The sequence below is a fragment of the Sinohyriopsis cumingii genome, chromosome 15 (assembly GCF_028554795.1).
Source record: "Sinohyriopsis cumingii isolate HCF-2022 chromosome 15, ASM2855479v2, whole genome shotgun sequence".
NCBI classification, from domain to species: domain Eukaryota; kingdom Metazoa; phylum Mollusca; class Bivalvia; order Unionida; family Unionidae; genus Sinohyriopsis; species Sinohyriopsis cumingii.
Genome location: NC_142975.1, coordinates 73,906,452 through 74,050,630, shown reverse-complemented (window position 1 = coordinate 74,050,630; position 144,179 = coordinate 73,906,452). Strand labels below are relative to the sequence as shown.

The window sequence follows — 144,179 nt, the reverse complement described above, 5'->3', positions numbered from 1 at the left end:
CACTTGTACATTTACTTCAAACTTGAGGGTTAAAATGATTTCATATAACAAAATCTGATATGTCATTGAACTAATTTCAATATTGTTGGTACTACTTTATGCCATATCATTCAAATACCACATTGTACCATACAAAGCGATGCTTTAACAATATGGTGAAATGAATGTTTCAATAATAGGAGAGGGTGTTTGTGGAAGACGTCTTTTTGTTCATGTACTACAACATTATGAGGAATTTGATGGAACTAAACTATGTGAACGATTCTGGCGTTTGTCATTTCGTGCCCCTTGTTACATATAAACAGGATCTGACAACCTATCTCTCTCTTTTGGAGAAAGAAGCATGTTTTTATTGCATTAGAGCCTCTGAATAGCGATTGTTAATTCGATATTAATGCTATCATAAATTCCTGAACTGATGTTGTTTGGGTTTTAATGCATTTCTCAGCGCAAGATAGGGTATATATATGGAGGTCAGTATTAGTTGGGGAGGAAGAAGCCGGGAAAACCCCTGTAAGAACCATCAACCGAAGGGAAGCTAATGGCAAGCTTTCGCACATACCCACATTGACCGAGCCCATGAATCGAATCCACGCGGACAAATGTGAAATGGCAGTGATCGGTAAAGGCGGGCGTTTTAGAATGCTCGGCCACACATAGCCCCGAAAGACAAAGAGAGAGAAATAATATATGCATGTCAATGTATAACCTATATTGTCAGTGAACAACATGCATACAGCAGCCACGTATCCTGTGCATAATTAAGCCTACCCCGTCCTTGTACAGTGTACTCACATTTTAAGATGGTTTCAACCTTGTCTTGAAGAACATAGAAAACATTTACGCTGGACCTGTCTTCTGTTATGACATTTTTTCTCCTCTATGTGGAACATGCATTTTTTCTCCTCTATGTGCCACATGCATTTTTTCTCCTCTATGTGCCACATGCGAAGTCATAACAGTTTTCACAGGGGTTCACAGACATGTCTAAGGAGCTATTATCCGTGCAGCTGAAAGACAGTTGACAATGATTAAAATGACCCTTCTTACATAAAGTAAAGGATAGAATTATTTATACCGAAATGTGTTAACAATAAATATGTAGCTGAAACGAAGCTGATAGTTAATCACGCTATTCTCAATACTTTCATTAGAATAGAAATGTCAAGATTAAGAAAGGGGCAGAGCGGAGGGAAGGGTTAGGAGTGGAGGGAAGGGGGGAAGAGCGGAAGGAAGGGGCAGGAGCGGAGAGCCTTTCTTAATCCTGGCTACCAGGCTGAAATTTTAGTCATAATTTTATTGACTTTGAACGTAACCTATTTAATTACCTTGTCAGATTAAAAAAATTGTTTTATTTAACTTTTCGCCAATTTTCTTTAATAGAAATTTATGTAACAGATTAATTGAAAAGAAAATGATTAAAGGCTGGTGCACTATTGTAAGACGTCACAGTTCCGCGTGTAGTGACGTAGATAGGTCCTAAATTTGCTTTGCTCACAAGGATCTTTCCCCGGACGGTGATCTAGATTTATCGTATGGCGACATTGATTACTTTTGTCAGATTTTTGGGACAACGTCAATAACAACCAGGAACATGTCCATCCGTCTCAAGCTAACTTTTAACAGCGCTGCTACAGCGTCTCCGTTCGTCCCACGCATTTTTATTGTAAAACTAGCGAGAAATCATCAGCAAAATGTTATGACTGAAAACTGGCCCAGACACTAAATCGGTATCATATTCACACACCCTCCCAAAAACTTGTTCCGCCATTCCACGCCGATTTTAAATACAAAGAGCATCAAGAATATAAAACATAAAATGCCAAAAAATGTTGGCCATCCTTGTAAATAGATCCCGGCTCTAATGACACACTTCTTATTCGATGTTTCAGGTAAGTTATTGTGGGAATGGGCTGACAATCTTCAAAGGTTAACTATAAAATTCGCTTACCCATCCCTACCGATTTTAAAAGCGAAAAGAATCAAGGATATAAAAATGCACAAAACTTAGTCTTTCCATTCACCAATTTATATTTTTCTAACTTGATTGTACTTCATAGTGCATCTAACCCTGGTATTTCCTTCGCCTTTTAATCTCAACATGAGATAGCTTACAAAGAAGGAATCCGTATTTAAATTTTTCAGGCAGCATAAGTAATGTATTTTATCATCTTATATACGGCCCGACTGATTCCGTAAATTCGGGAGTAACATTATTTGAAGAATGCCCTCTTTATTTTGTTCACATTTTTGAGAAATATTAAAACTATACATTTTAAATACGCGTTGCTGACTATAGCTATTTACGTATGATTCAGAGAACGTAACCCCTTCAACAAAAATGGATTATACTAGGAACCGGTAATGAACATTGAGCAGGCTTTTTTTTTTTAAAAGTGAAAACTTCGTTTGGATTGAAAGGCAAACACAAGACGACAGTAATAGAAACCTCTGGCGACAATTACGTTCGAAAATATAAATTGATGAATGAAATGACTAAGGTTTGTGCATTTTTCTTTTAGTTGCACAAGATGTGAATGAATAGAGGGCAACATTACCGTCCTTATGTTATAGATTTATATTGGATTATAAATAATCATTCATATATATGTATAGTTAAATGATTTACATTTCCCTGGAATTATAATTAATAAGGACTTATGGTATGTACAATTAACAATAATTTACGTTACAGTGAAAGTCCTTCCCAACTGAATAATGAAATTGTAAATTTGTCATCATGTTTTTTTTTTTAACGCAATTCTTTTTTCTCCGTTCCATCATGTAATTCTGTGCATGTAATAATGTTTGTTATATGAATAATGCAAAGGTAAATCTGTCACGATGTTTTTAACGTAATTTCTGGCTCTCCGTGCCACCATGCAGTTCTGTATGTTCTATAATGTTTATTTGTTTCTGGAGGCCAATTAGATGTATCCAGTTCTATGTATGTTGTAATGTTTGTCGTGTATTTGTAGTGCTCAATATTAATTGGATGAATGCAACACATTTCAATAAGCTAAATCTATCTTATATGACTCGGCCAAGGATAACAGGTGATGTGTTCCAAACAACTTGAACCACACCGAATGTTCAAGGGGTACTTTGCAGCACACGGAGAGAATTCTCTCGATTAACTTAGAAAATGAGTGAATTATCTCGATTACTTTAGCAAAACAAAATAAGGATCCTTATTTCTAATAAGAATAAGCACTTAAAATACATTTTTTAAAATTTGTTTCATTTGTTTTGATTTTCAAGATAATGTATGTATAACTCAACGAAATGAACCTAATTTCACTGTTTACATTTCTTGTGATAATTTAATTTAATTAACCACACTGCTATTGTAGATTCTTTGGTTCTTCACCTCTTTTAATATTTTTTTTAAAACACATATTTAAATAATTTTAAAACATCGCATTTTACGTGTTCAAGTTAATGTTATAGTCGAACGTGACCTGCCTGGTTTTATTGTTTCGTCTCGCAAACTCTCTCTCTCTCTCTCTCTCTCTCTCTCTCTCTCCAAGAACGTTAAACTGTAATAATGGAAAAGATTAAATCATAAAATCATAATTATGTGTTACTCTTTTTGATTCTGTAGTTGTTCTAGTTTTATGTTCATTATGATAATGTAATCGGACTTTGGTATTACTTTAATGAGCAACGGCAATCCTGTTATATAATTTAACTCTGTCTTGAAAATAATTGCACGATTACACACACCACGTCGTAAAACACCAAGTTCTACAGTGCATACAAATACAGAATAACCATGCACTGGAACTGGCACAGCATGTCATTGTATAAAGCGCATACACACTATCTTTCTTGCGATATTCCTGGTAGGTTGCAAGTATATTACAATGTATATATCTTAACTGTTGTCTCCACAATTAATCCATGTAAGTGAATATTAAAGTTTATCTTTGATAGGAACTCGAACAATGTAGAATAATTCCTAGTACTTCCTTAAAAAAAAACAACGCAAAATAGAAATTCTTGCACCAAATGTAATCCTTACTTCGATAAGAATCACTGTATTATGACTTTAAAAAAAGTTAATTAACACATAAAGGAGATTGATAGGATCATGGTGGAAGGAAATATTAACTTCTCATTAGCTAGACAAGTACTGTAAGAGACCGTATCTTACGCAGTACTACCTACCTAAAGAGAGACCCGTATGTGTGTACTAACAAGTCCGCGGGCAGGATTATGTCATCTCTAGGTACATTGTAATCACAATACCTCTGTTATATCTCAGTCCATATATCTGTCCACCCATCCTTACGTACATACATATAGGAGGACAAGAATGGCCTGCTTGTTTGACCATTCACTCTAATGTCTGGTCTGGCATTACCAACTCCAAACGTAGGTATTTCAGTGTACACATCTTAAGCGTATGATTTGATTCCTTGAGTTACTGCCCTTTGGAACCAGATGTATGGCTAAGATTTCTAGATGATGTTGCTATTATCAGGATTAATTCCTTCACTGTTTCATATAAAGTTTAATTACATTTTCCATGTAAAAAATGAATTTAGGTTGAACATGTACCAATATAAAATGTCTTCTATAAGGTAGATGTTGTTAGAAACGAAACCAAAAATTTAAGAATAAGTGTCCAAGTAAAATAGTATTTCATCAATATTTTCAATAATCTTCGTGTCATCCAAAATTGTGCATAGACGGTATGCTTCTCAGTCAGGCAGAACTATATAGAACTATTCTTTCTGATGATGATATAGTTAAAAAATTATCGTCACAACTACGTAAATATTTTTTGAAAATAAATTATCCATTTGATAATATTGGTGCTGCTTTCGAAAAGTTATCATCTTTTATCAAATTATCGTCACAACTACGTCAATATTTTTTGAAAATAAATTATCCATTTGATAATATTGGTGCTGCTTTCGAAAAGTTATCATCTTTTACACATTTTGAATCACTAAAATGTAAATTAAATGATATATATGAATATATCATTCTTTTAGTCCTTGCCATTTGAAGGTAATAATGATGCAAATTTTAAAATATAAATATATAGGGGACAATTCTATCCATTCAGTATGTAAATTGTTTTTCATTCTCAGCAATATATTCAAAGGACCTTATTCATATGTCACTAGACACGTTTGAAATGTTATGCTAACGAAGAATTAATCGATTTTGAGATTTTCTGATTGATTACCGCAGAATTATGAAATTTAAAGAAAACATGAACAATCAGAAAATCTCAAAATCGATTTTTTTCTTCCTATTTCATTCCGACAGTTACATCATATATATATATATATATATATATATATATATATATATATATATATATATATATATATATATATATATATATATATATTAAAGCTACAACCTTCTCCACAATATACGTACTTACTGATATTCGATGTTCTGTCTTTTGCAATCAGAGGGAGTAAATAACTTGCATAAAAGTATATATTCTGATTTTAGAGATGAATTATTTACTAGAATTTGCATAATAGAGAAAATTCTCATTAAATACAAGATCAGTTCGTTTTTAAACAGCCGTCTCTAAATAGATTTTCAAACAAAACCGATTTTGTAACTGTGATGAGAAATTTACAAGGTATAATCACGTTTATAACTATAAGTAGAAAATTAAACTGCATGTCTTACCTGCATGTATACACTCTTGCGAGTTGCAAACTTCCTCAGCTGTAACAATAAAAGCAAAGCACATTTTAAGTGGCACAACACACGGTTATAATTAATACAAAATGACGAGTCTCTTCTTGTGCAGACCTGGTGTGTGTATCGTAATCAAGGCAAGACAAGACTTTGGAAAGGAATATAAGATTTTTGTATCTCCGCGCACCTTTTAAAAGAAGACCTAAGAATAGGAAGAACCAGTTTGTCAAGTCAAGTAACAAAAAGACAGCGAATGCTGAACATATCCAGCAAGTATGAATCAAGAGAACACAGCTAGGTCAATAAAAATGACATCACCCGAAATATGTTCTCTCCTTGCAGAGGTTCCTTGGGTATTTGGTATGCAAATATTCAATTCATGGGAAAGGAGACCACACACACACACACACACGATAGTTATGTGACTCCTAGCTGTTGATGCCAGCCATCCATTTAGCAAATTTCTAATGTCATTTCGGTGGAAAAGTAAGAAGTTGATTATATATATATGAAAATGCACCCCTCAAAAATGTCCTAGACTGGAAAGGTGACAAAACTGGAATGTAATACATGTTGGTATAAAGAATTACGGCAGGAACAACAGGATTAGTGAACATTGATGTTTTTACGGTGGCTCAGGTTGGGACAAGCTTGAAAACAGTTAGAAATATAAAAAAAATAACTCTTCAAAATATTTCATGAAAGGTTTATTAATACTTTAAAAACTAGCATATAAAGTCAGCGAGGCCGCCTTTCTAGATATTTTCTTCGCAATATAATCTATGTTACTTAGAACAGAAATACATAGTTAAAGATGTCTTCTAGCACCAATACGAGGCTCGAATGGTATACATAAAATATACAGGTACAACGTACTCTTTAGTACGAATTATATGAACAGATATAACATACTTCCAAAACACGTTGTTCTGTAGATTGCATATCAGTTGTATACACATCACGTACAAATGGTACTGATTCACAGACTTTCTATATTACTTTAGTTTTGTATTATATATGTTGTTATATTAATGTAATATAGTTCGTGATAAGAGATAGATTTACATAGGTTGCGTCAGCGATTTTGTCCAAATTATTTCATTTCCTTTGGACCATATTTTTATGAGAAAATAAATATTATTTAAAAAAATGAAATTTTTGTTATTGCAATCAAAATGTACTTATATCAGCAATGTAAAATATATGATCATGAAACCGACTCAGACTGTTTCCAGTTCAAGCGTCCAATTAACTCCAATCGTGAGATAAAATTGATAACAATCATATCTTGTGGTCGTATAAACACAAACATATGAACAAATAGACATTGAATTTACGCAGTTATACTGGATTTTGAATTTCTTGTCCTTTTATCTGCATTATTCCGTATGTAATGCATTTAATACAAATCAAAAGCTGTTGAAAATATTCAGAACTATACCTTCAGCGTCCTTTTTACTTGCCACCACAAGGCCCAGTGGTATAGCTAGAGCGGCAAGTCCCAGAAGGAGAACGATGCCAAGGACTATCAGGATTCTTTCCAAGGTGGTCCGGCCCGACCATTTCGCTTGATTCGGAAAGCTGAAATTAAGAAGATAAACCATGATGTTTTTAATTATGGCTTAACTATCATTAACTATTCATAAACCTCCAAACACACATTGAAAAGGTGGTTTACTCATCATCCTAATCGCCCATTTAAGCTATTTTAGTTTTGGAGAAAAAAGACATCTATCTGTAATATAAAACCATGCAATACTTATTGTCCAAACTTTCTGAGATAGTTTTCAAATAATTCGTAAATTACGAGACCACGAACGATGCGATGAGTGTATAGCAAAATGGCTCCGCTAATTGATTTTTTTTTCTCTCCGAAAAGTAAAATTTAAACAGAGGATCTTGTGTTGGAAAACAAAAGTCGAGAAAATTGGAAGTTAGGAACCATAACTCTTCGAAATGATGATGCTGAATGTTGGTAATCCAACTCGCTCAAGGATTCATCTATAATAAAGATATGCGGTTGATCAACAAGGGCCATAACTGGCCGAAACAGAATACAGGATAAACCAAATTATTTTGTTTTTAAGTTTAAACGCAATTTATCAGTTCAAGATAAGTTATACATGGCATCTAGTATAACCTGTGAAGGAACAACCCAGGAAAAACTCGGTAAGAACAACTGACCCACGGGAAGCTACTTCAAAGCTTTTTCACATACCCACACTGACCGTGCCCGAGACTCGAACCCACACGGACAGAGGTGAGATGGCAGTCACCAGTAAACACCAATGCTTTAGGCCACTCGGCCACCCAGAACCCAAAAGAAAAGAATTATTTTGTTTAAGAAAAACCCATAAAAGACACAGCTATGTGTATGTAATTGTATGAAGTGTCATTCATATCGACCTTCATGCTTGGGAAGGGTCCATTTTGTGTAAGGGTTGCAATGCGTTAGTTTTTACAAGAGGCACGAACGGACGTACTGATGGACATACCAAGAGACAGAAATTCTGATTACTATAATGCTTCCGCGTTTCAAATAATGATACAAGATGACCAAAGAAACGTGTAAAAAAGTTGAGGGGCTCAAATCAACACAGAATGAAATAGATGCATAGAGGTTTCTTCTTGCCCGTCATCCTTCATGAAGTAGCATTGAACTCACTTATTTTTATATTCTAAAATACTGATATCCTTGTGAACTGTGTCGATATTCATAAGGATATCTTATGCACAGAACACATAACATAATTTTGTTTTTAGATATCTGATGTTTCGTTTTAAGAGAAGTAGAAGTAGAAGAAGGTTCAGCGTCCTTTATATAAAGACGTAATCTTTATACATGTATGGAGGGACGTTTATCAAGCAGACATATAACAATAATGCTAGCAAAGCGATCCTGTAATTCTAGGCCCGATTTGTCATGGCTCGACGATAAGCGAGGATGTTTCAGATGATTTTTAGGAATCTAGCGATGAAGAAAATGACATTTTGAAGCCTTTGAAATATTTGTTTCCTCAGCATATGTGTCGTCTTGTCAAAATCCGAACGTATGCTCTAGTAAGCATATGAAGGTGAATCGCGGCCACAGCGATGTATATTCTAATATGTATTTTCTATGCGTGCAAAGGATATTTGCCCTGGGTCTGTCCTATTATAGACTCTATGATTATAAGATATATCCACGGAATCCCGATTCCACCCACAAGTCCTGGTTTACTTTCCGTATCTTGTAAGAAGAAGGAATGAAACAAACAAAATACTCCTACTCCTTTTTTTATTGCTCTAGCGATCTGATTCCAGATATAGTGATAAAATGATTTACAATTTCGTTCGCACTGAATATGTATTTATTTATTCCTCGTCACAGGAGATCCGTGACTACACTGAATATGTATTTATTTATTCTTCGTAACAGAAGATCCGTGACTACACCGAATATGTATTTATTTACTCCTCTTAACAGGAGATTCGTGACAAGCTGGTTAGAATTATAAAATCATTGGATCTACACGTAAATATAACATATAACATCATTTATACGTCGTTTCACTGCTAGGGGATGAAATTATACCCTCCTTCTGTACCAGCAAATGGTCTGTCTTTAAACGTTCATAATCCTAAATCAATGGCTGAAATTCACCAAATTGATTTAATAAGTTGTTGGTATAGTATATTGTAAATATATATAAGAGGGCAAGTCTTTTTTTATTTCACTCTATGGAATCCGAGAGAAAGTCACATACATTTGAAAAAAAAAACAAACCTTATATATCTTGTTCTGGTAGGAAGACGTATATATATATATATATATATATATATATATATATATATATATATATATATATATATATATATATATATATATCGCAATAAACTGACAACGAACAGTGCGAAACTAGTATCTAGCTAGCCTGAGCGCTTTCGACTTCTTAATGAGTCTTTTTCAAAGGCAAATACAAAAAATAGTCAAGACAAACAAATGTAACAGAAAAACGGTTATGTTTGGGAAAATTTACATGGCTGTTTCTACAGGAATTAAACCTTTCGACTTTATTATATTTCAATTAGCTTATTTCAGCTTGTTGCTGATACTGGAATATATTTGTATTGACCTAGAAATTGATGAGCCATAACGACATATGTTATCTTATGTACATTTATGTAAGCGCAAATTATTACCCGGATATTTCATTGTTATAGTAGTCATAGGCTGTTAAGCAAATTTAGAGAATTATTTAAAAGAAAATGTGCAGAAGATAATTAACAGCCATGTAAAGTTTCGCATCATCATCGTCATCATCATCATCATTCATAATTCAATAAATACTAATTATTCCATCATTATTCTTCCAAGTAGAAATGTACTTCGTACATGCAATTCCAGTTAAATTTAAACTTTGACGACACGATCTTAATGGTTCACCAGCAAACTGCGGGATGCGTTAGAAAAAAATGAAACTTTTTCTTTTTCATGTGTTCCTTTTATTATCAGCCGTCTCTCTCTCTCTCTCTCTCTCTGATGTACGGACAACTCAGGGAGTGGGCTGCTAATAAGTACGTCCATCATCACAGTCTGTTTTAACATGTTAATATATTTATATGTAGATGTTATGTACAAAACTTTTTATACAATCTAACCAAGATAGTCTAGTGTGTGACATTTTTCATGAATCACATCAAAAGTACAATATTCCATTAATACATGGAATTATACATCTGACCAATACTTAACCTTTCACTTCGCCATCGTTTTCTGATTGCATTGTGCTTTAGACGCCATATCAATTTGTCTCCATTTTTCAACCATCCAAAACACCATTGATCCGATGGGACTGATACATGTTGATTATATATACAAGGTGATTGGTGACCTACTACTGACATTCACTTCTAAATGAGATAATGTCACTGCGAGTTAAATGACCCTCATGGTATGACTACTTTATCTTGGTTACTTCTGGTTTAATATATCAGTCGGTAAAGATTTACCCGTAGTGCCCAGGAGCATTATTCAAAGGTTATCCTTAGGTTATTTTCATTTTACCTATGTAGGAACAATCCCGAGTTTTACACACGCTATTCTTTACTCAGTCTATAAACCGGAGTCAGGTTTCTGATTTACTATTATCGTCTCAAATGAACTTGAATTTACTTTTAGTAGCTGATCGGATCGGAAGCCCGTAAGCGATTTCGTCCACAAATGGTATCCTATTAAATCCTGGCGAATCTTATTTTCGCGACTAAGATTTCAGGGAGTTTTGAATACATAGGGCAATACATTTCGATGATATATATATATATATATAGCGTGTGAGTGTATGTGTGTGTCACGAAGTTGGTATCATGTACTCTGAAACAAGGAGGGACACATGCTTGACGAACGGTCCGCAAACGACATTATTTGTGACTAATTGTTTCAGACATTGAATGCAATGGCATGCTTTTCAGTTGAATACTTAATTTGCAATAAATCTAGCTAAAACAAGAATTTCGGATACCGTAAACGCAATAATCCAATGTGTCTGGTACATACATCTGCTGGGAATAAACAAGCAGGCCACACTTTTCTTTCTGGACACACCTATGATGGACGACAGTCTTCTGTGAACTTAATACGTGTAGTAGGTTCTGAAGCTAAGTTGTGTCTATTGAGATTCTTGCTAACTCAGGTGATAATTGTACCGAATTTTAAATTTAGTGTTTTTAATTATGCGCGAAATGTTCAGACCGAGAGTGGTATGCAGTTTGAGTCTTGTATTTGACAATAGTCTTGATGGATGTACTACTTTTTTGGTTCTTTTTCAATTTCAGCAATTTCAGCCATGAGCAAACAATGCTGCTATTTTCTCTTTAAAAAGTGCAAATATTCTTCTCTTAAAATATGCATCGATCTATACAAAAAATAAACATCGAATATTAGGATTACTTGAAAAACTAAAGATACAGATAAATTGACATGTATTCTCTGCTCTCTAGCAGTATTTACGATTTGAAACGAAAATTGTTGAGAAGAAACACACGTAGATCATATTTGTCGAAACATAATGGATAAAGGCTGTTACAAGAAGTAAAATGTCAGTGTTAAGATATCAATAATTATGGAAAAAAATTCAATTTTAGAATTGTGAAATTTCCTATATGATTGACGAACCAGCTAATTCCAATTGACTTTCGTGAAATTTGGAACTCATGTCACTTATATATGAATTATTATTATGTCCATTAAATAGATTCAAACTGAATCGTTTTCAAATGGAGCATCCATGCACAACCAATGTTAACATCCCGTGCCGATTTACTTATATATACTGCATATTACATGACAATCCGGCGACAGGTATTATAATGCTCATCTATTGAATGGGAGACAAGAAAGGTGACAAAAATTAACAAATTGCCCCTTTGTAGGTCGAATGATCATTCTGCGGACAATGCGTGCTACGAAAACTGCCGTTCGTGCCTATGCTTATAAATTGACGTAAGAATACAATCTGACAGACAAAGAAAGATAGAACTCTTTTAATTATATCGTGGTCATTTCGGTGGTGTAGATTATTTAATTTGTCACGTGCTATTATTTAAAATTCAATTTATTGACAGTACGGCATCTTGGTGAATACCTAAACCAGGGTACTAAGTTTTAAAAGCGAGGAAAGTAAAGCGAAAGAAAAGAGTACAGTACAGGAGTACAATACAAACATCAGAAATACGTAAATTTAGTTTTAAATTTTCTGAAAAACTAACATTGAATATACTGAATTTACAGCTAAAATTACACGATTCATAGCCTTTAAATGTACATTTAAAGCCACGAAATAATTCTATGATATAATCTATGATAACCACATGCCTATGTGGACAAGTATTCAACTGGGTTAAGTTATATCCTTATCAAATGATATTGTCTAAAAAGAAATCTTAGTTTACTTCAATATTGATTCAATGTCTCCTTAAGCAAAAGCTGTCTGGCTATCATTGTCTCTGTTCAAATGCTTTTGTAAAGATAGGTGAATAGCTTTGTCGATCTAAGGTTTCTTTATTTTGTAAAATTGAATTACCAACTTGAAAACTTGTATGTCCATGTCTGTTTTTATTAAACTTGCAGTCTTGCAAGGTCCACAAATCAGTCAAACTCCGACGACAACAGTGCCCATTTAGATCACATCGTCAGTTTCGGAGTGTTCTTAATGCAGTTACATCATGACCACATGTGCATGTAGAATAACTTCATTTCGGTTGTCAAGGTAGCTACACGAAACAGTTTTTCAAGTCGTACGACTTTTTGGGGATGCCCAGCACACTAAGTATGAAGCAGAGAACATATTTTATTCCGGAGTGCAAAGTTTGCAAACATGGTTCTCTCACTACACAAAACTCGGGTCATAAATGTCCCAGGTTCATTAACTCCAAAACGAAATACAGGCACAGTGTAAATATGAGCCGAAACGGCAAAGACACTTGCCGCTCAAGAGCCACAAGAGGTCATCAGAATCTGCCAACGCTTCTTAAACGATGATATTATGAACGATGCTGCATATAAAGCACGAATTAAAGAGCTCATACACATCCTAAGTCCATTTATTCAACAAAATTAATTAGTTTAGAACAAGAAGAATAACACACTTAAAAATTGCAAAATCACAGTCTCTGACTGGTGCTTTATCGTTACATTTTGCAGCTCCGTAGCATTGGAAGTGTTTCTACTACCGGCACAGACTCTAGTGTCGATCTTACTCAACTTTTATTGTTTTTAAATCCGCAACCGCACAATATGTGCGCGGAGTTGTCGGTGATTTTTGATTTCCGTCAGTACTGTCTCGAGTTCAGTCATGCTATTTATTTTATCCTCGATAGTCACCGAATACCATTAACTAATCACATTGAGACTGCTTTGTGTCGCTGCAAGCGGATCTGAATAGACACCTAATCATGAGTGTAATCGTATCAAAATTAATCTGCTAGCACCGTCAGGGACACCGGTTACTATCGATATAACCACGATAATAATTCCAATTGGCACATCTACGATGGTTGTTGTGGCTATGATTCCAGCCACACCAAGATCAACAATTTCTGCTGCGGAAAGACCACAGATACCATCCACGACCAAGCACGCGTGTTTGTATTTCACAATCAACGCATTTCTCTTGGTGATTTAACCGCTCCGGTGGCCTAGTGGTATAGGAAGTCCACCTCGGATGCGGGAGGACGTGGGTTCGATCCCCGGCCGAGTCATACTAAAGACTTACAAAATGTACTAACAGCTGCCTCGCTTGGCGCTTAGCATTAAGAGGTTAGTGTTAGGACTGGTCGGCCTGGTGTCAGGATAATGTGACTGGGTGAGACATCATGCTACATGTCTGAGGCATAATGCCCCACGGCTAGACATTACTATAAACTGCCACACTGCAAACATCGTAGCGATATGACTGAAAAATTGTTAAAGCTACGTTAAAAATCTAAATCACACACACACACACACACACACACACACACACACACACACTCTTAGTGATTTCATCATCGCAGATGTTGATCCGTTTCGATTTTTTTCCACGTAGATTAAACTGAAGGTCTATAATAGTTCTTCTATTAATAAAACAATTGCGTATTTCGACTGGCAGACCCTGTCCGGACTCATCATGTCCAGGTGCAATATACACAGCACTTCTAGCCAAACACTTTTTACTGGCAAAATTGTCATGTAATCATATAAAAAATATCAGCCTCGGGAATATTTAAGTTTCCGGCGATTGCGAGTTCTTGGGGTTTATCATTACGGTCATTTAAAACACACATATTACAACTTTACATCTAACAATCGTCTATGCCCAATAACAGATACTCGAACAAGTGAGTCCTTGTTGAACAACAATCGAGATTTTTCAGTTGTCAATTGAGCGAATGTTGGTGTCAAATAATCGTCGGTGAAGTAACCGGGGTAAATACCACTTCGCCATTGTAGAGACAATCCAGGAGTGTTTTCGCACCTGGTGATACATCTTTTAGAGGTGGGTGGGGTGTTTTCACGTGCTAATACAATTATTCTAAGCTTGCCTATATTTGGTAGTTCTGCATTAGGGTGGTCCTATCTGACCCTTAACAAGAACATATTTAAGTGTACATGATGTTCTGGTAACATCGTTTTGAAGCAGATATTCGTCAAGAAGTGGAACGAAACCGCTATCAATGTTAGCATTCTTTATTAGGTCCTCAATCACATGATCAGTAAATTTCGCAACCTCATCTTCGCGGTTAGATTCCATTAGGTATATATATATATATATATATATATATATATATATATATATATATATATATATATATATATATATATAATCTTAAACACAAACATCAAAGTCCCTGTCGTATCGATGTTTAATCCTTGGAACTGAATTTCATCTATGGCGACTAATGACATTCGTACGTTATAAATAAAACTTTCTTTAGTATTTTCTTCTGAAATGCGTGCTATTAATGTACGATGAAGTGAATTATTTATCACCATCGCACCCCCTTCTATATCGTTTGAAATATACAAATACGATCCCGACTCACGTACTTTTAAGATCCTACAATTAGATTTATCAAATTCACCCTCGAAAAGAAGTCGACCGTTTACTATATTTTTTCAGATCCTTCTTTGGTTAGCATTACATTTAATCCGTCCCACAATGTTTACTAGACGCGGTGTTGCGGGCACATAAGCAATTATTTTGTCATGCACGTTTTGCTTTATTACAATATTAACTGTACCAACATAGTTTTTGATAAACACAACCGACACACCAGAGTCTCTGATTCCGCCGTTTTCAGGACCTCAACCAGTTCCTTTGCGGTAGCGTCTTTCAACTTGGCAATACTATCCTGAATGTCAACATCAGACGTTTTAAGTTTTCTATTTTGATCTTCAAAAATCACAAACTCGCATGAAACACCAAGAACAACACGACTAGTAAACAAATCCGCTTTGTTGGCAAACCTACTCAGATCCATATCAGCACTACGTCGACCTGAGTAAAGGTTAATAGACATTTGTATAACATTATATGCACTTTAACGTGAAATCAATACGTGTTTGCGGTGTTTGCGAACGCTCCAGTGCACTCAACGCGTCGCAAAACAAGATGACTATATTTCTGTGACCCCACTATCATTTTTCATCTCGTTTTTGATTTTTGCAAGTTGACTTTCAACGAGACTGACCTTCATTTAGTGATAGGACATTATTTAAATATATAACACTTCAGTTATGTAATTTATGCATTTTCCACAGGTGAATCGATGATCCTCATTCGGCCAGCAACAACCTCCAACAGCAGTCTTGTCAGAATGTACCATAGCATAACATTTGTAATCAGCAGCAGCCGTACCTACCAGTGTATGAATATACATGTCGACAAAAGATTGCCTCAAGAACTCGTGTATTCCAATGAAAAATAATAAATCGGGAAATCTGCATACCAGTGTCGATATTTTGACACCGGTCCGTTTACGAACGCATATTGTGATATACACGTGCATTATAATTGGAAGCATTATATATTTAAGCCGAGGGTTCATTATGACATTTAACGCAAAGAAACTTGAGTCACTTCTAAGTTGTCAAACACCATTTTGTTTTGCTTTTGATTACTATCTCGAAATACATTTTGAACACGTGTTTTGGTGCAGTACCATGTTGAGTTCTTATTTGCCATGTAAACTGGCCTGTAATACGAGTTAGGGGATGCACATCCATAGTTTGTGCGAGAAACGACAGTGTTGAAGCGGGTTCCAACTGCATAAACAATAACAAACGTGATTCTGTAGTCAGTGAAGCGGCTAGGACAGGTATCTGCAAAGTTAATGTTTACAACTCGACTTTACCAGGATTACCTCCTGTACGTCTAATTGCATCATTGGCTTTGCTCTTATGGAATAAGATGGCTATATGTTTAGCTCCCAAAAAATAACCTTACGAACAACTCTACAAAAACCAAAAATGTAGCTGAGGGGAAATGCACATGAAAATCTTAATAAATCACCAATAAATTGTGTTTGACGCTGAGGAAATTTCAAGACTGAAATTTGGGTTGGGCGGGGACGATACAGCAAAAGGTTTAGCTGCTTTGTCTATCGTTCCTGCCACCTTCGCATCATTAGCGGCGGATGAATTGACAAGGAGTGTTATCGCCTGTTCAAACGGTCTATGATCTGCATTATTAGCTGCATCTTGAACAAACATTATTGTTGGGCCAGCTGTTCTCTAGTAATCATTGTTGTGGCTAACGTCAAAGTTGTCAAAAGATGATTCGATTTCCTTTCCATCGATGGAGTGACGTGCACTGTAAAATATTACTATGATACCGTTGTTCACAAATGCCACTTGGGCATTGTCAGGATAAGAAACAATATTAGTCAGTACATTTATTCTCTTAACTTCGAAGAATGCCTCACACAGCAGGAAAAACCTTAACGAATCCCGCACTTGCAATTCTATTTTTAATGATTGGGGTCTTTGGCCGGATATGAGTAATACTGAATGTCTCTCTTGCTTGGCTCCACTAACAAATGCAGGATCAGATATATTTTTGAATAGGGCCATTATTGTTCTTGTCTAATACCGTTGCGTCACTGCTTGCTGTCCTATATGCACTTCGAATTGCCAGATTTCAATCATTGAATCTGGCAATCGTTGCTAAGTGGCTTCATTAATAATTTTAACAACTGCTGTTGACATAGTTTCTGTTGATGATAGTGTAACTCGAACCTTTAGTACTCGAGTCACTCATCGTCGTTGTCTATCTCGAATCGATTGAGCCCTCTGTGATCCCAGTTGTTTCATCCGACCAACCTCATCACTTTTGATGCTATCAACGATTTTCATTTGAACTTGTTTAGCAATTGGTTCAGTGCGCGAGGCCATCGCCATGAGCACTTCTGGTGCGCCAGCAAACAATCCACATGTTTTTTTTCTTCTTCTAGGTTAACAACAATCACGTATCTCACATATCTACATTCTACTGTAATTATTATATAAACTATCAGGCAGATCTCTAATTCACCACGCAGATCAACAACTTACCCGTCTTAATCCACAAGAGTAAAAAGGAATATGTGTCAGGCGATTATGACATGGAAGATACACAGATGATGCTGGAGCAATCGATATTAAATCAGTTGGTGAAAACCCAAACAGTAAATGACCCTAAACAACCACGCCTGTCGTTTCAGGCCTGCTTTCAAAACTACCACTGGCAGTGTTACAGGTTTAATTGATTAGTGTTGTTGAGGTGTCCCTCACAATATCAGGCCCGATATGATATCCCACACGTAAAAATCTACGATGTCGTCAGACCAACCTAAAACAGATCTTTGTTGCATTGCAATATATATCTCATGTAAAAGCAGAGTATCTCAATCATTTCATAACTCATCATCTGTGCAAGAATTTCGTTTGTCGTAAACAACATGGATATTTTTAAAACGTTCATGCATCAGTGCGAGATATTTATTTGTCTCTGTGACGTGATTATTGGCCAGTTATTGGCAAATCGAAGGTGACCTCGTTAATGACCTATTTTTTGTAACATTTCTCCTAACCATATTCACGATGTTTTGGATAATATAAAGCTTGGTGTCGTGGTTGTTCTGCATATGCTTAATCAGCATATTTCTCTGTAAGTGGTTCACTATATTCAGGTCCGGATGAAATTGCAAATTCTTCTTCCCGTGTTTCAATGAATGGTCGGTGTTTTTTCCTACTAAAATATTCTTTAGCCTCGTATACGCTTTTCATAAAATTTTCATCGCTTCATATGCTTGATAAAGTTCTCCAATTTAGAAAAAAAGGTATGTCTTCATCAAGCTGAAACTTCTGACCAGAGGCTTGTTTGAAATCAGTAAATTCCCTGTTACCCACTTGGTCCATTCTTTTCTACAGTTTATTTTGGTTTTTCTATCGCAAGTTTTTCTCAAACCAGGGTGTAAAAGACATCTGTACGCATGGGACTTTCAAAGATCCACTGACAAAATTCGTTAAAATGCTGCTTTGGTGTTCCTGTCATTGAGTTGCAATCCGGTGGTGGGTGAATCTCTTCAATTAAATCTTTGATGGTTTGCTGTGTTGTTCTATTTTTACTTCATCCAAGTCCACTTTGACTTCCCAATCGCCCGTGGGAAGAATCTAATTGCCGCAATGGTTTCTCTTGTTGCTTTTCTGATTTTCTTGGCGCGCTTAGCTATCTTACAAACTGGACCCGGTTCTTCTTCTGTTCAATAGTGAGAAAGCTATACGGATCCTTTGTGATCAGCGCAAACATGTCTCGAAATTCATCCCAAGTGTGGTCGGTGGCACACCAAGTCGAATAAAATTTCTAAGACCATGCCCGTCAATGCCTTGAAATAACACCAGTATGTGACAATTGTCACGGATTACTTTAGGCACACGTGCAGATTGAGTCAAATATATTATATCGGTGTATTTGCCTCTTGAACATATTTGCGCGTGGTTTAATTGGTGCTCAAGCATCATGTTATTTTCCTTTGCATTAAAATCGTCAATGGTAGTTGCTTCATCAATGGGGAAAAGTAATCGATGGTGGGAACACCAGTGCGTAGCGCTCTTTGAAAATCTTTTATAACATCCTAACACCGTTGATCATAAGCCAACCAATCAGAATTCAACCATCCTAACATCATATTGAACAACAGTTGCTTTTCCTCATTCAGCATGGCCAATGATCTTTGCACGAACTGAGTTGGGGGGTGGGTGGGGAATGCGGAACCTTCAATTTCGTCATCATGATTAAACGGTTTAGGTGTTGATTGCGTGGAAAAGTCAATGAGGACGAAATCATCTGCGAATTTCCTTTCTATTGATGCCATTGAATAATACAGTATACTCTACAATCATGTCTTCAAATTGCGTACGGCGCCGGTCAAAAACATATATCAAAAACCAACTCAAAATTCAAACACGTAATGGACTACCAGTGATTTCTGGAACTTGTATTCATTATGAAGTTTACATTCATAGGCAAAAGCCATAGACGCGCAGCACCTGGTGTAAGAAAAGTTGGTGGTGATATCGCGGCTGAATTAAGAAAGTTACCGAGAACAACATGCAGTAAATATCCCTGTGCAAAACACATTCTTGGATACAATTACCATGGGCCTGGTACACGGTTGGATATACAACTCGATTCTAACAACCAACCGAACTGTGGTGACAAACGTGTACATCGTGTTGATGCTGACTGTTACCGACATGACCTTGCTTACAAGGACTCAAACGACATACATGCACGTCAACACGCCTATGTTGATCTCATCTGTGGCTTAAAGTAGGCTGCGAGACCAGGTGCTGAAAAAGGAATCGCAAGATGGATCCTCAATTGGGGTCTGAAGGTCAAGATTTCAGTTGGAGATTCTGCTTTCCGTCGTTCTTATTTAAGTAAATTATATCAATACAAACAAACAATGGCTGCAAAAAAGACGTGCATTAATAAAAACTTTCTAAAGTCCGAATGAGTATTGGAAAGGTGAAGCTGTCGTGGAAAGGTTAGCAAGTGCAGCAAAGGTCGCTCATGGGTTGCTCGATCATGGCTAACCAAACGAACCACGCGAAATCATTTTTGGGAAATCTACTTGCTTTTACCAAGAATGATTTCGAAGGTTCGTCTAATGTCCAAACACCATATGAGGTTCATCAGGCTGATTTGTTGTTTCTTTCTCATGATCGAGTCAATTTTGACAAAGTCGTTCCGCACTAACAAGTAATACATGTTAACCATTGTAGATATTGCTAGCAGATACAAAGAAGCGGAGCCGATGACGTCAAAAGATTTTGCAAGTCACGCAGATGGACTCGAACGCATTTATACAAGAGGACCACTAACATGGCCACTGCTGTTAGAAGTTAATCATGGTAATGACTTTTTGGATCTGTTGCTGGGCTATCGACCATACACCATGTTCAAGTTCGTGTTGGGTATGTCAACATTCATCGTGACCAAGCTATTGTGGAACGATTTAATAGCACCCTTGCAAAACGCTTATTCGGCCATCAGTACACGCAATAATTGCTAATGAAATATCGGCTGCGAGGAACGAGCCTCTCAAGCATTCGATCTCACGGATGGGTAACATAACTTCCATTAGTCATTGCAGCACTAAACAATGAAGTCACGCGCATGTATACTAGCAAGTGCGATCGGTAAACGACTGTCACGTTTACTCAGAAAATGATTTCACATTCACAGTCGGTACTGTTGCAATCACTAGGAGAAAAGTCTATTCGGTATCTTTTTGTACCTTGCGAGTTAGAAGGTGGACAACGTCGTGAAACTGTATCGGTATGGTCGTGCAATATATTTATTAGCTCGTAACGGATTGATACTCCAAGACAACCAACATATTATCGTTTGGAAACACCAGCGGGTGTAGTAAAGACTCTCAGCCGAGCATTCCTGAGGCATTGCAAGTTATTCTAGCAAATTATTCTAGCAAATACGGAACTGCCACCAAGATTTGTGTTAACACTTTAGTATTATTTCCAAATGCGTAGGTGGGGGGTACAGCAAAGAGTATCCATTCACTTTGATACTTTGGGCATTCTAGATCAAATTCAAAGAAATAACCGAGACCATTGCTGATATTGTAATCGCACACGTGTTTTTGCAAGTTAATGTGTGTGGGTTCAGTCCACAGTAATCCACCAACTAACAACCTTTCCATCATTGCCTAGCCATAGAGGTTATTGGGATTTGACAGATGACGTAACTGTTTGGAGCAGCGGGGTTATACCCGTCCACGTCTGAGTTGTTGGAACACGCATATCTGTTTCTCACCACTGAAATTACGCCACGATTTTTCAATAAACAGATGCTGGTCAATGTCGATTAACAAACAGTTCCAGCTCGATTTTAGTTTTGGACGATATCACATCCCAGGTCATTCCCAGTGATGATTAGTAAGTTGCAGGATCATGTATTGCAGTGTCACTAAATTTGTCAACGTGCATGGCAGTGACACGAAATTTTCAAAACACATCACGAGCAACAACATATCGGTGCTCAGATACAGATCGTAATGGTCATTAATGATTTAGCATTCGAATGCAGACCAAACCTTGCTATCGTGCTCCTATCTTTTGTTACAAATCCAGCAATGAGTGACTGCGTAGAACTCTTGTTGCTGGTGAATATAACTGTTTTCGAGATAACTTCAAGTAATTTAAGAAACACTTCAACCGTGTCTTTGTCACGAATCATTACGGGCGGCTCGGTTCTCCCGTCACACCTAACTGCTATAAGAAATCCGCATGGTTGTTGGTCAGTGACTTATGTTGTTTGGCTGGATGCGGAGATGCAGGTGTCGACTACTGAAACGTTGAGACAGTCAAATTTCAAGTGAATGCTATAACGAACTTTCATTTTTCTCTGCACCGCAGTGAATTTGAGAATGTTTTTATCTGGATTTGACATTTTTGTCCTTTATGATTTTTCACTAATACAAAAAAGAGTATTAGTTAAAGTCATGATCGGTGATCAGTATTAAATCCACGCATTCAACGTATACATATAAAGTTCCGAGCTTGCTGTGCTGGTTCAACAGCAGAGCAAGATTCTTTATCCATGTGTAGTACGATACTAATTCTGAACCAAGCAAACCCCACATCAATAACAAATCGATCTGAATTTGTCCATGTTGCAAGTGGATGAAATCCTTTATCATAAGTAAGCAGATTAACAGCGATATCAGCGGTTAAAGATTTTAAATTTGTTCAGTATATATTTGGTAACATGCACTGGAAATTCGATATCACTAAAGTTGAATTCACCCAGGTGCGGCCGGTACTTTGGAGGTATGTCTCGATTCACTATCATATGAGGCAATGAGGCATATCGTTAGCCGGATATAACGCTGACTAAAAGTCTGTTGCCAAATTTCTTTACTTTTATTGCCGAGACCTACTATGGTGTTGGGTTGTAAATTAGTTCCACAAAACGTTTGATATATTGAGATATGTACCTTGACTTGAGAACATCTTTCAATAATCCATCGTAACTTGCATTGATGTATTTCTGCGGCGTTTGAGAATGCTTTCAATACCTTTATCAATTTCGTCATTGATGGTGCTGGTCTTGATACGGTTCAGGATTGTACGAACACCGCTTTGAATTCAAGGTATAGTAGTTTTAAATCCATCCTTGTCTCGACATAGCGGCTTAACCAGATGCGCATTAAGGACAACATCTGCTTTAACTCCCTAGTGGCCCAAGTTTTGTAACGCCGATGTGATTCGAGGTATCATATGTTGGTAAAGATGTCTCTAGCGTATTTATACGGTTTGTATATAGGTGAAATAACTTCCACTTGATTTTATAATCCACATCTAGGCGTATGAAGTTTAAATTCAGGTACTTGTGATTACTGTGTTCGGTAACAAACATGCTCAGCAGATGCAGTTGCAACAGCAGATTAAAACATTTTTGTTCATCGCGACAGCGGTGTTTTTCATCCTGAATACGACATTGGCTTTTCTCAAACGCGTCTACTATCATAAGTATGTCAGCTTTTCTTGAGCCTCTTGGAATTGCTATATTCCGCTCAGGCGCAACTTGTTTTACTTGTCAATCAATTGTTTGCATTACCAACCAGTTCTTCGTATACAGCTTGGTAGCTTTATTCCATGGTGTGCGATTTGCTTTAGCTAAGGCACGGGGGGCGGGGGCATGCTTCCATAAGGAAAAACATTCTCTATTTACGAAATCCGTCAATAACTGGGTTTTATTTTTTTATTTTACCAGGATCAGAAACTGCAATTGCTTTGATCTTAGTTATTAAATCATTTATTTCTTTTTCTCTCTGTGAAGCCACAGGTGTTTGCTCAATCACATATGTTGGTGTTTTACGCGCCTGGCAATACTCATGAACAGATCCACAGAGCAGGCAGTTGATTACATGAATTGACTCCAGTGCCACACGTTAGGCATAGTTGAGCGCATAGACCAGTACGTAACACTTCCATATGCATTTTACATTATTCATTGTGGGATGTTCTGCCGCAGAGTTAATATTTTCCAAGGCATACACATTCATTGCGTCTCAATGTCATTGAACTTTATATATATATGTGGAAGTTTATCTAATTGGGCGTAAACATATGATAGATAGATCGTCACTGATCTTGAACTGAAATACTACAGGATGGTGTTGTAAATAAACCGGCTGTGAATACTCCCTAACACATAAGTCCATAAACTCGTGGAGAATGTGCCTTACATTCATCTAGGCCAAAATAATCTCAAATGATCCATGAATTATATGGCTTTTGCATTTCTGAACTTAAAAAGGAGGCAATAAAATTTTATCAACCGGTGAGTGAATTCCATTGTTTCTTCTAGTCGCTGCCGTTGTTTCTCGTTATAAGCTTCAGAGATATTTTAAATAAAAACTCGTTGAGTCCGCCAGTAATATCAAAAAGTTGTTACTCAGCCTTTGTCAAAAAATTAGGTGTGCCGATTTCAGGGTTCCAATAGCAAAAATTCCTTTGCAGCGCTAGATGAAATATATCTTTCAGAAAATAGTCTGCGTCAATTACCTCAAATGAACCAGCACTAAATACAACACCAACATAAATTTTGTAGACTGACATACGTACCCAGTATTATCAAACTTCTTGTAAATTTCATCAATACTTTTAGGTTATGTTCAGCAACAGTCATTACTAATTTCGTCTTATAACCGCGTTGGTTTTCTTCTGCCTCGTGGAATATCAGTTTGTAAAACTGAACAGATACCATTCATATATAATATCCCTTCAAAAATCTATTTAATCGACATCCTCTTGTATGTCTTTATTATTACAGCTATAACGTTCGCAAAAAACATCAATCGTTGTTTCAGACGTAGTGAGCAATCTAGTCAGAGATTCGAAATTTTCTTGCCCAAAATTATATCTATTTCTTTTTCTTTTCCTAAGAAGACTGCCTTAATGTATTCTGTTTCATTTCTAAGGTCACTCTCAAGTTAATAATTTTATCAATGTACGTCGATAATGTCTGTGAAAACGCATATAACATTTTTGAGCTTGTTTGATAATTCGACATGATGTACTAAAACGATATAGAGATCAAAGTTTCTCTGCTACAGAATTTATATACCAGTCGTTTGATAGTTTAATACCATTTCTAGAGACTTCTTTATATACTCTCTTAAAATGTTATTAGAGTCAGTCTGATTTTTTTGCCGCTATATATCATAATCATTCTTCAATATAATAGGAAAATTCTCCATCCAAGCTGCGTTTTTGAATTAGTTCTTTGAAAATTTTTGCACGCGACTAATTGTAAAGTTGAGAGGTTTTACTATCAACTAATGTGCGCAGTCCAAATCAGTTTCAGATACGATTCAAAGATTATACGTGGCACGTATCCATTGCTGAAATCGACCTTGCACCCATCAGATTTGACTTGCAATTTCACCTGCCAGACTCAGTAGTTTGTCTACTTATAAAGAAACATGTGGTTCGAAACTTAGATTCGAACCAGCGATCTTGTTCCTGACAGTATAGCGCGTTAGTTATCACGGTTACGGCTTGTGTTTATAATGTAAATGAAAACGCCGTCTTTAGAATTAAGAAATCATTTGGAAAACACGTGATAAGCCACCCTTTTACGAGATAATATTGTAACATGAGCCATTGCTATTTACGCCTCGTGTAATTTTAAGCATAGATAATAAATATAGGTCAAATGGATATTTGCAGCACGCTCACTCAAACTATTAACTTTTTTCGATATTAGTAAACGCTTTTTGACCTGGTGCAAATTAAATCAAACTAGCTTATCTCTCTTTGAATTTAAACGCACGCAAGATAGGCAAATTTTGATAAAATCTGCATCAGATGTAATCAAACAGCAAGCTTTATACATAACATGAGAAGTATCAATCGATCCAGCACTGGTTGCCCAGCGACCTGACTGAGGTGTGCAGATACCGTGCTTAGTCTCAAAAGCGTGCCAGTTATTTCATGGGTTATACATGGTACAAGTAGTGTTAATTTGGCTAGGTTTTAGCCCCTTTTTAACCCTTTTGGGCTCTGATTCATGCTATAAGCATCTATCCTCCGTATGCTCTCTTGCCAAGTCATTGGGGATAGAGGCTGTGGCGTGTATCAGCGGTCCAAAAGGGCAAAAAAGGCAAAAAGGGCTTAAGGACACAACTCATCAGATCTGGGTCGCGACTTTAATACACTTATTGACACCATAGGAGCGGCTACAAAAAATTGCTTATCTGATCCGAGCCCAGGAGGAAGTTGTATATGCTTTCCCTAATTGTGTTAGATTCTTGATGATTCCGATCCCACTTATTTCCTCAAGATGCTAGTTCTAGTCTTGCACTCACACAACTTCCGATACTTACACATGGATTTATGTACAAAACGTTGCTGTATCAAGTTGTTATGATTAAGATGTAGGCAAATTTGCGCATATGGTTTTATATATTCAACTTTTAATCTTTTTATAATCTTCACAAATGAGGTTCTATGATTAAGATATTTATATTTTACTCGTTAAGGAACTCGTATTTAGTTTGGACTTTATGGATCCACGGGTGACTTCACCATTGCTCCAGAGCTCATCGCACTCAGCACAACCTGTTAATCACTGACCTTTATGATTCCTAATAGACCTGTTATTTTGATCATGGTGGTTTAGGTTTCGTGTGAGAAAGTATGTTGGTATATTGTTTTTTTTTGTTGTTATTTTTCTCTAACAAAAAAGCTCTGGAGGGATACCTCCTAGTATCCTATTGTTTTTGAATCATTTAAATTATGGATGGTTACCTTCTGGTTATATAGGTCATTCTTAAGACATGTTGCATATAGAAATTATACCCCTGCTCGAGTGCTTCCTATCATAGCTTGAAAAATGACGTGGGGTTGCATGAATCTGGCATACAATTTTATTGAAAATGTTTTTTAAGTGCGCAGTGTTAAGGTGGAATGGGACAGTTTCGCATATTGGTCCCTGGCAAATTTCTTAACTTAAAGGTATAGTGTGATTTTGTGGCCTATTATTATGTTGTTCTTGAAACTGATGCTAAGCATGTACACCTTATGTAATCACTGCACAGTTATTTAGCCAGTGAAATACGAATAGTTGTCTAGGAAACAGAGCTAGCTACTTATAGCAAGCAACAGGGAGGGGGATCGCAAAAATCGTAAAAAAATGCGATATTCAGCGTAAAACGACTTCGTCAACGACAAATTAGTTTACCTGTTATCGCTTGGTAGTTTTTTTTTCTTCGATGTAACTTAAGAAAATACGCGCGATTGTCGGTGATGCAATGAGATTATCACCTTCCCTGCTGCTCAATTAAAATTTTTATCTAACCCGATTTGATACCGTGTTCGAGGATCATGTAAATTTATTGTTACAAATCCGTGTGGGGTTATTTTAGCATGACTAAAGAAATTTCTAAACTTATTCATGTCCATATCACCGCTGCACCAAGTTTGATGAATAGTTCTCAGCGTATGTGTATCGACTCCGTTAAACACAGCAAGATTATTGCAGTTATCCCTGATCACTTTAGGGATTTGTATATACCGCTGAGTTACATAAATCATATCAGTGTTTTTGTGTCAATCTCTAGAAAATATCCGAGCTCTGTGCTTTCATTATAATCTTTTATTACATCATAGCATCGTTGATCGTCTACAGATGGAGCTACCAAATATAATTTATCCCATTTCATCCACGTCATTATTAAATTAAGTAACAACTGCGTCTTACCACTTCCAGATGGACCTATAATAATCATACGAACAGAATTTGGTAGAGCTGCGTGATGCTTAACTGGTTCTCGTTTCCTTGTAGCAGAAAAGTCAGTGATTTCCATTAGAAAATATATTAAAAAAATATGGATTTATATTGTGTTAAATGCAGGGCGTGCACATCGACAAGTGATCTAACAACCATTACAACAAAAAATAATAGATCTGCGGTAACAGGCAAGTGTGAACTATGCGGTACAAAAAATTTAAATTTATTTCCACTGGCAAGTCAGGTGAAAAACCAAAACAAAATCTTTTAACCACAAATGTGGGGATGGTCCAAGAAACGGAGGTGGCTGACCGTGATCGCCGCACATTATCACAGCTGTATTTTTTGTTAATAACCAATCGAGAAATGTTTTTATTGTTTCTAACGGTACCGTACATATTTCATCCCAGATAATAACCTTTGGAATATATTTCTCCCCCATTCGATCTGAAGTCCACACACCACCACTGTATTTGAAAAAACTGTGATAAGTACTAGAATTGACTCCTCGTTGTTTCATCTCCTTGGCAAGTCTGTGTGTTGGTGTTAGCACAATTGTATCTGAATCGAAAATCACGAAATAATTCGATTACTCGAGTTGTCTTACCAGAGCCTGCCGCCCCGTTGAAATAAACGGTTTTGTGTCTGGATACTTGATCGTACACAGATGGTGCATTAGACATTTCTGATAATTCTGATTTACAATAACTATCTTTAACCGCAACATCAGCGGATTCACAATAGCAATGTAACATTTCCTTTTTTATTCTCCATGAACTCCATCATTCATCATTGCTTGTGAAACGAGCCAGTAATTCTGAATATTTTTTATCGATATAAAATGAATCCGTAGCAACTCTAACTGCAGTGTCAGGAAATCTATTTATCATCGATAGTAAATTTATAGAAACATAAGCCAGCATCGAAGATCTTAGATGTGTGTATTGAGGCGATTCTCCATCAATGTAAGTAACAATTGTACCCAACTTTGTTCCGTCAGACAAGTAAGCATCCTCCCGATTACAAAGTATATTTCTCGGAGTGGTATCATTAATTATAAAATCTAATTCAGCATCATCCATAATCAATCGCGAGTGATGCCGTTTATGATCGTATGCACCACCTTGAGTAAATTTACCGATTATTCTTCTACCAAGATCTTTTGCTGTTTTCTCACTGTCGCTGGGTTTAATGTTAAGAATATTAGAAGCTTCATTAACAATGACATCCACGGGTAGGTCCGGACATTCCCACGAATACTCTTCGATGACTTCATCGAGACTGATACGCTCCGGTGTTGGCAACCAAACCGAAGTCTGTTTTCGGTACGATATGATCGCTTCACTGACAACCAACGATATCAATATTTTACTGTCAAGCATATATCGTAATAACACTATTGGCGCCCAACGTTTCTCCGAGAAATGTCTGCCAAACCAAACATAACAAATCGTATGAAGATTCATAGTGAATTCAAACGACGTTACACGAGCAAATCCTGTTAGGGAAAAATCGGGTAATGGACCATTAATTGATACTCTTACCATCTCATGACAAGGATGACCAAACCTCTCAAAATATCCGGCGCACTCGCCCATCCCAAGAAAACTTCCAGGATAACACGCGGTCATGTCCACGGAAATCATCTCACCGATATTATACTTGGTGTTCCACAAACCGCCGTGTCCGTATTCGATACAACTATTCTGGACATCTTCAAGGAACTCAGCGTGTGTTGGTCTCCATGAATTTTTCTCTCTCGCGGCATGGGCAGCAATTGACGGGACTGTAAAACAATTAGTTAATAATTGCTCAGTATTTTCTGAATATCTCTGTGCGAGTGTTCTCATTTCTTCGTGGAGAGATTCTCTACGATATAATTCGCCGTTAAGTCTTACAAATTGATCATACTCGCTTTCTTCGGAACTTTTAAACAACCATACTGACACAGGGTCGTTTTTGCTTATTCGGCTGATAGCATCAAATATTCCACTCCAAAAGCTCTCTGACGAGTAATATCTCACAACACGATTTCGTGGAAATATTGTTACCGCGGAGGTCCAATCGTGAGCGTAAGGGTCAATAATTTCAATTGGCGCTCCATTTTTCTTATTTACTGATTCATATAGAACCTCTCCCGTTAACGTTTTTACTACCTTTGGAAATTTTAATTTACTTGATAACTCAGCGACATCGTTTATTGACGCTCTTTTATCCCTAACCGATTCAGCCCACTTCGCTATTTTTTCACGTCGCAGATCAATTAAACCGTTTCCACGCTTCGCATTTGTAAAATGTTCTATTACTCGCTCGGCTACACAATTCAGCTTTGAAAATCTCATCGGGGTAAGATCATTAATGTTAAGTCTATCATTTAGCTGATAGATTCCATAAATGACCACGGTCACAGGATACGTTCGAGCGTAATATGGTTTGTCAATCTCAGTCAACATTCCTGGTTTGGAATCTTTACTTAACAGAGCGGTTTTTCCATTAGCAAGGACAGGGTCACGTTTGTCACGGATAATCCACGTATCATCATCCGAGCGCACAATAAACTTTATTCTGAAATGATATTTTTGATTGAGGTAATCGATGATTGTTTTCGCTCGTGTGTCGTTCATTGTAGCGTCCTTGACATCGTCGTGGTGTATAATTTTAAATGTGGACCACATGTGAGATGCCCCATCATCACGAAATTCTTTTTTGGCATCTCTGATAATATCAAACAGATCAGTCAAGGCTTGTCTTCGCGAATCAGGGGTTAGTCTGTCGAGATCAAATCTAGAAGCTTTCCGGGGTTTGATTGCATATAATCTCTCAAACTCCTCTATATTATATTTAAGACAAACATTTAAATAGGAAATATTATATATGATGAATCAATGCAAGTGGTTTAAGGTATGATCTGTAACAGTTTGTGCAGAAAAGAATTCTGCGGGGAAAATTCCCAAAGCATCCGAAGGGGGAGTTCAGGACCAGTACCGTGTCTGCAATGTGGTATTGGGGTCAGGGATAAAACAGAATTGTGCGCAGGTTGCGGGGGGAAAAGATAACGTGAACTTAAAAGATATTATAACAAACAAAATAATTATGATGCGTTGAAATGTGAGCGCGATTATATAACTAGGTTTCAGACAAATTATAAATTAGACAAATGACATTATTATATAAAATGAACCAGGAATTTGTCCCACACCCCATCATCAAGAATTACGAAGCGTCACGCGATGGCACAATTAGGCATTGCAGGTCGAAAAAAAACAGTTGGTTTTGTTAATAATGCTGGTTGTCGTACGTTCAACGTTGGGAATAAAAGAATATATTACAATCACAGATTTGTATTCGAATGTTTCTTTGGAGAGATTAAAGACGGCCTTGTGATCGATCATATTGACAAAAATAAACTTAACAACTCTCTTCAAAATTTACGAGCCATCACACAGAGCGAAAATTCTGCACGAGGAGGTACTGGTAAATTTGTAAAAATTCCCAGAGTTGTTAGATCTCTCAACATAAACACCGGTGAGAAAAAAAAATATTTAAGTCAATGTGCGCGGCAGGCAAGTATTTCGGTATTCAGTCGCATTCGGTCCAATTTGTTGCAGAAAATAGAATCAAATCAACGTTTTCATACAAATTTAATAGCTGGATTTTATTTCGTTATGTAGATGCAGATAACGGAGATAACTCTGCAGCGGCTGTGTAAAAGTCAAAGATGCAGTTATCCCCTTGACGAGTCAAGGTCATTACCTGTAAAGGTAATATATTATCTAGCGAGCAGAACTGTATACAGTTTTTTTTTTTACAACCAATTGTAACCGTCCTACTGTGTAGACACTGCGCCGCAGTCTATTTTCGCATTAACACTTCCGCGTTTGATAAAATCAACAACTGTCAGTACAGGTAAATGTTTAGGGTGATTTCATCAAGGAGATTGCACAACACATATCATTACCTGTAAAGGTAATATGCATTATCCAGCGGCGGGCAGAACTGTATACAGTTTTTTTTTCACAGCCAATTGTAACCGTCCTACTGTGTGCACACTAGCAGCAGTCTATTTTCACCTGCGTTTGATAAAATCAACAATTGTCAGTACAGGTAAATGTTATTTTCAAAAAATCTAATTCAGAACTTAAAATCTAGTTGAGAACTTCAGCAGTTTCGAATTCAGCTGCAGCTCTGTCATAGTTACCTATATGATGTTTTTTAAATCTTATATCATCAGATGAGACCGTGGTGTAGTGGTTAGTTCAGCCGACTCTCGTCCCTGTCTTTGTCACTGCCAACGGATCGAATCCCGTAATGGACGTTATGTCGACGGTGCCAATAAATACGGCTTTTGTAGTGGGGAGCTCCAGCAGGGCCCTCTTGTACATATCCTCCTCCACGTTAAATCATGGGGTGACGTTTTATCACCCCTGGGATTTAATCCAGGGGGTTATGTACATGGAAAATACACAGACAGCCTTCTGAATACTCTAACATTTCGCCTCACTTTCGCTTAGAGAATTCGCTGGAGGTATGTTTGTTAATATGCCCCACAAAAATAAACAGTTGCCTTGGATGGAGAAAGCTCTACGTCACATGGGTCCCACAAAAACAAAACATTCAGAAAGAATGCGGCCAAAAAGAAACGATCACGAAGGATGCCGAGAATCGACAAGAAACGATCTGTAAGACAAAAGTCTCCAAGGACTTAAAGTCTGAAAGGACCTCGTGGAGTACACATAGGCCAGTGCAAGACCCATGAGTGAAAGACCAAGACTCATCAAGGCTGCTGTTTATTTTTTCTTTTAAATATATAATTATATAAATAATGAATTACGAAAATATCAATGAAGTAATTGTTGCTATTAAAAAAATTAGAAGAAAACAAAATTAATATATCTGATGAATTAAATCCGGAAAAAATCATGTCTGATTTTGAAGCGTTATATGAGGCTAAATTGGAAGGTCGGTATATTTTGCCTGCTCAGTATAAATTTATAAAGAGAATCCAGACAGCGTTATATAAATCACTAGTTACAATAGAAGAACATCAACTAGATGAATTTGTCCCTCTCTGCCGTGCAATCGAAAAAATTAGGTCAGCGTTATCCGAAGAATACGAAGCCAGGAAGGTAATTAATACGCGTGCAAGACAGTTGAGAAAAATTATATCAGATCGTGAGTTAGATCCCTTGATTGGGAAATTAAGTCAGGTACGTGGAAATAAAATTAAAAGTAGAATGTCAGACAGAAAAAAAATATATTTTGTACCCACATCAATCTGACCTGCATCAATCTGACCTGCATCAATCAATCTGGTTCACTTGTATCATCTGCATCTGCATCTGGATCTGCAGAGTTAAATAATATTTCCTTAAGCCGATCAAGTGTAATGCAGGAGTGCAGGTAATTTAAAATCTGGTCTATGTCACATGTGATCATACAAGTACGTTTTTGCCGCAGTTCATCTAACTGTTCCTGTGTTAATAAAAAGTCGTCATTACAGAATACATCGATGAATAAATCAACTGTGCTGACCGGGGATTGCATAAACATCTCTTTGATGTAGTTTCCAAGTGCCTGGTTGTTGAGAACAAAACCTTTCACATTCTGGTACATATATAATACTCGTTTGATTAATTAGAAATCAGGGTCTGTCAGGAATAAAATTATTTGCCGATATATTTTTTTTTACTGAATTTGTCAGCCATATTACCCTTCAGAATTAGCAAATCGGACGATTTTCATGATTTTGACAGGCATATTACCCTTCACAATTAGCAAATCGGTCGATTTTCATGATTTTGACAGGCATATTACCCTTCAGATTAGCAAATCGGATGATTTTCATGATTTTGACAGGCATATTACCCTTCAGAATTAGCAAATCGGACGATGTGTACAATATATATATAAATAAAATATTTTTACTGTTGCTCGTGCACAAAAAATAAAATTATTATACTTGCTTGTGAATTTCGGACGATTTTCATGATTTTGACAGGCATATTACCCTTTCGAATTAGCAAATCGGACGATTTTCATGACTTTGACAGGCATATTACCCTGCAGAATTAGCAAATCGGATGATTTTCATGATTTTGACAGGCATATTACCCTTCAGAATTAAGAAATTTGACAGTTTTTCAGTAAAAAATAAATTTCTTATAATTCTGAGCGATAGTAAAAAAAATATCCACCCTGACTGTCAGGAGAATTTTTTGAATGAGATTCTGAATATTGAAAATCCTTAGGATAGAAATCTTTACGATGAGATCCTTAGAATGGAAATCTTTACGATAGAAATCCTTAGGATTTCACAAGTAGATTAAAGTGTAGTGTTTCATGTCTTAAATCAAGAAGATGGTTAGATTGGTCTGTTGGTTTGAAATTTATTCTTGATAACAGTGGATTATAACACTGCAGATAAACCTGATTGATCGGCTCTTGCACAATCAGATATCCAGGTGGTTCTTTCGGGGTGAACAAATAAAGAACAAATCCCTGCTGAGCTTGATTTGATACTGTCGTGTCCCTGCTGTAGCTGCCATCGATTACATCACACACAAGATTGACCGCCACCACATTAGTTATATTTACGATGCCCGGAGATACATGTCTGCCTGTCCCTTCGGGGTCATTGTTGTGCCGAAGAATAGTTGCCGGTGGTAGTGTTTTTCTCCACGCAGCGAGTATGTCATCAAAGAACTCATCAATGAGATCGTTGACTTAGCTCAGTTGTATTATACCCGGGAAACTTGAAATTCGGCAATTCAGCTTCTGTTATTTTATATTCATTTTAAAAAATTTTGTTCATAGCGATTTATGTCATCAGTGTAATCAATTGTTGCCTGAATTACACGCTGGTTAATATATTCCATGTCGGATACAAGCTGATTTAATATTTCTATTCACGTAATGATTTCGCTGCGTGAACTTGTCACGTCAAAAAGATGTTCTTAAAAACTTTGCCGTAGTCGCTCTAGTTGTTGTTTATGTTCTTGATGAATGATTTTAAAATATTCAATAATTTCTCTTAGGTCAATAAAAATAGATTTAGTTCCTCCTCTGGGAATTCTTTCATAAATAAAAACCACCTAATATGATCCCTACTGTAGAAGCCAAACTCACTACCCAACGTTGCATTTTTTATTTAGAGTAATTTATTTCTGTACAATGGTTCAATTTCGTGGTATGACTGTGTGTCCGTGACATAGTCAGACTTTTTCGGTTCTGGTGGTATCAGTGGTGATTCGGGTGGGATTTCAGGCCATCCTAACACTGTTCTGATCGAACTCTGATATATATCCACAGCGTAGTCTGGGGTGCTTATTTCGATCGCAGAAGACAGCGTTGGTTCATGAACAGTTATTTTTCTCTTGGATTCTTTTCCTGTGATATGTTTTATTCGACGTTGTAATTCCTCATTGATTTCTTCGATTTGATAACCCCGGTTGGCATCCCAATGACGTTCCAGTCGGATGTACCATCGGGTCGGTTTTTATGTGCAAACACAAACGAATTATTCGCTGGTAATCCACCAAACGATTTTGATCTGCTATTGGGCCAACTGTGATATACTCGTAATTGTGCTAGTGCGATTTCTTTCACGGGAATTGCAGTTGGAAAGTTAGTACTAAATTCAGGGTTAGTCGAACTTACCGTTATCATCGAAATTCTCTTGGGGTTTGTATTTTCGACTATGTCGAGCAGAGCTCGATGAAGTAATTCTGTCATTATTTATCTTTGCTGTTTTTAAATGGCGGGTGCAGTCTTCGTATATCTTAACCATTAGAGCGAATTCGGAATCTGATATTGTTGTATCGTCGATGCTTGATGATATCAACGACGATAATTTTGAGTATGCGGCTGTGGCTGTCTTTAGTTGTATGACGTAATCGTGCAATTTTGTGCTCGTGCACGAGGATATTTTTTTGCGATTATATTAAAAAACCCTGCGATTGCAGATGATGAAGAAACGATTGTTACCGCTATTGTTACTGTGTTAACGCTGGTAATACTACTCCGGTGGATGCAACTAACGCGGATACTGAGTGCACTAACGCATCCAGGATGACTGCTCGACGTTTATATTTTTTTACCTTTAGGTTGTATTTGTCGATGAGGGTTTTTAACACTGATTGCCATTCGCGTACTTGATCGTATCTATATTGTTGCGCACCTAATGTTGTTGTTGATGCTGTTGTCGTTGACTTCGTCAAGAGGGTCATTTATTATCTTACACAGTAAACAATTCAGATGTTTCAGCTACGAATTCCAAACACCACCAGTAAAATATTGCGTTTAACGTCTTATCGTCTGCTACCAGCATAAATTCTTCTTCGGTTCCCTTGTTTAATATGATTGTTACAACTCCGGAAAACTTATCGGTGGAATGCCTCCAACGATATTTTGTGAAAATCTCAAATTTTGCAGCACTGAACACAGAAAACCTGTGGCTGTTGCGGTGTATTTGGTAGTATTATTTTGTTTAGACCATGTTGCGAAATCAGATGATACCGTGTACACTATGTTTTTAAAATGCCCGGAAGTAACTTCAGGTGGGAATTTAATCAAACTGGTTTTGTGAACGATATCAGGAATCCCACTTACGATATCTTGCTGTGTTTGTTTGATCGCGTCAATGTAGGTTTTGATATCTTGCTGTGTTTGTTTGATCGTGTCAATGTTGGTTTTGATATCAGCAAGTTTTATGTCAATGGTGTGCGGAGCGCCGAAGAATTCTTCTGCGGTTTTATTATTTTTTTGAAAGTTTCTACGAAGTTTTGAAAACTCGTTTACGTGAACGTCATACTCGTTCCGCAACGTGGATATTTTATAGTCAACGACGCCGTAGTTAACGTCAACATATTTTTTCGTTGCAGCATCTTCGTCGGATGTTGGATGTCTTAAAACAACTATTTTGTTCCCATTCATGCTGAGTTCACCTGTCATTGTGTCACCGGCATTTTTCAAGCGATTTGATAAAACTTTTTTTTCATCTCGTCTCTGATGGTTGTAAACGATACACTTGAATCCCTGATTCTTCCGCTGTCAGTAAACACAGGGATGTTATCCGGGGTAGCTCCGAGAACCCTGCGAACTATGTCATTCCATTTGATATTGCTGGTTTTTAGTTTTCCATACTGGTCCTGAAAAATAACAACCTCATCTGGGTCTATCCCGAATAATGTTAAAAGATTGTCGATTTCATCTTTGGTCGCATATTTTGATAAATCTATATCACCGCGTTAATTTTTTTATCTCTGTTGTGAGAGATCTTCCGTAAATATCTACCATTATTCTCTTAAGGATTGTTTAAATCGACCCGAGGTATACTCGTGCACGACTTTGTGAGGTGGTTTGGTTGATTTTGATATCGCGTCAAGAACATTTAATACTTCACGGCCACATATTGGTGGATCGGTTAGTGTTTGTGTTGGTAGCATTGAATACCAGACTGGAGTGCTTCGTACTCTATGTGCGTACCTGAGGAATTCGACTGGCGGTACCAACCCATACGAATCGAAATAGATAATTCCACATGGATCGATCGCGTAAGCAACCCAGTGAGTTCCTGGACCATCGCTGTTATCGAGATTAATAATTCCGGTTTCTGGATTATTCGGTTGTTGTGGTAATTGATCTCGCATAAAAACGCCTTTGAAATTTTTTATATTTAATAGTTTAGCAGCATCGAGCAAATCAAAATTTGACATCGGTGTGTGCAATACTTCGTATTGTGTCAAAACTGTTTTGGGTACCATGAAGGCGGAGTTCCTGGAAGTCTTAGACCCCGTCCTTTTCTTGTATCCTTTTCCAGTTGCTTTCTTTAATGCCATCCCAGCAGCTGTTCCAACAGCTCCTAACGCGGCTGCTTTTGCGACAGCTGGGGCAGCAGCAGCTATCAGCGCTGGTATTGCTGCGAGAAGTGGAAATATACCACCGGTTTTAACCATATCCTTGATAGCGTTTGGAGCAAAATCAAGTTGAACTCCAGTTTTTGCTTGCTTTGCTTTATTGAAATATTTTAGTTGGGTTTTAGTCAGCGATAACTTGTTTGGACCACCGCTAGCGAATTGATCGTTTTTTAGTGTTATCGTTGCCCCACATGCTTTTGTGTTTTTCGATTGTAATTTCTTTACCTGACCAGAAGTCAAAGTGACATTAACATGACTGTATGACATTTTATAATAAACGAGATTGATCTAATTGTCTACATGTTTTCCACTGGTGCATCAACGAGTCTCATTCGGCCATTGATACCTTCAAGTAACATTGCCTTATTGCTAAGTATGACCGCGATTGCTTTGTAACCGGTGTCATGAACTAACGGATCAGGATTGATAATTGGTAGGTGACCAATCTGAGCTCGGAAGTATATATCAACGACAGATTGCTTGGATAAATCAAGATGCTCCAGCGGGAAGTAATAAATCGGATACAAATTTGTAAAATCAAACTGTGATATTTGCGTCCCAGTATCTATATTTATATTACGTGCCAGGAACGTCAACCAGCGATGATATGCACGCGCTACATGATTTTGTGTAAAATTTAGTGATATATCTTCGGATGGTTCTTGTTGTCCATTTATTCTTAACGAAACATCAGTAACGTCGAGCTTGTCAAATATCATATGAGATCGGTTTTGTTTATTTTCCCGACTCTTTCCTTGCAGTGTAATAAAAATATGTCGTGGTGCAGAAATACCTTGTTTTGATGCTAAATGCCAAGTAAACAAACCCACGGCAGAACTTTGAGCTGAATCTGTGGTCACTGTTAACCACGATAACAATGATTTACCACCCTTATTCATAAAAGAAAGTAATCGGGGTTCTTCCGTGATCGATGGAGTTAATACCGGCATCCACAGTGAAAGTTTTATTATCTCTACTTTGCCAGCATGAGCAGCATCAGCATCATCATCATCATCAGCTATACCAGCTCCTCGCCAGATCGCATCATTCTCACTTTCCTTTCTGTAAAGCACAACTGTGTGTTTAAGTCCAAAGATAACCCTTCTAAAATCTCTGCAAAATCCAAAGATATGAGTTAGTGGAATCGCACATGAAAATTTCCTACTGAGCCCTAACAACATTGTTCGGCGTGTTGCAAATCCTAAATTGTATTTGGGGCTAATACCTTTTATAATTTCAAAAGGATTAGCTGGTTTAGCTTCGCGGTCGGGTTGTTAGCTTCTACCTGATCAACATTTCCAGTAGCTGCTGCCGTGAGTAACTTGATATACTGAATATGATCGGCGTTGTCGGTAATATCGTTAGCAAACATCATTGATGGACCAGCTTATCTTATAAAGTCGTCAGAGTATCTTGCTAGACCAATTATTGTTGTAGCAACATCGACATCCTTCTGAATCGATTCGATATTTTTTCCATCAATCATGTAAGTGGCGCTACTAAATAATGCCATAATTCCATTATTGACAAAACCAACGCTGTCATTGGCACCGTAGTTATTATTATTCGTCTTTACAAGTTTACCCTCTACTTCAATAAAAGCCTCATGAGGTAGAAAATATCTACTTGTATCATGAACTTGAAGTCCGATATGCCCTCGTTGATTTGGTTCTTTCGCATCATAGGAATAAAATTGATAATCACGAACTGAGTTATCTTGCTCGACCGGCTCATCTATGTTAAATGCTGGGTCGGATATGCGTTTGAACATTTTATACTATTGCGTGTATTTCCAAATGGTGATTATCTTCGTCGAACACGAAGTCCACTTCCTGCTATCAAATTCGCTGTTATATTTTTTTGTGCGTCAGATTCCTGGTTTATTAACGCTGCTAGTTTTTGATTTGCAGCTTGATTTATCACCTTACTAACATTCGCGGGCATAATTTCGGTACTCGGTAATTTCACCGGTGCTGATTTTCATCTTATTAATCGCGCTGGTCTTTCTTTGATCGCCGAGAGCGCCTTACCAGCAGCGCTAACAATTGCACCAGGAGCTTTTTCACTAACAACATTAATGGCTTTCATCGATAATTGTTTTGCAAGAGGACCAAATTTTGATGCTAACCCTGCAAATAATCTTTGAGTCACATCACCAAGTCCGTCTCCGTAAGCTGCTCTGTAGATTGGTAATCGTGAGTTTACTGCTCTGATCTGCACAGGTGTATGTCTGTTATATATGACCATTATGCTATTTACTGTTGTTTAATCGCTGTAATCATCAACGAGTTCATCAACGAGTTCTCGGTAAATACTAGCATCCATGACACCACCTTGAAACAATCGCCGACAGATATCAGCGGCTTCAGTAATTATTTCTGGTGAGTTATTTCCAGCTCGTTTTCCTCCTATGAGAACTTCTAACCGCGAAACGTCATTGAAGATACTATCAGGACAGGGAATAAAATCACTTCCCAAACCCTTGCCGGATGTTTTTTTATGCTAGTCGGCTGTGTTGTTATCGGTGTTGTTTTTAATGGTGTTTTTAACGACGTTGACAGATCTGCGGTCACAACAGGGATTGCATCTTTCCTTACTTGAACATCTTTCTTAAATTTGTCAAAATCACCTTTGTGTTTTTCTGTGACCCGCTGAATATTTTTATGTGTAGCGAACACCAACCGTTCCCATTGTTCATGAGTCAACTGCGGTGAACCCGGCTCCAGGTAGTTTTCACGATAATCAAATTCAACTGCAAGATCAACCGCGATATCGTAATTTTTCAACCTAATATTGCTTGCCGTATCCTCCTTGATTTATGCTTTACCAGGTTTGTATTCCGGAGGAGCTTCGGCTTCAGGTAGCGTTTCTGATGCATCTACAAAAACTTCTCCGGGCGGTCTTGCTGCAACTCCCCTGATAGCAGTGGCCGCCCTAGCAGCTGCTTCAGCGGATCGTTCAGCTGCGGCTGCCAACCGTCTTGTCGCAACATTTTGTTATTGAGCAGTACGCGATAATGATGTGGTAACAGGCTTAAACAATAGTGCAGTTGATTCTGTTAAACCTTCCTTAGCTTCTTGTTGTAATTGCAAATTTTTTTTTTGAACTCATCTTTTACAGGAAGAAATTTTTTGATTGCTTCTAGTCGCTCTCGTGCTAATCTAGCTGTGTAGGATTCCGGGTGTACCATTATTTGGTATAACAATTTTTTAATTGAGTAGCAGGGAGGGCGACGCTCTCAACGCGTAACCGACACTGTCGCGTATTTTCTTAAGTTGCATCGAAGAAAAAAAAACTATCAGCGATAACAGGTAAACTAATTTGACGAAGTCGTTTTACGCTGAATATCGCATTTTTTTAACGATTTTTGCGATCCCGCAGGAAGTCATATTTTGCGAAAAATACGGGTGAATCAATTAGAGCTTGTTCGCCCTCCCTGCTGCTTAGCATCAAACTATTAAGTACATAATGTTCTTCAAAATTATCACCCAAGGAAAGGGCTCGTGTCTGCACTGTGAGCACCACGTGTTCTCAAAAATGGCTTTTCGGACATAAAAAATGCATGTATAAATTGGGATGTGTGTGTGCATGAACTTTTTATTCTATGAATTTCCATGGACTTGTCAGATCAAGTGAATGATATTCTTAGGTGTTCCTTTATTATATCTATCCAAAAATATGGACCTTTTTGACCTCACTCATGTATTTTGTTTCTCAATTGTGATATTAGGCAGGTGTATGCAACATTAAATTTGCGCATAAAAACTGTCCCCTGCCCCCTCAAATTTCCATCCCAGGATCCGTTAATGTTCAGTGTGCGTTCAACACTACTTATGTGACGTGAATCACTTTTTTGTTACAACAGCTTTGGTCATGCATCTCCTGAATTTAAAAGTATACTCTTTCGGGTTTCGACGGGAATCATAGCTATCAAGCACTCAGTACGTGATTATTTAACCACTGTTTCCCCCCTCCCTCCACCAGACGTCTGACTCTGAATGCAACTTTATGAATTAACATCTCCCTTCCCTTGCTTTTATCGCCATACATGTTAGTGTCTTAAATTATTTATTTGACGGTGAAAACTGTCAAGACTCCTCCTAGAATCATATCCTAAAGCTATCATTTGTGGGTATAAGTACACTAGATAAACTAGATTTGAAACTGTTTATAAACTGAGACACGTGATAACGTATTCCCAAACATCTCTGGATGTTTTAGCAGGGAAAATGGTTGTGTTATCATCCAAATCAGTAGAGCTTTGATCACGAAAACTTTTGTTGCGCGGTAAACCGCTGTATTTAAGAACGTATCGCGATCCAAACCACGTTTTTAGTGGTAGAAATATTGCCACCGGAGAAGCCATAAGTGGGCATTAACACAGTTTTTGGACAAATTATCATGTTACTAAGGTGGCGTAAACAAATGTATATTAAACTTACCTTTGGCTTATTTCTAGCCTTAAGACGGTACGTTTATGATTATGTTAAGAGATTTGAAAGAACACGTCGGTTTATTTAAGTTATTAAGTGCCAAATGGTTGGCAGAAATCAGTCACCATAAACGGAATCGGACTAGCAGTCTTCATACACCGTGGAAACACCGCTCGGCATTTTCGCTCCAGTCTAAAGACATATATAACAATCAGACCCATAAATTTCATTCACCATCTTGTTATTTGTTTGGTCTAGTAGTAATATGACCACCTGTACTCACATCGCCATTTTATTTCCCAATGTCCCTACATTTTGTTTATCAGTACTGAACTTTCTAGAACATACACATCAAAGGTGAATCTAAGGTGAGTCTAAAGCATTTTCAAAGATGAACTCATGGTGAAAAGTTCTTGTCATAGGTTATCGGGACAATTTTAGAGTGGCATTATTATAAACAAATCAACGTACCATGGGGCACTGATTTCACTTTCGGGCACGCATCAATGCCTCATTACTCACTGTGAAGTGTCGGCAACACACACACACACACACACACACACAGAGCCATTTTCCTAAGGAATAAATAAATTCCTTTAGATCAATACCAAGAAAACCCAAATCTTACTCGATTATGACCACCAAAACGAGAGGGAGAGAGAGGAAAAATGTTTTACAAATGGATCGGAGCTACAGGTCGTGAATATCGACCTGAGTCAATCTGTCACGCATGAGAGCTTAGTTAAAATCATATATCATGTTGGTTTTTTTGTGGGGGGTGTTGCCTCGAATTAGAAAATAGAATTATGTAACCACTGACATCCGTGTAAATATACACAAAACACCGCAGAACATAACCCTTAAACAGCTGACATTACTGAGCGCGATACCAGAAGAAATCAGCTACTTCAATCTGTTATACAATATAAACTAAAAAGAAAACTTGCTTGTTCTGAGCGAATAATTGATATATCTTAATGCGTGGGTGAAAACCTGAAGCATTTTTAATCACTAGATGAGATATATCCGTTTATTCAAGAAGTATTCTCTATACAACTAGAAGGGTTTTAATCTTTCAGCCGTAGGATGTTATTTTTACGTCTATTCATTTCCACGGGCACGAAAAGAGAAAATGTAACTGCTTTAGTAGTAAATAGGCCATCATTCTCCACATAATCATCATTTAACTTGGTGCAGGGGCAATTTGTGTCACCATTTTGTCACCCTGTATTGTCTCCGATTCCGTAGATAAGAACTTATAATACTAGTCACATGATTGTCACGTGATATACAGTGTATATATAAAGCACATTGGCAAAAGATGGATTATTTGGTTGTATTTGGGTATGTCGTTTGAATTCGGGCCAGTTTAAATCTCGTTAAAGTTAACGTTAATTTTCACGTATAGTTGACATGAGTTCCAAATTTCAGAAAAGTCAATTGGAACTAGCTGGTTCCTCGATCAGGTAGGACATTTCGTATTTCATGTTTAAAAAGTTATTTAATAATTATTGAATCAATATTGACATTGTACTTCTTGGAATGGCTTTAACTCCCTTCTTGTACTGTGATCTGTATGTGTTTAAAAAAAATCATAAATACTGTTAGGGTCAAGCCGGCGTGTAATCTTTTCTGTGGTGCATCTCCAATTTTCCAAGTACATCTGAATTCGAATATTGCTTGTTCTGAGCGAATAATGGATATATCTTAATGCGTGGGTGAAAACCTGAGGTATTTTTAATCAATAGATGAGATATATCCGTTTATTCAAGAACATATCCTCTATACAACTGGAAGGGTTTTAATCTTTCAGCCGTCGGATGTTATTGTATGTCTATTGATTTCTTTAGGCACGAAAAGAGTAACGGAAACTGCTTTAGTAGTAAATAGGCCATCATTCTCCACATAATCATCATTTAACTTGGTGTAGGGGCAATTTGTTACACCCTTTTGTCACCCTGTTTTGTCTCCGATTCCGTAGATAAGAACTTATAATACTAGTCACATGATTGTCACGTGATATACAGTGTATATATAAAGCTCAATGGCAAATGATGGATGATTTGGTTGTATTTGGGTCGGTCGTTTGAATTCGGCCCAGTACTAATCTCGTTAAAGTTAACGTTAATTTTCACGTATAATTGACATGAGTTCCAAATTTCAGGAAAGTCAGTTGGAAATAGCTGGTTCCTCGATCAGGTAGGACATTTCATAATTCTATGTTTAAAAAGTTATTTAATAATTATTGAATCAATATTGACATTGTAATACTTGGAATGGCTTTAACTCCTTTTTGTACTGTGATATGCATGTGTTTATTTTTTATTTTTTTAAATCATAAATACTATTAGGGTCAAGCCGGCGTGTAATGTTTTCTGTGGTGCATCTCCGGTTTTCCAAGTACATCTGAAGTCAAATATTGTTCTTTTCATTATGAAATCAATGCACTTTCAAAAGAAGATAATGAACATTTTAAAGATTAAAATGACAGCATTTTTACCTCGTGGCTACAGTTGGTGAAATTGAAAAAGGAACGACAATAAAAGCATCGCATCCACCATTACGGATTACCTATTGCTACTTCAATAAAAATACAGCTACCACCACTTTACATACTAGTGTTGTTGCTACTGGTGGCATCACCACTGCACTTTTTACGATGAGATGATGATGATGATCACCATCACCGCCAATATGACAGTCACCGTTATCATCATTTTCATAATGATGATAATCATCATCATCATCATCATCATCAGTAAATAAACTGTTTCATCTATCACTAGTTTCACAAGTAGATCGGTACTCTATATATGCAATTCCAGTTAAATTTAAACTTTTAAGGCATGATGATAATGTTCCTTTAGCAAAACGGCAGCATACTTTTCCAGAAATAACATATTCTATTTTTCGTATGAACCTTCCATTCGCAGTGTCTGTCTGTCTGTCTGTCTCTGAGGTTACAGGCTGTTTGTGAGTAGCATACTAACTCGGGAGAGTTGGGTAGTGTGATCACCATGTCCAACATCACTTTATGTTTTGAAAATGTAACTATATTTATGTGTAGATTTGACTGGTTTCAGACTTTCCTTTTACTGACCTATATGCATACTAACCAGGATCAATAGTTTAGCTGTGATGTCACTTCTCCTATATAACCTCAGTAGTAAAAATCTCCAATAATACCTGGAAGTATACATCTGACCCATGCTTAACCTTTCAATTTGACAGCGTTTTCTGATTGCATTGTGCTTTAACCGATATAGTGCTATGTCTTTATTTTGCCACCAACCAAATCACCAATGGTCTAATGGGGTTCATATATGTTATGATATACAAGGCGACCGGTGAAGGAACCTGTGAGCTTCAACGGACTTTTTTGGTGGATCCTATTTTCATGACCTAATTGGAAAATAAGTACCCTTAAGAACAATCGAGAGGTTCATACAGTCTATACTTTATTAATCAAAAAGTTATATTTATGTATCTTTTATTATTATTTTATTAGAGGGTTTTCATCATATTCTTAGGAAAATTTAATAAAATACTATAATATCCAAATTTTTAAAATTTATTCACACTTTAACTTTAACTTAAATATCTGATTACAATGCAACTACTTGCAGACTTATGAAAGGTAATCATATCACACCTTGAATGCATGAAACTTTGTAGATATAAGATTACAACCATAATTCAGAAAGACCGCTACTGTGGCCTAATGGTTAGAGCGTCCGCAAATGATGCGGTAGGTCGCGGGTTGGAACCCCGGCAGAGTCATTCCAAAGACTTATAAAAATGATACATTAAGAGGTAATGTGACTGGGTGGGACATGATGCTGCATGTCTACGGCATGTTGTCGCAGTGCTAGATATCAATGATAACTAACTTAACTGACACACTGCAGGCGACATTGCAATATGACTTAAAATTGTTAAAGCTACGTTCAGAATCCAAAACACACACACACACAAACATTCTTGTATTTGGCGGATATAGAGGACTTGTGTATGGAACCGCGTACCGAGGACATTTGTTCTGGCGATGTTAGAGCAAAAACAAATACTGTTTGAGGCAGTACATTAATAGGAAATGGTGTTGTATCAAGGAGGGAACAATATTATCAATTCTAAGGAATATGAAATTTAGCAATGCAAGCGAGGACGCACACGTTTACACAAATTTTCTGTATAATCCATACAAACTAAGGACGCACTCTATTTGACAAAATCACGGAGACCGTGGACATTCGTACATTATAACCAACAAGGACATATTTGCACATCTAATCCAGTCTTAACAATCAGTACGACCGCTCAGGTGGCCTAGTGGTTTGAGCGTCCGCCTTGGATGCGAAAGGTTGCTGGTTAGGACCCAGGCTGAGCCATAACAAAGACATGACAATGGCACTAACAGCTGCCTCGCTAGGCGCTCAGCATTAGAAGGTTAGTGTTATGACTTAGTCGGATGGTGTAACATCATGCTACATGTATGTGGCGTAATGCCCCAATGATAGACATCACTATAAATTGCCACACTGCAAACACCGTAGCGATATGACTCAAAGATTGTTAAAGTTACGTTAAAATCAAATCTAAATCACATATTATTATTAAGTAACTGTAACCTCCATAAGGTTTCGACTACAACTGTTCTTTAGGGCAATTACATTATTTTTTGAATATATATCTTGTTGTTATTGACTGACTGATGAATATATTGACTGACTAATTGTCCTGCAATTAGACTTTAGTACGACATAACACACTTCCGACTAATTCACCGCTTTGTAGATCATATAGTAATACATTTGGAGTATGCGCATTTGGTTATAGCGCCCCGTTTTAAGGAATTCTTAGATGTGTGTGATTACTTGTTTGATTATTGGAACTCGATGCAATGTAAATATTCCTTAGCCCGAAATAATTAGCCATTTAGAAGGAGCAAACGTCACGGAGTGAAGTGTTAGTGAGTTTCCATGATGCCATGGTTGACTTTTTGTGAATTCAGCACAAAATCGCATGGATGTCCCTGCAGTAATATAGTCCCTATTAAAACCTAATGGTGTACATTGATTGTGTGACTGCAGTGTCAGTTCTTACCGTAGGAAACCGGTAAATTACACACAGGAATAAACAAGAAGGGACTCGGCATATACCGTTTATGTCGCCATGGTGGCAAATGTGACGCAGTTGTACTGGCGAAATGTGCCTCGAAATCATGAATTGACTGGCCTAAGGTGGCGCAGTAAAAATAGATCCCTGTGTTAGAGGATAGTTGTATAGTTTCTACGGCGTGAACTGCTGACGGTGCGGAAAGTTGATGAAGAGAAACCACGCAAATGTGCGGTTGATATATCTTTGTCAAATTTTGAGATCGGTGGTCTTGCATTAATTAGTGAAAAATTTATGTATAGAATGGACACGTCGGGCTTTCTAATTTATAACTGAAGTTGTATAGAAGTCTTTGGAAATTTGTGGTAAACTTATGACTTCTAGTGGAATCGTGCCAGGGTTTGACACCGCTCGGTCAAGCAAATATCCCTGACTTATAGCAATACTATTTGGCTGGATTTGAGCATTTATGGCAGGAAACTCGCCTTATTGGCAATGACTATTCGCTTTTTGATAAAATACAGTAATATCTTCGTTGTATAATAAGCGTACGAATCTTCTCTCTCTCTCTCTCTCTCTGGCATGTGCAGCTGTATAGCTGAAAATAAGAACGAATGTTTGTGTTACCCATATTGTGTATTTCACGGAGACTTTTTATTTTTCAAGTCACTTTGGTTGAATAAATCGATGATCATACAAAATTATTTATGTTGTAATCTGTATAGTGTTTTATCTCAACCTCAGCACAAAGAGTAATGACAGACTAAAACATCGATAACAACAACAACAACAACAACAACAACAACAACTTATCTATGTTAACTGAATTGAAACATCCTAAATAGCTTTAAAGTTCAGTAATTACAGAAGTGAAGAACATATTTTCATGAGAGTAGATGTATGCATAGATTTAGTGAAAAGGGATAATTGTCTAATACCTTTTAACAAACAGTTTATAGTGTTTTAATGTTTTGGAGCCATGAATGAACAAGAATATACTTTAATGTTATAACACTCTCTTAGTTCACCTTCCAAATCACTTAGTTTATACATTTGCTAATTTAAGGTACCACTTAAAGGTGTTTTGTATCGCTGATTGGAAGTTTTAAACATTTTTTTCCCGCGTCGCCTTCTGTATTAAATATACTGAAAAAAGACTAAATGAGTAAGAATATTACAGTCTAATGCAGCTCTAAATAAATGTTCTGTTAAGTAATAAATACAAGTTGGTCCAGTAGAACATCCTGAGCGTTTTGGCTATTGTTAAAAACATCTTTAAATCAGGGAAAGCAATATAGATTGACACCTTGTTTTTACATGTTGTGTGTTGTTTTAAAAAGACTTCGTTTACAACAGAACTATCAATACAAATATAAGTCATGATATGTTCAGCAAAGTCATCCAATCACCAGCTGAAGCAAGTATATACGTTTAATAGAACATTGAATGAATTAAACAGTTTATGACTGCCTGCATATTTAGTCGCAGGTCTTAAGATCGTGATAATGAAAAACATTTTGCTGTAATTAAATGTTTCATTTTGGGACTGATCATCTTGACGATAAATGTTTGACCTCTGTATAATATATTTATCTTTCTATATATTTATTTAAGTTCTGTGCATGTAACTTCCAAATTCGGTTAGTGATACTTCGATCTCACCTTAACGGAATTTTTCACTTGATTCACATCTGTTCTCTCTACTAAATAGGCAAATGATGAATAGGGGAGGACATAGCTCATTTAATAATCATAAAATAAATTTTGCATATCAAGGATGTCTTTTCAATATCTTTACGTGTGTAAATAAAATCTCGACGCAAACAGGACGTCTTAACTTTACAGATGGGTCGGATAATTAGCAATTTTGGTACAATTCGACAAGGAATTATTGGGTATTTCCAATAGCATTTTGATTACTTCGTTTGTACATGTCGTAGATTTATTTGCCTGTATTGGACGTGTATGGCATGAATGTATCGTGAGTTTTCCAACATTATTGTCTCACATGCATGAAATATTGATAAAAAATGCCAAGGACTGTTATATGCACCAGCTTATCTTCTTATAGTTTATCTTAGTAGTTGGTATCTGATGCTTGGATCTAAAGGGATAAAATACGTGTTTGCAACGTGTAATTTGATAGTAGAGATCCTGAAAAGTAGTTCCAAAAGTTTCAAACAAAATAGCGATCGTCGTCTACCGATGCAAAGTATTGCTATGTCGTCCACAAATGGCATTATTTTTGGCTTTTGCTAATTATATTTTAGCGATAAGATAATAAATGTTTGGGTGAATTATTTTTGTAATTTCATTCAAAAATTGCTAAATCGCTACAGTTTCATCACCACTAAAACTATCATTTACAGGATATGATTCTCGCCGTCCACTTGTAACTACCAATTCGCAATGAACATATCAGTTCAGCTAAATCAGTCAACAGTAAAAAAAAAAATACAAAGTAAAAATTATCCGTTATAAACACTACGAGCAAAGACCCTCTATAATGGGTTGCACATCTTCCATTAATCGTTGGAGCAATAAACAATGAAATTACAAGCACGACTGGATTAAAACCAGCTGTTGTGATTCGAGAAAAAAACTCACATTTACTCAGAAAATGATCTTACAGCCGGCACCGTTACAACCCCTCTGAGACAAGTTTATTCTGTGTCTGCAGGCACCAGGAGGGGTAGAAGGTGGACAACGTTACGCTACTAACCCAGTGTGGTCCGTCGATGTACTTACCATCCGGAACGGTTAATATTGCCAATCATCCACGAGTTGCACATAGAATGTGACTTGATTGACACATCATGGGGGATGGAGGTTGCGGCGACTAGTTAGAACGCAGAATGAACAAAATGGACAAAAACGGCATAATGATACTACTTGCTCCGTGTATCCGTTGTTTCACGTGACGTCACAAAACGTGTGTATTTCCACATCCGCCATGTTGAGTCTCTAGCCGCGCAAACCGGTACCTAATAGCATTGTTCTTACCGCATAATTACGAAGACACGTCTCATTTTGTGCGTAAGAATATAATAATACATCACATTCTGTTGTTCCTGTCAACCACACGAGACCGAATGCGTGACTTTTCTAATTGTGTTCTTCAAGTAACACATTTAAATTTCAACCATCTTTGTTATTCTTTCATAAACAAATTACATCAATCAATAAACAAACGCATACGCAAATGGATACACAAACAAGTAAAAACATATAATGATTTTCAATTTTCGTGGGCTGAAATCAATCGTCTGGTTCTCGTTCAAGTTAAAAAGCTAATTGTTAATATATGATTTCATTGTTCTAAAAGCATTTCAGGAATACTTCGTTTTGACATTCGACACAAAGTCATGTTCCGTTAGGCACGTGTTTCGTTTGAACACACTGAAGAACACTTATTTGAATGGTTATCGCTTTGATTCAATATCATCCTACTTCCATCATTTCCACCACAAATACAATATCTGACCATACTAATTGAATTGGTTTGTCAACTGACTTTGGCACAAACACTTGTTGGCGAGAAAAGTATTTGTACATACATGTTCTGGCATATCACACATGCTATGAAATTTTAATTCGTAACTGATATTGTATCCCTAAAATCATTGTCCGGAAATACTCTTTCAAGATGACAAGCTTAGGTATATGATACGAAACACTTAAAAAATGTAAATATTGTCTGTTTGTAAAAAATGACTGCATTTCTATTTGATAGCAATATGCACGATTACGGTTTAACTTCACTATTCTGTCTTTCGATGTAAGCAAGGGAACGTCCAGCTTTATTTTTATTTTCATGCTATAGGGCACTTAATTTCAAGTATAATCTATGTATCCTTTCGATGAAGTAATTGTCCTTGTCAGCAGTTAAATCAAGTGGCGTCGCTAGGGGAGTGCGGACCGCACCGGGTGACACCATCTCAGAGGTGTGACACCAAAATGAAAAATTGCAAATTTTACAGAGCACACACTGCTCGGTCTAGTTGGATTTCATAAGCGGATAATTAACCGATCATAGTTAAATACATGACTAGCAGGCACAGCAGTGGCGTCGCTAGGGGGATGCGGGGGGGGGGGTGTGCGGACTGCACCGGGTGACACCATCAGAGGGGGTGACACCAAAATGACATTACTAAGGATTCTGTATGGTCTGTTACGGAAGGAGGACCATGGGGGTGACACCATGAGCTACCGCACTGGGTGACACCAACCCGAGTGACGCCACTGGTTAAATCAGATTATCTTGAATATACATGATGACTAATGTTGACATAGGTTTGTTAGGGACTCAAGATGGCGGCGCAAGGTGCGCGCGCGTTGCATTGTGGGTATTCGCCTACTCGATCGTGACGTCTGTGAAAACAACCCATAAGATGACTCCATATACACCAATACACATTAAAATAATATCATTATTTGAGGATGTAACAAGTGTTCCTGTGCTACATCTTGAATCACGCCTGACAGGTAGAAACATCTGCCTAATTTTGTTGACTTGAGTCCCACAACTTCTTCACAAGATTCGTCAGTCAGCTTGTAGGAGAATTCCAAAACAGAAACCCTACAGTGATCGCTATTTCTTATGTTGGCACGCCCGTCAGCCAACCTATTGATCTTACTTGTAAACACCAGCGCTCTGCGACCCTTACACATAACTGACCCGTCCCGAAAAATGAAGGTCATAATGAGCGACACTTTAAAAGATTTTATATGCTGATCTTTGATCATACTTGAGTAAGCATGTGTTTCATAGATTTAGAAATGTCTTGTCTAATTTTCCCCTTAACTCTTGAACATAGTTATAACCCTTCATGGTAACCAGAAATCGTTTATGTGGGATATTGCCTGTGTTCGTGCGTCCGTGAACGAGTTGGATTCCAAACATCCAACATTCTCGTTTGGAGGAGTTACGGCCCCTGAACGCTCATTTTCTCCCGACTTTGGTTTCCCATCATAAGATCCTCTGTTTTAGACTTTCTTTTTGTGAGGTCATTTACTATGCACCCGTCTCAAATGGTTCTAAATTTTGGTAATTTGCAAATTGTTTGAAACTTCTTTTAGAAAATCGGGCAGCAAAACATTCCACAGTTTAATATTGATGTCAGTTTCGTTGAATTATTAGGATAATATGTAAACCAGCTTTTTCAAATGAGGTAATCGAGATTTATCATTATTTAATATCAGTTATGCAATAATTAATGAAATTATGGCATATCATCTTTATTTAAGCTTTTCTAAAGGAGGAAAATGGTCGGGCCGTACCACCTTGGAAAGAACCTTGTTAGTTCTTGGGGTCATTCTGCTTCTGGGACTTGCCGCTCTCGCAATAGCACTGGGTCTGATTGTGGCAAACAAAACAGACACTGAAGGTATTTTACTAATATGATTCGTATTGAATGCATTGTATGTGTATGAATGCAGATAAAAGGACAAGAAGTATATAGGATAATAAGACCGCAACAAATAAGCGTTCGTAATCGTATTTATTTATCTGACAATTAAAGGTAACCTAACGCTTAAAATGGAAACAGTCTGAGTCGTTTTCGTGATAATAGGCTGCAATTTGTTGATATAATTTTTAGATGTTCTTTGCTAAAACAGTGTCCGAGATGTGTTTGAATATTTACTTCTGTAACATAAATAATTTTGTCAGACATTTGAATAACTAATATGGTCCTAAGTAAACGAAAGATTTGGGCGTTACTTCTGCAAATCTATCCCATATCATAAACTTTATTATAAATAATATGTAAGAAAGATTGGGTTGTACATATATATTGTGTGATATAGACTCAAATCTACTAAGATCATATATAATAAAAAATATGTTATATATATATTACAATGAAGCAAGACTTGTTAACCCCCTCCCCGCTCCAAGGAGCACAGAGCGAAGTCTCATATATTAATGTTCTTTCAATGTACAACGTTGTGAAGTAGTTGACCCTTTCTTTTTCCAGGAAAGAAATTCTTTGGAAGAAATGTCAGAACCCCATTTATGTGTCTTTTGAAATTTGAAAAATTATTATTATTCATATTGTCTCTGGTATAGCATTACATCCTCCCATTGTTGCTAGAAGAACTACATAGCTGTATTATGTGTACCATACGTAGCACGTTTCCATTACTGTACAGGAAATGGTTACTACTTTGGCTTCATGTGATTATTTGCAAGTATTAAGGATACCTTTCATGAAACAGTTTGAAAATATGTTAATATGTTTTCTACATCTGATTGCAACGTTGTCCGTACCTGATTCACTGTAAAGACATCAATGTAATCTACCCTAGTTGTTCCTGTCGCAATTCTTGCGGCTTGAACGTTAATTGTTTCACATTCTTATGAATCATTAATTGTGCAGTTATTCATTACTATATTTGAATACAATTACTAATTAATAATTATTCGATATTGAGATAATATTAGATAAATCTGCATGGTCTGAGCTGTCTTCAGGAAAGCTGTCTTCAAGAAAATAATCAGCATACGTTGATATCTGCCTATGTGTCTACGTAAGCTAAATGCTGCTAAATATGGCAAAAACCTCCCCACCTGCTTGGATTATCCAGATTAGTGCTTAAACTTATGCAGGGCAGGGTATATTTGGTCCTAAACTCTAGTTAATTTTCAGAGGTTTTACTCCTTGTGTTGAGATACCTTGCTCAACCTATGCCATCCAGTGTAACCTATACACCCAGCTTCGTTGATCTTAGCAGACTGGAACCCCCGTAGCATGGTATTACGAATTTCCGGTGCAAGAAATAACCATCTCAGCAATGTTTCAGCCAACACCAGTTCCTATAATTGCAAGACGTAACAAAGATGTCAGCGAATCCATGCTGATTTTACAATATACCACCACTACAAAAAGGAATAAAGAATTTACAAAGAAAATCGAGACAACTAACAAACAGTTGAATGAAAATGCAAAATCTAACCGAACTCATTGGTGTTAATATTGTCAGCAGTTAAATATGAGAAATCAAGGCTACCTAAAACTCATATTCTGCACGGCTGTAATTTTCCATCGTGTTGTGACCCATGTCTGACAAAGCACATAGCATTTACATTTATGCAAAGTTTGAAGTGCTTCATAGATATTCATATTTGCTGCGAGTCTTCATTAAATGAAAACCTAGGGTAGTTTGGAAGGGCATATCTCTCTCTCTCTCTACGTCTTCTTCTATTCTATCGAAATACATTAGATACTTGCCAGCTGGGTTACAGAAGCTCTGAGCCACATTTTTATAATCTGTGTGTGTGTGTGTGTGTGTGTGTGTGTGTGTGCATGATCTCGTTTTCCAGGAATTAAATGTTTGCATAACAGAAACGCATGGAACCTTTGCAAAGAGGGAATTATGTTCTGGTCATTATATCTGCAATGTCCTATCTGTATTGTCTTGGTTCATACTTGCTGGATATATTAAGAATTCGCGTATTTTATTCACTCGATTTCACCAACCGGCTCCTCCTTTTCTTGTGTTCTATGTCGTCGTGTGCAAACATAAAAATGGCTTCTTCTTTCTGTCCATAGTTTTATTAGTTTTATTTTGCCTGGATTGTGACCCACGTACATCCAAATATGCTTGCACAAGACGTAAACCGTCTTTTTGTCTAAAATATAAAATTTTTCTCGCATTGAATAAGCACTTTTCTTTTCTTGTTACAGTTATGGAAATTTGCAACTCGCAAGAGTGTACAAGTGCAGGTAAGCACGTAGTTCAATTCTCTATTTATTTTTAATCAGATTAAGTGTGCAACAAAACATTTCAAATGTCTCTTAATATATACATAATTGATAGCTCTTTCATAGTTATTATTTAGTAAAAACAGGTTATTATACCTGGCAAAAACTTTTCTCAGAGACAGAGAATTAATATATGTTCAATTGGCGCAACATAACGACTTTTGTTCGTGAAAATTCATGAATTCCTGACATGAAAGGTCTTTGATTCTCTCTTTGGGTAGTTAAAAATATGACGAGTAGACAATGTAAACGTTTTTAGTTCAATTCCATCTTTATTACTAAATCACCCTCTGAGAATATCATTGTATCACATAGTCGGTACTCTTTGCCTACATGGTCTGCAGTTTCATATTTTTGATATTATAACATGGGAACATATCACTTTATGTGATTCTGATTGGTCCAAATAAGCCCATGAATGATCGTGCAGTATTATTTTTACTGATTCATCGGAAAACTGTTTTAACCCCGCCTTTTGGAATGTTTAGTTTTTAATGAACATTTTAGCAGCAATTTTCAACTGGAGTCGCGAAATGAAATTGAGGAAAAATTGTCTCGGCTGTCTGAATATGGACAATTTACCCCCACAGGAGTTTGTTATGTCATGTATAACAATATCATCATAAGAAAAATACAGTAAAACTACAAGACAAGAACAACAATAAGAAGTAAAACTAAATGTATTGCTCAGTTCATAGCGGGTGTGAAGGGGGAGGTTGAGGAGGGTAGTAAACCTGTTCCGTGGAATCCACCATATATACAAGCGTGGTTTAAATGTTAACTTACAGAAGTAAATTAACTCACATTTGTTCACAGAAGAATTGGGACATAAACTGGTCTCCAAATTTACATAAGTTTATCCATCCACTGCATATTTACCCGTTAAATATGTAATGCAATACAACTCAAAATGAAATTTGTTTACATAGTCTGTAGTCTGCTGTTCCATTTCAAGTAGTGCAAACATCCGGTCACAAATACACTACAGTAAAAAGGGGACTTTCTGCATCCAGTGAACCTTCTTTCACATGAATAGTGCAACAATGTAATGTTAAGCTGTGAAAGTGACATGTTTTGTCAGGTAAATATGGATTATTTTACTGCATTCTAACGGGGTACAGCATCAAACAAAGCGACATCACGCGCATTGGACATTCTGTGTTGAAAATTGATTTTGTCTGTGTACAATGTTCAGTTTATTGGGAAGGACGCTTATTCTTTGACTTATAGATTGTAAGAAAAGGATAACTTATTTTTAAACGTTAATGTTAGTTCAACTTTGAGGCTTTTTTTTGCTCGCAACAAATGAAAAGTGCAGCGCCTTTCAGAATGAACGAAATATTTTTCGTTCTTCTTTCTATCTAAATAATTTCCACTGAAATACAAACTATGTGATAAAAGGAATCTCAAATGGGTAATTAATTCATATTAAATTTATGAAACTCGTTACATAATGTCCAACTTTTGCTCGCCAAGGCTCGCAAAAGCTGGACATTATTCAACTCGTTTCATAAATTTAATATTAAATCATTGCATGTACCTCAGGCATTATTGTCGTGATATTCCATAAAATTTCTAATAAATACTAAAACATTTGGGTCTAATTTGTCCTTAAATGGGTTCAGTGCAGTCTTAAAATTTTGAAACCATTGCAGGTTTGACACCATTTTGGGAATTTCAAGTGAGGTTGACTGATATATCGAATTTCAGATGCAAAAAATAGCTTTCCTTATCATAAACATTCTCATATTTATTATACAGAGCTTTGATCCAACGTTAGTTTATTCCTGCAGTTTTTTTTAACATTTCTTTCTGAGGTGTAGAAACGTTTGATAATTTTTTTATAACTGTTTTCCTAAACTGGTACAAGAGAGTGTGTTTTTGAAATCCAAGCGTTCCAAATGGTACAGTATATTCTCGCTTTTATGTAATGTATAGATGCAAACAGCGCAGAATCAGATTTACCATTGAGTAACGCGTCGGCAGATCAGGGCCCATGTTGTTTGTTTTACTTAGTATTCGTTACAATCTGCATAGACCTTGATCTGATGGCGCGTTGTACGACGGCAGACCTTGGTCCATGCATTTTACAATTTTTACCTAACCTATCGGAGCGTATATATGGTATTTATTATATTTGTTCTCAGCACATACCATCATAAAGTTATACTTAAAACATGACAGTATAATTTTGTACATGTGCAGTTCTATATATTAAGGTAAAAGAAACCAGTAAGAGAGATTCACAGAAATTAAACAATCTTGCCCGTAATAGATGATTGCATATCGATATAGGATTCAAACAATTTGTATACGACTACACAATTTAAAAGGCCAACATAAACAAACGTGTATATACTAAGTAAATACAGATGATTTTTTTTCAAGGATGAGAGCACATCTCATTACAGTTTGATGCAGGTCTTGGCTGAAAATATAATTACAGACTGTGTGATATAAAGAAGAACGAGCCAATTTTGTTTTAGTATGGAATAAAAATTGTTCTTAATTTGGGACGTTCTAGTAAATAATTCATCTCTAGAATCAGAGTATAAGGGACAACAAAATAAAGAATGAAATTCATCCTTAACATAGTGTGTATAAGAACGGGCCCAATCTATTACATTCTGGTATTGATTTATATTGGTCAGTTTCAATTATGACAGGAATAATACCAAATCTCAAGGAATGATCTTAAATGTCAGTGAACGGTTAAAACCGTTCACTGAAATTTAAGATAAACAATTTCGGCGAAACAATTACAGGTATTTGTAATAAGGGCTAAATAATATAAATCTACTTTTTGTATGTTATTTAGTTTCATAGAGTAAGCAAGATACAATATCAGAAAATATTAATAACTACATAAATTACGGAAAAGGTTGGAACTTTAATCTATTTATTTATCCTGTAGCTGCCTGAATAAGACAAAACCAGAACGAGGGAGGTAAAATACCTCCCCACAAAAGAAACCCCGGATAATTCAATTCAGTAGTTTATTATCACACGCATTACATGCTCATATACTATATACATAAATACATCGTGGTTCTAAAATGCTATATGTACAAATTTAAATCTAAGATCAATAAAAGGTAACTATCAGAAGCTGTAAAAGGAGAAATTAGAATAATATGAATAATACTGATTAAAAAAATTACTGCAAAATTGATCATCTATTTTTTAAAGATTCACGATCAGATCTGGCTAATAAACATATAATGTAAATATTATTTCGTCTTCTTGAATGTGAAAATGAGCAAGACAAATTAAGATAGAAGACGCTTTCATACCTTGTCCCCCCGGACAGAAGTTGTTCATGGCTTACCCAGGCCTTTAATGGGAAGCTAAAGTTTAGAAAAAAATACGATACAAATAGAGAAGATGTCTTAATGGTGAAAATTGATTAAAACTTGTTCGTTTTAGAGTTATGAATATTTAAAAAATCTCCAGGGGAAATACCTCATTAAAAAGTCATTACCTTTCTCAGAGTTAACAGAAGTTGTTGAATAAAAATTTAAATTCATTTCATTAGTCTTTAACAGCATTTCAGTCCTCTCTCTGTTTCCTCCATTTATAATAAAATACGTTTACAATAACAGTTATTTTCACATAAATATCTGTGTAATTGAGATGGAATAATTGTTATTTATATTATTCACACAAATAGAAGGGGCCCCGAGTGGCCGAGTGGTCTAAACCGCTCTCCGTTACGGATCACTGTCATCTCACCTCTGTCTGCGGCGGTTCGAGTCTAGGATTCAGCCAATGTGGGTATGTGAGAAAGCTTGCCAGTAGCTTCTCGTGGGTCGGTGGTTCTTTCCGGGATTTTCCCGGGTTCTTCCTCCACCATTAATACTGGCCGCCATGTATAGCCTATCGTGTGCTGAAAAATGGCGTTAAGCCCCAAAACAACAACAACAACCACACAAACAGAAGTTTAAACTTAATCTTTTTAAGAGATTACGATTTAGATTTTTAACGTAGCTTTAACAATTTCAGTTATATTGCCACAATGACTGCATTGTGTCAGTTTATAGTGATGTCTAGCACTGGGACATAATGTCGCAGACATGTAGCATGATGTCCCCCCCCCCCCCCAGTCAAATTATCCTGACATCAGGCCAACCAGTCCTAACATTAATCTATTAAATCTGATCGCCAAGCAAGGCAGCCTGTTTTACCATTTTTCTAAGTCTTTGGTATGACTCGAAATAGTTCAGGTGTTTGGCGAAATGATTGAGATAAAGTTAAATTTCATCTCATCCTTAATTACCATTATATTTCAAACGTGTAGAGTGACAGGTAAATAAGGTCCGTCGAATAAATTGCTGAGAGTGAAAGAAATTTACATACCTAATGTGTAGAACCATCTTCTACATGTGTTGGTGTAAAAAATCCATCAAAATTGCCTTTAATTTTCATTATTAGAGAACGTAAACAAATTTTGTAAATATTTTATCTGTTCTATGACATTAAAAGTGATGCATATTATTGGGATTAGCCAACATTATCTCCCCTGAAATTGTATAAATTCAGCATCTAGAAAAGGTTTATTTCTAAACCTTAATGTCAATGTCCCTTTACGACACAATATAACTGAATAAGACAAACAGAGAGTAAGACAAAATAAGACATATTTAGACCAAATAAGACAAATTAAAACACATTTAGAATAGACAAGACAAAATAAGTACTAACAACTGCCTTGCCAGGTACTCAGCGTCAACATGTTAGTGTTAGGAATGGTCGTCCTGATGTCAGGATAATGTGACTGGGTGGGACATCATGCTACATGTCTGCGGCATGATGCCCTAGTGCTAGACATCACTATAAACTATCACACTGCAGACATCGTAGCGATATCACTGAAAAATTGTTAAATCTACGTTAAAAGTATCACACACACACACACAAACACTAAGACACGTTTAGATTAGGCAAGATATAATATGACACATTTAGATCAGACAAGACCTAAAATAGCTCAAGTGAACTGCGTAGGTTTAGTGTCTAAAATAAGATTAAAAAACGAGTTGTTCAAATATATTAAATTGTTCTTTGTTTTCGGTATTACCAAAATATTTTTTGCAGCGTATCTTGTTTAGTTCTGCTGGTGCCTATACAAAATGTTTGAGCTGGCAAGAGCTGATAGTAGTGAATGGGGACACTTTACGGATAATGGGAATTAGCATTAAAAACACCCTTGGGACACTTTACGGATAATGGAAATTTAACATGGAGAAAAATCGTGGGACACTTTACGGACAAGGGGAATTAACATGGGAATAAATCGTGGGACACTTTACGGACAAGGGGAATTTAACATGGGAATAAATTGTGGGATACTATACGGACAAGGGAAATTTAACATGGGATTTTTTTTTTTTAAAAAAAAGTTTTTTTAAAATTTAAATTTAAATTTAAATTTAAAAAAGGGGTAGGCAATTCAAAAGACTATCTCTTTTCGAGAAATATGGCTGGCCCTGAAAAGGGCCTTTGGGTTTTCTTCTTCTTCTTCTTCTAATTTCTTCTTTTCCTCCACCAATTTCTTATTTTATCTCCAACACTCTTTCTCTTCTTTTTTTTCTCCTTCTCTTCTTTCTTCTCTTCCTCCTCTTCTTCTTTCTTCCTCTTCTCATTTTCCTCTTCTTTTTCAATTTTTTCGTTCCATGTTCTTATTCTTATCTTTTCCTCTTCATCCTCCTTCTCCTCCTTTATTTCTTTCAACAGATCACTCATGATTACCTTCATTTTTCGTAAATTGTTTATCTCCATCTTCACTCGATGGGGACTATATGAATAGTGATCCTCGTTTAGTTTAACCAACATTTGCTCCATCATTCCTAAATTGTCGAGGACGTTTTGCAATTTTTCCATTTTGTCAAGGTGGTTCGAAGCCATCTTCTTTTTTATTCTGTACAGAATGGTTTGAACGACGAATACTGTGGGTTCTTATACTCAAAGCGCGAACGTGAAGGAAAACATCCCCTAAAAACATAAAATGGATCTTACCTAGATCATGACCCAACATCGCGCGTACGTGAAGGAAAACATCCCCCTACTTTCTCATTTCATATAATATAACCCTAACTATACTCTCCACATTTGCTAAGAAACCCATAATCTACTATTCCCACAAACATACCTGAGCTCTTACAAACACAAACACACAAACTCATACCCTCACACTATCTTAAAAAAGAGTTAGTGTTTATATACACACTACTCTACCTACACACATTGGCAAATCGATCGTTATTTCTTTTCTAGAGTATTGGGTAGCCCTGAAAAGGGCTGTTTTTTTAAAACTCCAGATGCACCTATCTAATGGTTGCACCGTCCTGGCCTGGCGCCGCACACGCATCTTCTTCCCCAGTCTTCTTTCACCTTTCTTCTGGGGAGCGCAGAGGGAGGATGATTCGCTTCAGCACCCCAATCCTCTGTTTCAGGAATATTAAACGACATCATCTCTTCTCTTTTCTTTTCCTCCTCTTCCCTCTGTCTTCTCTCCTCTTCTTCCTTCTTTATTCTTGCTTCTTCTACTATAGCCTCCGCTGATAGTTCGTTTACTATCCGCCTGGCATATTCCAGGTGCATCTGGAGTTCTAACAGTTTCACTATTCTGCTAGTCATTCTTCTGGCTGTGTTGATCAATCAACAAGGGTAGCTGGACTGCCGAACGAGTTTCAATTTATACTGAAAGCGCGAACGTGAAGGAAAACATCCCCCCTAAAAACATAAAATTCATCTTACCTAGATCATGACCAAAAAAAACAACAACGCGCCGACCTAAAAGAAACACTCGCTCACTTTTTTATGCTACCCATCACTTCAATAGACTATCCACATACGCAAAGCAATCCAATCTAACCTAAAATATACACCTCAAACAGCCCAAAAAACAAACATCATTTTAATCTACTATCCACACCAACCTACTTTATCACTTACAAACACAATCACACAAACACACAAACACATACCCTCACATTTTTTTTAAAAAAGAGTTAGTGTTTATTTTCACACTACTCCACCTTCACACATTGGCAAATTAATAGTTAATTCTTTTCTAGACTATTGGGTAGCCCTGAAAAGGGCTGTTTTTTTTTTTTTGTTTGCTATGGCATTCTTTTTTAGTTTCTAAGAATGCGATGTCCTCTGATTAAAGACTTTCTGGCAATAGGTCTGCTTCTTCGGAAAGAGAAGAAGAACTCTTTGGTGTCGATACGGCAATCGACAAAGCCTCTGTCAGGTTCAGGTTGCTGCTGCTGTTGTTGTTGTTGTTGTTGTTGTTGCTGTTTTTGAAGTCTGTACTTCTCTGTCCATTCTTCTTTCTCCCTGTTCACTTCTTCTCTGAAGAGCTCTTCTATCAGGTCTTCAGTGATTTTTAACATTCTCACGTTCTCTATTTCTTCTGGCTTCGGTATCAGACTGTGTCTGACCCTATGCAAATTCACGTAGGCTTCGTTGAGCTTAGCTAGTTTGGAGCACATCTTCGTAGGAGGATGAGTCGACAATGGATGGTTAGACTGGAAACAACCCCGGTTCTTAAAGTGAAAGCGCGGACGTGAAGGAAAACATCCCCCACACGGTTTTCGATTCGCAACGTTCAGTGATTGTCATGAGAGGGATAGTAAGAAATGAAAGAGCATCAATTCAACATTCTTATAGCTAAACAAAAGACAAAAGCATTTTTTCAAAACACAACATTTTTTATTCAAAAATCACTTAACACTAAACAACAACTCTAACATTTTTAACAATAATCCAACACTATAACATCAAACAATTTTTTCAAATCACAAACATTTTTTTCTCAATGGACAATCTATTTTAAACAGGGCTGACAACGTTGTGAATGAAATTGTGATTTCCACTGTTGGAAATCATTAGGCCATTGATGGACACTACGTTTCCTAGCTTGAGACAAAAGATAAGCATAATGGTCACAAAACCATCGATCTACTTTCACATCGTTTCTAGCAGAAGAACGAGGATCAAAATGAGTCACTAAATGTTCTAAGGAATAGCCCAGGCTGCGATGATGCAGAAAATACACACAGTACTGTCCACACACCAAGGAATCTGTGCCTTGTAATTTCACGTTATTGAATCGGGTAGTCTGAGCATTTCTTCTCATAAAGTCAATGATATCGTCTTCCAAAGGGGGCAATCCGTACGAATCGAAATATTCCACACATCCTTCTTGAGGAAAGTAAACGGCTACCCAGTGGGTTCCTGGGAGATGACTTTCGTCCGTGTTGATCACGTAAGCTTGATGGTCTTTAGGTTTGCGATGAGGGAGTTCATCTTTAGCACAGACGACAGGATTCCAAGAAGCCGTATACGAACTGTGGTTCAAAAGGTAATAAAGTTCCCAGGTATCCATTGATTTGTGTTTGTTTTCTTCTTCACAGGTAATAATAAGTCGTCAATTCGATCCTGACTTTTTGCTTGAAAATGTCTGACGAATAAACGGTTATTCGTTCTGTTTCCTCACTCTGATTCAGGAGAGCTTCGATACGATGGATCTCTTGAGTGGTTAATGCTGGACAAGAATGTTCACGCAAGTCTTTATACCACTGGTGCAACACGTCTTTATTCGAGATGAGACTCCAAGCTTCGTCCAGATACTCGTCCAATTTTTCTTCTTGACTTAACATCAGGCATTTATCGTGTTGAATTTGACTGGGATGATCGTTTTGACATCCATAGCAATTTTTCTTGATCAATTCCGTCATTTTGTCGACCAAGTGTTTGGCAAAACAGGAGACTAAATGGGCTTCTTGTTCTGGCCATCTCGACTTCATCAAAACTTCTTCGTCTTTGTCTTGAGATTCTTCTCCTTCCACGGTCTCCTTACATTCCATCTCCAAAGTTTCTCCACTAGGTAAAGAGGGATAACAGTCTTCCATGGCTTTCTAATAATCTAGAATGACTTCTCTCAAACTGTTGATTTCTATGGTATTATCGAATTCTGCATACAGGATGACGTTCACTGTCTGTTTCAGTTGTTCTGCAAACTGAAGTTCCACACGAATCTGGCCGGATTTTATAGGGTGGAAATGTCCCTCGTCGCTGCCTTGGTCTGGAGTGAAATCGAAAGCCCACAAAGCATAGCCTCCTGCATAATCCTCATACTCAATGCCGTGACTGGTGTTGGTTCCTAACTGACCGGTGGCTTCGTACAGGGACAAGTACGATCTCAAGTAATTCATCTTCTTGTCACTAAAGTCAGGTTCGAAAGGTCGGGTACACAAGGTCTTGCCATCACGACTGACTTCGACTTTCTTCACTGAAAAGTGTTGAAAGTTGAAAGGATTTTCTTTGAAGGCTCCGTTGAAGGCTGAATTCGTGACCATACCAAGGATCAAACGTTTGGGTAACTGTCCTTGGAACAGATGATCTTCGGTTATGGATTGTAGTCCAGCAGAAATGGTGAACGTTTTCACTTCCACACGTCGGATGGGATACTTGGCGGTTGTTCTGCTCAACGTTTGACTGATGTCGTTACCCACTTTGGGTAACACTTCCACGCGTCGTACGTAGAGTTTGGCCTCCTGGATTATGCTTTTAGGAGCCTTAGCAGGATCAGCAGCTATCAAATGGAAAGCGGCACTGCTGCGATTCAGTCTCAAGCGGACATTGACCCCGTTCAGCAAATATTTCTCTTGCAACCACATGTCCAAATGCAAACGATCCATCAGTTCTAAACTCTTCTTCTCTAAGATTTTGCTTTCTCTTGCCTCAAAGCCGGAATTGGTTCCATCTGTTTTTTCGAACTTGCCCGCTTCGTCAGCTACCCACAGCACACAGGCATTGAGATGACTATCCTTGGCATCTATTCCGTACGTCAAGAGATTTTCCAAGTAGGCACGGTAAGGGTATGTATCCATGCTGCTGCTGACTAGTTTGTTATTCAAGTACAAATCCACTGAGCTGAACAAGGAATGCATGAAATTGTTGACGGGAGCTATTTCGTCAGCGTCATCTACTCCACTATCATCTTTTTCTAGAACTTGGACTTTCAAGTACAAGTAACTGCTATTCAGATCGATGTAATCTTCGGGCTGCCCCTTGATTTCAAACTCGATGGGAGCGGAATCGGTCAGTGAGGAGATGGGATTAAATTCCACCCACTGGGATTCTTGCATGGTCATCATGGTGGGGGGCATGGCAAACAGATCCAGTTCCGTCTTGGAACAGGCGCAAGACTCTCGGTGCATCATTTTTTGTTGTTGCTGTGTCTCAATAATCGAAAACGTCTAAGTCTCGAACGGTTCTTCTTTTCTTGGCCTTTCTCGCTTGAAGTCTGGTGAAAGGGTGTTTTCTTCGTCGTCTCTTTCTGCCTTGTCCTTGCTGAATGCTTGACTCGGTAGCGTGCAGGGCATTTATAGGTGTGTCTCGTCGGCCTAAAATGTCTTTGCCCGTTTGCAGCAAGACATTTTTGCCAGCCCTCATGAAGGCTTCTTTAGGGTTTTGTTTGTCGATGATGACATTTTGGAGAAATTCTTTGCCTTGTGTCAGTGCCGCATCTTTCAAGGCGTGCAATCCGCGTGTCACCATCGGTTTCAACACTGGGGCCACCGAACGAAAGGCCGATTTTAACATGTCTCCTAAACCGTGTCCTCGCTGTCGAGCCACCCCTCGGTACACTGGATACATGACTTACGAGTCGTGAGAGAACCGTTTTCGAAAATGGAGTTTCACCGTGACTTTTCCTTTGGTGAATGGAATATTTTGTCCCAAATCTCCTTTTATAGTAATGTTGACCGTGTCCAAGTACGACTTGCTGACGGGTAAATAGTGAGGATGGACAAATTCGCGGTGAACGTGGTAAGTGTTTCCACCTTCCTCGTCAGCGTTTGTGGCAGAATCCACTTTGAAAGGAATGACACGCAGTAACGGCACGGAGGTGTGTCCCACCACGTTGTATTCCACCACATCGGAGTACACGAAGATCAAATTCAGTCCCTGGTTCAGTTCTACCGGGAAACGAAAATACCTCGCAAAAGAGTCGTTGTCATGAATGACTGTTAATTCGGGGCTTTTTTTTTGTTCTCCTATCTTCCTCAGCTCCGTGTCACCGCCCAATATGTCAAACAATTCAGGACAAAATAAGAAAGACATGAATTTTTTGGACCCCTCAGAAAATTTCATCAGAAAGCGACGAGCTATTTTGTGGTATTCCAGGGTGACACTTTTTTGGACATTACTCAAAGCTTTATGGAACACGCCATTAAACCTGGAAGCTATGGCGCTGACCAAATGATGACCACTGAAATAATAGCCTGGGAGAATGGACAAGTTGTAGGTCCACGTTTTAAGTTTGTCATCATAGGTTCTATTGGTAGATGTGCCAATCTTATCCAACTCCACTTGCAATTGTTGGTCATGAACTTCCACCTTAAACCAATTTTGCTGGGCAATGATATTGTGGACTTGGGTCGGGTGAATCATTTCCACTAAAGCCACTTCCCAATGGGCTTCGTGATCTAAGGGGATGGCTTGAGGTAATTTGGCCGTGTAACAGCACAACGTGTTGTTGGGAAACACCTCCATGGAACTGTCACTGGGTAAGGTTAAGTAAAATTGGTTTTGGTGACTCATAATTCCAGAGTTCTGTGGCTGTCCGAGGGAATATTAGTGGATGTCAGAGGTGTGTCTCCGCCCAAAATGGGGTTCTGGTTGTGGTTGTTGGAGTGGTGACTGGCACTGGCACTGGACACAACGTTCCCGTTAGAGGAGAATTTCAGGGAGGGATTGGGAAGCAGGTAACCGATGCAACTGCTCAATAAAATTGTCCACAATTGTTTGTCTCCTTGTTGCAAACTCAAATTGGCGATGGCTGCCCCGATGACACAATACACCACGAAGATTTGGCAGAAAAAGACGATTTGCGTTTTAGGCACACGTTCTCCACACCACACCCACAAGGGTTGTTTTTGTAAATCTTGCACAGAAGAACTAGGGGAAGAAGGACTGGTCGACGTAGCTGCGTCTGCTGTGTGAAAGGGCATGATGGTCACTTCTTCTTTTTATAGTCGATGACTTGCGAAGCGTCGATCCAAGAATCGAAACTGGGTGGATATCCTTTCCAACGTACTTTGACTTCTTTGACACGTCGTTTGCCCACTTTACGGGTTCTGCGTTCGAGAATGCTTTCGATGTCGTACACGTCGTCTTCTTTTTTGGTGACACGTTGTAACTCGGGCAAATAAAACGTTCCTTTGAGTACTTCTCCGTTCATGTCTTCCAATTTATAGACGGCAGGATGACGGCCATGTACTCGTCCAGTGACGCGAAACAATTCGGTCGTCCAGTTAGGTAAGTAACCTTTGTCGAAAGTGCGTTTGGTTTTGCCAATGCGCACCCAATCTCCTACGGTCAACTCTCCACTTTTCTTGGGGACAGCCCTCGTCGGGGACGTACCGAACAGGCGCTCGAACACCAGCACTTCGTTGTCGGGAGTCACGTCTTGCGGGGCACGTCCGATGCTTCGATGGTAAGATTGGTTGTACGCTTGCACCAGGTGCGGTAAGATGTCGATGTACTTCAGAGTGTGGTGATGCGTAAAATATTTCCACATGCGTTCTTTCAAAGTGCGTTGAAAACGTTCCACGATGCTGGCTTTGGTTTCGGGATTCTCGGTGGTAAAAAAATGAATGTCACGTTTCTTTAATTCTTTTTGGAAAGCTTGGTTCAGAAATTCGGTGCCTTTGTCCGTTTGCCATCGAAGAGGGCGACGACCGCTTTGTTTCAACACCCGTTGCAGGGCTCGCACTAACTCGCTGCTGGATTTGGAAGTCAAGGGTACGACCCAGGCAAATTTTGAAAAGACGTCGATGACACAAAACAAATATTTGTAACCACGATTGTAGCTGGCCAAATGAGAGACATCGGCTAAATCGGCTTGCCATTGATGATCGATACCTTCCACTCGGGTGCGACTTCTGGCAAACTTGCGTCGAATGGGTTTGTGTAAAGTGTAGGTAGCTTGTTCTTGTAACCATCGTTGCACTTGAGGTAAACGGAGACTTTTCAGTCGCGTTTTGGCAGCACGATACAATTTTTGAACTCCTGCGTAACCTGCATGATGCGAGGGATCGTAGTAAATGCTAGCTAAGACTTTTTCCATTTTTTGTGTGGATTGGCGTCTTAATAAGGCACCCACTCTTGGAAGAGGCTACTCTTTTTCTCTTGGGGTATTTTCTTGGATTGCAAGGCTTTGCGTGTGCGACCGGCAATAGGTGTCGAAGAGGAGGATGTCTGAGCAGGGGATATCGGTTCTTGTTTCACTTCTGTCTTCACTTCTGTCTTCACTTTCTTTTTCTCTTGTGAGGAAGAAGGGGTGGCCATCATCTTTTTAATCCATCCAATTCTGGAGGTAGGTGGTGTTGTTAACTTGCGTACTTTTTCTGGTGGAGTTTGAAATCCTTCTTCTTCTTCTTCTTTTCCTTTTTCTGTCTTGGTCACGGGTACTGGTGGTACTGGTACTGGTACTGGTGATGGTGCTGGACTTTTCATCAAGGTCTTAAAATCTTTCAAAGTGGGTAGAGCTGTTTCGTCTAAAGCTTTCTGGTGAAAGAGTTGCAGTCGTTGCAAGAGTTGACCGTACTTTTGCGATTTTTCTGTTTCGGACAAATCTTGGCGATCCAGCAAGGACTGCAATTCGTGTTGTAACTGGGACATCTCGCTCAAATTGGGATTGGGAGGTAAATGCGGAGTGCGTTGTTCTTGCCACCGATGGTATTCCATCCATCGTTTGTAAGGCACTAAAGCTAGTTTTCGTCCTTCCATGGGGTTGTCAGGGGTGAATTCTGAGATCTTGGGACTTCCGAAGGCCTTTTTATCTTGCTCCCATCAGTCCTCCCAACATGGTTCCCAAGACTCCTTTCAGTATGGGGCCTAACAAGAGAGGTAAAATGCCTCCACGTTGGACCAACATCTTCTTTTTCTGACGAATGGGAACTTTCTTTTGAACCATTTTTCGAAGAACGTGACGATGTTTGCCTAAGCATTGTTTCTGGTGTTTGGACAAAGGGATCGTGCCTTTCAAAACGTTCAAACAACATTCGCACACGGTATCGATGACCTCTTTGGAGGCTGTTTGAATGAGTTTTTTTCGTAGGGGTGGAGAAGCTTTGGACAGGACAGATAACAGGTCCCCATGTTTGGCTAAACGTGGTGGCAGTCCTTTTCTTTTCTTTCCTTGGGGTTTTCTGGAGGGTGACATCTTTGAGTCTTTAGGAGCACCTAAAAAACACTGATACCCTACTTGGTCACAGGCCTTTTTTATACTGGAACGCGTCGCCACTGATTGTCTTTACGTTTTATCAGTTTGAGGACAGGCATGACACGTCGTGCAGGGGTACGTAACGGACTAAATCGAGCCAGTTCTTGCTTGGACAAATCCAGTAAACTTTGTAACATGCCCGATCTTTCTTGAACTTTGATTTTGGGAGAAGGTACTTTGTGAGCAGCAGCCACTGCTGCTAAATGGGAAGGTCCTGCCACTGGGGAAGCTCTTTTGGGGGTCATCAACGGAGAAGTTCTTGGTGTGATCAACGTCTCCAAGTACTCTTCAGTTCCTGGTGACATCAACGGAGAAGTGGACAAACGTGAGGCTGCCGGAGACGTTGTGGCAGGTCGTGGCTTGCGAGTGTAAGGTTGCGTCCTGGCCGAAGTGCCTCTCTTGCGACTAGTTTTCTTCTGTGGACTTTTCTTTTTTTGAGGACTTTTTCTCTGTTTCTTTTTCTGGGGGCTTCTTTTCTTTTTCCGGGGTGATGGTGGTGGTGTCTGGTAAGAGGAGGGTCCTGCCACTGGAGAAGTTATTCTTCTTGGGGACTTGGTCTTTTTCTTTTTCTTCTTGGGGCTTCGTTGGACTTTTGTCTTGGGGATAACTTTGGGGGCATTAGGATCCCATCTTAAGAGTGAGCGAATGATGACCCCTCCTAGAGTACCGCTCCCTCCAGGTTTCAAAATGATTTGTTTTTTGGTTTGAGTGTCGATGCGGGGATCGGCCAGTTGGACCAAAGCGACTTTGTTTCGATCGAAAAAGCGTTGGGTTTGATGAGGAATCTGAATGATTCCTTGGAGTAATTGACGTGCCGTCACCGTGAACCATCGTAAGACTTCTTTGAGACTAGCTTCTAAGACACGGGCTCGTGTTTGTGGATCTTTTTCTCGACTGATGCCATACAAGGCACGAATCAATTTGACGGGAAGATGAGACTGAAGGGACGTCATGTTCACACTGTGTGAGACAGACGAAAAAGGGTCTGAGGTTTTTATAGATTTTTTTCATGGGAGTGAAATGAAGTCGAGGACGGAGACGTGTACAGGACAGGCCCTCCGTCTTGGCACCAGTGGTGAAACAAGTGGGTACGAAATCGCAAATCCTCGGGGGTCGTAGGTTTCAAATCGACGAGTAAATAGGCGTGTGGAGTTTGAGTGGCATCGTCGTACGCCTGAGTCAGCCAAGGCGTTCCTAACTGTTTGGCTAAGACTTGCACTTGCGATTTATCTCGAGGGCTTTTAAACAAGACCACGTAATGCGCATTGAGACTGATGGTGCGATGGGCTTTACTTTGTTGAAACAAATTTTGGGTGATGTAAATGACACTGGCATTACGGTGATGCCCTTTGCGCGTGAACCACAATTTAATTTCTTCTTCGTCTTCTCCTAACATGTCGTCGAAAATGACCAAATGGGTTTGACGGGAGTCAGAGACGATGCCGTCGTCTTCTTTAGGAATGCCTTCCACAAACACGATGGAATCGCCTTGACTTTCTCGCAAGAGGCTGTACGCCGATTGCCACTCTTTGTAACACCACACGATCCGTTGAGGTGGCCGATCGATCAAATGATGTTTATGTTCGATCAAACGTTTGACGAATTCGGTTTTGCCCGAACCGCTAGGTCCAGCAATGAGCATGTTAAAGGGATGGCGAAGATACAAAGCCTCCCAACTGGCACGATCTAAGTGTTCGTCGATGACTTTGACAGTAGAGGAAGAGGGAGCAGAGACAGCAGAGGTAGCCATGTTGTGAGAAATGTCACTTGTGACACGAAAACAAACAAGACAAGAGTTTATATACTTTTTCAGAACATGTTTATTGAATGTTTTTTTTCAAACATGAATACGAAAGACAAAAATAAATACAACCCAAATAGTGATGTACAGGAATATAAAACACAGCAAAGCAATCAAAGTGAAATATAAACAAGTGTCTGTACAACATGTTTTGGTTAACCAAGATGTCCTAGGGACAGTGTGTAATGTTCTTACAGTCTCTACATGAGGTATTGTCACACAAGTGTCCTCCCGGAATGACCTTTCAGGCATGTCCATGACAGTCCTGTCCTGAAGCGAGTGGTTGTTCTCGGTGACGGGTTCTTCTGGCACCGTCACTAACACAGGTTGAAAAGTAACTTTTTTCCTTGAACAACTCTTGTGCATACTGGGCCACTTCTTGGGTCCAAGCCTCAAAACCCCCCTTTTTCCAATCACGAACATCTGTCCAATGAGGGTGTAAGTCACAAGCTACACACACATCGTCATACACGTCTTGGGTCGCTAAAAGTTGACGAATCTTTTTTTCCTGTTGAGGTCGAGAAGTATCCAGATGAAAACGCAAGGCTTTGAACAAAAGGAGTTTTTCGTGACCATTTAAGGCCATGGAGGTGGTAAGTACTGATCGTAAAGAGTCCACAAAGAATCGGCTGGTAAACGAAATCCCAGAAAACAAGTCACTAAGACACACACCACTTGTCGTCCAAAATTGAATGGATACAGTTCTTGTAATAATCGATGGTAATGATCCACGGTTTGAATATGGTCATTGAGTTCCTTCCACGGAATCTGTTGGATGACATGTGACATAAACCGTGGCATGGCAGCCTCTTTTTATATTCTCTTTTTTTCGGATGCAATAGACGTACTTTCTAGCCAGAGATCTTCGTTCTCCAGTAGGGAATCTAAATCTTGCATACTGTAACCGAAACGTCAGAGTTCGTTTAGGTGTTTCCTCTTCCTCTAAGTAGATTCCACGTAAAATATGTTGGTAATCCTTTAACTTGTCTTCCTCAATGTATTGCTGTAGGTGAATCTCGAAGTAACCATAATCATGAACATGTCGATCATTAGCGACCTCAAAGTGTTGAACAATGTCTGACCATTGAAAGAATTTCTGACGAATCAGTTCTTTTATACCATTCAAGTACCAGTGGTTAAAGATCTGGTGACGTATCGGATGCAATTGTTCTTTACGTTTCACTTGTATTTTCACCAGCTCTCGGTAAATGCGTTCTCTCAACTCCACAGGCAAAGCACGAATGTTCTCTTGTAAAGTATCCATGAATAGGTCATACTAAATCCTCTTTGGTCTGACACAAGAAATGTACTCTTTGCACAAACATGGTTTCACTTCAGTGTCGAATTTAAATCGTTGAGTCACTAATCTACACATGACAATTCGTTCAGAAGTTTCCTCTTTCACCAAGTTGACATTGTGTGAAAGATGTTGGTAATTCGTTAACTCTTCCTCTGGAATTCGATGCAATACGTTTACAATGTAGTAAATAGAATCGTCAATACCAAACCATTCCTTTTTATAACCAGGAGGTCGTTGATCAATGTCTGTCCAATGGAACACTTTCAATTGAATCAGTCCTTGTATAGCCTTCAGGTACCAGTGGTTCAAACACCGGTGACGTATCGGATGCAATTGTTCTTTACGTTTCACTTGTATTTTGACCAGCTCTCGGTAAATGCGTTCTTTCAACTCCACAGGCAAAGCACGAATGTTCTCTTGTAAAGTATCCATGAACAGATGATGATGGTAAAAAGTTACTTCAATGTCTCGGTCCCACTAAGGGTAAGTAATGACAATTCGGTGACCATCGAGCATGTTCAACGAAGGCCGAATCTTGCGGTTCCCAGTGGTGAAGTGACACACCGCAACTGAAGCACTTGACTTTATCTCCTTCGCCCAAGTAGAAAAATCCGGCTCTGGCTAATTCTTCGGGGGTCGGTCCTCCCAGATACTTTGGCCATTTTCCTTTGAACGATTGAAGACGATTTTCAAAGTCGCAGTATTCCAACGAACGCACAGGAAACGAATATTCGTCTTTCACAGGTTCGTTTCGATGAGGGTTGAGTGACATGGGTAGGAGTTTGCTCAGGGCTGGATGACATCCGTAAGGGGGTAGACGTGAAGGTGGACATTCCCCTTTAAAACGAAACCCAGTAAAATGTCCAAGAGGACGAGCAGCATCACTTTCGCATCCCACAGGTCTGACACGCACAGCATCACTTTCCATGATAGGGGTAGGGGTACTAAAGTTCCCATGATGCTTTACGGCATCGCTCAGGTCACAAGGTACAGCATCGGTCCCATCGCAAGGCTCACAATCGCACTCGTCTGCAAACTCCGTTACGCAATTACAATGGTAACCACATGGACAATCGCAGTTTCCTTCCGGACATTTTCCGTCGCAATGCCTAGGTCTTATCCATCCAGTATTAGTCACACTAGAGGAAGATACAACTTTTTTACAATCCCCAAACTGAAACGATGTCTTTTTCAAAGTATTCATCTTGTTCGCTCGGTCTTGGTAGTCACAATGAACTATCGATCTTGACCATAGCCCCTTTTTTATACTAGTCTCAATGCAGTCTCCAACTTGTACATCTTTCCTTTTTTACGTTTTTTATGTCCTGTTCTGGAAGGTACCGTCTCTAAGGTACCGTCAACATTGTACCGTAGTGTGATGGGTGGAAAGGCCATAGAAAGGTAAGGGCAATTCGGAGACCATCGAGTATGCTCCAGAATAGCTGAATCTTTATAGATACATAGATCCATTCGTAACTTCAGTCCGCAAGCGAAACACTGTACCTCGTATCCCAATCCTGACTCAGGTCCCAAGTAGACAAATCCTGTTCTAGCTAAAACATGCGAAGAAGGTAATCCTTCCCTATCCGTAGGCCATTTCTGAAACGTGTCCAATCGACGGGCACAATCACAATAGTCAGGTAAGAAGACTGGAAAATGGTAGGGTTTGAACTTGGAGTTCTCATCGGGTTTCTCACTCGATTCTTGCTGTGGCGAAGTCATCTTTCTGGTGGGGTAACTATCCTCTTACAACCAATGTTTTATACCAACGTGTCCATACGGTAAGGTGAAATGATTGGGAAGTCGAACTCGCTTCTGGTACACGATTTGATAGACTTTTTCCAAGGGCCGACTGACGATGTGGTGAGTGGGTAAACGTACAATCTTGTTCGGTTGATAGGTGGTCACTTTAAAGTTTCCATCCTCTCCCGATTGCAAGGCTTCTTTCAATACCCCAAAATTGACCACTCGACTGGTACGATAATTCAGAGTCAGTCCTTTCACTTTGCACGTCGTGTGCACTTCTCCTTGTTTGTCACGGTATTGGTAGCCGTAATTTTTGGGACCGCCACTGACAAAACTTAGAATCTTGTCGTCGGGATGCTCGTCTGTCCAGGCTCCTAAACGGTCTCCTTCGATGCTAGGGTGATGTTGAATCGGGTGATGGATGTAAATGCAACTGTCCGTGTCAAAGTACAGGACGCGTTCTTCTAACAGTTCTAAAGCTTCGTACAATTTTAAGCGAGCATGGGCTGTCACGTAAGCCGCAATGATGACATTTCCAAAAGGGTCGTCTTGTACAAAGTCCAGATCTTCTTCGTAATTGACCAAGATTAAATTCTCTCGAACGATGTCCACGTGTTTCATGTATTTGGTTTTGTCGTGAATCATCTGGAAGTAGCGGGAAGGTTCTGTCAAATATTCCGTCTTGGGTAAACACGGTCGTTGTGCCATTTTACCCCACAAGCAATTTAACATCACTTTGGCAAACGATCGCCTGCCTTCGTTTTTCTCGATGTGGTCTAAAGTGATACCTTCTTGTTCGTAATATTTCTCTTTGAATTTTATTTGGTCTTCGGGAGTGTGACACCAGGAAGGATAGCCGCTAGCTTCTTGCTTCAGTTTCAAAAAGGCATCCACGTAGTCTGCGAAAATGCCTTTCTGCGTGGGGTCACCCTTGCGGTACTGTTGTGTCTTGGGAAAGTGGCAAATTTCGTACACTTCTAACAGTTGGTATCCCATGTCCAGAGCTTTGAACAATTCCACGCTGACCCAGGTTCCCGTCAAGGTCCGTTCTTCCTGGCTGTGCTGACAAGGCTGGTCTTGGTTGCACGTTTCGGCACAAGTACGGCACAAGGGAAACATCAATTTGCCTTGACAATGGTGAGGTAAGACGGGATGGTAGAGGTTCGTGGGAGGCAAAACTTTGCACTTGATCAAGCCTTCGTATTGTCGAATGTTGACCAGGTCGATGTGTTCCGTCAGCAATTGCGGGTGCCCTACAGGAAAGCGACAATATTTGCACACGTAGGGATAGAGCGAACACACGTCCAAGTATTTGATTTCTTCTCCTTTCTCTTCGTCGGCTTGGTACAGCAAACAGGTGGCATTGGTCCTTCCTCCGTACAAACTATCCCTCGGGTTCAGCGGGTCCATGAACTGGTAACTTTCCACGAGGCGTTTAAACTCGGGATCGGTTTTCATACGGTGATCGTACTCGTGTTCCCACATTTCCACCACTTGGTATCCTTCCTGTTCTAACTTTAGGCGTCGCTGACAAGTGTCCTGGTACAAGTCTTCCATGGTTCGTTGCAAAAACTGATTTTTAGTACCACGGTCAGGGTAACAGACGGGACATCCGTGAAATAAGCAACCGTTAAACTCGTACACGATCTTGGGGTTTTCTAAGTCCCAGCCATCGACCGAATATGTTCCGATGGTCTTTTCGCCCCCTCCGTTGCGGGCATGCTGAATCCACTTGTCTTCCTTGTCGCACAAGTAATGTAACCAACGTAGGGCTTTGACCGAGTATTGACGTTTGACAAAGTGGGTCGTTTGAGGACTGATGACAGCCACGGTCTTTTCAGGCATGAATCGTTGTCGATACACTAAGGAACACGCTTTGGCAATGGTGCAAGCTTCTTTCAAAGGATCGACCCCTCCGTGTTCCATGAACAGTTCTCGAAATTTTCCACAGCAACGCCGTAAAATGTTCACGTCGGAACGACAATACTTTAGCATTTCTTCCTGAAAGTCGAAAGGGTCCGAGGCGTGAGCCTGGTACCAAGCGTAGAAAGCTTCTCGTTGTTCGGTACGCATGTTGTCGGGGTCGTAATAGTGAGCCTCGGGTAAATGGGGTAGAACGGCATGTTGATTGGCTTCCGTATTGAAAAAGTGTGGAAAGTACCCTTTAGCCATTTCTGTCATTCCAAACGTTTTAGGCATTCGACTCAAAGGCATGGCCAAGTAACTCATCGAATCTTTAAACTGTACTTGTCCCACTTGCATGAAAATGATTTTGGCTCCGTTCAAAGTCACTTTAGGACGTTCGGTGCCTTGTTCCGTATAGTACCTCAAAAGAAACTGTCCATCGTATCCGGAGAAATTGTGAGCCATCACCGTGGCATGACGATGACAATCTCCGTAACGTTCGATGTCCTCTTGGCTCCACGTCTTGTCGATGGGGTCTAAGACCCATTGTGCAAAATCGGCTAACGTGTTGGGTCCCCGAAAGATTTTTTCACGTCCTCCAGGAATCTTGCTGCAGTGAGGGCAATGACTGAAGATAGGTTCTTGAATGCACTTCTCGCACGCTCGATGAGCCACGCAGAAATTAGGAATGTGAATGCCGGTTTCTTGCATGCATTCGAAATCGAAAAAGATGAAATTGCCTTTCTTCTTGTGACCGTCCTCTTTCTCAGGTGGAGGATGGTATTTTTGCACGTAACATTGGTGTTCCAAGTCCACGATGTGGTGACAAATGTGACATTTTTTCTTTCCTCGACATACGTGTGCCTTGACACTATTGGTACGTATGCCTTGTCCACACGCGGGGCACAATCTTAGCAGTTGACAAGCGCATTTCTTCTGTGAACCTTGCGTTTTCAGATGTTGTTGGTAACAGGTAGGGCTGACAAACGTGCGCAGACAAGTGGAACAAGGCACTGGTTCTTCGCTCAGACAGGGTGAAGAGGCCAAACATCCTGTGCATTTCGATCCACAATGCTTGTGTTGCTCTCGATTGTTATAACCACGGTCACATTTCTCACAGTAATAACCGTATTTCAGGAATCCGGTGATACTGGTAATGGTATCGAAATGTTCATCGTGATGATAAAGATGAATGTATTTTCCGTCCTTAAAGTCTTGGCCTCGAAACAACAGAGGTCCGCGTACTTCTTGAGGGTGCACTTTCAAGGTGTAGCGTGGAGCTAGGGTATCTTGCAATTTTTGCATCTCAGGAATGCCACAGAGTGTGTCTTTGGACAGTCCGGCTTGTTGTAACAGGAGTTCTGCTTCGTTTCGTTGTTTGGCTAGATGGGAACGTTGAATAGTGTCCCAGGTTCTTTTCCATTCTACCGTGTCGTTCTTGTCGGCATAGGTTCGTCCCACCACGATGGCACGGGCTAAACACATCTGGTCATGAGGGTTGTTAATTCGGACGAGACTCTTTTTGGTGTTGCGAAGGTCGTCCACCAATAACATCTTTTTGCGTCCTGTCCCTTGAGGAGGAGAGACGTGGGTCATGTCCAGTGTGGCTTTACCATCGGTGATGTCAAACTGATCATTAGATTGTTGTACGTGTTGAATCTTGTCCATGACTTTGGAAGCAGTCAATTCTGCAGGGGTGCTAAACTCGATCCAAACAGGGGATTTCAAACCGTCGTGTTGTATGGAAAGTCTCAAACGATCGTCTTCTTTGGGTTGACATTGTCGCTTGAGTGCGGTGAGCAAAGAATCCCACACCTCGGTGATGAACACTTCTGCTTTCTCTAACGGCACTTCGGACTTGAAATCTTTAAACTTCACCGTGTATTTGTAAGCCGTGGTTCTAAATTTTCTAGAGGAGCGCTTTTCCGTCTCTCGAATGGAATAGTACTTTTCAGGGTTGACAAAGGGTGGTGAACTTGGTTTAGAGGGTTCGGATTCTGGTTCACTCATGTCCTCTTCAAAATCACTGGCATGAATTTGTGCCAAGATTTCAGCCCTGGTACGAGGCGATAGATCACGTTTCTGCCTCTTACTTTCTTCTTTCTTCTCGAATGAATGGGATCGTTTCATCTTGAAAGCAAAAAGTCAAATGACTCAAGTTCAAACACCATAAACTACTTTATAGTCCTGGCAGACCAGCGTATATAAAAGGGTGTGTGTCTTGTCCTTTCACTATTCATTTCACTCTCAAGCCGAGCACAACGATGGAAGAGACTGACCAGATGGAACGTTTCGTCAGAGCTTTGCGAGGGGTCATTAGAAAATTCTCTTCAGACCAGCCTACGGACTACTCTCCTTCCTTTAGAGATAAAAGTCAAGATACTTGCTATATCTGTCAGAAGAAAGGGCATTGGTCTTCAGAGTGTCCAGACCGTCAAAAAAGAAAAAAAACAGGGACTAAAAGAGACAAAAGTGAAGATACCTGTTATTATTGTCAAGAAAAAGGACATTGGTCTCCAGATTGCCCAAAAAAGAAACAAGAGGAGTCAGAAGAAAAGAGGAATTCTTCAGAAGAAGAGAGGGATTCTTCAGAGGAAGAGAGGGATTCTTCTGAGGAAGAAAGAAGACAGGTGAAGAAAAAGAAACAGGAGAAAAAAAGAAGAAGGGAAGAAAGCGAGGAGGAAGAAGAAGAAGAGGAAAAGAGTGTGACGGTGAAGAAATTGAAAAAACAGAGAGACTAAACAAGGAGAAAAGAAGAAATTAATGAACTTTTCCTTATTAAAGTGTTGTGTTATAAATTGTGAATTGGATTGTAAAAAAATGGAGAAAAGAATAAATGAATGATATAAGGTAAGTGTCTTTGAGTTGTGATTTTAAAATAAGAAGCTACACTCACGCACTCATACACAGACACGTACTATAAGGGTAACATGGGTGAGTTTTTTAGATATTGGCAAATTGAAATTGTATTTCTTTTCGAGATATGTGAGTGGCCCTGAAAAGGGCCTTTTTTCTTCATGGTGTAGGGGTGAGTTTAAGCAATCAATTTTAACTGCCTTAAGCCTTTGCCACGGCCAAGGCCTACTTCTGGACTGCGTAATGTTGATGATGATGATAATGATTGGGTTGAAATCACTAAGGGTGGTACGGTAGGCTTAGTCACAGGGTTGACGTGTTTAGCTCGGGAAGGTCGTATTCTCTTCGGTCGTGATAAAGAAGTCTGATACATTTGTTTCAGACTTCTTAACTCCGCTAAAATGTCCAACAGTACCGTGACCGTTTGATTTTCACCCTCTTGTTTCTTTGCTGCTACTTCTTCTTGCTGTTGTTTTTTTCTTACCTCTTCTTCTTCTTGTTGCTGTTGCTGTAGGAGAAAAGCCTGTTCCGCTTCCTTTTGTCGTTGTATAAATTTCTCCAATTCTTCTTTCTGTCTCTGTCTAAAATTCTCCACTTGCGGTAATGAAGAAAGTAACGAAGGTTCCGGAACAAATTCTTGCGAGGAGAGAAAATCCACAAAATCCCAATTCACCTCTTCTGAAAGTAAGTCCGGGTTCCCTTGGGCAGTCTCCCCTGCTGGTGCACCCCACTGGATCGTTTTCTGAGTTTCCGTCATGTTGAATCACTGTCGCATAGATTGACTGCACACAAGCGCTAGCGAATCTATATTGACTACGTGACGTCACAGACGGCTCTCTTCGGATTGGATGCGGGCTGACTGAATTCTGTAACGCGTGTTCGGATTGGTGAATGAACTCAATCCGTTTCAATCCTTCCTCCGCCTATAAATAAGCGCCGTTCAATGCATTGATTCACCTGTTCTCGTCGCTTCAAGATGTGGACTACAGTTGAGTCATCCACCCTTGTGTCTTCCATGATGTTTCGGACAGACTTGCTCATGTATGTCCGATCGAAGTGGACCGTTGTCCACAGGACAAACACCAGCCTGTGGATACGTAGGATCTACGTCGAAAGACAAGGATGCCTGAAAAGAGTGCTGATGTACGGACCAACAGTAAGACGCAGCCTAAGGACAAGAAGAAGACCAATGCGGTGCCATTTATGTTAATGAATACATTAACATAAAACCCAAAGGCCCTTTTCAGGGCCAGCCATATTTCTCGAAAAGAGATAGTCTTTTGAATTGCCTACCCCTTTTTTAAATTTAAATTTAAATTTAAATTTTAAAAAAACTTTTTTTTAAAAAAAAAAAATCCCATGTTAAATTTCCCTTGTCCGTATAGTATCCCACAATTTATTCCCATGTTAAATTCCCCTTGTCCGTAAAGTGTCCCACGATTTATTCCCATGTTAATTCCCCTTGTCCGTAAAGTGTCCCACGATTTTTCTCCATGTTAAATTTCCATTATCCGTAAAGTGTCCCAAGGGTGTTTTTAATGCTAATTCCCATTATCCGTAAAGTGTCCCCATTCACTACTGCTGATTTCGGAAAATAAATATATACACAATTTGAATCTTTACAATGTAAAATCAAAAATAGAAATGAAAATATCATTCCTTTTGTTCTTGAACATAATCCAAGTAAAGCAAGTGTTAGTGTTGTTTATTTTTTAATTTATCAAGAAAACCTGGACAACACCATGACATCAACATATGATCCACGGATTAGGAATAGAAAGACTTATTTGAAAACGACAACGGAAAAATTAGCGGAGAAACAGATGAAAAATGGATTACACGCACGCTTTCTTGAAAATTATCTGGAAGACAATCTTGTGCCAAAGGGATTACGTTTAAAACTAAAAGTTCATATTGGGAATGATACACCATCAAAGAAGTTTTAAGAATTTATTTATTCGCTATTGGAAAAAGTATCGTTGGAAATATGTGAGAGACTAAAAGAAGAACATCAGAGGAGAGTGATCAAGATAGGCAAAGAACTAGAAAAACAATAGAGATGAACTAAAAACTTTGATAGAAGGAAATACTGGCATTTTTGATGAATACCTTTTTAAAAAAACGGAATCTAAAAAAGACGAACTATTATCAAGTCAGCTAGAAAAGTTACAGAATTTACAGAGAGAGAAAAACAATTATTCAGGACAACGAGAAATATCAGCATGGAAAATTACTTAGGAGAAATCAAAGAGATATAATCAACAACCAAATAAATCAGCAAAGGAAATTAACTTCATCAATGTAAAAAATAAACGTGCAGTAACTAAGAATCACACACGGAATAAACTACAACTAAGAAATTAAAATGAAATGGAACAAGCATCTCCAAAAGCAACAATTACCTATCAACCAAATCAGACAGAAAAAATATTAGACCTATTCAAAACAATTGCAAAAATGATCAAGCAAAAAACTTAACAGCCCCGGACACACAAAAGGAAACCTATGTAGATGTAGCAAAAAGTGAGGTGAAGAAAATTACACAGGAATACAACATAACCGTTATAGCAACAATACAAAGACTAACGGAAACCCTCAATGATCTGTTGCAAACAATACAAACAGCAGAAAGAATAGGAGATTTATAAGAATACAAAACAATGACAGATGGAGGAAAGAAGAAAAAAAAGAAAATAAAAAAGAAAATCGAAAGAGGAAAATAAACTGTGTTAAACATTTCTAAGAGAAATTTTAACTAATAGTGATTACAGTCCTCTAGGTAATGAGTTATCATATTGTCCGAGCACCAAAGGGCATGATAATATTAATTTAGCAGAAGCATTTTTCAAATACACAAGATCGTAAAAATTTAAATAATTTTTCTCACAATCACGTACATATTCACAATATGAAAGTAGTTTTCATCTGAAAAATAAGCCCATTTTTCAACAAAAATAGAATCAAGATTTACACCTTCTAGTGGACGAAATAGTTATCTAGATTTTTATATTGAAGCAACTAAACAAGAAATTTTAAATAGCAGTCCTAAAAGAAAACACCTTACAAACATATCTAAAGAAGAACTAAATTCTTTACGTACCTTGTCACAAGACGAAAGTATTATTATTAAAAACGCTGATAAGCCTAGCGCCATAGTACTAATGAATAAGAAGGATTATATCAAAGAAGTAGAAAGACAATTAAATGATAAAGAATGTTATTCAAAACTATCCTATAATAATTCTGAAGAATTTAAAGAAAAAATAAGTAAATGTATTAATCGAATCTATATACACGATTGGTCCATATATGATGAACTAGATATCTTCCCAAATGAAATACGCACACCTCAGTTCTATACTTTACCAAAAATACATAAAACGGTTGATAAGTCACTACCTTTAGGATATCCAGGTAGACCCATTATTTCTACATATATCTCAATTAAAAATCATATATCGCAATATATTGATCACATTTTACAACCTCTTATAAAATTAATACCTTCATATGTCAAAGATACTTTTTATTTCATTACCAAATTAAAATCTTTACCGAAACAAAACTGAAAATTCATTCCTAGTTACACTTGATGTGGGTTCACTCTACACGATTATACCATACAATGATGGTATCGAAGCGTGTAAATATTTATTTTGAAGAAAATGAATATACATATAAACTATCAAAAGAACATGTTTGTGATTTGATAAAACTTGTGCTCGAAAATAACTTTTTTTTCAATTTGGTAATATAAACTATCTCCAAAAAATGGGAACAGCAATGGGTAGTCCTACGGCAACTGTTTATGCATCTTTATTTATGGGAAAATTAGAAAATGATTTTCTAAATAAATGCCTCTTAAAACCAGATTTATGGTAAAGATTTTTAGACGATATCTTTATGATCTGGAGTTATTCATTAGAAGACACGTGTTGGTTTTGTTTATTTAATAATAATGATATATATATATATATATATATATATATATATATATATATATATATATATATATATATATATATATATATATATATATATATATATATATATATATATATATATATATAATGTTGATAATAATGGTTTATTTTTAAATAAATAATTAGGTAATTAAGTTTGTCTAAGAATTAATTTGAAATTATCTGAATGGTAATCCTGTTACAAATACATATGTCTGCATCGCTGGAAAATGTAATGTACATTTTCCTGCAACGGTTCTTTGAAATAGAGCAGCGCTAAAATGTAGACCTTTGACATCTCTAGCAGCAATATCTAGTGAAATATATAGCTCATATAGTCTTGCCAAAAACAGTGGAATATTACAACATAAGGATGCATTATTCTGTTCCAAGTCTTCACGGAGGTAGTTATAAGCAGAAAAGTATGCTACCATTATTGAAACCAGACACTGTTTCTTCTGAAGGTTACATCCCCCAAAACAAAACAAACAACTGACAGCATTGTAGAGACAAGATATAATTCTCTGAGGAAACCTCACGCTTTTCCCTAATTGTACAATCGTCAACCTCCGTGCTAGGATCGGCGTCTTTACTCAATACGCCTTCACATTTTCATGCAATCATCAAAAGTTTTACAGCATCCTTCACTGCATTATGGACTTCCTTAAAGAAATTTACGTCATCCAGGTTATACTCAGTTTTGAATTTCTGAGACAAGTTTTGGTCAGGGTGTTCAGAATATATTGATATCAATCTTTCCTCCTTTCCTCTGCAATGCATATCTGGAACCAATTATTTAATTCATCGTGTGAATAGATCCCAGCTCTAATGGCACGTGCTTGTACTTCTCACTCCGTGTTTCAGGTAGGCTATTTTAAGTTATTCTGGCGATGTGCTAACCTCCTCCAAATCCTCACTGTCAATTATTATTAAAGCTGATTTAGAGTGCCACGTGTTGCAGACGACTTTTCGGTTGTTTTACAGCAGAAAATGGAGGCGACTGAACATCACTGTTACAAGTTTTACCCGAGATACCTAAACATCTTCCTGAGTATTAGTTACATTATACCAAAAATGAGACAAAAGTATTTAAAGTCGCCAACAGCTAAATCCACACTACCGTCCGTTTTCACAGTCGCAAAGTTTAACTTGGGAAGACGTTGGTGCAAGAGACTGCGTCACTACACGAGGAACTGTGATATTGTACGCTAGTACCCAAAGACTTGAGTTATTTTCGTTTCAATCATTTAATATGTTGCATACAATTTCATTTAAAGTAACATGCAATTTTTTTATTAAAATGTTTTATTGTTTTTAAATTGACAATATAATTAAATTGGATATATGATTTAATTAAATAAGATCATAAAGATATCGCCATGCTTCAGAAAAGCTTTCCGCTCCACACCTTTCTTTCTCTTGAAGAACTTTTCCATGATTATCTAGCTATTACGAAAGACGTGATTACGGTCAAAGTCATCATTATCATGTATGTTTTAGCTGCACGGATACTAAACTCCTTAGACATATCTGTGAACCCCTGTGAGAATTTCTTTGACTTTGCATGCGGGACGTGGAGGAAAAGGAATGTCATACCAGAGGATAAGTCCAGAATGAATGTCTTCAATTCTCTTCGAGAGGAGGTTCAAACCATTCTAAAATGTGAGTAGTAAATGTACAAGAGAGGTGTGTGTGTGTGTGGGGGGGGGGGGGGCGAAGTAAGTCAAGGATATGTAGTTGCAGTGAAGAATATGTAGCTGCTATGAAGTATATGTAGTTCACATGAAGGATATGTAGTTGCTATGAAGGATATGTAGTTGCAATGAAGAATATGTAGTTGCTATGAAGTATATGTAGTTCCTATGAAGGATATGTAGTTGCAATGAAGGATATGTAGTTGCTATGAAGGATATGCAGTTGCAATGAAGGATATATAGTTGCTATGAAGGATATGTATTTGCTATGAATTATATGTAGTTGCAATGAAGGATATGTAGTTGCTATGAAGGATATGTTGTTACTATGAAGGGTATGTAGTTGCAATGAAGGATATGAAGTTGCTATGAAGGATATGTAGTTGCTATGAAGGATATGTAGTTGCTATGAAGAATATGCGTTTGCCGTATGTTTCTTTATGATTTTTTTCGCTTTTTATGTATGCTATACTGTCATACGTTGATATGTGATCAGTTTGTGTACGTTTCTCTCTGTCTGTCACTCCCTCTGTCTCTCTCCAGGTTACCTTTATCTGGAAGGGGTTATCTTTCTGATGATTTTTAAGATATTAGCAATTCTTCACCCTCAGCATTATTATAACAGATTGTTTAATGGGCACTACCTAGCCAGGATTGCGATGATTAACCGTTAAACACTATCAATCCATCCGCCCACCAGTCCGTTACTAAGTCTCTCCTTCCATGCATGCATATTGCAACATGACGGGGGTCTTAAGAAGACTGTATTAATTTACCCCAAGACCGAGTGCAAACACTAATGTCTAACACACTACGTGAGCATGGCTTAAGGTTGTTGCGCCCCCTGTTTTCATGGAGCTCAGACAAGTTTCCTATATTCGAACTAAGAACAACACATAGTCGAATTAATGGTTTCTGATGAGCTAAAGGTTAGATAAATTCTCGGATATGTCGAAAATGAAAATTCTAAATCGTTGCAGGTATAGTTAATTTCACTGACAACCCGGGCATATGATTTTATGCATAATAGACAATTTACAATTCAGCAGTGAAGCTTTCAAAATCCGCTTACGAACTTGTTTTGTTATGTATATCTGTATTATGTGTGTTAATTGGTACGACTATGGATCGTAAGTGTCATTTCGTATGAACTATATTAATTGGTTGATTGCGTCCATTGTAGGTTTGTACTATAAGATAGGGTCATTTTGTTTAGTAAACATGTTATTGTGGCCTTTTGACCTTGGAAGGTGTAGAAGAAATCTTGTTGGCGAATTTGATGGGATTTTAGTTCAGGTCATTGGTTTCCCCCTAGGAGAACCAGGTCACCTGATTTCTGATCGGCTGGTTGTTAAAGGACCTGACCGCGTTGAAAAAGAATGATTTGGAAATGAATATTTGGCCATATCCTTATCCCGAAATTGTGTCTTAGTTGTTTATGCAAGAGATGTTTACCATATAATTAAGTATTCCTATCTTAGACATCATTCTTAATGTAATCATTTAGTGGAGTTCAATTATTTTTTGAGAGGATTTATTTAATTCAATTATTCATTGAAATTACAAGGTGCTCATCAACTTTAAGGCTCAGTAACTATTTTGGAATTAATGAGAATTTCTTTAAAGACAGTTTTGATTATATCATTGTGATTTATTAGGACTATTAGCACATGAAACTATTCTAGACCTTTGTCAGATCAACACAATAAACTGGACTAAACAAACCACCGGAACTCATTGAAATACTCGATATATTTGAAATTGTGATATAAGTTATAGGAATAATATGATTTCCGTCACCATACCGTAAGTTATTTTTAATTTTTCACTTTGGATTCTAGAGAAGTTGTAATTATTTGTTGAATTTTAGAAACTTATTGGTTTTACTCTTTTCCGTTACTTTAATTTGAAACCATCGAGTCGTATCAGTTGTAAGAAGTTGTCAATGAAACTCTCTCTCTCTCTCTCACACACACATTACATCGAGGCGTGATTGATTTGAAAACCGAGTTGTGGTTAGTGATGCCCTTTGAAGGAAGGGAAAATAACGTCATTAAGCAAAACTCTGCAATATCCTCAACATTGCTTTATTTACCCCACTATTTGTTTTGATCGGAACTAACTAGTTGCTATTAGCCTCACCACCACCACCACCACCACCGGCATGTACCATTATTATGTATTTTGGACGCCATTTAGTTGTAAAAAGTACTACTCGCCCAGATAGAAGCAATAGAAGTCAAGGCTTTTGTTTTAAACTTTGTTAAAGGTTTTCAAAATAACGCGACACAAGTTTAGGCTAAGAAAAATACGATTGTTTTTTACGGTTGCTTTGAGGATAACAATACTTTTATGAAAATATATCTACGTTAGTTTAGTTGCAGTTCTTAACAGCAGATGTAGGTGAACTTGACGATGCATATTTTGGCGTTAGGTGGTCTTTAAAGAAGATAAGATTCAAGAACCACGGATTTGTCTTTGCATGTGTCGGACTAGATCAGATCAGGTGAAACAGACGTTTAAATCAAATCTTTTGCCATTATGTTATCCATGCGCATATTAATGTATCATCGAAAAAAGCATTACCGTAGGGACATGCATGATCTATTAGGACTATGATGAAAAACTGTGATGACGTCACGTCGTTACCGCGATGAATGACTAATATTTGAACGCTGTGAAGGATGGTAATGAATTGAGCTAACAAGTAAATAAAAGCTACTGAAAGTGTTCATACTCCCTGTTTATTTTTGTCAGAATGGATGGTTGCAGCAAACTTAAGTCCATTCGAGAGAATTGGAAAACTTCTTAGGTTTTGGTCAATTAAAGCAAATATTTTTCTTACGCATGCAGACTCTGCCATTCTTCTGTTTAGCTAATGATCCGAATGACAGGTCGAGAGAAATACTACATCTTACATGAAAGAACTAATATTAATCTCAATGTACCTGACCCATCCCTACAATTATAGACTGGTTCTTTGCGGCTGCCAGTATGTTTCAAGTAAATGTTAATACAAATCAAGTATAGAATCACTGATACCGATTCCGTTTCTGTCTTGATAGTAAGGCATAATAAGAAGAGGACGCGCCGTCAAGTTGTAAACAGAGTAAATTTTGTAAGCTGCGTACACTATTTAGATACTGTATACTATGTCGATGTGTGGTTTTATCTTGTTTTCTCCAAACCAGTTTTGATTATAGTCTCTTGCGTCGGACTCCAAAAAGTAAGTCCATGTTTCATCATCTGTGGCATTATCATTCAAATGAATCGATTCATTCTTTGCATATTTGGCGAGGAGCTATTTGTCGATTGCATGACATTTGTTGCTTAAGAAGACTGAACACGGTGACAAGACATGTCACTGAGACCTACTTTCACATTTTAGTCTCTTGCTAAGAACATAATGCTCTACACGTTTTCGAGATAGATAGATAGATAGATAGATAGATATATAGATAGACAGACAGACATATAGATAGATAGATAGATAGATAGACAGACAGACAGACAGATAGATAGATAGATAGATAGACAGATAGATAGATAGATAGATAGATATATAGACAGACAGACAGATAGATAGATAGATAGATATATAGACAGACAGACAGATAGCGAGATAGCTAGCTAGCTAGATAGATAGAAAGGTAGATAGACGTTTAATTCGTGTTATTCTCTGATTTCTTGCAGACCTGTTAGAAGTAGAAAATCGTGCATCGGATTTATCTGCATTCAAGACTGCTAGAGACTTGTACGCGTCCTGTGTCAATGAAGGTAAATTCAAAATAGCAATTATATATAAATTTTAGAGTTAAATCAAATCAAATCTACGTGGAAAAAAATTGTGGACCTCTGTGATATGTACAGATGAGCGCAGTTACTATGCAAATTTCAATGTCTGTCTAACGTATTTGCCGACAAAATTTTAATTCCTCATTTACTCTCATTAATATACGAAGAAAATTCTTTCTCGCTATAAAAAGTGCCTTGAAAAAGTTAGCTGGATAATTGCATCTTAGAAATCAAAAGAACCGCAAATACATTTACATTTGAAAAAGGTTGCACGAGCAACGACAGATGCACGGAATGAAATGGACGCGGAATATTTCTTGATATAGAGATGCGAAGAAATTATGTACAGCAATTAATAGTAGGTTTATAGTTTTTTTGATCGACGGCAAAACGTCGTAATATTCTTAATGTTTACGAGTTTTTCTCTGAGCTAAAGTGAATCTATCATCACCAGCTGGGACCTTTTGACTGACGTTGTTTAAATAATATTGATTCATCATTGATCCCAAAATATAATGATTTAGACAAGCTTATTAACAAACTTCATCAAGCTCAGTAATCAAACGACTCAAATTTACAATTACACTCCTTCCGCTGGACCATTTAATAAGCCTATTACATCACTTTATTAGCTGCGTGAGATAGATTTCCACCTGTCCTTGTATTTCTATTCATCCGTTGTATCCTTTCTCACATATTTCTCCCAATTCCTTCTTCTCTTCCTCCCCGACCTTTCTCCGAATTCCTTCTCCTCCTCCTCCTCGACTTTCTTTAGATTCCTTCTCCTCCTCAGCTACTTTCTCCTTCACGACTAAACTCCTGTCGACTTCGACTGTCTCGGCTAGTCTCAATTTCGTCTACAACTCTTGAAGACTTGCCACCCAATGGAACCGGAAGTTCTATGTTCCCTTAAAATCTTCCTTTCTCGCAGTAAACCCCATTGATCTGCAATCCTTCCATTCGAATACTGAATTGCTCGTACGATTTCGGAAGAAATCATTCGGGACTGAATTGTAATCACACCCTCTATCTCAATTTTGATTATATTTCTCTGTGGACCGATCCATTTAAAATTTATTGGACAATGTCACTCTCGCTATCTGGCAACGTGGAGACGGATAGGAACACGCCCCGTTCATCCCGTGGTCTTTCCTTTTGATCCTCGAAATAACCTTCATTATATAGTTGTAATAACGGTAAGCCTTTGTTAAGTGACGCGACCGGTCGCCATTGCCGACAAAACTTTCCGGTCTCTGGATGGTCATGGTAACCTTGCGTAAGAGTTCAACACTAACACCGCCGCAATCTTTGGAGATCAAACATAAGGCCGCGGTAATATTCCAAAGACAGGTACATTATAGCGATTTTGTAGCTGGGGCTTAGCAAACGTGACACACAGTAAAAGCCACAAACAAGGCATATATTATATTAACCATAGCAAGTCATGATACCAAAACTCAGTAAAGGAGCCAAGTGTTTAGAACTCCTTTGTTCGTCTCATAACATAAATATGTCCATCAAACCGGTCACCGTATGCGCATAGATAATATATAAAATTGGATATTGAATTACCAGATAGCGGAAGCCCTTACTTTAGTTGCTCATAGGCCTAACATAATTCCTTTAAAGGTTACGAAGGCTTTCTGTGGAAAAAGAAACTTGGGGAAAATTTTTTGTAAATAGGACAAATAAATAGCAGTTCATCATGTATTCAAATGCTTTAGGACAATTAATTGTAAATTAATTTAAAATATCACTTTGAGAACACAGAGGAGCTCGAAATAAATGTTTACAAAGGACAAATTAAAGTAAAATAAACTTTAATAGTTGCTGTGAAATACCTAGCAGCGACTATCATATTGGATTTTTTCTCCATAACTTTCCAACTTAGTTGAAATATTTCTCAATTTTGGACTGAAGTGTTTTTTCCCCACAGAAGATGAAGAATACATAAGAAAATAATATTTATGAACATAAAGATCTGTTCATGATAACTCATGGAGTTTTAGTCTACAGTACTACTGCACTAAATACTAAACGGAAACTGAATACATTTATAATTGATGTCAATTCCGCGATGCGCTTTATTTCTTCATTTTCTATTCTCATGTCAGATCTAATAGAAACAAGGAATATATCCGTTGCTATTCCTTTGCTGGAAGAGCTAGGAGGATGGCCAGTCCTCGGAAATCAACCTGGGGGTAACTGGAAAGAAGCCGAATTTGACCTCATACAGCTTCTGGTTGGTCTGAAGAAATACTATCACGAACCGCTCATCAACATATACGTCTTTTCCGATCTCAAGGAGAGTAACAAAAGGATAATCTATGTAAGAATAAGGCCCGGTAGAAGCAACGACGTGATTCCCACATAAAGTCTCTCTCTCTCTCTCTCTCTCTCTCTCTCTGCAAGCCTCGTTTCCTTTTAATGAAATATTTATACTACCATTTGTATATCATCGATACATCGTACATACTATACCTATATTTTAATTATATCACATACAAATACACATATTTGCCCTTTAAATGGAGTTGAGATTGACTACAGGTAATTGTATATGGACCGAGTGAATGAACTCCTCACATCCCTGCCGAGTGTGTCCACGACAAAATGAAGTTATGTGCCTTTTGTGCCTATTGACAATCACATTTGCAAATTGAAAAGTTGATTGTTTTCATTTGTGAGTTTCTATTTCTATTCACATTGATTATATCAATATAAGGCACACTTTTGATTTAAACACGAAAGATAGTTTAAATGAAGAAAGTAGAGTACTACAAACACATGGTTACGTTTTTGATCACTGAACGCTCAGCTATTTACCGGCTCTGTCTGTCTGTCTGTCTGTCTGTCTCTCTCTCTCTCTCTCTCTCTATATATATATATATATATATATATTTGCAAAAATATGACAGCGCAAACTTGTTTTTTCTTGGGGGGTGAGCAACTAGCCTGAATACATTTTACTCTCATGTAGTCTTCTTTAAAGCAAACGTGCTAACGAACAAGACAAAAAATGAACACCCCATCCACCCCTACAAAAACATTGAATTGACAAACGCCTATACAGTTAGGGAGCTAAAACTCTGATATAGGACTTTATTAGTTTGATGTCCATCGATATCATGGCAATGTTGTTGGTATTAACCTATAAAAGGAGGAGCAAAAGCGCAGCTATATTTTAATAGAAAGCGATGCAGCCGTAGATTACATCCAGGAAAATTCATTGTCTCTTTATTTACAATAATTACAACAGTAGCAATACTGCCAACAGGAAATACGAAAATTAGTTATCATTGGTATTGGAATATAAAGAAAACGAAATTAAGCAATTATTGAATCGAAAAGTTTGGGTTCATTTCATTTATTTTTTTTTTTGCTTGTGTGTGGCCGTTTGGGGTCTTCTTCATTTAAGCCTCTTGAATTCAGTGTTCTCAGGCGGCACATAATATTCTTTTGTCTTCAGATGCGTAGCTACCATCCAAACAATTGCGCAACTGTTTAGAGGGAGTGGGACAGCTGGTGCCCCAATATTCACATCAAACAACTTACGCTATTGGGAGGGGTTTCCAGAAAGAAGTTTAAAAAAGGGTGCATAATTGTTTGCTAAGCCACTGCTTTTCATTCGTGCTTTCAGAGTTTCGGAACTTCAGTGGCGGTTGTGAGCAATTACAGTTAGCATGACGTCATTGAAATTACGGCCAAGTGTTAATATTGTTGTTTTGGTAAATGCTGATCAAAAATTTTAAAAAAAAGAAGAAAAAAAAGTTGTTTATGTGTACATATTTGACATATTTGACCCAGTGTGAACATCTTCAGCCGTCTACTCCCTGACAGTATGTAATTTTCATGGTTTTCCCTAGAAATATTGAAGCAATATAACCAGATTGGAAAATTAATCTTCCAGCGTCCCAAACTGAGATTGAAATACCATTTTAATTGTTGAACGTATTATATTCATTTGTAATCCAAATGCTGGGGAAGTTGTCTCTTGTCTGTTCACTTGAAGCAATCGATATTGTCATATAGCTGATACAATTAAAACAATGTGTACAAAGCAGGAAATGGACTAACTACGCAATATCAGTCATGCTAGTGATGGAGAACTACTGGGTAGCAAATGAATGGCTTTACAAGCTGTAACGGGGTCCATTAACAACGTGTAGCGGTGCAATGAAGCTGTATCTGAGATCATTAAGAAAATATGAGGGTTCGCAAGCTCTATCGGCATGTATTGAGTTGAGATACAGCAGGCATGTGCATCCTACGGGTTGCGATCTGGTTTGATCTAGTTACATTTACATCATATGGGTACCTTTAAAATTTCGCTATCAGACCAGTGACCTTTATGTAACTGCGCATGCCTGACACAAAGCTATAGAAGCAAAAACACTGCCAGCTAGGGAGAACAATGAATATCGAGTATGACTTGTACGAGTAATTTATACCACCGACAGACGGAGTGTTAAATGAACAATTTATAACCGAGAAGACATTCTTTATTTAGTTATTATCTGTCTTTCTGTCCTTTTGTCTAAGCGTTTATATATTCGTCCATTTGACAATTTATATATTTCCCTGTCGTTTGTTTTACTGACTGTTTTCTTTTATGTATTTGCTTTTTTTACCACAGCTCGACCAGCCCAAGTTTGGACTTCCTAGTAGATCATATCTTGTGGAACCTCAGTACGAAGACAGAAGACAAGCTTACAAGAAACTGGCAGTCTGGATCGCAGTGTATTTCGGGGCCAATCCATCTGTGGCGGAAACCGATATGCAACGTGTTCTTGAGTTTGAAATCGATATCGCTAATGTAAGGAATTAGGTTCTATTACACAAAACATCTCATGTATGAGTTTCCTTCCTCCGCCCACAAACTGGGATATTGGTGGTTTTGTTTTGCGTCTGGCAGCAATCTTGATTTTGCACTTGCCATGAAACAAGCACAAGAGATTAAAGTTCACATATAACATCTTGCTTTCTTTTGATGAGATTGTTCTTCGTATCTGAGAAAAATTGTAGGGCTTCCAAAATGTTATAAATATGGTCATTATACTTTCTTATTGATGGAAAACGTACACATATTAGAATTTCATTTGTTTTGATCTTCTTGCAGATAACCATGAAACCCGAGGATCGTAGAGATGACGAAGCACTCTATAATAAACTGATGATCTACCAGCTGCCCGACAATATTACAGAACCATCCAAAAACGACACAATTCAGGCACGGCAACAGGGGAACTTTCCATTTCTGTTCTTCTCTTGCTGTTTTTCTAATATTCGCTGCTGTGACTTTTGCGTTAATCACAACCTTGAAATCATTGCTGTTAAAGCTTGTTGATTATGTGGCACAGCTGATTATTTCGGAGTTATCTTCGCATTGTTATTCTTTCTATGGCAACCAGATTTAGTTGCTTCTTTTGAAAAGATTATACGCATTCTTTATTCATAATTTTGACAGAAAAATCAAGACTGGATTAAAGACAATGCCTATATGTACCTTTTCCTCAGCTCATGACAAATAAAACTACACATATAGCTGCTGCTTTGGGAATTGCACATATTTATGGTAGTCTATAATAATAAAAGTGTTTCTTTATTTTTGTATTCACAAAATTGGGGACATTCTATTTAGTTCATTGAATCAGATAGGTATCAAGAAAAATATGGCATTTTTTAAATGTGGTAAATCAGTTCTGTGCACAAATGTATACATAACTCATGCAAGTTACTCTTTTCTCAATCGAAAATCTTGGAGATGTCGGCAACTGAGTGGAAATTTTTTTAGAAATAAATAAGTTCATTTATAAATGAGGAATAAACATATACTATGCTTTGTATATTTGACTTGGGTATTTAGGTAATATGTAGGTCTATGGGGAAAGATGTTCAATCGCATTTCACAAAACGCGGTCAGTAGTTTGATCAAGGATACAACGTATCGTCTGACCGCTCAGACTTGTCTCGTCATGTATGTTTGGCACCACGTGACATGCTTTATTTCTGAGTGATAATAAATTAGATGATATTTGTTAGTATGGTTACTCATCATTTACATCATATTTATTATTTCCTAGAACCGTAAAATCACGTATGTGATAATTTACGACGTAAAATACAGCGAGCGTACTTACTGGTATTTGCGATAATAGTATAAAGAAGTCTACTCTTCCACTGTATCTCTTTCTCCAAGTTAAATAGATTGTCAAAGTGCTAGTTTCAGAACAAAACTACGGACCTCTCAACGAATAAGTGGTGAAAAGCATAACTGAGACAATGCTGACATGTGCAACTGAGTTCTTTTTAGAAGCAAGGGTTTAAAAAAGCGAAACTGTGCTATACACAAGAAAAAGAATCGAAATGTTTCTCTAACGCTCGATCTTTCTTTCTCTTCTTTCTTTCAATCTTCCGAGTGGCCGAGTGGTCTAAAGCACCTACTGTTACAGATCATTGCCATCTCACCTCTGTCTGCGTGGGTTCGAGTCTCGGCTCGGCCAGCGAGGCAACGTTAGAAAGCTTGCCAGTACCTTCTCGATGTTCTTCCCGGGGTTTTCACGGGTTCTTCCTCCACCTATTATTCTGGCAGCCATGTATATAGCCTGTCATGTGCTGCAAAATGACGCTATAACCCATAAAAACAATAACAACATAACTTTTAATCTTCACATATGAATACAGTTTTCCTATCAGTACTTTTGGATCCTTCTTTTGTCCAAGCATCGATCAACATTATAGATTGAACCACCGTATGCGTTGAGAGTGATAATAAGAATAAATACCCAAACATTAAAAACATTGTTGTTTTGGAACATATTTTCTCCAATGAATTTACGTGTAATTCTGTAATTACAGTTCAGCTGGCTGCGTTACATAAAAAGCGTGATGAGCCTCCCGAACGTCTCCATTACCATCAACACCAGTGAACCTGTTGTGGTACAAGCGCCTCCATATTTTCAGAAATTATTTGCTGTATTCCAAAAGTATGACAAAAGGTAATGTTCGAGGAACCAGTATTGTTACACTTAACTTCATGGGATTTCATCTGCCCGGTCACTTTCAAAACTGTCGAGTTTGAACGAACACTCCATTAATATTGGAAGGGAAATAAAATGCTTGAAAGATAAATAGATAACATTGATTAAATAATCGTTTTGGGGAAATCATTATATGAAAAAATTGTAATGCATTTAGATATGTTAGAGATGTCTCTTTTTTGGTATGCGAAAAGATATTTGAACTGTTCATATCCAGAGTGCAGGCCTGTATTTTGCCATTCAGAATTAGGACCTGCATTTCGCCAAAAGAGTTCTGGCTTATATTTTACCATCAGAACTTCTGGCTTGTATTTTGTCTTCAGAATTTCTGGCCTATTTTCTCCATCAGAATGTTTAGCTTGCATTATTCCAACAAAACCTATGGTCTGTAATTTTACCATCACAGCTTCTGGACTGCATTATACCTTCAGAACTCCAAATTCATGTCAAGACGTATACTTAAACCTAGAATCGAGCAGTCTCATTGGTTGAAATTTAAATCAGACTTAAAATTAACCAACCCTGTGCATAATCCTAGATTTTAATCAAAGACTGATCTAATACTAGTAGTGGATCAAATGGGGCATGGTAGACATTTCTTCTGATACTAGTAGTGGATGAAATGGGGATTCATAGATATTTCTTCTCATTATTAGTGGATCCAATGGGGCTTGTTAGGCATTTCTTCTGATACTAGTAGCGGATCGAATGGGGCTTGGTAGACATTTCTTCTGATACTAGTAGTAGATCGAACGGGGCTTGGTAGACATTTCTTCTGATATTAGTACTGGATCAAATGGGGCTTGGTAGACATTTATTCTGATAATAGTACTGTATCAAATGGGGCTTGGTAGACATTTCTTCTGATACTAGTATCGGATCAAATGGGGCTTGGTAGACATTTCTTTTGATACTAGTATCGGATCAAATGGGACTTGGTAGACATTTCTTCGGATACTAGTAGTGGGTCAAATGGGGCTTGGTAGACATTTCTTCTGATACTAGCAGTGGATCGAATGGGGCTTGGTAGACATTTCTTCTCATACTAGTAGTGGATCCAATGGGGCTTGGTAGACATTTCTTCTGATACTGGCTGCGGATCAAATGGGGCTTGGTAGACATTTCTTTTGATACTGGTTGTGGATCAAATGAGGCTTGGTATACATTTCTTCTGATACTAGTATCGGATCAAATGAGGCTTGGTATACATTTCTTCTGATACTAGTACCGGATCAAATGGGGCTTGGTAGACATTTCTTCTGATACTAGTATCGGATCAAATGGGGCTTGGTAGACATTTCTTTTGATACTAGTAGTGGATCGAATGGGGCTTGGTAGGCATTTCTTCTGATAATAGTATCGGATCAAATGAGGTTTGGTAGACATTTCTTTTGATACTGCTTGTGGATCAAATGGCTTTTGGTAGACATTTCTTCTGATACTAGTAGTGGATCGAATGGGGCTTGGTAGGCATTTCTTCTGATAATAGTATCGGATCAAATGAGGTTTGGTAGACATTTCTTTTGATACTGCTTGTGGATCAAATGGCTTTTGGTAGACATTTCTTCTGATACTAGTAGTGGATCAAATAAGGCTTGGTAGGCATTTCTTCTGATAATAGTATCGGATCAAATGAGGTTTGGTAGACATTTCTTTTGATACTGCTTGTGGATCAAATGGCTTTTGGTAGACATTTCTTCTGAAACTAGTAGTGGATCAAATGGGGCTTGGTAGACATTTCTTCTGATACTGGTTGTGGATCAAATGGGGCTTGGTAGACATTTCTTCTGCTACTAGTACTGGATCAAATGTGGCTTGGTAGACATTTCTTCAAGCAACGATTGTTTAGCGCTGTATTTGCATAGCAGTTAATGTTGTACTAGGTACCTCTTTCAAAGCTTCGGATTCTTACAAAGAAATTTGCAATAGCGCTACTTCACCTAATATGTCTTGTCCTGTTTTTTAAACAAAAACTGTTATCCAAACTGAATTAGAAAAAATAAAATATATATGCAGTTGTGTCAAAGTAATTTATATAATGTGAATCAAAGGCTGATTGTCAGATAAGAATTTAAGGGCAAATGACATATTTATACCTGAAAACGATTGCTAATTACACATTCAGCACGATAACTAACTACTGTTTGTAACTACGTTTTCAGAACTATTACTAACGACTGAATATGTACCTGTTTCAAAACTTCGGATTCTTACAAAGAAATCTGCAATAGCGCTACTTCACTTAATATGTATTAGACTCCTTTGCGAGAAATACCTTCAGCATCAGCATAATCTATACCACGTCTTTATAGATTTCAAAAAGGCCTTTGATAGGGTATGGCACGCAGCTTTATGGGCAACTATGAAGAAAGTATAACATCAACACAGACCTGGTGCAGGTTCTTGAGCACCTCTATGACAAAGCCACCAGTGTTGTTCTCATGAATGGCAGCAGAGGAGATTGGTTTCGAACACCAGTTAGAGACAGACAGGGATCTATCTGCCACGTACACTCTTCAACATTTTCCTGGAAAGTTCATGGCATGACCACAAGGGCACTGTCAGCATAGGAGGTAGAACAATCAACAACCTTCGCTTCGCAGATGATATTGATGGTTTAACAAGAGATGAAAAAGAACTGGCTGACTTGTTTCAGCTTATCGACACAACCGCCACAGCTTATGGTATGGGGATTAACGCTGAAAAAACCAAACTGGCGACAAACAACACGAACGGCATCAGTACATAAATAAAGGTCAGTGGACAGAAGCGGGAAAGAGTCACAGCCTTCAAGTACTTGTGATCAACTGTCACAGATGAGGGTTCCAAAGCAGAACTACTTTGCAGCATTAATCAGATAACAGCAGCAATAACATGGTTGAGACCAATATGGAAAGATAACAACATTGCTTTTGGTTCCAAAATAAGTCTAATGCGATCGATTGTCATATCCATCTTTCCGTATGCTTGTGAAACATGGACGCTCACATCAGATGTACAAAGAAGGATTCAGACGTTCGAAATGAGATGCTACCGCAAGATCTTGAGCATCTCATACATTGACCATGTAACCAAGGAAGAAGTCCCACACCAGGATTCAAAGATCCATCGGATCCTATGAAGACCTCCTGACCACTGTAAAACAAAGCGTAAACTGAAGTGGCACGGTCATGTCTCAAGATCATCTGGACTGGCAAAAACAATTTAAAAAGGCACAGTGCGCGGGTGCAGAAGAAGAGGCAGACAGAAAAAGATGTGGGAAGACCACATTAAGGAGTGGATAGGCATAGGATTTGTAGATTCCCAGAGGGCAGTAGAGAACAAGGAAAGATGGAAAGAACTGGTTATAAAGTCAATTGTGGTGCCCCAACGACCTCTTGGGTTAAGGGTTTGATGATGATGATGCTGATGATGATGATGAATGCGTAATTACACTTTGAAGACGATAGCTAAAATAATGTATATAATTATACTTTCAGGACGATTCGTAGCTATTGTGTGTAATAATATTTTCAGGAAGGTTGCTAAAAGCTGTATGTGCTCACACATCAGGATCTTTGATAACTACTGTATGTAATTACACTTTAAAGACAAATGATAACTACTGTATGTAATTACACTTTAAAGACAATTGACAACTACTGTATGTAATTACACTTTAAGGACAATTGATAACTCCTGTATATAATTAATGTAATTACACTTTCAGGACGATTGCTAAATATTGCACGCAATTCTACTTTAAGGACGATTGCTAACTACGTTTTATAATTAGACTTTCAGGAAGGTAACGAACTACTGTATATAATAACACTTTCAGAACGAGTATTAACTACTGTATGCAATTATAATTTTAGGACGATCGCTAACTACTTGGTGTGGAGAATAATGCAAACTATGGCTTCTAATTTGCCGAAGCGCTTCAAAGAACTTATAACAGATTTCACAGAGGTATGTACTAATTACTCATTGTAGTAAGCAACATTGTCATACACTTATTGTCCAAACCTATTTTAAACTTAGCTTTTAAAAATTATAGAATGAAATGGAATTTACAAGAAGTTTACCTTTCGTTTTACGATAATGAACTCCAAAATGAGGGTCAAGTTCTATACATAAGATGGTTTCTTTAATCTAGATATCGATAAAAACAATTCTGTATACATAAATGATCATTCTATGTAATTAACTTGAGAAATGCCTATATAACATGTACTAGCAATCTTTGTTCAGTGTATGATTATTAACGTGCAATGAATCTCTCATTCCTCGCATTGTAAACCGATACCATTTTTTATATGGAAAAGATGTATGATTCTAACGTATCATCTTTCATGTCATAAGTGACAATTTGTGTGGAAGTCCACGCTTTTGCCAGGACGTAGTGCGCAGTTATTTTCTTTGCGGGACTACTTCCTCATTTGAGAAGTGAAAGAGAGTGAAAGTCTTCCGCGAACTTGAAAAATCCTAGCCATAAAATGGTTTTGAAAAATCGTTTATTTGAGATCAATTTAGTTTGAAATGTCAGTAACAAGTTGCAAGACTATTTGTTGACATCGTAAACTTTTTTTTTATCACTTTAAGTAAGACCATAGCTTCAGCCTCGTACGGATGAATCTGACGTCATGAATACCCGAATTGATAGAATCTTACCTATCATGGCGCATAATTCAAAGAGTCTCAAGTGAGTCTGGTTAAACGAGACTAATTGATTTTCTCCTGTATATCGCAGGTAATTTATGGGACGACCAATCCTCAGGCAAGATGGAAGGAGTGTGTAAATTATGTCAACGATGAGATGGGCAACTCAGTGGGAAGGCTTTTCATTGATGAAACCTTTGATGAGAGTGCGAAAGGTTCTGTAAGTACCTTACTGAATTTAATTTGTGTAACTTTTGACGTGTTTGTACACGTAAATTACAGGTATAAACAACCATACTTTTCAGATGACGTTCTTATATGAAAATCTAGAGACCACTATCATAAGATCAGACCAAAACATATATTTTCAATATATTATGTCCAGTTTGAATATCTTGTGATCTCCATCTGTTTATGTTCAACATTATTCGCTATAACAAAAGTATATTTCAGTTCAAAATTGTGAGGAACTAAACAACACCAGTCATCTCTTTATCTGTACAAGTATTTATCATGAAAACAATCTGGCAGCACAGGCAATGGAAAATGCAGAACACTATACCGCTTTAAGTGATATTATGTAATTTTATGTGGAGACTTTCATAGTTACACACGCCATCATTTAAACATGTTTAACTTCACCTTATATGCTGTTCGCAATGTTTGGAGTTACTTTTTGACATGTTTGTATGATTTCGAATTATTAAAAGATTGCATTGTTTACTTTTTGTTCTTTAGCACACTATTCGGGATTTGCTAAGATGAGATAAATTTATGTTTCATTTCAACTGGAGACATATTTCCATGTATTGCTCTCAAAGGATAATGATACGTCTATATTGTCTTAAACTATGTAAGAGAAAGAATCAAAACCAACAAATTTAGTAAAATCAACAAAGATCGTATTTCCATGAATACAAATCGTAAATTCAAAAGCCACTTACGGTATTGCGAATAATAATCCCATATAATCCTAGATGTTCTTTCACAAGTTCAAATGTATAGAATGTTCCGAACGAATTCCAATACTCTTGAATATCTTGACGTACCAAGAGTCTTGAACTGCACGTGAACCATATTGATATAGTCCGGAATGTCTTTTGAATATGTGTTCTATAATCCCAAAGTAGTGTTTTAGTTCAAGACGTCAATGAGCACTTTGTAATTCCAATATTTAATTTAAATAAACAATTCCTCTTAAACTAATTGGAAACTCCGAAACTAAGCCGGAATGAATAACAGCTTTCTGGATCCTTTGTATACATGCTTCATTTGACCAATGTAGCACTAGAGAGTTCTGGAAAATTCACTCGTCTTATTGAAACTAACACCAAATTGTAAACAAGTTCGCTTGCAGAACGTTCTAAGCTTGTAAGCAAGGTTAGGCCTTGAACTCAAATTTTGGTAAATATATCTTTTTTTCTTCTTAGTATCATGAACAAAATTCAGGCAAGCAAAACCCTTCAAACATGGACAAAAATAAAGTACACAATATAAATTTTACACAACGCTTAAATTGAAACACCAACGTGTGAAATAGATTACAAATTATCCTAAAGAAGAAAGGAAAGACAGGCACCGTATAAATTTGAATTTTTTTTAGGCCTTGGCCATGATTAGCGACATTCGACAGGCTTTCAGTGAAATCCTAGATGAACTTGACTGGATGGATAATAAAACGAGGAAACTTGCCGAAGAAAAGGTACGTCAGGCTGCACATTTAGCTGGGTAAACACACCCTCCTCCAGTTCAACAGTCATTCAGTCCGTCATCTTTACCTTGCAAGCCAGTTAATACATGTTCGCAGAACCGCTTTATGTGGACAAATTAAATTGATATGAATGTTCGTTTGTTACACACACGTATTTCACACTTTAAAAATCTATACAATGCAGACAATAGTATGTCTTACACTCCAAAAGCCCGTAATTTTACACACATTCAAACAAATGTATTTTAATGTCAAAACTGATATAGTACACACATTTACATAATGTATTTAGCACTTCAACAATCCATACATCACAGATATTCAAACGTGTATTTTGCACTTGCAAGGTTCGTACATCAAACTTATTCAAACTCGTGTATTTTACACCTCAAAAGTTGTATATTAATACTATCAAAAACATTCACTTCACAATTATTCAAACACACGTATTTTACACTTCAAAACCCTATATATCATACACAATGAAACATTTATTTTACACTTCAAAACCCCTTACGTCATACACAGTGAAACACATGTATTTTACATTTTAAAACACCATATATCATACACGGTGAAATACGTGTATTTTGCACTTCAAAAATCCATATATGTCACACACTGAAAAATACTTTTTACACTTCAAAAATCCTTTGATTACACACATTCTTAGACGCATTTTACGCTTTAAAACCAAAATATTGCACACGCTGAACACATGTATTTTACACTTTAAAAATCCGTGCATTACACACATTCTAAGATGCATTATACACTTCAAACCCATACCATTATACACACTGAACACATGTATTATAGACTTCAAAAATACATGCATTACACAAATTCAAGGATGCATTTTACACTTCTAAACCCATACATTACATACATTCTAAGATGCATTTTATACTTCAAACACATAACATTACACACACTGAACACATGTATTTTACACTTAAAAAATCTCTGCATTACAAAAATTCTAAGATGCATTTTACACTTCAAAACCCATACATTGACTCACATTTAAGATGCATTTTATACTTCAAACCCATAATATTACACACACTGAACACATGTATTTTACACTTCAAAATTCCGTGCATTACACAAATTCTAATATGCATTTACATTTCAAAACCCATACAATACATGTGTTCAACACAAAATTTACACTTCAAAAATACGTGCATTTTATTACACATATTCTAAGACATTTATACTTCAAAACGCCATGCATCATACACATTCAATATATGTATTTTACACTTTCAAAATCATACATCACCACTTTCAACAAACGTATTTTGCACTTCAAAACTTTATATCACGCACATTCAAAGGCATGTGTTTTACACTTTCAAAACACGTGCATCACACATGTTAAAACGCATATATCTTATACCTCAAAAATTAATACATCACACACATTCAAAAACTTATATTTCACATCTCAAAAGGAATATTTCACAAACAATCGAACAGAGCTAATTTACAGTTAAAAAAAACCCCATAACTATTTATAGGCGTTTATTTTAAACACATTGAAACAGGCGTGTTTTACACCTTAAAACCCATGCATCGTGTATGTTTGTATATATAATCTATGAATGTCTGTATGTATGTATGTATGTATGTATGTATGTATGTATGTATACCACCGTGTCTGCCTATTCTGCGCGTAGGGTAATTCTGCGCAACGATACGTCATTTCTGCAAACATTGGATTAGGTTTAGTTTTTGGTCGAAAATCTAATTTGTATTAAGAAAGAGTGATCGTTCTTTAATTAAGGAAAGTGTTGTTCATAAAGTGTACAAAAATATCTCACATTTCTATTCTAAATGCATATGAAAATATGATTTCTAAATGTTAAAATGAAGACCCACTCCATCATCTTTTTGAACTTGTAACCCAGAAAATCATATTTACTATGTATCTTTAAGAAACATACAAATAAATATATTATATAAAAGATGGAAATTTATATCTTAAAACAATACTGCATTTTAATCCAAGTTTCCAATTTTGCAAGAAAATGTCCCACACGTACAAAATCGTCTGCTATCCAAAATGTCAACCTGTCGCAAGAACGGGATTCTCAAGAAATTCTCAGGGTATAGTCTGTTTCTAACTTCTTTAGTAATTTTTTCCCATAAACGAGACGTTGTAAACGCATTACATCCTATTCATTGCTGTTTCTCTTCAACACAATTGCTTATTCTTTTTAAATAAAATGTTGAACTTTACTAACTTTTTACAAGATCTGTTTATTTTGTTTAATATCTCTTGCCATTTATTGGCATTGTTACGTTGAATTTTGTAAAACCAGCTATAAACTTGACCTAATTTCTCGACTGAAATGCTGACATAAACAGTCCAAAGTAATGTAGCTCATTTCCATAGCCCATTAGATAAACATTACATCTTTTCAAAGCTATAAGCAGAATAGGCCGACATATCGCGAGTCATGAAAACACGGGGTGGTATCCCGTGTGTCCAAAATTAATATTATTTTGAACAAAATATTCTGGTGAGTGACGATTGTCTTTTTTCAGATGGTAAGCATTGCAGTATTTTATTTTCGTCAATTGGTCCAATTCAGCATACGTTTTGCTTCAATATTGGTGACGGGTATCTTACGTGCGCAGAAATGCCCGACAACATTGTGTGTGTGTGTATATATATATATATATATATATATATATATATATATATATATATATATATATATATATATATATATATTGAAGCTTATATATTTTACACTTCAAAACCCATACATCACACACAGCGAAAACATGTATTTTCAACTTTAAAATGAATACATCACATATTCCAAAGATGTAATTTGCACATCAGAGCAAATACATCTCACTTATTCAAACATGTATGTTTGCACTTCAAAGCCCATATATCATGCACGTTCAAACATGTGTATTGTATACTTCAAAGACCCATAGATCACAGACATTCAAGAACATTCACACACTTCAAAAACCCATATGTCACCCTCATTCCACACATATTCACTGGACAGATAATGTTTGGGAAGTGGACATTCAGTTAAAAAATACTCTACCAGCAGCCGGATTCAACAAGCAAACATCAATGTGTGTTTTGATATATGTGCCTCATACTTCTTGATTTCGGATCTAATTTCTTGTAATTTCCGGAAATGTACATTGTTAGCTCCCACAAGGATTGTCTGTATAGAATATATATATCTGGTTTTATGGATTTTAACCGTACCTTTCAAATGTAGTAGGCGCGCCAGAGGTATCGAATTCTGCAACATTTGCATATTTGTAAAGGAATTGCTACAAAAAGTTTGAACCACACACTCCCTCCCCATATATATACATACATATGCTGCTAACATGATTATACAAAAGCACCTTTATGTGGCCTGATTACACTCAGGTAAAATGAAAATATATATGGATATATTTCATCATACCTTGGAAACACTATTTTTAGGCGATGTCAATAAAGGAATTGATAGGATATCCAGATGAAGTAGTCAACAATACTCGTCTGGAAAGACTGTATGAAAATGTAAGTATGTTTGCATGATTTCTTTCTTCCTTATTACCTTTCTTTCATGTTATCCTTTGTGGCCACTAGGTAACATGGGAGATAAACTCCGAGAAGCCTTTCTCAGTACTCATTTATTATTTGCGTGTTGTATAAGAAGGGATAGTTTTAAGAAATCAAATCGTGTGCGAGTGGGAGAAGCAATTACATCAACGAAAACAATAATATAAAAACACACAAAAGAAAATATGCAGTTGGGTCTCACCAAATATGTAGATGATGACGACTAGCATATTTCGTAGGTGCATAGACATAACACCGTACGGACAGCATATGAATGTAGACATTACACTGTACATGTAACATAATCATAGACATTGCCCTGTACGGATAGCATATGATCATAGACATTACACTGTACATATAACATATTATCACAAACATTACACTGTACGTGTATCATATGAATACAGATGTCACACTGGACTGATAGAATATGATCGTGGACATAACACTGTACAGATATCATATCATCATAGACACTACACTGTACGTGTATCTTATGTTCACTAATACGCTGTACGTGTAACATACAATCATAATACATTGTATGTATAGCAAATAGTTATAGATATTACACTGTACGTATAACATACAATTATAGACAGTACATGGTACGTATAGCATATGCCTATAGATATTAGACTGTAACGTTATCATATGATCATAGATATTACAATGTACAGAAAGCATACGATTACACTTTATGCTCAAAAACAAAACAATTTAGGATCAAAATATCGAAGATTCCATATGTAAGTTTTGAATATTAATGACTTAAAATATTCTATGTGCGATACAGTTATTAGCGTTCGACAATATGAAGTCATGTTTGCTATACTTTACCGCTTTGTTGTTTCATTACTATCATTATTTTCCTTGCTGCCGGTCATTTATGCATTTTGTCATGACTGATTATATTTGTCCACTGCGTCCACAAACCGTGATAATCTGTCTATCATTTAACTTATTTAAATTTAATTTTATATCCAACATTTGATCTCAGTGCTTCTGTGTGTGTGTGTGTGTGGTCTCTTTATCTCTGTTTCTCGCTCTCTCTCTCTTTGTATATATATATATATATATATATATATATATATATATATATATATATCTGAGTGTGTTTGTGTTCTTAAATACTCACGTACAATGATAAGGTTGCTTAAATGTGTATTGAGAACTACTACATTTTATAATGAACAAGACAAATACGAAAATAAATTCATTGACATTTCCTATAAAAAGGGATTTATCCTTTACGTTTAATATATGGTGACATATCTATGTTTCTCAATTTCATATAGTAATTAAATAATCCGATGCGTTACTTGTTAATCCAAAAAATTATTTTACTGTTTACTGCATTAAAACTATATTAACTGGATATTACTAACTGGATTCGAATTTATATTGTAATTCTTGATGAAGGAAAATTAATACAGCTCGCTAAAATCTTTGTTTTTTCTTACACTTCAACTATGAATTATTTTAAACCTAAAGTAAATAGTGGGTGGGTGAGGGATGGAGAGAGAGAGAGAGAGAGAGAGAGAGAGAGAGAGAGAGAGAGGCAGAGAAAGTGATGGTCAAAACGTATAATAAAAGAAAATAAAAGCTTTGAAATAAATTTTGAAGAAACTTTTATGAACATTATTGTTTAAGCAAAATAGTATAGGTGAGTTTATGTTTAAGAAAGTGTATATACAGATGCACAGAACTGCTAACACGTGTATTTTGTTACTTCTGGATCTCTACCTTTTCCGTTTATTGAAATATCGTATTCTCTTGCACTTCCTTAGGTTTATAGCCCCTGACCGATTTTAAATATGAAAAACGTCAAAGATGTAAATAATGTACAGAACTTTATCATTTCATTTATCAATTGAAAATTTCTAACCTGATTGTCTAATCATACTGATTGCATTGCAAACCAAACGGACGCTGTCGTTGTAAATAACCACACGGACTGCCCACTGTCCTTTACCGATTTCTAGACCAGTCCGTTTTCAGCTTAAGCTGTCTTTGCATACAATATTTGCAATGTCTAGCTTTAATATTTCTAAAAAGAATTAAACAAAACTCTTACGCAAATGTGTTTTAAGAGATGTAACTTATTACGAACTTATCGATGACGGCGAACTACATTTGTTGTCTGAAAAGAAAGACGCCGTGTTAGTCATGAAACCCTTGTTTTGTTTGAAACTCGCTGAAGATGAAAATGTTAGGGATCCCCTGCTACTGTTTATTTTAACTTTATTGTAATGCAACTACCCTAAGGTAGTGTTTTGTATAAATTTGGAGAATTTTATTTTTTAAATCCGAAGGAGAATACAAACAAACGGCAGGGTAAGCGAAAACTACAATACCCCCATCGAGCTTTGTATAATCTGTCCACAATCCTTTCGACTGGTATACCCTTCAACACGGATTTGAAACAGACACTCCGGATCCAAAATGTAGAATGGAGAACCTCAGCTGTTAAGGAATGTTGAGTTGCTTCGTGACATATTTCCTTCTAAAATGGAATTTACCTATGCTTTTAACGCTAATTGTGATAGCTACAAACATTTATAATCATTATCAACGGTGCGATATAATTTATCAACAACAATTGCATATTCATTAAGAATTTGAGCTGGCGAATGTGGCAGTTGACGAAAACACGGTTGAATAGACTGCACATAATGAGGTTCCGCAAGGGACGAAAATGTATTGAATAAGGGCTGTTACAAAATATATTGCTGAGTTTGTAAATTACAGGTGGCAGTGGATCGAAATACATATTTTGAGAATGTTTTACAAAATCGAAAAAGGACTGCAGTAGCTGAGCTGAGCAATCTCCGAGAAGCGTATGATAAGAACGAGTAAGTAAGGTGTGTTTCAGTTTGTTTTATTCGACATTCACTTTTATGCTGCGCTACAATTTTTGGGAACATAGTGTAAGCCTTGTTCGTCTCTCTGTATGTTCGGCGAAGTTTACAAGTTAGTTCTGGTTGTCATACCTTTTCCATTAACCCATTTTCGTGTTTTCCATAAGCCAGTTTATTCTTCTTGATTCCAAAGCTTACAAAGAATACAGTCGATTTATATAGTAGTCTAATTATAGGGCTTTTGGAATTTTCAGTCATAGACGTCAAAACATTCTGTACCCTATGTATAATTTACACGAACTCGCAATGGGCCTAGGAGCTAGAGAAGTTATTGTTCTTAGTGACACAGTTAGGGCAATACTAAGCTGTAGTTGCCTATGACTATGATTATTGATCACAGCTCTGCTGCATAAAATATATTAAGCAGAAATTGTTTTCTCTGTGTGGACATATAGCTGGCAGAATATATTATTATTGGTCATGACTATACTATATATTTTACTGAGAATGTTTCCTTTGTGGGAGAATATTGTATATTGATCGTGGCTCTATTTCTAGACAAGTGTTACAGTATCATAGATTTTCGCTTAATTGGATCATACAAATTTGTCAAAGGGGCTAAAAAATGTTTGATTCATCAAATACGTATCCGGGGAATCACGATAAAGTAATCGAGTTAGGAATTAATTTTGAACAGCAACGATGAGAACATGGTCAAGCGTTATGCGTTGGCATCGGTACTCCACTAATCCTTAAACGTGAATTCGGAGTAACAATCAGCTTTGCCTACATGCGGATCTGTCCCAGACTATTATCGTGCACAAGACTCGCCATCTTACCAAATATTGAACCAGTTGTTAGAGAAATACCTGACAATATTAATACAGTGGAGGAAAAAAATCAAAAGTCATTGAAATAATAGCCTAGACTGAAGTTATTGCATTTTCTGGTCCTGGTAAAGAAAAAGTGTTGAAAATATTTATTGATGAAATTGCTAGTATATAAAAGCATGCCCACCGTGATTCGACAAAGGCAACTACCGTGGGAGCGCAGATTGAAAATAACAAATGGTATGCGAAAAGTATAAGCAATACTGCAGATAATTTGATTCGTTAATGACTCACAAACGATTGTACAATAACTTCCACCATAAACCACAGCTGGTTACATCAATTGTAAATTAATTTTTAAAAGCAATCCACGCAAGAACGTGGAATAAGAATACCAAGATGCGCAAGAATTAGGTCTCACAGTGGAATCGCGTCAGACTGTGAGAAAGCTTTGCGTGAAAGAGGCACAATTAAATATCAAGATTCCTTTGCGGGTCAAGCAGATGGAACTTGCGCGCATAGCTGAGGATGAATAAAACCGCTGCCGCATCTCAGCTACTAAAGCCGCTGACCAAGAAAAAGTCATTAATTCAAGCTGTATATGCGCTCTTGCCGTTACCGGGTGATTATCTCAAGCGGATATCAATCAAACAGAGAAGATGTAAAACTTCTATTAAACATGGTTATGGGAATTGTATCAGCTTTACAGCAGGTGGGTGATACGGATTCGAGGTTGACTTTGTTCTCAATTTAGAATTTACCATGCCGGAATATGTAGTCAACGATGGCTTTGCACCATTTATAACATCACAGTCATGGTTTCATAATGGTGCTGATGTAATCTTGAACCATAAAGACACTGACACAGTTAATAATGAAATTAATGAAAGTTATGAAAGGATCCTGGAGAAGGATTAAACTATTCCAGAGTAGGTTCAGGATTTGACGCTTTCCGGGTGCTTGGAGGTTGCGCTTGACATTCCCCTTTGTAGACCGTGAAGTTGGTCGAGTTACATGTCTACACGAAAAGTATATTCCGCGGGGAATGATAAACGTAGAAGCATTTTGAATGGGAAATCTTATACGCGTTGCGTGTCTGGAGCGGTAAAAAGGACCAACCTAGAAAGAAAAAAAAAACACCAGGCCTAAATAATCTTGGTAACATTGACGTTCCTGTAAAAGTTACTGATATTAATAAGTCTGAGTGACTCAGCTTTGGAGAAGTAGACTATCCACAACTATATAGTCCACGCACAAATCTTCGAAAACGAATTTACGTTGATCTTGTTCGGGACAGTGAGAAACACCAACAAAAAGGTGGTTGGTACATTCAAGTATGATTGCTCGGGTATGCTTATCGAGGAATAATTGGGACCTCGACCCAAAATCTACTTAACTGTAGTTGGCTCAAGCAAATATATCAAAAGGGCGAAAGGAATGTCTCGGGTTGTTGTCCCAAAAGATCTCAGATTCACCGTGTATGTGAAATGTATTCATGAGCGACTCGAATTCGAACACAGAAATTCTGATCATGTCAAAGAAACATTTCATGGGTATGCGTAGTTTTACCAAGATGAGCTTGTCCCTGCTTGGTGCCAAGCGATGGATGTTTACTAATGAAATAATCACTTACACATACAGTCAGGTCGCGATTATGAATCAACTTCCGATTTCAGAATAGATATTGGTGGTATTTCCGTATCCCAAGGAAGGACTTGCAATTACTCGCGTACAAATAATCGGCTTCTTGGCTTTGTTGCTTGTTCACCCGTAGGCGCAAAACGGTAACGTCTTGGTTGCTTCCGATTATCAATCCGGTTTGAAACTGTAAATGCATCGATGAACCATACTGGGTCAGTAGCTCGATGATGTCCGCATTCTAACTCCCCTACATACACCAAACTCAATTGTTTCCCAGTGAGGTTAACACGGTTAGTTGCAAAAATGATTTATAGGCAACAGTGACAGTATTATGCCGAATCGCTTCAGCATGTTTTAACCAATCTCGCGATTTAATTATTGAACGCTGCTATGAATGAGCAAAGCTATGTTACCCACTCGCGAGATCCCTCTAAAAGACTAGCACTCCGGATACGATTCATTAAACATTCCTTCCCGTACTTATTTTTAAATAATATTTCCTCAACTGTATGGCTATCAGTCGCCATGCTAAATTCGGAAAACACAACTGTTGTTGAATCTGATCACAGGATGATTATCTTGGTACCTGATTGCGCCGTTGGCGTACGTCTGCGAAGTTATAATTTACGGAAGCTCTTCAGTAGTTCAGGGGTCTTCATCATCTACCATTCATTTATTTCCAACAATCGGCGAAGTATCTGCTACTGACGACTTTGATCTGAATGCAAATGTTCTTGTCGTGTATGATGATGTAATGCTTGAACACCAAGAAAAGCTCGCGATACTTTTCTCCCGAGGTCGACACAGAACATGAACGTGATATATTGTAACACAACGATACACTTTCGCGCCTAAAGTGATCCGAGACTGCCTTATGTTCCTGATATGTCGTGGTATTGAAGAGCAAAATCCAAGCAAACATTAATTGGACCTGGTGTGCCATGGATCGCTCGTAGGATGAGTTTCAGAATATGCTTTTGCGAGTCACTCGGGACCCTTAGAATTTCCTCACTATTGATTTGCCTAGAATCTCATCTCTACCGGGAGAAAATATCGCACGAGTTTGGATGCAAGCGTCTGACAAAGCCCGTTACAAACTATAATAAAGATATAGAACGACGAAATCCGTCTGAGATGCCATAGCAGAGGCTGCTGACCGATATCTCAAAGCAGCGTGTGATCAACAGGAAGTTCTTCCCGACTACATACTTGGATGCTCGCAAACGAATCAAATATATGTTACAATCGCGACAGCTTGCACGGGAAGACCTCACATTGTGCTTAGAACAAGCGTTTGCACTGCTGATTGCACCAAAAAGATTGTAACCAAGACTTCGGGATCCAATGAATAGGTAAAAAAGTCACAGAAACCACCGCAATGATGGGAACAAAAAATAAACCAGGTTAATTTTAGTGATCTGTCATTCCGATTAAATCTGCACCGTATGCGGGTGACTCAAACTATCGTCTATAAGACCAATCCTCGCTTGGCCTCTGAGAGTGATGATTTTCGGGACTGACATTGCCAGGATTACTTCAAAGATTCAAATCAATTTAAGCAGTGACGCTCTCAGTGGCAGTTATGAAAGCGGAGCCTTCACAAGCCAAGCTGCTCAGAGTTACATACTGTTTGTGTTTTACCCAATCGATGGAAGGAAATTATTTGATACTGATTAATCCAATGGCTTTCTTGTATCGTCTTTGCCACAATCGCTGTTGACGAATCTTTGTTTTATCCCTGTGGACCAGGACAAGCACGTGTTGACAGTACTAATGTGAATTAGAAATATACTTACTTCATATTTATTAAGTTACCATCGTTCGTTGACGTGTGATAACTGTGAGTGTTGTTAACGTGCGAAAACCGGTTTACATGACATTTTACGGAAATGGCCTTAATGATATTCAACTGGAGTTGTTCACAGAAGCCCCAAAGTAGTTCGCGGCTTTGCCTTTGCGCGCTGCACAGATCACTAAACAAATTACGATGCATGTTGTTCACTGTATCAACAATGTTGCTGCGGATTGGTCGAAAGTCTTGGATTGCGAATGGCTCAGTCAGTTCAAGGTCAACAACCACAATTTGTGACTTCAGCAAGGAGGGTAGTATCAAAGTCGATTACACTTCCAAGAACTGTAACAAGGCCTGTGCAATTCGCTAAATCACCAATGAAGCTGTTTAGACAATGTCTAAGCGATTTGATAATTCCAGATACGTCAGTGAGAAGCGGATTACGGATGTGAACTAAGCATAAATGCGAGTGGTTAAGCCACCAAAAATGTATTAGACGAAACCAATAACGTATAAATAATGATAAAATTTGAAGAGGTATCCGATCCCTCATTTGTCGTGGAAATTCATTTGAAAATAGATCAAAGTATAAAGGCGTTGCAGTATTCGTACCTGGCTAGAGATATTAGTACAAAAGACCAAACTGAGCGCTAATCGCATGATACGTTTCGGTGTTTTTTTTCGTGTGAGGCCTTCTTAGATGGAAAACGTATACAAAGCGACGATATTAATTAACCCTTGACGATAAAGTTTTATATGTTAACATGGGTAATATGGCGTTGTTCAGCAGCTCACAATATTTTCATTGCTGGGAAGGAAATTGAAGCACGTTTGAGCAACGTTCATATTTCTTGCAAAATTCTCAAACTCGATCGATTGTCACGATTATGCAAATTCCATTCATGACGTTTCTCAAAGGTGGATCCTTCAATGCAGATACGTACAATATAAATCAGAAACGCGGCATGAACTGCTGAAACACTGACTGCTACTGGCACTAATCCTCGCAGAAATATGGATTCCCAAGGCGTTAAGGAGAAGTTAATGGTCTATTATTATTGTTTTCATGTGTGATTCCTCTTAGTCATAAATTTGGGTTTAGCACAGATCTTTGCAAGGCTATGTTCGAAGCAAAACACAGTCACATTCTACCAAAAGGGTCTTCACATCGATGCAATTTGGCATGACGCAGGCGTTCGTCATTGTAGAGTTAATTTGCCAAAATTAATATTGAGAATGCATGTGCTATTCCATTAAATGGCTACATAAACATGTTTGTAATCCTTAATGACTTCCGGAGGTACATCACCACTTTCATTTCAGTCTTACCATAGACTCAGTGAAAGCCAGCGTTCTGCAGGAAATATCTCAGGTGCACGGCGGACAGCTCGCTAATAAAATAAAATTTGACCGGTTAGGAATGTCTTTGGTTTATTTGCTGTTCAATGGTCACCAGTAACCAATTTAAGAAACTGTGTTTTACTTGCTTGTCGTTTATGGGCGGAAACCAAAACATTGACATGGGACTCCAGATTACCTAGAAAGACTTCACTCATTTATACCCGATTGACAACTATTCTTGGAACATCTAGAGTTGTACTAGCAGTCTGTGCTCAACATGCACGTATAAATCGGGTCCCTGCAGACGATATACGATCCTGCACCCACCTTCTAGTCTCTTTTCGGTCACAAATGTTCTGCTGTAATGCTCCCCGTTACAATGTTGTTATTGGAGTTCGCAGGCGGTCAGAATTAAGATTATTGAGATACTTTTATACTGCCTGTAATTGTCTTGAGTCTTGGAATTGAACAGCATAATCTAAAACAAATTCACGTCACGAAGTTTAGATTCACCTTAGCCTCATCAGTTTTCTAAAATAAGTGGCGCAATACAAACCATTTCAGGGTCACATTGAGGTTTATAACGACAGAGCTAACTGGAATTGTCTTATGTAGTTGCCCCAAAAACGACTTGATCAGTCATTTCTAGATTTCACAGCGGCTGTGGCTATTGCAGATGCAAAATCAGCTCCATTAGAAGTCTTCGGAACTGCGTCAAAAGTGACTCTGAAAACGGCGGTCGGTGGAAAAATCCGCAGAGTGTTTGGTAAACAAATAAACAAGTAAAAAGTCTTGAACAACCCGGGACGCCTCGCAGAATACTTTTTGGCAGAGGTCTTCCACTACCAGATACAATTCGCAAATGAACTTGCTGTTAATGGATGCGAAGCTGCTCGCGTGCCCACTGAGCAGTCTTGACTTACTAGCAATGTCAAAGTCAGTTTGTCATTTCCGTGGTACTTTTTAAGTAACGCATTGTCTCAATGATCCCATGCACAAGGAAACAAGAATCAGCCTGGATTCATCATAAGGACCTGGGGAATGAACGAGTTGTAACACCTCGAAATCACGTTTATTTTGACTCGTACTGGATTGAACCGTTACTTGAAAGTTTTCATTATTTAGCTCGAGGTAGTGGACAGCATCCATTGTTTTATTCGACTCTGCCTTTGCAAGCTCGCTTGGTGGAGCAAATATGTGCATATCGTGTTATTAAAGATTTGCGTGCACTCAAACATTCACCAAAATCACGTGGGCTTATTGATACTGATTGTTGACGTTGACCCACGCGAGCTTGTGATTTTGGAAGGCCAAGCTGAAAAAAATTAAACTGTTTAACGCAGACATTTAAGATTTTGTTTTGATGATGTGTGGCTGTGTCCTAAATTATCCTTACAGAAACCAAAGAAGTCGGGCTTATTCAGAGAGTCTCCTTTGCCAGTTGCTTATATCAAAGACTACTCCGTTACTGCTACTACAGAGATGCAACGATCGCAGAGGTGCCTTAGCGATAGCATGGGGACCGATGAATGAAATAGTAGCCACCGACTGAATAATATCCAGTTAATGTACAATAAATGGTCGATTTATTTCGCATATATTCTGGTTTGGACAGTTTAGCTGCTTTTTGTGATAGACCAAAACGTAATATCTCATATATGCTTAAGTCTGGATCGTATTTATTCATTATAAGAGTATTTAATCGTGTTTGGGGTGTAATAATAATAAATATTGATACATGATGCCTTGTTTGATTTACCGTCCTTAACAAATACCGGAGGTGATAATGTTAAAATATCGTTTAGAGAAGCGATAGCAGTAAAATTAGTTGCCTTAGATGTAGTTCTGTTCGAAGGACTAAACATTTGTCCAGACTGGTACTAAGACCCTCTTTGGTGTTTGTGTTTGAAATTAGATTTATCATTGCATATAACTGATGTATCTGACGTAGAATACTGATCAAGCTATTTGCTAATTGATCTACATTCGTGCCTTTTATGTTGAAAAGATAATTGAAGCAAGAAATAGATGTATGTTAGATCACAGTCATAGGTTTCCCAGAACGATTAAACGACTCAGACAAATAAAGAAAACCATGCATTGCAATAACGTATTCTAGCCAATCAAATGGCTGTATTTGTAGATTTTAATTTTAAGTGCGATTTCCAATATTTCTTTAGTAATGTTTTACAACAAAGGAACAAAGTAAGTATTAAAAATAAATAACTCTCAACAGAATTTGCTATAAGGTAGATTTCAGAGGAAAAATATGTGTATTTGGGAGATGATCCACAATCGTATATCTTAGATAAAACACCCATATATTTTTTAGGAAGTGCGTGTGTGTGTGTTTGTGTGTATGTGTGTGTTTGTATTTTTGTGTGTGTTTGTGTGAAGATCATGTTCGAGCCGATTTTGTGGAAGAGAAAAGTGATTGATGAATAGGTAAAGTTCAATGCCAAAAAAAATCCGTTTGTGTTGTCATCACTGTTTATGTTAGTTTTGTAAACGTCTGGTTGTTCTTACGGTTTTAAAAGTTGCAGAATTATATTATCTTGAAATTGCAGTTGATAATAGCTTACTGTGACTCGAAAACTAATTATTTTGGATGAAATTGCTCCATTATAGTTTTCCAGTCGCAGACTTTTTCGGATACCATCAACTTCGCTCCATCTCTTCAGCATTATAGTCCCTGTTATCAATTATTAGAAGGAGTATGTGCACTTCTAAGTTTATACAGGTTTACTAGAGCACGAATGAAAAGGTTTCAATTTCTCAGACAAATATTTACATATAACAAGCCATGCTGTATGGTTAATATTACACAATCAATTAACATATTTTCTTCCCACCCCGAAAAAGAAAAACACAGCATATATGTATACAGCAAAATATACCCATATTTAATAATTTTCAACAATATTATTTCTTTTCAGATGGTTCAGTACACCAGCAATTGTAAATGCTTTCTACAATCCAGTTCAGAATTCGATAAGTAAGCATACATAATTTATGTACGTTTTTCTCCCTCCCGATTGTAGAACGTGTATGGTATTTTTGTTCGTCATTTGTATGAAATGTTAAACCTTGAGTCTTAAGTCGGTTTATTGTTTGGACATTTCCATTGATATATTATTCTCATATTCTCATTAAGTACTCTTGACATACGAGAAATATGTCGTAGGTAGTAAGATGGCTTTGTGTGTGATCGTGTATTCATTTTGGTACGTGTAACACACAGCCCTAAATGTAATAAAAAGTAAACATACTTCAATATATAAAGAATTAATATATTAAACGATGGAAAATGTACATTTAGAGGATTATTATTTAGGGATTTGGCAGACATTCTTTCGTCTTTCTTTCTTTGCCTCCATTTATTTTGGGTTAAAATGTCATATCTTCATGAATATCTTTAAAATGTCCCCGTTATATTTTCAGCGTTTCCCGCCGGAATTATGCAACCGCCATTTTATGCCATGAACCAACCGAAGTAAGATGCAACATTTTATGTTTGGTATCGATTTTGTAAACGAATATAAGCAATACAAATTAGAATAGTGTTATGTATATTTGACTTAATTTATATTTTATTTTATTTAATTGTTTGTAAGTTTAATTTTTTTTAAGTTTCATTATGTGTCAAAATAATGTAATTTTGTTTACTAAGAATTGTATGTTTTCCAGAAATTAGTTTGACGTTAGAATTAATCGTAAACACCAAACTTTGTATCTTATGCTGACCTAGATCCCGACCTTAATTCAGAAATCACTGAGACAAGTAACCAACTTTTTATTTTTATCTTCTTCTTAGAGTGAAAGTATTGGTTTTTGTCAAGGTCATACAAGGACTACGTACTGTTAGACGTAAAAACTTCTCGAAAATTCTGGAGAGTTGACCCTCATCCGGGAATCTGTTTTGCGTTTCAAGTTACTTTATAACCTTTGTTTATAGAGATATCTCTCAGTTGGGGCTTTTCTTTACACTGGAAAGTGTGTCTTTGTGACCAGTTTGGGAATTACATTTTAATTTTTATTCGAATTATTTGGATTCTAAAAGATTAATTCTTTTTCCTGGAAATATTTGACTGCTCATACAGAATTTTTGGACAAAGACAATTATTTAAATTTAATTCGGAAATTCAAGCACCAGAATATTCTTGTTTGATGGATTTAAAAATGACAGTACATATCAGCTCTATACTGACTACCTTTATACGTCATCGCCTTCCACTTTGGACTTTTATTCGGGACTCAAACTTGAATTCATTAGAACATTTCATTCCCAGGACTTCTAAAATTTAATTCGTGAATTATTCTTAGATTATTTTTGGATTTGGTTCTTAAAAGCATAAATTCTTATTTCTTCTATTTTTACAGTGGTTTTATTTCAGGGAAATAAATTATTTGTTTAATTTTTCAAAACCTGTTGTTTTCAAACTCATTATTTTGTTACTGTTTATTACAGTCTATACACGTAACAATAGTAAGAAAAATTCTTTTTTTATTGTCTGTCAAAGACAAACTACCTGTAAGTTGGGCACAATTGTAACAGACAAAAAAGAATAGGTAAACATAATAAAAAAAGAACATTTCTTTCTGTATATTTCAGCGCAGTTGTTTAATTATTAGTAGATTATACATCTGTTAAATGAATTTGTAGTTTAAGTAAGATTATTAATCCGTGTACACGATTTATTTACATGATATCAATGATACGTAGCTTTATATCATTAAAATCACGCACCATGTTACAGGTTCAATACGAAAAAAGAATAACGCAATAAAAAGTGTAAGCATAATGACAGAGGCGAACGAATGCATTTCGATTTGTACAGCAGAAGAAGTTTTTTTTCGGCTGTTTATTAGCCAAAACATTTTAACCATAGGATCAGTATAAGCAAACACTATTTTTTTTCTAGTGTATTATTTATCAGGTCAATATATTAGTTACAGAGGCAAGTGAAAAACAGATATCACTCCAATCGTTTGATAATTTAATTATATAATATGAAAACACAAGATAATCTATTACAAACCATTTTTCTTCTTCCTCATCCCCCCCCCCCGTATTTATATCTCCCACTTAACAGCATATCATGGATCTGTATTTCAGATCCATGAACTACGGAGGTATAGGAGTTGTTATCGCTCATGAAATAACACACGGATTCGATGACATAGGTACATTGTATGGTTTCTTACAATTTAAATGGCAATCCATCAATAATTATGAAATCAGAAGAGTTACGATACCAATATCATTTGGAAATCAACGATCTCGAGCACAACTAAGTGTAAATATACCTAAAATATTTGATAGAGCTTGTTGCATTTATAACTGCATTCATGTAAAATAAATTTAAAATTGTTACTTTGAAAAAGTATAAACATTAAAATTTCTAGATGCTAAGTCTTTAAGAATTAAACCTTCAGGAGACGTGACATTGTACATATACGTGACATTGTACATGTTTCTTGATTACATTGTCTACGAAATTTTACAAAAGGTACGAAATAATTCACAAATTAATGTGTGTGTGTGTGATTTGTGTGATTTGGATGTTTAACGTAGCTTTAACAATTTTTCAGTCATGTTGCTACGATATTTGCAGTGTGGCAGTTTATAGTGATTTCTATCACTGGGGCATCATGTCACAGACATGTTGGATGGTGTCTCACTCAGGCACATTATCCTGACACCAGGCCGACCAGCCTTAACACTAACCTCTTAATTCCGAGCGTCTAGCGAGGCAGCTGTTAGTATCATTTTTATAAGTTTTTGGTATGACCCGGCCGGGGTTCAAACCCACGATCTCCAGCACTCAAAGCGGACGCTATAACCACTAGGCCGCCGGAGCGGTCTACAAATTCATTTCATCATATTTATATATATGGTATCAAGTTTGCAATTCTCTGTCAGGATTATATCTCTTGTGCTGCAGATTATTTTTATCATCTACGTGTATCATCAGTTAGGTATCTTGCAATAAATGGGATTTTTCATGATATTCAGAAATCACTAACAGTTTCATTTTTGATACTTTGAAGAAGGATATATCTTTAATCAATTAGGGATTGTTTAAATTTTCCTTTACATTTAAAACCTTGCTTTTCAAGCTGTCCGTAAACAAAGAACAACTAAAATATCTTCGTATTTTTTCAATACAGGCCGACAATTTAATAAGGACGGTAACCTGCAACAATGGTGGTCAGATGACGTCATCAAAAGATTTACGGCAAAGGCTAAGTGTATAGTAGACCAGTATGGCAGCTACCATCTTCCAGAAGCAAATATGACGGTAACACTTTAGTAGTTTAATTTCTCCTGACAATTCTTACGTTTTGAACTAAAAACAATTATTATGATTCGATAATATTAACAGTAAGTCATGGCTACACGTCTAATACGTAAATTAGGACAAATATTATCTATATTTACATCTGCAACATATTATTATTATTATTATTATTATTCCTGTCGTACATATGCATTTTGTAGAATATTTCAAGCTGCTGGAATTGGGCCACTTTTGTGGGCTAATCATCTCATGAGTCGGATACAGTATTAGTGCTGTAAATAGCAGTGTAGCTTTATTTAATCGTTCTTGCTTTAATGCCGTTCTTGTATTTCTCCTGTATTTATTTTGTTTGTACACTATAACTTTAGGTACTTAAACCAAAATTTCCAAACCTTTCCAAATTCTGTGGCCGTGTCATTGTTTTTCAATTTTTTTAGAAAAAAATCTTTTTCGTGTACCTAGCTATACCTTGACTGGTACTGTAATGCCTAAGATGTCGCGCTGCACTATGTCTGTCCTCTGTGACGCATTCTACGATCGGCCAGGATGTTGAAGTCGCATGATTTTTACCTTTCAGTTCCCAACAACGTTGTCTTTCTTGTAATCACACAACATTTTAGTGCATTTGTATTTATTAAATAGTTGTCAGTGTACTGGTAGGGCTTGTTTGTCATGCCGATTTACTTACGGATTCTGGCTTGTTTGCCATACCCAAATATCAGATGATTGGCAGTCTCAACTTTACTTGCGTTCTACACAACGGCATGGTCATTTGATCCGCTGGTCTGTTACAATGACGTTTAATCTTGTTGACTACTGGTGTCTGAATTGCAGTGGCATTACCAGTACTTCTGGTTTTTTCTTCTTTTATTTACTAATGTATATTGAAGCCGTCTTCAGATTCCATTAGAGCCCTTTAATTATTTCCTTGAGCAACATGAATGTTCTGCCTTGTCCATTTATTATGTTTCACTGTGTGCTTGTTCTATTGGGAAACTTCTTTACTCTTATTTTTCATTGCTTGATTCTTCTCTGAGGTCTATGATCCTGAACAAAGGATAAAAACTCTACATATTTCCATAATATACTCTTTTAGGTTAGTCTTTTCTGCCTTAAGACCTTTTCCACGCTTGGCATGCATGTTCCCCTGATCTATTCACAGCAGCTCTTGGACGTAATGCAGAGAACATGGACATTAGCTATTTAGTCTTTCAGTTCATGTCGCCTATTTCTTTTCGGTATGTTTTTTTATTTATTTTTTTGGTTTCTTTTGTATTAAAGATGGCTATCAGAAGCTGGAGACTGTCCGGTTATTGATGGTTGCAATTTCATTACCCCTGTTTGGCGTGAAGACCAGTACTTTCTTCACCATCTAAATAGACTCATTCCTAGCGTTACCTCTAATCTCTTCACTTTTCATGCCTTTTCCTTTCAAAATCATTAGTTATTTGCAGCCTTCGTCCGTCTTAATTATTGTCAGGTTGTCTGGGAACTTCATGCATCTTTAGTTTACTACGTTTGATGCTAGAGCCTTGCACGTCTCGATTCCAAATCAGAGAAATGAATGGAATCACACATGGCTATGTAAGATGCTTATTTCGGAGCTTGAAACTTACCAGTGAGTTAGTTTGATAGGATATCTCGTTAGCTCTGAGTTTAATTACGGTTTAGCGCTGCAGACTAGGTCCAGACCATCCAAGGTCTAATAGTGGGTTATCGTGTCATTGATTGCTTTGTACTCGATCTGCGCTATAGACGTTTTATAACTTATTTCTGCAGAATGGAAGCAAAGCACAATTGTATCGATACCAGCCGGTCTTTTGTCACTATTCTTTCAGGGTTATTATGTTCTGCTTTGAGTAGTATTTTGATGTGTACGATTTCATGTCTACAATTATTCTGCTTGAAACACTATTTACGAGTTCGGCGCAAGTTATAGGCGTATAATTAGCTACAGTTGCAGGGACAGTGCTGGGATTCATGCAGTAAAATGGTTGGCCTGCTAATCTATAACGGATGCTTGTAATCTTTAGCCCAAATCGATTATCCTCCTTATGGGCCAGAAACTTTCTAACTGAGTATTTTCGGTAACGTTTACAGAGGGATTCTTTTCTTGGTATAGAATTTCCTTGATGTTCAATTTCCTCGCACTTATCGTTCACTATATATAAACACTTCATCGCCATTATGTTTAGTTGGTCTTCCAGAAAGGATTCTCTATAAGTGATATTATTACTATTAATATCATAACGGATATCGTTTCAGTTGGATGGTATCAACACGCAGGGTGAAAATATTGCTGATAACGGAGGACTTAAGCAGAGTTTTAGAGTAAGTCTCTGTACGATTACCATTACTCTTATAACAAACGATCCGCTCGTATATCTTAAAAGGAGTGCATAAGCGGCAGAGAATCAAACAAAACCAATAAACAAAAACTAGAAAAAAATGTAAAACGTTAGCTAATTATGCATGCAACATCTAAATTCTTCGGGAAATAGACGGTCATCTGTAAGCTATGGTTAAAAGCACCTTAGGTTTTGTCAGATGCATTCTGGGTTTTTATCAGATGACCCAATCACGCGCATTTTATTAAAGTTTGAATTGTTTTCTACACATAATATCAGTAGTATGATTTGATCATATGATTTTATATTTTGTTTTTACAAAGGCCTATAGAAGGTGGGTAAAAAGGAGGGGCAAAGAAGAACCTAGACTTCCTGGACTAAACTTCAATCACAATCAACTTTTCTTTATTAGTTTTGCTCAGGTAAGCCATGATGCTGTGTTAAGTTTACTCGGTAAGTCATTATATCTTTTATATTATGGACCATGATACTGTTGGGTGCTGTGGTTTCCAGACACACAATTTTAGTATTGTATAATGTCTAATGACAATATTATCAAATCTTGTAATCCAAGAATAAATGTAAATTGAAAAAAGTAAGTAGTAATCATAAAAAATTCTGACAAATTTGATAGTATCCGTGACCATCGTTCTCGTGAAGCGCACGCGCCTTCGAGATTATATCTCCTGAAGAAATTATTTGATTCCAAATCAGACAAAGAAATGACCCAGACAACCTTTGTCCCACACGACCAAACACGTCTTTTTCTTTTCAAAGGCAGAATAACACGATTAAGCAAAAGACAATAACGCAAGGTCCAACTGGCGATATTTCAATTATTTTGACTGGTGATATACATATTTACTACATAATGTTGTAAAAGATGTTCAGTGAAATGTATTTATGCACTGAATATTGGTGGTGTAAAAGATGTTGGTTGTGATGTATATGCACTAAAGCAGAGGTGGGCAAACTTTCCAGTGCAAGTGCCGCATACACAAATTTACACCTTGTCGCGGGCCGCAATGTTCATTAAGTAAAATAATTACTATTTGAAATAGCAAAAACAAAAGGTTTTTCTAAATAACATAATAATTAATTTTCAGTTGTTAATATGTTGTTAATATTTGAAAACTTAAACTTAAACTTCAAAAGAAGCACATTTATTTGATAAACAGTAACATAAACAGAGTCAGTGAGAATGATGACTTGTTCCTAGGCCGCATGAAAACCCTTAGCGGGCCGCATGAAAGCCCTTGGCGGGCCGTAGTTTGCCCACCTCTGCTCTAAAGCATTGCTATAAACGATGTTCTGTGTTATGCATATGTAGCAGCACTTGCCTTCTACTCTTTGGTGAGACGATACAAGTCCAGTATTTTGTTCATTATTGGGTTTATTGTGCATTATTGGGTTGATAGGTGTAGATTGAGACATTTCTCCTGCTTTGTTACATACACCCTTATCATATGGGACAAAGGCCAATGTACATTTTCTTGCAAGCACAAGAATCATCAGGCACTTTAATGCAATGCCATGACCAGCACCCTTTAGAAGCTCTAATGGACTGACCACCACTAATATGCTGTTCATACTCTGTTGTTTATACAGACAAGTAGCAAACTAACCAATCAGAAAATTGTTTACCACTTGTCATACAATAGAACAACCCAGCATGACCAGTAATCAGGGTAGTTGCATTACTCAGAGAACAAGACTCTAACAGGTAATCTTGGTTCAGGGTTACCTAAATGGCTCAAATTTGTGTAAAATGAGAATAACACAATAATTGCAACTGATTGTATTTCACTCAATAATAAACATTAACTACATAAAATAATAACATGCCTACTTCTGCCTAATTAAAACATGAATATAAAATTATAAAACATATGCTCCTGCTACACATATATTTACTAAATATTATTGTAAATGATGTTATGTGTGATGTATTTATGTACTAATAATAGTGTAAAAGATGTTCTGTGTGAGGTATATCTGTACTAAATATTGGCGGTGATGTATATCTGTGCTAAATATTGATTTAAAAGATGTTTCGTGTGATGTGTATATGTACTAAATATTGGTTTAAAATATGTTATTGTGATGTGTATATGTACTAAATATTGGTTTAAAATATGTTATTGTGATGTGTATAATTATGTACTAAATATTGGTTTAAAATATGTTAGTGTGATGTGTATATGTACTAAATATTGGTTTAAAATATGTTATTTTGATGTGTATATGTACTTTATATTGGCTTAAATGATGTTCCGTGCTAGGTATATCTATACTAAATTTTGGTTTAAAAGATGTTCGGTGTGAAATATATGTGTACTAAATATTAGTTTTAAGATGTTCCGTGTTAGGAATATCTGTTATATGTACTGGTTTAAAAGATTTTCTGTGTGATGCATATCTGTAATATTTATTGGTTTAAAAGATTTTCTGTGTGAGTTATATCTGTAATATATATTGGTTTAAAAGATGTTCTGTGTGAGGCATATCTGTAATATATATTGGTTTAAAAGATGTTCTGTGTGAGGTATATGAATACTAAATGTTGGTTTAAAAGATGTTCCGTGTGATGTCTGGATGTACTAAATATTGGTTTAAAATATGTTATGAATGACGTATGTATATATTAAATATTAATGTCAAATAAGTTCCATGTGATATACATCTGTACTAAATTTTGGTTTGTAAATTGGTAAGAAGCAGTCAAAATAATTAGCTTTAAATGAACATTACCTAGATGGTATGCACGTGTCACTTACTTAAAGGCCTTTAAAATATATGAATCGTCGAGTATAGCTTGAGAATTTCAATTCTTAATTACCTAATTAATTAAGCTGATTACTGTTCAGTCTGCTAAATATTCATTATATTGCGTTGACTTGGTCAACGGGGTTCGTACATGCTATATAGAACTGCATCACAAGAATAACAAATACATTGCTGAGAAGGTGTCACAAGCATTCGTTCATAAAACATATTATATTTTATAAATTCTGTAAGAAATCAGTGCAATGGGCCCTGATCTTGCTAATGCCAGATTTGTGGTCACGTAACTGCATTCAGTCCGTTCTGAAAAAAAATCATCTGTTTGGAGTTTTGTCCTGATCGTTTAGTAGAATGTTTCATAGGCTGCGTGATAGCTATGAGGCTGGGTGGGACTGAATCTATCGAAAACATTAAACATATATACAATAATAAGATGTTTATTTATTATACATATGAATGATGAATAAATCTGACACCATATACATGCGCATAACTTCCAACAAAGGACATAACAAATTGATGTTCACAACGTTCAACAATGGATATAAGAAAATGATAAGGTTCCTGCATGGAACAAAGCAAAACATAGAATTTCAACAAATAGTCAGAAACGATCGCATATATGAGCGGATATGATCAACGTATTTACAAATGTGATTAATATAAGTAATTGTAAACATTGCTGACATGTGAATCTATCAACATGATATGATCTTTGTATGACATTTATAAAGAAGCATGATTGATATATGGTTCATAAACAGGTATGACTTCGTGTACAACTTCAATTTAACTTACACAGTGAAATTAAATTTTATTTTCAAACATATAGTAACACTGTATTTGAGTTTCACACATATCGTGATACTGAATCAGACTGATTCCAATGTGGATCGTTTGGTGTTATTTATCTTGTGGCATCCAGTCGATCAACACGAGACATTTCCGATTACACGTCTCCTGTTCAATTGTGAAGGAGCGGCCTAGCGTGGGCCGCTCTTCTCTGGCTCCCAAAGGATCTCTCGAGAGTCTCCATATCCAAAAGACCCTTTTGGTCCAGAACCTGTGGCCCCTCACACTGATCATATGGGACTCGTCCTTCGAACCAACATAAACATCGACCGCATCTTTCGCGTTCCATAAAACATCAGAGTTTGAAGACTCCACTTGAACAGCTCTACAGCTGAATATTGCTTCAATGTCTTATCGTTAATATACAGAGAGAACCGTGGGCTTTAACTACCCTGGAAATGTTCAAATCTACTGCCAGAGAACTCGAGGTACCTGTAGCAGTGGGTAAACTTCACTTACTATTTTTGAATAGCTAATGGTGAAACTGTGCACCCTGGGTAAAGTTGTACGCGGCAACGAAACCATTTAAATTTTTGCTAACACAATATAAAAATGTATTTTAGAACACAAAACTTCATGATACTTTGTGTATTTATATATTTTAAAATTTAAACTCTGGTCTGCGCTGTTAAATGCTAAATATATAGAATATTACTTAAATTTATTACTAAGTAAGTTAAGAATGTATTATTTAGTTTTACATCCCTTTGCTCGTGAAATTGGCCATATAACGATCTTACCGTTCATTCGTGTGTTTGCTCGGTCGCTTTCGTCACAATATTTCAGACCCTATTTTAACCGTACTTATGACAATTGGTATGTGTGGATGCATCTTAGGAAGAGTAACTCCTCTGTCCTAAAACTAATTCACTATGACATACTTTACACATCGAAGTTACTTTAGCATTTTCGTTCTTTGCACGCTAAGTATATATTTATTAACGTTTGCATGCAGATATCTCTCGACAATAGTACCTCAACCATACCAAAACTTTGTCTCTGTTACATAATTTGCACTCTTGAATGACGTTTATATTTACAGTTGATCTTGCCTTATAGTCTCAATATCTTAAACCCTGTTTCATATACAGTTATGGAAACAGGATTGTAAATACATGATCAAATACATACTCACTGAACACTGTACCAATACGATCTAATTTGTACGCTTGAGTGACTTTGTACTTCAATTATTCGTTTGTTACACCCTTGATATTGTGAACCCTACCTCAACAACGCTCATGATAACTGATATGTGTTTAGTTCTCGAAGAAGCAAAAGATAACCATAGTTGTGAGTCCTGTCTTCACATTAGAGTGATCTTTTTAAAATTTTATTCTTTACAACCTAAATATGTCGGTCCCTCTTTCACCCACATTGGCATGTGGACATATCACAATGAAAATGGCTCAGCTATACCAACACTAGGTTAATGTAACAATAAATGTATGCACAACATCTAACATTGCAATGGGGATGCATATCAAGGCCATTAATCCTGCCATATCAAAACAAGGGCATCGTGACGTAATTATGATGCTTGAGTGACTTCAGGTAACAATTAATTACACCCTGAATATGCTGGATCCTATTTTACCTATATTCCTGAACTTGGTATGTCCGTGTATCTCAAAGAGTAACCGAATCATTTGAATGTCGGTCAAAGTCACCTAATTATCAGACTTGAATGACTCTGTTACCTTTTATTTATACCATTCTGTATGTTGTTAACTATTCCAAATGTGCTCGTGTTTGTGAGGAAATTCATGTTGACAAGTAAACACCTTGCTACGTTTTTGCTTACCCTTTATACGCTAATGATGTCATTTTCCACAGCTTTGGTGTGAAAATCTGAGGCAGCAGGCGGGAATCGATAGTATATTGACCGACTCACACAGTCCAGGTAGATTTAGGTCAGTATCCTTTCCTGGCATTATCTATTTAGTTGATTGATGTGTAACGATACATTAGAAGATCTGACATTGGAAGTGAATTGCGTTGCCTAAAGATAAGTATTTTAGGCGTCATTTTATTAAATGTCAAAATTATTATTATTATAATTGTTATAATTATTGTTATTATTATTATTATTATTATTATTATTATTAGCAGTAGTAGTAGTAGTAGTAGTATTTACCTGACTGTTTGAACTTCCAAAACCACCTTTATGTTGCATGTAGTCCTACAGAACGTGTACACGTTTACTAAAATAATGTATATTTCAAAATATAAAAATTAATTGCCAAGGAAATCAAAGATATCAAAATATACTGCAGCGTATTCGATGCTGTGTAGACTTTCGTAAAGAATGAATTCATTTGACAAATAAATTAAGTTTTCAGTTGCTAAAGCGTTAGCTAAAATTGTATAAAATATAAACATTCGTTGTTCGACTTGACCGTTTAAACGCTTGGTGGTAAAGTTGTGGTTACTAAACCGTAACGTCAACAGTCACGTGTTTGATTACATGAGCACTATAATGTGGAAGGTCTGGTTTACTGTACATTTATGGGTGTCATTTGAAAATGTCGTCGAAATTGTTTGGATGCTTGGTAAATTTAGCTGAAGTTTTGGAAACGAATAATAGGGAAATTGTTTTAGCGACAGTGAACTATATACTTTAACCTAGGTTCAATTACAGTTGGTACTCGTATCAGTTAGATTTAATTAGAATGTTTAAATTATAATATGCTAATTTCAAGTGGTATGGATATAAAAACATGTTGTAATTGCCATAAAGGGAACATGCACATTTTATGCAGTTAGAATGTACATCCTTTGCTTTACAGAAGCGCTTACTGGGTTCTAAAATGACTCGTATTGTTTTCTTATTACGGTTATTCCAGGATAATTGGAACACTTCAGAACTCCAGAGACTTCGCAGAGTCTTTTGGCTGCAAGAGAACAGATTACATGAACACGGTCGAGAAATGCAATGTGTGGTGACAAGATACTGAAATTAATTTTTCGAGTTAATTATGTCCATATATGAATTTGTACACTGTTTACAAATGTTGACTTAGTCTCTTTAATTTGAATTTATCGATGATTTTGTATTTATCATGAGAGTGGTTTTTCAATTTGTTTTAGGAATTCTAATGCCCAACCATTATTATTTTGTTACTCATGAATTTAATTATGAGTTAGATAGGTAAGTATAAAATAAATAAATTTGTGAACAAGAATGTTTTTAATCGATATTATATAAATAACTTAATTTCTCATCCTGCTAATTTATTCTCATGTTTTCCCAAAAAATGCGCAAAATGCACTATCAAATTCAAAAAATTGAGCCTTAAACGATCACATTTTGAACTATTAATTTCTAAATTGTAATCATTTGAACCATCGAATTCAACTCAACAATGACGTCAATAGCAGCTAGGAAGAGGTTTACTCCAAGTGATCAAATCGTATATCCAGTCAGTGACATTGTATACCAAAGTCAACTCGAGAGCAGTTTTCCGTGATTAACATTCTTTTTATTTAATTAAATAAGTACTTCTTGTCATGCGGTCCTTGGTAACATACACGTGTCCATTTCAAATTAAATTGACGAAATTTGTCTTAAGGTTTGCAAAAGATATACAATAAAAAAATCATTAAATTCAATGGAAATGTGTCCTCATTTAAGATTTATATTTTCGGTCCTTCTTGCTTAGATCTTCAGCTTTCTTGTTTTTTATTTTTTTATTTTTTTTTTTTTTTTTATAAAGAAAACTTATTGCTGAAATAAACCTAGCATTTCACTAATTGCTAAATCTGTTTATATTACGGTCTGTACTCTAATATTGGTTCTACAATCATTTAAGATATATATATATATATATATATATATATATATATATATATATATATATATATATATATATATATATATATATATATATATATATTACGAAATGCTTAAGCTTTAGGAACACACATACTCTGGAATGTGCAATCCCTAGATTGTATATGGAGATGTGTGATATTATGAAAAGAAATTATATATGCTAAAAAATATTATTATGCCTGTTAGATAATTTATGAATTCATTCTCTATTGAGATTCGAAATCAGGTCTGCCGGTTGCTGCACCCGTAGTCTTTTCTTTCTTCATTATGTAGCCACACCTTTGGGGGAATATACGCTGACCCTAACCTGGATTTCTGGTTTCGGCCCACATCGCCTTGAATGTATTCTCTAGCTCCATATCCTCAGCACTAAGTTCATATCCCTCCCCTCAGCCTGTAAACCCGAGAAAAAGATGAGATTTCATTGTGCGTATAGGAATTCAGTTCATGTGTACAAGACACTTGCATGGCAACCAAACCAAATAATCAATCTCTTATCAAAATGTACAGTTTCTCCCCATTTCTATGGCATGAAGCCATAGTGCTAGACATCACTATAAATTGTCACACTGAAGACATCGTAGCGATATGACTGAAAATTTGTTACAGCTATGTTACGAATCCAAATCACACACACACACACACACACACACACACACACACACACACACCATTCCTCTAACAGAAATCAAAGCATATAAAAGTGGATACAGAAGCTACAAATTGTACTGCAAGACCGAATGGTACGTACTACCTCTTTAGTCTACAGGCATGTGCATTTTATAATGAAGTGAAATTATATATGTAAATAAATTATATTATCATACAGGTTAGGTAAAAAATTTAAACTCGTCTTCCGATGAGATTCGAGGGTTTCAGCACCAGCCGTTTTTAATTATAAATTCAAAAGTAAAACAAGAATTGCTACACACAACCACCGCTTTTATCAAAGTCACAACACAAGACTAAACAAGAAATAAAAAATGGATTTTAAAATAGTGGCGACAAAATAGAAACATTTGTTTTAAATAATGTAATAATTTAGAAAGGAACATAAGCATTTTTGGGTAGAAGCAACAAAAACATACGATTTACTTTAGGCTGACACATATTCCAGTCATACCTATGTTATATGATATGTTGTGTTGAGGAAGGATAACTCCTGATGACAAACTCCAAAAATCAATCAATCAATCCTCTCTGCGCCGTCTGGTGCTTGAGGCGACAGCAAGGGAGTACCATTTTGGTCTGTCGGCTGCTGTTATAGGGGCGGTCTACAGGATGAGGCCTCTGGTCTTGAGTTCTCGCTCCACGGTTCGGCGCCAGGTCTCTTTGGGTCTGCCACTGTTCCTTTTCCACTGTGGAGTCATCTCAGTGCCACCCTTGGTAGTGAGTCAGGTGGCATTCTGCAGACGTAGACGAGCCATCTCCATCGACGAGTTGCAATGGTCTCAGCGATGGTGCTTGCGCCTGCTCTGTGCCGGAGTTCCTCGTTCGAGGTCATGTTTGGCCAGAAGATCCTCATGATCCGTCGCAGGCACTTGGTCTGGAAGACTTCGAGCTTGCGTTCTATGTTAGCAGTGGTCTTCCAACACTCTGACCCGTACAAAAGGACGCTCAGCACGTTGCTCTTGAAGATACGGATCTTCGTGTGGGCGCTGAGGTTTGTTGTCCTCCAGATGGGCTTCAGCATTGCGAAGGCCTGCTTGGCCTTGCTGATTCTTGTGGTGACTTCCCTTGTGCAATCTCCATCCGTGGCGACCTTGCTGCCCAGGTACGTGAATTCGTCTACTTCTTGCAGAGGCTGGTCGTTGATGGTGATTGGGTCGCCCACTCTAGTGTTCTTCCTCAAGACTTGTGTCTTCCCTATGTTGACTCGAAGACCTATGGTGCTTGCTGTCTGTACCAACTGTTGTGTCTTCTGTTGGATATCCTGGTGTCTGCTTGCCAGCAACCCGATGTCGTCGGCATAATCCAGGTCATCCAGCACTGAGGTCAGCTTCCACTGTATTCCTTGCCTCCTGCCCTCTATAGTGCGGCACATGATCCAGTCAATGGCCAGTGAGAAGAGGATCGGCGAGAGAATGCATCCTTGCTTCACTCCGGTTTCCACCTTGAATGATTCAGTGAGTAGGTGGTTGTTGATGACTCTGAACTCAAAGTTCTCGTACAGGGACCTGATGACGTTGACAAGTTTCTGGGGGATGCCGTAGTGTCGTATGATCTTCCACAGAGAGGCTCGGTGCAGGCTGTCGAAGACATTCTCAAAGTCCACAAAGACCACATAAAGGGATCCATTCCACTCATGGGACTGCTCAAGGATCTGTATCAGAGCGAAGATGTGGTCAATGCAGGATTTGCCCTTCCTAAAGCCTGGTGTTCCTGGCGTAGGATGCCGTCCACAGCTGTTGTGATGCGTTGAAGAATGATGCGACTGAAAATGTTACTGGAGATGGATAGTAAGGTGATTCCTCGCCAGTTGTTGCAGTTCCCCAGATCTCCTTTCTTGGGAAGTTTGATGATGATTCCTGGAAAACAAAAATCATTGACATACTCCAATCACACATAAATTTAATTATTTTTTGTACCCTGAATTGACATTTTACAGATGATTTCGGTTATAATGTGACTTTGAAATGACAGAGTACATATGCTTTTCTGTACATCGGATATGTTATTTTTTCTAAACAAACTGAAATATTGTTCTTAGAACAAAATTGACGTGCTTATATAGTCTGCATTTGTTCCGTTTGATCAGTACCAACTTGCATTATTCCGCGTTTGTACAATAGAGGAAGAGTTTTTATTTTCTCTTTAATTACTCTTCAATGATGATTACAAGTATTCAATAGAAAGAAAACCCGTGAGAATCAATACTTATATTAAATAGGATGTTTTCTTAACAAAGAAATGTTTTTATTTTTTTTAGATTAAAAATAGAAAAACTCATGGGGATACCTCATATATTCATGCATAACAAACAGTGTATGCCATGATAAAAAAAATGGTTCATGCAAATATCTAGCAATCAACTTATTTTAATGTATCATTATTTTCTTCTGCACCACACCCCAAAACGAATTTCTATTTATCTTAAGACATGTCACCGGAAAGAATATGATATTCTCTCATACCTTTCAAATGAAATGCCAAACATCATCATCTAAGATACGTCATTTGTATTGTTGCCAACATTAAAATACATTTCAAATGATTAAAGTTTAATATTTGATAGTTTTATTTCACATTAAACATAGCACTTGCACCAATGAGGATACACGATAGATTCAGGCGTAACAAAAAATTTATATCATGTTATAAAAATAGTGCATACAACTATCCAGCAATCAACTTATTTAAATGTATTGTTCTTGTCATTCCCAAACATCCATTTCTATTGCTGTGATGACATCGTTTAATCTCTCATACCTTTAAATGAAATGCAAATCAACATAGCTGTTTAAAGTAACCTCTAGGAAGAAAAGATACTCAAAATTTTTAATAGGTGATATGGTTAGAGTAGCAAAGAGAAAACATACATTTGAAAACAAATTAGAAGTAAAGCTTAAAATAATCAACCTAAGATGTACAAATGCTATTCTTTATGAAATAGAAGATTCAAAAGGTGATATAATTGATAATAAATTCTTTCTTTATAATATTATGTAATTACAAATTATAATGGCATAGGTCAAACAGAAATGTTATGGAGCTCGAATGGCATGCACAAAATGTACCCCAGGATGGAGTGTGAAAGTTGGATCCACGATTATTAAAATTGTAAAAGATATTGAGCAATCCAAATTTTAGATACCGAGATAGATAAAATTGTGACAAAATTGAAATGTGACACATTAAGAAAGGAAATTGATACTTGTGCAAAAATATCTTATACAAAAATTATACACAAAGGTAATCATTCAAAAAGACCACAAAACCAGCACTATAAACAGTCATAGAACAACAGCCAGCAGTTGTACAAAAATTAATAAAGGTATAGATTCTGATATACCCTAAAATAGTTCAGAACCGTTAATTACTAAAAATACCCACAACAAAATCAACAGATTAAGTAAACTCAAAAAGTTAGTCATAAACATAAACAATCAAACGCCGAAAATCAATTCCATAACAAATAAAAGCATCTACAGAGCTAATTTCTGAAATAAAATAAAATTAAAAACAAAATCATGATCCAAACCAAATACAACTATTCAGCTAAATACCATAGAGATATCCATTTACAGCACGAGAACGAAAACGACCCCACCCAACGAATGGGGGCAATAACAAAACTAAATGAAGTGAAAACATATTTAACTATGTTGAATGAGAAATCATACAAGGGAAAACCTGTTCCAAAATTACAAACAATAAAATAGAAGGAACGATAAAAAATAAGCATTCAAAAACCAGTTAAAACGCGTACAAAAACTATCAAAAATATCATTTGTGGCACTATCAATTCCAGCAGATGATGAATAAGTAAGAAAAGATAACGCATCTTCTTAGAAATGAGTGAAAATGTGATTTTAATCAAATATACAACCACAAAGTGAAAATATTTTATAACTAATTTGGTATGAATAAAACGAAAATAAATTTTGTCACAAAAGTTGATTTTAAATAAGAGCCATGCGGATAATTAAGCATCTCATTTTATTGCAAATAAAGCGGTACTAATCCTTAATACAGGTGACATCAACCATAAATTAGTTTTGCACCCTATAAGATCGGAAGAATTTAGCGGTGGTGGCAGAATTTGGATGTTTACTTGTTTAGGATGTGCTAAAATATCGGTTTCAGTTTATAACCCAACGGGTGGTTTATTTTATATTCAGCTGTCTGATAATTGTACAAATAACCAAGCTTGCATTATTATCCAGAATAAAGATAACAAACATTTGGCTTGGTCTGTGTTAACAAGATGCATTATATCCACCAAAATTGGTATCGTTAGTCAAACTATGAGAATTATGTTAACAGGTAACATTTGGAGATTTTCAACACTCCATGTTATTAGATGATACGGATAAATTTGAAAACAAAAGAAGCAAATTCAATATATTTTTTGGTTTTTATCACATATGCTTATTTCCATTAAGAACAACAGATGTAAAAATTAGAACTAATAATATTGATTTATTATCGGTATCAGATGTCGAAATCAATCAATCAATATATATTAATTAAATGAAGAAGTAGGTTAGCATAACATATCAGTGAACATAAATATTAAAATACATATTTGTCGTCGATGTTTATTTAGCATATATTTAGAGATAATCACTATTTTATATAAACATGTTATTTATTGTGAAGAATAAAACATAAATGTCAAAAGCATGTTTTGCGAATAAAAGAAAAATATATTCTTCTTTTAATAAACTACCAAAATCAAATAAAAGTTGCGTTTTGCAATATATGAAGATCTTGATATGAGGAATCAACCAACTGAAGGGAAATACCAAACCAGGAGTTATACAGAAGAATAATAGCCGTACCAATATTCTTATAAAAGTTATATAATGAATAAGTTAAAACTAGATATTAGTTTTAAACAAAAATCTTGTTACAATTAAAATGGCAGATGTAAACGCAATTAAATATGAAAAGACAAATGTTGCTCATATTTGCATCAGAAATATATATTGACAACATAAAAGATCATTGTCATCGTATTTATAAATTTAGAGGTTCTGACATAATCATTTAGTTATAAAGCACACATATCTCCACATGAAACTAAAATCCTTGTCCTTTTTTCATATTTTGGTCTCTTCTGTAGCAAACATATAATAGACAAAATATCTAATTCTGTACTGGTTAATTGAAATCTATTTTTATTTACAAATTTAAATAACAGCTTGGATAAACTAATATCTAATCTAAAATTAGATGATGCTTTTGTTTATTGAAAAAGATTTACTGGTGGCACAATCGGTGTATTTGATAAGTTGGTAATTGTAACTTGATTGTAATAATTCAAAGAAGTGGCTGCGATTTGCCAATACCTGGTTGTAAATGGCTATCAAGCCCAACTGGATTAATATTTCAATTATTTTATATGAAGGTAAAAATGTTATATGTTAGAGGTTGTTTTGAAGTATCCAGAAACAATACATAGCAAGCACAATTTACGCTTTTTGAGGCGTTAGGTGTGGAAACAATTGGTTGAGCCCATATCGAAATAAATACTCAAACGAATTATCTTGTATATTTACTAATTGCAAAAAATTGGTTCCTAATTTCACGAATAAATGAAAATATGTAGTACATTATAGAAATTGAAAATTTGGCATAAAAGTTGTAAATAATGTATAGAGTTTAAACAATGAAACCGTATATTGAGTCAAGCAAAAACCTTTGAGCATAAAATAATAAAGATACAGACTGTTTAAAGCGCATTAACAAAACAGGTTATGGACAATCTATGTACAATTTAAGAAAGTGGATAGATATTGAATTAATATGGACACTACAAAGTTTAAAAATTAGTTGTAGACCCAACATTAGTACCCAATATTTATAACACAAAATTATTTAACACACAGCTTGTTGACGTAAATCGTTTCATATCTAAATTGATGTTTAATTTTTTTAAAACTGGAATATATATATATATATATATATATATATATATATATATATATATATATATATATATATATATATATATATATATATATATATATATATATATATATATATGTATGTATGTATGTATGAGATCTTTGAAATGTGCAACGTTTATTACAATAACTAAACACTGTTCAGTAGTGATAATGTTGAATTATTATATTCTGACACTGAGAGTTTGTTATTACTAACATATGCTTATGTTGATATGAAACAAGATTATTATTGATTTCGGTGAAACAATGATAATGGTGGTTCTGGCTGATCTTTCTTGAAACATATTCTCGTTAACAATACCTGGATGTTTGAAATCGAGGCGAGTAGTACAGATCGTAGCAACGAACTAAGTTATGACTCATATAAATATTCCTTTATTGACACGTAAATAAAAATGTTACCCGCATTCAATGAAATCAAGATTAAGACTTCTAAATGGCTCCTTTGAGCCTTAGAACATTCAACGTCATTCGATATTTTCTTCTAGCATCTTTACCCTTAAAATTTAACTAAATTTATTATGCACTGAGCATCAATAACACCATATATGAAATGGAGAAGCGTTTAACTTCCTCTCGCGAATTCAAGAATTAAGGCCCGACGCAAAACAGAATCAATTGACTAGTGAGAGAATTCTTTAAATGACCCGTGAAATCTTGGATATGCAAAAATTCTCTTGTATTCATATGCATGTATTCTATATATAACTTCTATATAAAAAAAGGTTAAAAATGGAGAAACTTGTCATTTATGATGTATTATGGTCAACACATTACGTACTATCGTTAATACATACCGCAGACACTACATCATGTAATATCGTCAACGGAGACAGTAGACAATGCATCACTTGTTACTGTCTACGGAGATTTTATTAAAAGCTGCCAAATTGATCAGCTTCAAAGTAATGTATGGCAAATGCGTGTAATTTTAAAATCTTGCTAGCTCTGAGTCTGTAACTTGATTTTAAAATCTTATTTTAACAGTTTAGTTTTGAGTAAATTTCTTGATCGGGTTGTTTACAATATTGTATGAACTCCAGACCTGAATATCATAAACAATGAGTTTAAGTTTGAACCGGAATGTTATGTTAACCAGCCAATCAAACTAAACTTTACTTTTGGAATAGTTACTTTTGATTGGCCCAAAGATTTGTGATCGATCTCCAAGCTAAGAATTCGTAATACTTTGCATATAAAGTATCGAAGAAAATTACTCTAACTAAATTGTGATAAATCGTAGTTCGGTTCATGCAAAAATTTTCTAAATCTGCAGGATCATTGTTACAGAACAAAGTTCACCGCGCCGAAAATTTCATGAAATTATTATCAATGGCTATGATTATTTTCGATCTAAACTTTTTTGAGTAAATTGCTCAGATAGTGCCAGTAAATATTTAATGATTACAATGTCATATCTGATCTCTTTCAGTATTCTTTCGTTTTCAAAGAAATTGATTAGAACGATATTTTTTGTTTCATTTTACTTGTTCATGCCGATATTAGAGTGATGGAATAGTGGATTTTGTTCTAAGACGATGGACGTTAAATCGTACGAATTATCGATTTCCGAAGGTTTCGCAACTCCCTTCCATTGGATAATATATTTTTAAGCTTGCAGTTCAAAGACATATCAGTGAAATTTAAAAAAAAGAGTTGATGAATAAATAATCGTCAAACATAGCAGATGTTCATTTATTCTGTCACCCGTATATTAGGACATGATTTTTACAGGATTGGATTAAGGGAAACTATTACGGCCTATTACTGCATATTGTATGAAATTAAGTATAAGGTATGTAATTTGGTACTATTCCTTGTCATTACGTTCGTATGGTAGTGACTATTACAGGGTACAAGACTTATGAACGTAAGTAGGTAATTGACGAATTTGGACTGCCCACTTCTCCGTTACAGCCTAAAATAATCTATCCCCATCTATCACTAGTTTCCTGTCGATATACAAATGAGTTAGTCAATTATTTGTAAAACTACGAGATCAAATGAGTAGCAAGGATCTTGGGCTATAATACCAACTGCCCTGATACAGATTCGACGATGTACAAAATTTTAATACATTTCAGATGAAACATAATACAATAACAAGTATACAATCAAGTTTTGTATGTATTCTAATAATACGTCTAGTACATTTAAGCCAATGCATCCATGCGATTAATTTATGTACATAGCAGATAAATTTGTAAGACACAAATCGTGTCTAAATCTGATGTTTTCCACCTTTAAATTAAGATAGGATATGCTTTTCCGCATTACATTCTCCGAACAAGCGACAAATAAATGATTCGTGAGCTTATTTATAGGTGTAAAATATTTAGCTGTGAATACATCTTGGAGCCTTAATTGTTGAAACAGTTTGTTGTTCGTGCGTTTTCTTTTGGAACTATTTAAATTATCATCATACTAATTAAGTTCAAAACGTTTACCACAATGTATATTGGTTATGAGTTCAGATGCAACACAACCATTTTATTTATCATTGTAATTAACTTTGAGTTCAGATGCAACACAACCATTTTATTTATCATCGTAATTAACTTTGACACAGCATATTCAAAAGACAGCGTATCTGATGATGCATTGTCTGGCAATAACTGTGTTGTAGGAACTCGCCAAAACATGCGTATAATTCTTATTCTACACAAATGTCCAATAGCGGAACCCAAAGAATATGTTATCGTTTGTTTAGACTTTAATTTCCTTTCCAATGAATGCAAGTAGCACTGGTTTTGACTGCTCAACAAATCTTCAAGAAAATGCAGAGCAAATATGACATAATACAAAAGGAACTGACTGGCTTAGATGGAATAGTGATACTTGAAATCAATGACATCCGTACAGTTCTTTTAATCTCAGAAGCTAGGTGCCGTGATTTGCATATCAAACGGGGACTGGTAATTGTGGTGACGTAGATAAGGAGTTCCCTTTTACCAGACTTCAAATTAACCACAATTTTATTTTGACTCTAAGTTACAGAATTGGAAAGATTGCTTGTCGGTCTTGTTAATGTGACATACTAAATAACACATATACTGTTACCGGAGAGTTGTACGTAAATAATATTTGTGTGCAAAACCTTCATAAAACTGTTTAATTATGAAAATATTGGACCCGATGTACTAGAAATCATGCATTTAAGAGTCAGAACAATACTGAATTGTGTGCTTGAAACATGCTGTCTATATTGATCGTTCCCAAGCACCACATATAAATTATAATATGAATGAAAAGTTTGTAAAACGAGACATTACAAGTAAATCGTAAACTTGAGATGCATAAATTAAAAACACACTTTTTAGTATTTTTATCAACAAAATAATGTTTATAAAAATGTTCTTTTTAATATCACTATCTGATGGTACGATTTTTAACAAAATAGATCGGTTTCTGAGTGCTCCAATTTGTAAGACTATTAAAAATTAGGGAGTGAAATCCAAGATAAGAACAAGAGATGCTGAAAAACTGGATTTCTGATTAAAAATGCAAGGTACATAAAATACATTATAATATTAAATGAACGGTTTTATACCAAACAAAGAGGAGATAAGGAGCTTGTCCGTGGATCTTTTAAAATGTGTTAATATGCGATAATCATCTCCAAGATCTATGTTAGAAGATGATTGCAAATAATAAGTTTTCGCGGATATTCCTTGGTGCTAAACACGATGAATTTACATACTTCTGAGCAACGATCATTCTGTTGAGTCAGTATGAAACACGTCCAGAAAGCACATATCTGGTGAACAATGAGCCTTCTGTTTAGTCTTAAAATTCCGTAAATTATATCATGTCATCTCGATTTTTGCATGTCAAAAGCTTTATTAAAAAGGAGGAGATAATAATTTCCAGTCATACGACATCGTAAAATGTCTATTGACTAAACAGAAAGATCAGATTTGACTACCTGCTAAAATCTTTTATTTTCACCGCAAACTGATAACTTAAAAAAACAATGTCCAAGGAATGATATCTAATTCAGTTTGTTTTAGGATGCAACTGGAAGTGAAAGGTCATTGCAACGACAAAGAATTACAAGCATAATTATAAAAATTCTTCAGACATGTTCTTGTTGACAAAATTACATATATAGCAAAAACGTTGTCTGCGCTGTGTATTGGCACAATATGTCAATCTTTTATACAAAAGTATTAGGTTCGTGACATATTTGTAAATTAAGAAAACTATTCCATATTACGTAGTCCTTTGTTATTAAGTAAACAATGACATATCAGAAAACATATCATTTTATTCAAAATATCTTACAATACATATTACGTTATACATATGTGTTCTTGATTATATACGAAATTATATTTACTGTGTTAAACATGTTATATTTGTATGTATATAGTGACATGAAATATATACGAACATTCAGTATATATTGTGCACCATATTAAGTTCCATCACAGAAGATAGCAAAACCTTGCACACATCTGTTTTCAGATTTATGGTCTATTATTAGGTATAGTATACTCTATTACTATATATATATATATATATATATATATATATATATATATATATATATATATATATATATATATATATATATATATATATATATATATATATATATATATATATATATATATATATATATATATATATATATATATATATATTGAACAATCGTCCATGCACGAAAGTCTCGTGCTAAAATGTCACATTTCTCAAACCTCGAGAAAAAGTATATATTGTAAAAAAGAAATACCTGCCAATGAGCATGATCACGAAGCAACTGTGCATAAGAAACCGAGCTAATGTCAATGTTAAGTATACAAGACTAAAGAAGAAGAAACATACAGTATGAACGTTCCGTAATGTTAAAGTAGCCGGCGAAACTTACTAATCGCGTTGAGAATTGAATTGTAGAAAGCATTGACTGTTGCAGGCGGAGTGGTCCATCTGAAATGCGATAAAACTAGTAAACATGATTTCACATCTATATATACAAACAACAGGGCAAAAATAAAGACCATTTAAAAATAAGGATCATTATTACATGATCGTGTCAACTCCAGACGGCCTTACAAATGCCGTTTTATGAGACAAGCTAATCTCAAACAACAAAGCTGGTAAAATTTCAACTGAAATATATTTGTTAGGATTATGGAAAGTGATACGACTCAATTTTCATAAATTAAGTAACAGTTAAAGCGAACCTATCAAGTCTGTAAAACGTAACAAATAATTTAATTATCAAAGTTATAAATCAAAATGTAAAATGAACTGAAGTGAATTGAAATTATTCCTGAAAATATTCTATTAAAGACCAAAAGAATGAAACGTTCTATATAAATTTCAATACCGGAAATTACTGTTCGGCTAAAAAGCGTGGAGTTGTCAATTTGACATCGGCTACAACTCACTTGACTAATTGACAATAGTTCCGGAATGATAATATTGTTCAATGAGCACTTTCAATTTTCACTGAATAATCCCGATAAATATTTTTCCTCTTGACAAATATCTAAATAAAACATTAAAAAGTATGTAGGCTGATGTTACAACAAGAATATGGGAAATATAAGAATGGCAAAAATTGTCCAGCTAAACGTATTTACACACAAAAGGGTGATAACGCACCTTGCTACTACTAGCTACGTGACAAATTGCAAATTCCAAACATTACAGAAGAGCTCAATTAATTTAACCCATCCAATGGAAGTTAACCTAATATTTCTGAGATACCACCTGGCCGACCTGTTCAATAGGAATTATTCTGTTATTAGTAACTGTCAAGACCTACGTAAGCATCTATTTATAGATCCTATGCAATTTTACGTTCTTTGACATCTTAAATAAACCCCACACACATACGCCAATTCCAGCTATACATAATCACTACAATTCACGGTCAGGAATAATAACTACGAAAAGTAGACACCATCATAAGTTGGGAAGACATCATCCACACTCGCTACTACTATAATATACCAGGACCTATACAAATATAGATATTCATAACAGTAAGATGTTGTCAGATGGAATTTGCATGTGTTTTCACTCTGTTACCTTTGTGAAGGAACGAACAACTGGCATGTACAAATAGAAAAATAAATGACTCTGATAATTAAAAAAGGTTGACTTTATATTCCGATAAAACTCATTTTACGTATTCTTCACAATCTACTCCTGGAAAAAAAAATATGGATATTTTCTCTTTGGCAAATGACTTTGGATGGTCACCCAAAGACGCCGCTTCTTTAGACGCTTACCTCAGAAATGGTATAATCAGTAGTGATTTGTTTTAAAAAAAAGACCTTGTTTGTTTCTTTTTCTTATCGTAAAGGAAGTAGATTTAAATAAACTACTCCAACAGTTTGCTTCAATGATGTTAAAAAGCACATTTGGAGGAAAACGTGCCAATGTTCTCACAAGCAGCACGGTTCTTTCACTATCTGTGATACATCTTTTTTTCTTTTTACAATGGAACATGACTTTTCAACTCTCTGAGGTATATTAGAGAGAGTTGTTTCACATGGAACATGGTTATGTCACTACCTGTAGTGCATCGGCGATACTTTGGTCACAATAAACATGTTTTATTTTCACTTTTAGAGATAATCAGCAATATTTATTCACAGGACAATGGTTATTCCAATACACTGAATCTCAAAAGGAACATTGCTATTTCACTACCCACAATATATTCTGACACGTTTCTCGCAAGGAACATGGCTATTTTGCTGCAGGATGTCATCAAGGTATACAAGATTAAGGTCTTATGACTGAATATTAGGAAAATGAAAGATCGAAAATCCACAAATGACGATTGTCCAACCACATTGCCCATCAAACTGACTTGAATTCAAAATTTAACCAACCAGACGAACGGATAGACAAACAAGATTTAGGCCATCGATTAAATTTGCATCCAGGCATAAATATAAATGTTCATTCAGATAAATCGGAGTGCATACTGTTTCTATTTACACGTTCTTATTATATTCTTCTCTGAGGTTATATAGCCCACTTATGGCCGCCCTGTGGAGGTTATTCAAAACATTTTCAAAATATTTACTGCGATCCACTGTCACCTGTAATTTACAAACCCGTTAAATATTATATATATATATATATATATATATATATATATATATATATATATATATATATATATATATATATATATATATATATATATATATATATATATATATATATATATATATATATATATATATATCTATGTGTGTGTATTTGTGTGTGTGTGTGTGAGTAGTGAAGGGGGACACTTTACGTATAATGGGAATTAGCATTAAAAACACCCTTGGGACACTTTACGTATAAGGGAAATTTAACATGGAGAAAAATCGTGGGACACTTTACGTATAAGGGGAATTAACATGGAGAAAATCGTGGGACCCTTTACGTACAAGGGGAATTGAACATGGAGAAAAATCGTGGGACACTTTACGTACAAGGGGAATTGAACATGGGATTTTTTTTTTTTTAAAAAAGTTTTTTTAAAATTTAAATTTAAATTTAAATTTAAAAAAGGGGTAGGCAATTCAAAGACTATCTCTTTTCGAGAAATATGGCTGGCCCTGAAAAGGGCCTTTGGGTTTTATGTTAATGTATTCATTAACATAAATGGCACCGCATTGGTCTTCTTCTTGTCCTTAGGCTGCGTCTTACTGTTGGTCCGTACATCAGCACTCTTTTCAGGCATCCTTGTCTTTCGACGTAGATCCTACGTATCCACAGGCTGGTGTTGGTCCTGTGGACAACGGTCCACTTGGATCGGACATACATGAGCAAGTCTGTCCGAAACATCATGGAAGACACAAGGGTGGATGACTCAACTGTAGTCCACATCTTGAAGCGACGAGAACAGGTGAATCAATGCAGTCAA

General features: G+C 36.7%; 1 protein-coding gene across 6 annotated transcripts; it reads left to right on the top strand.

Moving 5' to 3' along the window:
• Positions 1 to 42,940: 42,940 nt before the first annotated feature.
• Positions 42,941 to 128,839, top strand: LOC149782075 (neprilysin-like). 6 transcript variants are annotated; one of them, XM_089933502.1, is made up of 22 exons: positions 42,956 to 43,310; positions 52,207 to 52,346; positions 54,648 to 54,686; positions 84,095 to 84,256; positions 87,982 to 88,065; positions 90,198 to 90,412; positions 92,720 to 92,899; positions 93,203 to 93,313; positions 94,942 to 95,081; positions 98,981 to 99,074; positions 99,856 to 99,984; positions 101,368 to 101,466; positions 104,954 to 105,031; positions 107,828 to 107,931; positions 116,478 to 116,536; positions 116,983 to 117,034; positions 118,658 to 118,725; positions 119,713 to 119,843; positions 122,109 to 122,174; positions 122,515 to 122,613; positions 127,664 to 127,740; positions 128,674 to 128,839. In XM_089933502.1, exons 1-22 carry the CDS (start codon positions 43,258 to 43,260, stop codon positions 128,771 to 128,773), a joined length of 2,280 nt encoding a protein of 759 aa, XP_089789628.1. In that variant the 5' UTR covers positions 42,956 to 43,257; the 3' UTR covers positions 128,774 to 128,839. The 6 variants fall into 6 exon arrangements, 5 of the variants coding, with proteins under 5 accessions (XP_089789630.1, XP_089789628.1, XP_089789629.1 ...); XM_089933503.1 differs by lacking the exon at positions 42,956 to 43,310 and adding an exon at positions 43,917 to 44,043; XM_089933506.1 differs by lacking the exon at positions 42,956 to 43,310 and adding an exon at positions 49,917 to 49,939.
• Positions 128,840 to 144,179: the final 15,340 nt, after the last annotated feature.

What these genes read in the sequence shown, in the direction of transcription:
- LOC149782075 (XM_089933502.1), top strand. Translation starts at nt 43,258, where the DNA reads ATGAGTTCCAAATTTCAGAAAAGTCAATTGGAACTAGCTGGTTCCTCG. An exon ending in CTAGCTGGTTCCTCGATCAG is followed by an intron (nt 43,311 to 52,206) that starts GTAGGACATTTC and finishes TCTTTATTTAAG; the next exon opens with CTTTTCTAAAGGAGGAAAAT. An exon ending in TTGAAATCGATATCGCTAAT is followed by an intron (nt 92,900 to 93,202) that starts GTAAGGAATTAG and finishes ATCTTCTTGCAG; the next exon opens with ATAACCATGAAACCCGAGGA.